This window comes from Micropterus salmoides, unplaced genomic scaffold (assembly GCF_014851395.1).
Source record: "Micropterus salmoides isolate LMB-PRFRI ecotype aquatic unplaced genomic scaffold, ASM1485139v1 Ms_hic_scaffold_2, whole genome shotgun sequence".
NCBI classification, from domain to species: Eukaryota; Metazoa; Chordata; class Actinopteri; order Centrarchiformes; family Centrarchidae; genus Micropterus; species Micropterus salmoides.
The window spans coordinates 39,962,366-40,106,544 of NW_024041150.1; the positions used below are offsets into that span (position 1 = coordinate 39,962,366).

A 144,179-nucleotide genomic window follows, 5' to 3' on the forward strand; every position below is an offset into this window, starting at 1 on the left:
TTGTGGAGGTGAGAATTCACACAAAACAAAACTGTGCAATATATTTAAAAGGGCTGTACACTTAAAAGCTAAACACCTCTCACACACACACACACTCAGATTATAAGATTAACTCCCTTGGATTTAATTATATAATTTATCTGATGCTACCTGCACATTTGCACTGTTGTACATCAAATTCTGTAAAGTGTATTGTGGGAAAAGCTCTGCACTGAAGTGGACAGTAAAGCCAATCTAATCTAATCTATCACGGATGCACGCAGCTCATTCTGCAAATGTCCTGTCATGTCTGAATGAAGATGTGTAGATGACGCCAGCAGTGTTACACATTTCTTTTTCTAAAAAGGGCCTTGTTTGTTCAACCACCATATGTTTAAATGTCTGGACTGTCTTTTGGTATCTGATAAGGACATGTTTGGTTTAGGTATTCGTGCAGTCAAAGTAGTTGTGGAACCTGTATCAGGAACTGACTTCAGTTTTGGTTGTGTTAATGGTTTCTGTTTTGTTTTCTCCACAACAGAGGTTTCCGCAATGTGTGCATTAGCGTAACCAAGACAGCTGTGTGATAAACCAACAAGCTTGGTTTGAAGCATATTGGGGCCTTACGACTTTGTGAATGTTTTTACTTTCAGCCCACTTTGTGTTTAGGTAAGTTTTCCAGGTGGGCCCATATGTCTGTGTTTCCCCTTGTACCAATTCCATCTCAAAATAATTTACAACCTGAATTTTAGCAGATTAACTACAATTCTACTTAATTTGCCAATGAACCTGTGATTGAGGGTCTCCTTACTGAAAAACTGCTTTGATTTTGATATTCTAATCAATTTGCATTTAAAAAAGAAAGACCCGGGAAGGTTGTGGTGGGAAAAAAAAACATCAATCAACCTTTAATTTACAAAAATGTCATGACATCAGACATAGACCGATCACCATACAAAACCTTGAGAGCAATATGGTTAACTTCTAGTGGTCATGATGTCCTCAATCTGACTGTAAAAGCAAATAAGCAGAAGGCAAGGGGTTTTTCATGTTGTGTATATTTTAACTTGACATTCAAATCATTGTTAAATCTCTACAAGTTGCACCTGCAGGCCCAAATATAGATGATTGTAATTTATCTACCCTCAGATTGAGTGTGATACAAGTTATTGGTGTCCTAGTAAAAATGTTGAAATTATTATTAATATGATCATACCATATTGCATTTTTAAAAAACAAATCCAGACCAAACACTACTCATCATGGCACTTAAGGATGGGAGTTACATTCAGCCATCTTAACAAAACCACAAATAAAATGAACTGTGATGTACATGGTCGGACCAAGAGGACCAACTGAGTCTATATGTCAACTTCAAAGTTAAAATGGAAAGGATAAATTATGTTAAAGTCTTGGGTTTTAGGTTTGGTGTATTGTCAGACTATGTGTGTCCCTGCAGTAAGGAACTGTGAGGTGGACAGCAAAGTGAATCCAATCTAATCAAATTTATCACATTTGCATGCGGCTCATTGTGTAAATTCCCTGTTATGTCTACTTGATAAAAGATGGTAGATGAAGCCAGCAATGTTAGTTGGTATCTGATAAGGACATGCCTGGATGCGTGGGTGGTTGTGTTTTTGCAGTCAGAGCCAGAGCTTTTCAAAAATATGTGCCAACTTTGTGTCTTTCTATTTATAACTTAAAGCCTACAAGAATTAAATTATTTTTCCAAAGCTAATTGGGCTCAACTGATTCCTACGAGTAGTATTCATTTCACTGTGAAATTTTGTTTTGAAAGTTTGTAGCTCATCACATCTCTGCAAGTTTATGTTCACCAGGTGTTTGATCAATTAACTTTCAAACCTTACTGGTGGATTTTTTAGCACTTCCGCATAAGGAGCAGAGTTTTTGTCTAGTAAAATATAACCTAAAGATAGTTTTATGTTCTCTCGTGTCTTCTTTGCTGTAAGCTGTTCATGTGTGTGTGTGGAGCTCAACCCTGCCCTCATGCAAACTAACAGTGTCAGTGAAACAGAAAGCTGAACTTCCATATCATACCTGTAATAGTGAAGACATTTTCTTACTTATCGGCCAATAATATATTGGCCATCGACATCATTTATAATCCTATTGTAAACTGACGAAGTCTTGATTGAATATTAATTTGTTTGGGAATACTTGGTCACGGTTAACATAATGAATGTATATACAATGAAACACACGAAGGACCACACCCACCTTAAAGCCTCTGTCTACATATATAAAATCAGCCCACAGAATGCATCTCACAGAACTGGTTGATTGAAGTCAAGGTGAGACACCAGGGTTCTCTCTGTACATAACAGTATGGTCTTACTTAACATCAACATAGACATTAATGGATTAAAACACATCATCTAAGCCACGGACAGAAACCTGAGACCTTCACTTTCCTCATCTTTCAGGTAAATTCAACCTTTTGTTTAGACAATTGTCAGCGATTAACTGTCAGAATCTAACCGATTTTAAATTAGAAAATTAGTAATTAAACATTCTCTTTTCAATTGCTCAAGTTTTCAAAACATTTTGTTGGACGACGTCTGTAGATAGTTTTAACACATAACAATGGATTTTTTTTTGCATAAATAGATTTTATGTTTGACAGAAAGTTTGTCATTTGCTTGTTTATCACACAGATCAACAATCTTGAAAAAATCCCTGTCACAGTTGTCGGCGGGGCAGAGCGGGTGCAACTCGTGGTGTTTAATGATAAAATCATTAGGGAAAAAGGTTTATGGAAAGGTGAGGTATGCAAGGGTCAAAACCCGTAAAACAATCCAATCTGGCAACAAATCCAGAGTCTATAAAACTAGCAAAGTCCAAGAAACACAGTTAAAGTTATTAACACTTGGGAACTGGCCTGACACTGTGGACAGGGACAAAGACGACCTGGCACTGAGACACAGGAACACAGGGACTAAAACTCGAGTAACCAGACACAGGTGAAACGAATCAGGGCAGGGCAGACACAAAATAACTACTTAAAAACATCAATCTCCTGTCTTCACAGGTCTCTCTAAAATGTTGATCAAACTGATTCAGAACGCTGCAGCTGGGGTCCTGACTAAGACCAGGAGAGTGGATCAAATCACCCCAGTCCTCAGATGTTTACACTGGTTCCCTATCTGTCGAAGAATTGATTTTAAAATATTACGGTTGGTTTATGAAGCACTGAAAGGTTTATTTCTGATCTGCTGCTCCGTTATGAACCATCCAGACCTCTCAAAAGGATCAAACTGCTGCAACACTTTCTTTTTGCCACTGCCTTTTTTTAAATGTATGAGGTCTTTGAGACTGTTCATATCTTGCACAGCACAATAGCCGTGATTAAATTTTTTTTACTTTTCTTACTCTATTTTAGATTGTTTTAATATTTTATTATCTTATTTAGGTTTTGTAATCTGTTATTTCTTTAATACATATCTTAATGCCTTTATATCTAATGCAAATCCCTTTGAATGTCCTTGTTGAAAGGAGGTATGCAAATAGATTTGCTTTGCCCAGCTGCATTCAGCCAGTGCCTGTGCGTGTGTGTGGAGGACCAGAGCCGGTTTGGGTACTTAGTGCCAAGGTGAGTCAGTATTCCATTAAACTATGACGGCTCATCCTTAGCCTGGCTTACCACCCTCAGTCAACTACACTCTCAGCTGTGTTAAAGCTGACACATCATGTGTTCCTTTTAAAACACACCAGCATACTGTATCTAAGATAACAACACATTTGTGTTGTCAATATGTTAACACATTGAATACATGCTGCGTGCTAAATGTTTCAGCATAAAGTTAAAAATAAAATGTGTTTATACTTTTGTTCATATCCTAAATGCTCAAAAATAAACAGGACAATTGCATAAAATTCCGTGGACATTAAGACTATTAAATTATAATTATAAGAAAGAAAAGTAAAAATAATTTTCCGTCCAACAAAAAAGTATCTCTGCAGTGCAGCGACATCCAACCTTACAGATACAAAATACAGTAAATTCCTAATAAAACCAACTAATTTACCAACCCTGTAGTGATACTGTAATACCAATAAAAAATCAAACTAAACCAATAATTCAGTGCGAACCACAGAAGTTCTATTGAGATAATTAAAGAACAATGTTCCCTGTCAGAGTCTCTTCATCTTTTCACTTCCAAAGAGAAACTTTATGGCATAAATAATGGAGAGAAAAGTGTTAGGGGTAATTGACTGAAGTACTGACTGCTGCTTTCTTTCTGTGTCACAACTGTACCCTAAAAAAATGTGTGTCGGCTTGACAAGGGAGTGTTTTTAAGAACAAAATATTTGCACCTGTGGAATTTGATGCGGGGTACATTTTGGCATCAAATGAAGCTGCACAATCACGGTGGTCTGAAAAATTAAGACAACTTAAATCGCTTTGCACTGATGTCACAAACATACTCAAACAAACTACAGACTGATTAAAGTTGGCCAGGATATTGTTGCAAACATTTTAAACAGTTTGTCAGTGGCGCTTGGCAACCCTCATCTTGAAGCGGGATTGTCGTTCTTGCAATGATGATGTACTGAGCTATTGTACTGGGATGTCTTTAACACACAAGCTTGGGCTGGTGAACTCACACTGCTGCCTCAGGAGATCACTCTAGAAGAGAGATACTTGTGCCAGTCCGGGAAAACACTGGTATAAGAAATAGGGCTGATGAGCAGGGCTGGACTGCTAATCCAGGGGGGAACAAGTGAGCTGCAATCCACTCTGTGCCACTAAAACCTACACACTGGTAATTTAAAAGGTCCAGTGGGTAGAATTTAGTGGAATCTAGCACTGTAGTTAGAGTGCATTATTTAGTTTGATGAACATAAACTGAATTATCAAAGTAATTTTCCATTCCTACATAGATACATGAATATTGTTACATTTAATTATTTCCATTTCTGCCAGCCCTCATTTCAAAGAAAAAGCTTTATTGACACTGATACTAGATGGTGGCATTTGTCGACAAGCAGCTTTCCCACCGGTTTCAAGTCCAAGATGTAAGACAGACAGATTTTGGGGGATTTTGGTGGCCCAAAGGTCAGAGAAGCGAGCTTGTGACCGTGAGGTTGCCAGTTCAATCAGTATAAATCTAGGTGTGGAAAGTAAAACAACAGTGCTTGCCCTCCTTCATTTACCACCACTGAGGTGCCCTTGAGCAAGGCCCATAACCCAACGGAGCTGCTCAGTGGCCAGCAGACCAGTCTGCGGTTGTACTGGGCAGCTTCCAGGTGTGATTGTGATCACGGTCTTCCTGCAAATGAGAGGTTGCTCTCAGTGAAACTCCCTGAATAAATAAAGGTTAAAACAATTTCACACTGCATCTGGTCCTTCCTTCCTGTCCTAGTTTTATGTTCTGGCCTTAAGACTCCACTGCCTAGTGATCTTTAAGTGAATGATGGGAGCCGGCGACCAACTGAAAGTTGAAAAATACACACATTGGGAAGTTTTAGAGATGGTTTAAAGGGAAGATAATGTTTGAGCGTAGCTAAGTCTCAGTCATGCAGACACACTTTTATGGTATTTTATATGTTAGATATTCTAGCAGCTTATCAGTTTCTTACACAGAATAATTGCCTTCCTTCACTTATTATAGTCCTCTTTCTCAGCAGCTGATTAATGTGAGTCCAATGTTCACTCTCCTTTTAACTTTGGTTTGCTTCAACAACTCTGGAGCAAACTATTTGTAACTGATAGAGACACCTCTATTAGAAATGATATCATTAAGACAATATAAAGACATAGTGCTACTGTTCTCACTGAATCAGCCCCTCCTATGTGTTATAAAAGAGAAGCGGGAGCCTCATTTAGTGATATGTCGCTGTACACACAGTTGTCACTTGGGGAATTCCCATTCTTTTTACAACAGTAAATCTGAATCCTTTTTATATTTTACAGATTCTTAAGTGCAGCGAAGCGATGAAGGAGAATTATGGTGATTCTCTGGTCAGTTTTCTAATACACTGCATGCACAAGAAGTCTTCATTTTTATGACACCAACACGGACATGTAACTTTTATTTTCTGACTCTGGTTTCCTGCAGGATGGACATTTACGTCATTTCACTGTGAAATGTCGTACTGACCGTAAGGATTACACTATTGACTGTGATCAACATCGCACAGTGCTGGAGGCAATAAAGTCTTCTGACCACTATCAGAAGAAGATGAAGAAGAGTTTAGATGAAAACATTGTGATTCAGCTGGGTAAAGAGGATCGTGAATCTATTGTTGCAACACATTTCCCCTGTTCTTGTATCCAGGATGGTGAGTCTCTGATCATAACATGTACATCAGAAAAGGTTGAAGAGGCTCAAGACCAACATGACCAAACAATACATTCAAGGGACGGCTATTCTGTCTTCTACATCGATACAGTAGGAGGACAAAATGCTAAAACAAAGAAGCTTTTCAGAAGTAAAGCTGTCAAACAGTTCAAGTATCTGTGTGTTTATGGGAAGAAGGGGATGACTGTGGAAGAGGCTCTGAGAAGAGACGGCCGCTTCACTGATGACCTCGGCTCCTTCAGTCTGTCTGACAATAGCGATCCAAACTGCATCACTGAACGTACACGAAAGGTTGACAACCTGGATAAAAAAAAATTCAGGTTATGTCTTGAACGGAACAAGAGATCAAAAAATCAAAACACAACACCGGTCTTAGATCAGGTCAAAGGCGCTCTTGCACTTATGCGTCTCCGCCGGCTCGGCCTTCGCACACCATTACCGGGAATATTTCTCTCCAACGTGCGCTCACTGTACAACAAACTTAATGAACTACAGCAGTTGTTAGGGAAAAACAAAGACTTTTATTCGTCTTCTGTTTTATGCTTCACGGAGACGTGGCTGTGTAAATCGATACCGGACTCAGCGCTGCAGCTGGCAGGCTTCCAGCTCTTCAGAGCGGATCGTGACGCAGCTCTCTCGGGCAAAACAAAAGGTGGAGGTATCTGTTTTTACATCAACAGTGGCTGGTGTAACAATCTAAAAGTGATTCAACAGCACTGTTCTCCTCATCTAGAATCCTTATTTATAATGTGTAAACCTTTCTACTCCCCCCGTCAGTTTGCTTCGTTCACTCTTGTTGGTGTTTACATTCCACCGCAGGCCAACGTGCAGGAGTCACAGCGCATGCTCGCCGACCAGATACTGTGTGTAGAACAGACAAACCCGGACTCCCTTGTTATTGTCCTCGGTGACTTTAACAAAGGAAATCTCAGCCATGAACTCCCCAAATACAGACAGTTTATTAAATTTCCGACCAGAGAACAGAACATTCTGGATCACTGTTACACTACATTAAGCGGTGCCTATCACGCTGTCCCCCACGCTGCACTAGGACAATCTGACCACGTCATGGTCCACCTGATTCCTGCATACAAGCAGAAATTAAAGCTCTGTAAACCTTTTGTGTGGACATCAAAGTAGTGGACTAGTGAATCTATGGAAAACCTCTGGGCGGGTTTGGACTGGGATGTTTTCAGGACTGCTCCCAACAGCCTGGATGAGTTTACAGAGGCTGTGATGTTCTTCATCAGCTTCTGTTAGCACTGCTGTGTACCATCATGCACCAGGGTGACTTACATAGTGCACTCAAAGGTTTATTTGTGAAACAAAGAGAAACCCTGGTTTGACAGCCAAGCTCAGACGGCTGAGGTTGGATGAGGACAAGGAATTTAGGAGTGGAGACAGCGCCAGATTGAAGGACTCAAAACACATTTTTAGCAAGTTGGTGAGAGTTGCTAAATAACCGTACTCAGAGAGACTACAACACCTGACCGACTCTGCTTCTAACTGGAGGGTGCTGAGCCCCATGAGCCCCACTGATACTTACACCATTAACCCCCCACCCCATTTCTTTATGTTTGCACATGTAAATATTTTGCCTGTCACTGCACAAACAGCCTTATTGTACATCCATCCATCCATCATCAACCGCTAATCCTGCGTAGGTTTCCAGGGTCGCAGGGGGCTGGAGCTAATCCCAGCTGACATCGGGCGAAAGGCGGGTAACCCCTGGACAGGTCGCTAGTCCATTGCAGGGCCACACATAGACAAACAACCACTCACACCTAAGGACAATTATAGAGACAACAATTAACCTAGCCTGCATGTCTTTGGATGGCGGGAGGAAGCCGGAGCACCTGGAGAGAACCCATGCAGACACGAGGAGAACATGCAAACTTCACACAGAAAGGTCGGGGCAACCAGGGTTTGAACCCATTGTACATATTATTTATTATTGTTTTATATTTTTTTATGTTGTCAATTTAATATTTATATTTTTTTGTTAATTGTTATGCACCAAGACACCAAAGCACGTATGTGTATGTGGACGTTTATTTGGCAATAAAGCTGTTTCAGATTTCTTATGCAGTTCTTCTGAAAGGAATCAGTGTCAGAACATCAGTGGAAGACAGCAGCAGCAGTAACAACTCGGATTCATGAAAAATCTGTTTTCAGGTCCGAAAGAGTTGATGGAGAATAAGATTTCCCGATGATTCTTATCATGAAGCACTGAATATGAGGAAGGAAGACTTTGGAAGGATCTGGCATTCATTCAATGAAGTTCACAGAGTCAGGAACCTACTAAAACTGGGGGAATCAGTCTGTAAAATTTCACGTGGTGCAAGTGCAAGATGATTATTAGCAGGGCTCTAAATCGTGACTATTTCACTCTAAAGTATGAGCATGCTGTGTGAGTAAAGATCGCAACCTACCGTACCAAACATGTAGAGCATTTTATCTTGCACAAGGATTTAATGAATGAAAACAATCCACAAAAGTGAAAATCTGCTGGTACTGGAATTAATATGATACTAGTGGTAAGCTATATAGAATACTAATATATGAAATTATAATCAATATAGTAACAGTATATAATTATTAAAATTATACATTATATATTATACTATAATAGTATACTATTGAATAAACATTGTATGAATACCTCAGGTCAAGACTCTGCAGTCTACTTACATCTGAAGGACAGAGGACACTCGTTTGAGGACCACCAGGTGCACAATTTAGACAGAGAAGATGGATGGTTTGAAAGAGGTGTCAAGGAAGCCATCTACACCAGGGTTGAGAAGCCGTCATTGAACAGGGGAGGGGGTCTACGCCACCACTTATCCCCCACTTACAATGCTGTCCTTTCATCACTTCCCAGGAAACTCAACAAACGTAACCTATTGGCCTCAGGTGAAGATACCAACGATGGTCGTTCAGTCTTGGCCACCGGTAGTCCTAATGACCGTAACGACTGTCGTTACAGCAACCAGGAACCAGCGGTATTGATGACCCGGGATAACGACCCCACTGAGGTTAAATAGCTGAGTTTCCCTGCCAGTCAGTCAGAACTGAAGAAGTCCTTTGGATGAGGGACGAAACGTCTTCCAGTATCTTCAACCAAGTCCAGTTGCCCTTGACTTTAACCTTCGTTGAGTAACTATGACAGTATGAATACATTTATATATAATAGCTACTCCTCCACGTATTGGACAGATGTAGATTAAGCCAGAGCCAGGATGGGGATCAAGTGGTTGCAGTACGATGGCAATGCTCTGCTGTGTTTATATTGTCAACGATGTGGCCCGTCCCTTGCAAGCAACTCTAAACCGGGTCAACACCGTTTAAGCTTGAAACTTTGAAGTTGCACGACAACAGTAAGAAACACAAAACTTGTAGGGACCGATGCATCAACTGTCATTTATTAATACCTGTACCGGGAAAACAGAGGGTGTGACAAATCATGTGGTAGGTAGGTTTATTGTCACAATATAACAATTTATAGAGTGAAATTGAGTTTTGTAACTCCCTTCTGCTACATAGCAGACAATATACATACATACAGATACATGTGCTTCTGCGACCACCTGAGAAAGTTGGTCCCTCCAGTGCTACACATTGAAAAGTTAGTCTGGAGCCTTGGATGTGTTTGTTCACTTTAGCTATGAACATTCCTGAGCCGCAGAACAAATGTATACAACTGCCACTCAACACAAACAAAGAAAATGAAGGTACTACGAGGAAACGAATGAAAAGATTTGGTCCAATGCCGCAGAAACAAATGCATTCCTTTAAATAACTGACCAACTTTAATTCATTGTTTCATTCATTTGTATAAAACATAGACATAATGATTAGGTTATTCAAACAATATTCTCAATGTGCCTTTTTTTCATTACTGATTTATTGTTAAACAGTCACCTACAAAATGTCATCTGAGTTGAACCCTTGAATGTACAAACTGAGGAAACCAAGTGGTCTGATTACTGCAGATTAAATAGATTCTTTCAGCACACAAAATATATTACATATATATATAAGGTAAATGAAAGTCACAATATTTGTCTGTGAAATTAAATCTCCTCGCTTAATGTACATCTTTGTCTGAGTCTTCTTTTACACCTTATCTTCTCATCTTATCTTTTATGTTGGCATTCTCCTAACGTTTTCGATACTTACGTTTTTAAATTTTTGTCTTGCTGCTCATCTCATCTCTTTTCTTTCTTTTGACTCTGTTCTCATCCCTTGTTATCCCTTTTATCCATTTCTTTTCCTCTTTTCCTTCTCTTATCTTCTTTTTTGATTTTTTTTCGCTGCTCACTCTCTTCATCACTTTTTCTTTCCCTCTCAGTCGTCATCCTCTTCTCCGCTCAAAGCGTTGCGGAGACTTCTCCAGAACTCCCCAATCTTCTCCTCTTCCTGAGGCCACTCCAGGTAGGTGGTGGAGCTCATGAGTTTGCGCAGTTTGCAAAAGCGTTTGGGGATGTTGTCCTTGGACAGCGGCTCCAACAGGATCAAGATGGCCGCTTCTCTGCCAGCATTCCCATCGAAAAGCCAGAAGTGGGAGAAGTCGAGCTCGTAGCGGCACCAGTCAGACTGGACAAAATTCTCTGAGAGGATGAAGACGGTCCGTCGGCTGCGCTCCATGGCGTTCATGATGTTGTCCACAATCCAGTGTCCAGGAAGGAAATCCCGCTTGTGGAGGCACAGGGATAGAGGCCGGGGGCTTCTGTTAGTCCCAGAGCCTCCATCATTTTCCCTGTTGGATTATAAACCAGAGAAGAAGTTATGTTTCCCCAACGGTTTAGACTGTGTTTGTGGAAGGTGGGGATCAGTGTGCTCGGAATAAATGGCTGTTGAGAGTCAGCTGCAAAAGTGCATGGCACAGGCAGATTGCATGTTTCTTATATGGTAATTTTTCCATTTTGTAAAACTGAACATGAATGCACCATTCCTGCAGACTACACAAGAAATTGGCAACCAATAACTGTAAAGCAGGTCATCTCAAAATAGAAATGATTAACTTTATTATGGGCTTTTTGACATTTGTGATAAATATTGAAGGCAATTTGTTTGAGGAATGCTAAAACCATATTTTCTTTTTTTACAATATTTTTGAGGCAAAGTGACAAGTGATGTAGCTTTTGAAATGTCTAAATAACAAACAACTACACAAACTGAAAATGGAAAAATTCTAACTTTACCTTGGCTCCTCCAGCTCAGGTACCAAGAAGTTTTCCACCCAGCTAGTGTCTCTCTCACTGTAGGACACAAAGGCGTCAAAGGATAGCAACGCTTCTGAATCCCCTGCATCTCTGTGCCGCCGTCGCTGGGAGCTACGCTTGGCTTTCAGCCATGCCCATGTCATCTTGATGTACCAGAATGCATGGACTCGCCACAACAGGGAAACCACCAGAGTGGCAACAAACACCGCCATGACACACGTCACAGACACAAATAAAACCATGTGGCACTCAGAAATGGGGAGGCTGACTTGACCCACCAGTTCCCCTTGCAGGTAAAGAGGAGAGTCGCAGACGTAGTTCTCCTCTCCATCTGTTAAATGCATGTCTCCACCTCCTTTTATAACCGACTGGAAGAAATTGACAAAGTCACAGGAGCAGACAAATTTGTTCTGACCCATCTGGAGGCTCTGGAGTCGTCTGTACGACTGCAGGTCTGAACGGTCAAACATTTTCAAGGTGTTTGACTGTGGAAGAACAAGGAGAGGGGTCAAACCGGGGAATACAATGAGGAAAGAAATGTAAGATGTGATTGTTTCTTACCTGTATATTCAGTGTTTGCAGATTGGTGAACAGCGATCCAGGGGGTATTCTAAGAAACTTGTTTCCAGAGAGGTGGAGCTCTCTCAGGGCAGGCAGGTCCAAAAGGAAGCCTTTGAGATCATTGTTGCTCAGATCCAACACCTGTATATGATAAAGTAAAAGGTAAAAGTAGCTTATCAATGAGTTTTTATTTTTTTTTTTTGACGGTGTCAGGTTCATGGTCCACTTTCAGTACCTCCAGAGTTGTGGGTAGACAGGGGCTGATGGTTGTGAGTTTAGCCCTGGAGATGTTGAGGTATCGCAGGGTGGCGGGCCAGGTGCAGCCCTGGGGCATGGAGCTGTATCCATTCCTGCTGATGTCTAGGTGGGTCAGTTTGGAGAGCTTCGCTACCAGTCGGCTAACCGTGGACAAAGACTGGACAGCAGAGTCACAGAGGGAGACAAGTCTTCAGCAGCAGGTAATCTCTTCTTGAAACCTTTTTAAAAGTATCCTTGTATTTACAATGATTTGTGCTGTGATGATCAGTTTACTCGTCAGCAGGGGTGCTACTCAGCCTGTGAAGCAATGGTTAGCATGATAGATTATAGCTGAAATAGAACAGATTGAGTAATAGTAACATTAGCTTTCATTTTTGCTTCCAGATAAGTTTGGTAAAACTGAAATTGTGCTAACAAACAGTGATCACTTTTGTTCCTGGTGGCTGTACTTCTTAAAACAAAAATAATAGGACGGTTGTTTGACGGTATTATGAAGGCACCTGAAGAGCATTTCCACTGATGTTTAAAACTCTGAGTTCCTTCAGGGTGCCTTTTCCATCACACAGTGTCTCCACCAGAGTCATGTCAGTCAGCAGGTTGTCGGACATGTCCAGATACTGCAGGTTGACCAGCAGGTGGGATGTCGCACAGGGCATCACAAAGGCCTGAGGGTAAAAGTCATGCATTGCTTATGAAGCTCAGAGGGTTGGAATAAATTTTAGAATACCTCTGTCAGTCACTCAGTGGTTCATTTTGCTAATAAGCTAATAAGTGCCTGGCTACACCAGAAAGAGGCAAAGTGAGAGTCATTTGCATGTCCTGTGTTGCATGCTTGGTGACAGCTGCTGCAGGGATAGTTATTAAGCTACTGTGGCTAACTGGTAACATCGTACGGCAAGCCAGACACAATAGAGAGCCGAAGTCTTGACGCCACATCCATGGTACTCAGTGTCCTGTTAGCTCACATAACTCACTGCAGTCTGTCATTGAGGGTTTCTCTTATTGGCCTTTCTGAAAATACCAAGCACGGTGCTGCAATATTCGTGGCACTTTTTTATTAATTAAGAATGACCATTTACATTTTCATTAACTCAGTTCATTCAAATTGAATTATTCCTCATATTTTTCAGGGTTTAAGGTAGCAGCTTCAGCTAAAACTGAAATTATAAAATGTAAAATTCCTTTTCATTAATGGAAAATGTCATTCTTTAGAACAGGATTTGGGCCACAGGAAAATAAATATTAAGAGCTCTGAGATATAATTTTGACTCATCCTAAAGTCAGTATTATATAAGTCAAGACTTTGAGATTTAAAATAACTTGAGATAGTAGTTGGTATTCATTGGACTGATGTTGGAATTCTTCCTTTAAAATCACACTCCTAATTTTATTCTCACAATTCAGACATTTTCTTTCTTCTTTTGTTTTAAAATGTCAGGACTTTTGTTCTAGGTATTTAGGTGACTGATGCTACTGCATGTTTAATACTTGTGACAGATAATTATCAACTTGTACCTGAGAGTGTATAACAGACACCCTCCTGGGGTAGCGCAGCAGAAACTGCAGCTGCAGAAACGAGGTAAACTTGAAGATATCTAGCACCACGAGGTTTCGTACGAAGAACTCGTCAGTGCTTCTATGATCACTCCAGCTTGCCCGCTCCCACCTAAACACCAACCAAAAAATATCAAAAGGTTACAGTTTTCATGCAGTTATCCATTTAGCTGCTGCTTCAAAGCAACTTACATTTGCTACACATGTCAGAGGAGCACTAGGGGTTAAATGTCTTGCTCAGGGACACATCGGTGGAAGTGTCACAGCGGGGAATTGAACCTGGGTCTCCCACACCAAAGGCAAGTGTCTAAGCCACTCTTCCATACTCCCCCCGCTTCTAAATATTCTGACTTTTTTTATTATAGGTGTTCCTTTACCAGTGGTTCTTTAACTTTTTCACGTCAAGGACGCCATCTGAAAGAAATTTTGCTTTTAGAATCAGAAACAATTTTACTGCCAAGTAGGTTATCAAGGAATTTTCTTTGGTGGCTTATATAAATATAAAGTAACAAATTGACAAGATATAAAACAAATATAAATGAATCATAAAGACTATGTAAGAATTTGACATGCAAAATATTGTATTGTTTGTTTGTACTGAAAAGGGGTGGGGGAGAGGGAATGTCTGAAACTGTTTGTGTCCATGATTGGGAGGGGTCAGAGTCCTGAAGGCCAACAGTCCTTGAGGGGTGGAAGATTCATTGGTATGTTTGATTGGTTTAGATTGGTAGATGTTTTATTTCAGAAAGTGTATGAAACTCATGACCGAATTGTGTTACGTATGGATGGAATTATAGAGAAAAGAACTATTCCCCTTTTTGCTGGGGACCCCCCGGAACAACATCAAGGACCCACTTTGACAGCCACTGTCCAATGCAATACATTACCGGATTGAAAGCTGCTCTTCTGCTTTTTTCTTTTCCTTTTGTGAAGTACTGCACCATGTCAAAGCTTCTCGGGTTCTTGTTCATGTGTTGTGATGTTTTAGTGGTTTAAAAAACAAAAATGAAGCAACAATGCACTGAGCCCAAGCCAAATTTCCCTTCGGAGACAACAAACAGACAACCTCACCTAACAGTGTTCTTGAAATATCACAATATCCTCAAATTTGGAACTTTTCCTCAGATAACCTACATTTTCAAATATGTGTCTGTATTATTTAAGTGTAAGTGAATATCAACAACTTTATTTTCACTTTGACTGGACAAAGCATAACAATTTGCACCCATATTTACTGTTCATTAAGACTTTAGGGCAATTTATGAATGTGACACTTTTTGTCTCAACCCAGAGTTGTGTTAGCTTTAGACATTTTTATAAATTGAATGCTGGTTGTTAATTACTGGCTGGACAGTTTTAGAAGTTCCCCGCCACTGAGATGCAGAACAGATACAGAAACATCACTTCCCAGCAGTGCTTATGGATCCTATATCAACAACTTTCATACATGTGTTCGGTGTTGCCAAATATAATGGCAGACATCTTTCTTGCTAATGATCAGTCAACCAAATGTGCTGCTGTTTTCCCCCACTCACTGAACACAACTTAGGAGAAAGTTGCTAAGTTGGCAACACTGAGTTTGATCACACTGGTGTCCTACCTGCCCTCGCCAGTCAGTGTGGCATTGTCCACGGACAAGACGGTGAGCGGCACTCCATCCAACACCATCAGGAGGTCAACAATGGCCTCATCCGATACAGTAAGGTTACGGAGTGTCAGGTGCCTGAAGAGTGACATCACAGAAGAGCGACAGGTTTGTCAAACTGATGTTTTTTGCCATGTGGCAGCAATATCTCACATTCTCAATTTCACCTTTGACTGGTTTCAAATGGCATGAAGAAGTCTGTAATTTGAACTTAAATCAGTGAAATAGAGAAAGAAGCTTTGTATATACCGTGTACTGCAGAGCATGAAGGTAATGCAGGTAATGGCAAGATAAATATACTGTATATTTCAAAAACTTACATCCTGTTCACGTAAGATTCCCATGATTTGCACCACTGGACAACTCAGTTATTGGCTGTTTGATTGAAGAGTTGGTTGTGTACATCTTAAATATACTATGCATTGAAAAAATGTAATTTAATATTTCTTTATTATTTTTCCTTACGTATTATGATGAGTGTCACAGTCAAAATGAATGTAGTTTTGTTAAATAGTAAAGCAGTGTGGCCACACCTGATTCTCCTCCTTGCTGTCTCTCTGAAAGCCTGAACAGACTGGTTCCCAATCAAATGGAGGTCTTCAAGAATGATTGGCGTCTCAGGGTACGTCAAGTCACCGAGCACAGCCGAGGCTAAGGATATGTTTTTTAAAAATGGACTGTGGAGGCTCAAAGTGACACGACCCAGTGGCCATATGTCCGCTAAGGCACCAGCTTCATACCTGCAGAGAGAGAAAGAGACAGGAGAGAGTCAAAGACTGTCTCTCACCGACTACAGCGACAATACCACATCTACTGACATGCAGTCCACTAACACCATAAAACGACCCTGTGTTGTGCTCCCGGCAGACTCTAACATAAACTCCATTAAGGATAAAAACCAACAACAAAGTTTAATGTGCTAAAGCCTGGCTTTTGGCTCCATTGTGGCTTTCTACATGACTTCACCAGCTAACACGACCCTTATTACTATCCTGTGTCCCACCTGTATTATGTCAAAGTGCTGATTTTAGCCTGCAAGAACTGTATGTATCGGTACAAAGTAACAGTGCTGGGCAAACTACTTGGAAAATGGAGTGAGCTAAGCTACTACTTACTCTACATTAAATGAAGCTTCACTACACAGAAGCTACCTCCCAGGGAAATGTAGCAAGCTACTGTAAGCTACAGCAACATGGCACAAAATCTAAGCTACTTTTAATTTTCTGTGTATATATACTGCCATATCATTGCAGCAAAATGTATTTCCACCTGGGGAAAATTGAGAACCATTGTTGTTTGGATAAAGTTACTGTAAAATGATCACATTATTATCATTATTATTGTTTGTTATTTTAAGAATTTTTCCTTTTAGAGTTATCTCTCTCAATGGAAACAAGTTTCTGCCATTACATATCAAGCTTTCCTCCTCACTAGAGGAAGAGCTGGACCCTGATCCTTCTCACAAGAGGTGTTACAATAACTATCACAATAGAAAATAAACTCCATCACGTGTGTCTTCATTCCGCTGCAGCAAAGTGCGTCTGTGTCCGAAATCACCCACTACTCACTGTATTGTCCACTATATAGATATAGTATAGCTCGCCATTTTGTAGTGCTGTCCGAATGTATAGTGATAATTATTATACCCTATAGAGTCCACTCAATGTATCCCAGAATGCATTTTGAAAAGTAGTGTACAACTGATGGTCACTAACCAAGCCGTATATACCATCATGCACTGCACTGAAAGAAAAAAGTGATTGTCCGACGGCGATGACGTAATGATTGGGGTAGTGTCAGAAAATGTTGTTATAATAATGCGAGTGAGCTCACTATATAGTCCTCTACATACAACTCCCTATAAATGGGGGGGAAGGAGGAGTAGTGAATGAGTGGGGATTTCGGACACAGCCTGACATCAGCCCAAACATCAGTATGTGATGTCACCGTTACACAGAAGTACTTCCGCCGGCTACACATACAGGTCCGTGTGCGGCGGGGGCGTCACTTACTGATCCTTAGTAGTTGTATTTCAGATTTGCACTTCAGAAACGCTTGGGAAGTAGTGTGTGGGGACGCTACTGCGCTACTTGATCAATAAAAGAGCTTCGCTACTGAAAAGCTGTTTGATTCAGAAAACCACCAAGCTACTGAGAAATGTAGTTAAACTAGTAACGGTGCTACTTGTGCCCAACACTGCAAAGTAAATGGGGAGTGATTAGTTCCTACTAGCCTACAGTGATGCAGCCAGGAGCAGCCAGCTAACGTTAGCTAATGTCAGATCCACCGCTTATTGTTGTTTTATCGAGGTTACACAATACTGCAACATAACGCACTGGACAACAACACACTGGAAGATTACTTACTGCGGTCTAACTGTTATAAACTGTGGTACCAGTCTCATTTACAACATTTAGTGTAGCTCACTAACCGTTTCATTATCATCCAATACATTTAGCTGTGTTGATGTTGCTGAGCCTCCGGTGAAAGACACAAAAACAGGAATGAATAAAAAAAAAATTAATTGGACACAAACAGGCTTCATTTACTTTAAAGAAGTGTTTTTCTTTTTCTTGTGAGGACATCTGGCTCTCAGGTAACAACACAATAACAGTGTCAGTCTCCCACCTCTTCAGGTTGTTGGCTCGCACTGTGAGCTCCTCCAGCTGAGTGACTCCAGACAGATCTCCTCTCTTTAGCTCCTCCAGAGCGGGACCTCCAAACCACAGCCTCCTCAGCCTGATCAGCTTCTGAAACACTGGAGAAGAACCCAGGCAGCTGGAGGAGAGGAGGGGAGAGAAGACGCTGCATTAAAAGATTAAAAGTATTTGGACACTTGTACATCATACGCGATGTGGAGGCTTCTGCTTGTTTTTTATACTGTAACTGGAGAGCTTTACCTGTATGGGTTGTTGAGCAGGTTGAGCTGCTGCAGAGCTCCTAGTTTGCTGAACCATTCATGGTGGAGATCAGTCAGCTGATTGTCAGACAGATCGAGCTCCTCCAGGCTCCAGAGAGGGTCAAACGCAGACGTATGGATCACAGCTAGTCTGTTACCTGGAGGACACATTAAAATATGGCACTCTAAATGTATCTGCGGTGCCACAGGGGTCAACCCTTCGACCGATTATTATCATAATTACAATTGTTTTTATAGGGGTTTGTTATCATTGTTATTATCATTGTTGTTACTATGCTTATTATGTTTATTCACTAGCAATCAGCAGATATGATTTAATTATTTATTGATGAACAAAACAGAAATATGATCTAGGTTTGCAGTTGCTGAATAGACATATAACCCCTACAACCCTATGGGGAGGAATGTAGTTGTTATTGTCATTGTTGTTGTGTCAAGGTTTGTTGCTATAATCACTATCTTTGTTATTACAATTGTCATTGTTGTTATCATTGCAACTTTTGTTATTGTTGATATTGTTATCATCGTTTTTTATGTAATCATTAGTGTCATTATTGTTGAATTGTTGTTATGTCGGTGTTATTATATTATTGTTTTAATTATTGTTGCATTGTTTTGTTTTTTTGGGGGCAAAGTACATTTCTGACCAGGCTGCAAGCTATTCAAACCTCTCAGGTCATCAGGTGGTGGTTTCCTAGCCCTAACCTGGAAGAAGATCCAGTTTAGGAACTTTTGATCTAGGAACAAACTTCCTGATGAGGAGATTCAGAAGTTCAGTCTTGACCTTAGGCAAAGCGAAACATGGATGAGAAGTCCTTGAAGTGCTTGTGAAAACACACTAATTTGAGCTTGGAGGTGAGATTGTCTAGTCAGTTTACATTAGTTTTACTTAATTTACAAACAATTAATTATTTATATTTATTACAACCTTACACGCTAATATGTAATATATTATCATTAATTACAGAAGTTGTTAATATCAATGTATTGTTCAGCAGAGTATGTTATGTAAAATAACATATCATTTTATAGTTCAACATCCCGTTAGTCTTATCCATCGGTACACTGTCAAAGCATCATGAGAGCTTTCTTCTCTTTGTCAAAAAGACGAGGGGTAAAATATTTCTGTACAATACAGTAGTAGATCCCTACTAATGCTCACATATGAACAGAAAATCTCAAAGAAATCATAACTCCTTACTTAATCATGCTTAAGAAATGAATCTTACTTTTCATGCACTATGCACATGCATTAGATCTTCTTCTTTTTTGTTTATTTTTACAGATAAGGCTTGTTGAAGTCTTACTCCTATAAACCAAATAAAATCCCATCAGCATTACCGTGAAGATTCAACACCCTCAGTTGCGCGTGGCCTGTCAGGTCATCAGCGGCCACCATGGTGATGTTGTTGAAGGAGAGATCGAGAGTCAAGGCACGCTCTGTTACTGTGGGAACGCTGGTGAATTCACCGTAGGAGCAGTTACAGGAGAGCTGCTGGTCACAGCGATCGCAGGATGGGTGTGAGCTCTGACCCCAGCAGGGAGAGAGGAGGAGGAAGAGCAGCGTGAGGAAAAGGTTGGTTGGCTGTCCCATACTGTGTGGAAAAAAAGACAAGTTTAATGGAAACACGTAAGAAAGAAAAAGAGTGATGGCGTGGATGCATTTATCAGATAGTGAATTGAGTAAGAAAGTAAATGAGAAGGAAAGTGAATACTGTATAATCATTAGGAAGCAAGAAACAAAAGTAACAGAAACCCAGGGAGGAAGTTGGATTTGATTAAAAAAAAGGAAGCTTTCAGCGTTTATTGTGACTTTCAAAAAGCCTTTGTGTACACACTTCTTCCAAAGGGAATGAAAACAACAAGCAGACAGGAATTTCATTTGTCTTAACATCCTGAACAGAAACGTCCCAGATGTATAAACGTCATGTGTGTTTGTTCAGTTGTGCACACACCAAAAATATGTGTATAAAGTATGTTTGTACCTAGTAGATGATTTATTAATGTTTAACAGGGGTGGTGGCCAAATGGGAAACACACACACAATTTCACATGCTTTAAAAAGAGAAAAGTAGCAAGTCCAATTTCCCTAGAGGCAGGTCATTTGATTTTACGTAAAAACAACAGTATTTACAGTCGTGGTCAAACTTATTGGACCACTGAAACACTCCACTGCTGTCTAGCAAATAACTTAGTGACTTTATCACAAAAAAAGTAAATGTGGCGATACGCCATCAGTTGTGTCACCGATATGATATCAAACTCAAACAGGTTGTTGAGATCTGAAGAGCCTCACATCAAGGAGGGACTCTTTCTTCATGTTAACTTCATGTAATGAATCCATGATGACGAGAGATGTTCCAAGGAGAAGCCACTGAAAAGCTGAAAAAAGCTATTATTACTCCTGGCGGTCCAAAATGCTTGTGGTGTAAAACACCAGAACTCCTCTGGTACTCCGAGCTCCTGGTCCACATAGAGTAAGCTAAAAGGACCGCAAACTGAGCTTACTAACTAATGGCAGAGCCTGCAGTTAGTAGCAGTGCCATTAAGATGGATAATAATACATTATACTTTCGTAGAAAAGGTCCGTTGTTGCACCAATCTCATGATACTTTTTGTCCCGTCAACATTATTTTCAGCCATATAATAATGTTTATGCAGTCAACACTTTTGCAGACAATTCATCTGATTTCGGGCTTGGTGGTGACAGACAGAAAATACAACCGATAGAAATGACGCTGCTGGAAATCCCCCTCACGGGCATTAACTAATGTTCCAGTTATTCTACTTTATAGCCCTCATTAGCTCAACGGCTTCCCTTACCCTGACATGTGTCTGTTGTCATAAAAAGGAAAACTAATTGAAACAGCGTTAGAGTTATCAGTCAGACTTCACGCTTGATGGCATATCAATCCAAATGTGATTTACTTTCTGATGAACCTGTACAATCATTTCATTTTTTCATTACCCCTTCCTCCTGGTAGTTATGCCTTTCTCTTTTGTAGTTGTTTAATATGTGTTCAGACCATTACTTCCCCCTTTGGTCTGCACAAAAACATTATCCATGAAGTCAACAAGTATATTTCACGTTCTTAATCCAGTTCTTAATGAGTCCACTGTTTCTCATATAATATGTAAGTCTGTGTTGCCTTACCTGATATTTTGTTGAGCTGATTCCTGATAATGAGATAAAAACTCATTAAAATTGAAAGTCAAGAGAATGCATTGAGAGAGCGTCTTTATGACTCCATACAGAGGAAGTAAAGTCTCTGAGGGGACAGCTGGAGCCCAGTTTAAAAAGAGGTAGTGAGCAAAAAAATGTACTTTCGGGAGGAAACCTGTGGGAGTGTGTGCCTTCTAAAAATGTGCATGTTTAAAGAAAAGTACAGAAAATTCATCTTTTGCACATTTTCAGACTTGTTAGACACATAAGGTCAAATAATTAATAATATTTTTATTTTTATAATTTTATCATATTTTTAAGAAAATCACATGACTTGACTCTCTTTGATCAACTCCTCTCTTAAGTATGACTTTGGAAAACAGCCACATGTTGTATTATCGTATTAACTTGTGTGCGGTTTCTGTTTCATAATATACTGTAACCGCTGTATGTACAGAACCGTGACCACAATCACTTCCGCTTTGTCCCTGGCTTTCAGGCTCTAACCATCTGTTCTCCTTTGCCCCCGCTCGTAAAATCTTGACAGGCAAATAAGCATATAGCAAACATGTTTTACTTTCGTAAGAGAGTAAAGTACAATAATTTCTAACTGAGGAAAAAGAAGAGATGGAAACAAGTCTTTGTTACAAGTTACAAAAAACTATTTAGAGTAGAATTTAATAATTAAATGTGGAATATTTGACTTATTTCATTATGACTCAAAAGTATTGCCATTGGCCCTGTGATGGACTGGCGACCTGTCCAGGGTGTACCCCGCCTTTAGCCTGATGTCAGCTGGGATTGGCTCCAGCCCCCAGCGACCCTGTACGCAGGATAAGCGGTTGACAATGGATGGATGGATGGAAGTATTGCCATTGGTTCTTAAATGTTCAAAACACCCTCTAAAGAAAAACCCTTTTAAGAACATCATTTAAAATGTCCCCACAAGTGTCCTCACATCACCAAAATTGTCATCACTTTACTGGAATGTCCTGGCTTTCCGAAATGTCACTTTCACACACAAACATTTTGTAGACCAAGCAAATAATCAAGAAAATAATTGTCAGAGTAATGAAAAGGTTTGATTAAGGTCAGGGCCGGCCCGTGATGTAGGCGACATAGGCGGTTGCCTTGGGTGCAAAATGTCAGGAGGGCGCCACAAGAGAAAGTTTTTGTTGTGACAGAGTTGTAATGTAGTTGTGGTTTTGCAATATGAAAACGTAAAATCTGCGGTGCAACTTTGCTCTGTTTGGGACTGTGAGCTGCAGTTTATCAGAGGTGCTGAAGTTAAGATATTTAGATTTGTGGTGAGATTTCTACCTGATCAAGTGTTTTCAATTAACTTTGATTTCCACCTGCTTGTCTCATCCAGTCGGTGAAACCCCTTTTTTTCCCGCTGGTACCAGCTCAACTCACCTCGACTCAGTTTTGGCCTCCATTTTTCATTACAGATACTACCCCTTCAATGTAGCTGGTCGCCGTAGCAACGCCACACATAACTGCCGCGACGTAATGTTCATGCGACACAAACCCGCGACCCCCACACACCAGTTCTCTCTTGATTTAAGTTTAAACTTTTCAGCATTACTCAGGATGATGTGGGTCACAGCTTAGGATAGTAGCCTATCGTGGTAGCTCCACCGGCAATGCAGAGAGAGACAGAGAGTACAAAGCCAAAGACACACTGGGTGCAAACGGTGGAAACTTTGCTCTTGTTCCCTTCGCAGAAATTGCAAAACTTCCTCCTGGTGCCTCTGCCTTGGTCCCCACTTGTGTCTACGATTTCCTCTGGTTGCTGCTGTGCCACCATGGCTGCAGAGGCATTGTAGGGAGACACCAGCATCTTTTCCAGTGCCTCCAAAAACAGCATCCTTTGAAAGGTTTTGCGCTGATTCCAAGATGGATACACTGAAATTCACAGGATGTACCTGTTGAACGTGGACAGAGCCATCAGCAACTGAAGCGTTCTTCATTAGATGAAGGTGTCGACAACCTGCAAAAGAAAAAAAAAAGACCAAAATTAATAACTGATACGAATATTCCTTCTCATCATACAAAATTTATGGTGTTAATGTTTGTTAATGTCAAGCCCTAGTTTTAAAGCGCCTTAGCCACTTTTGCATGGTGAAACAGCACAGGTGAAATTCAGGACAAGGAGGCATAACATTACATTACATTCAGAGTCAACCAAGTCACAATTCAACGCTAAAATGTATTTTTGTTTATGAAGTCAATTGTCTGTCATAAGGGGAAAACACACAATGACTGTGTTGCATGTAACAGTCTGTAAATCTGTTGCAGACAATTTATTTTATTAATTTCATCAGTGCAGTGTGTGTTAACGACGCAGGCAGAGACAACAGGGGGTAACAGAGAGGCAGGCCGGTACAGAGACAGACACACACAAGTACACCGACCAGCAAAATAAACATGGCCGACAGACAGAACGTGACATGTTCAAAGACATTCAAAATGCTTTTCATTTATTTGTAAATTAATGTATTCACAGACAGTTTTATTTTTGCAAAACATTTTTATGAGTTTAAAAATCTTTATTCGTGAAAGGTATTTTACATTTATAGATTACAAATTTACACACGGATTGTTGATCTTTTCACACAATTAATATTGAGATAAATCATTCAACATGAAAGGGAAATAAAAGTATCACACTTAAAACCTATATGCAGCCTGCTTTTGATCACCTTATGTCTAGATTTTATTAAATATCTGACCATTTTATAATGTAACGTCCAGTACGACAGGCAGAAAATTTGAGACTTTTTCCCCCCACAGTAATCTGACAAATATTGAGCTATATACGTAGCTGGCTAATTAGATCAGTTCTCTCCACAGCTCTGGGATCAGCTGGTCATCGTAGTAATATGAAAGTCATGGTGACAGGACAGAATGTCTTGACATTTGCGTTTTATTATGTGTTTATAACAATATGATGATATAACAAAAGCTGTCTTGAGTGTTGCCATTCAAAACACGTGGTAACTTAATATTTCTTTCTTCATCTAAAACACAGAGACACAGAGGAGACTGGTTTTCATCAAGGGCTCCACTTTCAGATTTTGGTTCACCGGAAACACAAAACAAGAGAAACACACAAATCTACAGCCGTGGGTCGTCTTGTCTGTTCATTTTAAGAAGTAGACTAATTTATTGTTTATTACCTTATTTTCTTTGAAGAGAGATTTCAGATTTTTTAATAAAGGTGGCATCAGTTACTCACTGGTTATAAATAAATTGATAACCAGTGGGCAGTGTGGGAAACAGGTTACTTATTAGCATTTAAATTAGATATTTGGACTAGTCACAAAAATATAAGGGATACATTTTGTGTTGTATGTGCTGGATCATATGTAATCCAGCCAGCTCGAAGAGGTCTCAGTGTTTATGTGCAAAAATAGTCTATAACCCAGATCTGCACAATACAAGGTTGTAAAGAAAGAGCAAGTTTAGAAGGTACAAACAGACAAGATCGTCTGGGAAGCAAAGATACAATGAGTTACTGCAAACAATGAAATGAAAAGGCCATAATGAAATTATGTAACATAAAACTAATCCTGATTACAATGGTCTGAAAGAGAACAAGTCCATACACAAGGGCTTCTCTGCTTATATACAGTAAATAAATATGGTAAAGAGAAAGCAATATCCACCTCTGCAGCTCTGGTGTGTCGCTCTGCTGAAAAGGGTCATTGTTAGTGTAAAAATAGGGGTGCAGCCATGGGAAATGGAATAATGACACAGGAGAAAGGTCAGCGATGAGGATAAAAGGCAGAGAGGCAGCAGAGGCATCCTCAACACACCTGCTGATCCTGAAACAGGTGAGTCTGCTTTGGGATTGTTTCCTGAAACATCCTGATATTATTACTTTATTTAATTAAACTGTGTTTAAGAGTGATATCTTTTAGAGAAATCCAGTATGTGTCAGACAGTTTCTAACTTTTTTGCTCCTGTGTTTTGGCAAGCTGCACTTCATCTCCACCATCACCATGAAGTCACTCAGTGTGTCTATCGCACTCTGCACCCTTCTGAGCCTGAGCCGAGCCAGCCCTGTCTTTTACACCACCAACAAGACAGAGAGCCTCTGCGAAAGCATGTCTCAGCAAAGCAATATCGATGTCGGAAGGTTCGTCCCGCAGTGCGACGACAATGGGAACTTCCTTCCGCAGCAGTGCTGGGCGTCGACCGGGTACTGCTGGTGCGTCAATGTCATCACCGGAGTAGAGATACCGAACACTAGGACACCACCGGGTAGCACACCTTTTACCTGTGGTGAGTGATGAGGTGTATGTGTGTGTCGCATTTAGATGTTTGTTGTAGTTTTCTGAACAAGATTATGAATGCAGCACTTTCCGTGTACTTTATGGGCAACGGATTTTCGTTTTGAAGTGAAAACAACAACAATCAAAAAACGGCTTGTTTCCCAATTATCATTAGTAAATAGGGAAAGGAAAGACATGATAAAAACCCAATGCATCCATCCATCGTCAACCGCTTATCCCGCCTACAGGGTCCCAGGGGGCTGGAGCCAATCCCAGTTTACATTGGGTGAGAGGTTGCCTGGATTGGTCCATCGCAGGGCCACACATAGACAGACAACCACTCACCAAATAACGTAGCCTGCATGTCTTTGGTGGGAGGAAGCCGGAGCACCCGAAGAGAGCCCATGCGGACACGGGGAGAACATGCAAACTCCACACAGAAACTGAACCCTCGACCTTCTTGCTATGAGGCAACTGTGCTAACCACTGCACCACCACGCTGCCCGAAGCCCAATGCAAAATTGAGGACTATGACTATAGCCTACACTCCTATTTGAATTTCCGATTTCCATCTATAAACACATCAAAGAAACTCGGATACGAGATTGTTGTTTGTTTTCCGTTTTTTAATATCAAAACGAGAAACGGTTTGTTTCCCGTTTTTCGTTTACCTATTTAGCCTACTAATGGTAATTGGGAAACGAGCCATTTTTCGTTCTTTTTTTCGTTTCAAAACGAAAACCCTTTGGCCACAAAGTACACAGACCCAGCACTTTGACTTGTAATGGAATATAATTAATTGTGTGGTACTTTTTCTACTTTTACCTACTTATAAAAGCTCAACACACAAATGATCTTTGTCCAACCAAGCGGGAAGCTTCCTGTCAGCAACTGATGCAACTGAACACGGAAGTCCCTTGAACCTGCTTTCTATCGAACAGCCAGTAGGGGGCGACTCTTCTGGTTGCAAAAAAAAAGTCCGGCTACTTCTCATCTGAATTATTACCTCACTGAAAACTTTCCTGATGAGTTTATGGTCTCAATCGCCAGTTTTAAGACTTCTTCAATACAATATGATGTTCATTTAGTAAATTATGGTCCCATTTAAAGAAAAATAGACAATAAAGCAGAGTATACTTCAGGGAGGGATTATCTGTAATTGACAAGTCGTTACCATGGCAACCTGTCAGTCAGTATAGAGTGACTTGTACCCACGGCACTGTGTAAATATAACCAGCGCCGTTGAAAAAGCGTATTTGTTGAGTTGGCTGTTCGACTGTTGTTTGCTAGACAAAGTTATCAGCCCTGTTAAAATGACAGTTAATGTGAATTACAGATGCACCTAGCTAAGCAAGCTAGCTAGCTCCACACATGGCCATTTGCTCCACCGTCTCATCCAAATATGGTCACGTGCTGCTGGTTGCAAAAAATCAACATGGCGGCAGCCTATCGGCCAAACTCATGGCTTCAAATCAGCAGTCCACAAACCAAGGGATGACGTCACGATGACTACGTCCACTTCTTTAATACAGTCTATGTGTCCAACTGAGGTTACTTATTGTGTTGAAAGCATAGTTCTTGTTTATACAAAGGCCTCTGCAAGCGTGAGAGGGAGCACAGCTACAACACTATCGGAGGGTTTGTCCCGAAGTGTGATGGTAACGGGAATTTCCTCCCGCAGCAGTGCTCAGGGTCGACCGGGTACTGCTGGTGCGTCAATGTCTTTACTGGAGTGGAAATACCGAACACTAGGACACCACCTGGGACCCCACCTGTAAACTGTGGTGAGTTATGACGTGTGGTGTAATTAGTTATGTGAAGGTGACGTAGACGTCCCAGGGGGCTTTTGTAAAACGCATGTTTATAAAGATACACTGACCTGGTAATTTTGCCTATTGCCAGAAACGATATCTTGTTGTGTCACATTTACATGTTTGCTGTAGTTTTCTATGAAGACATGAAGATTTTGTTGAATATGCATTATTACAAATGAAACAATCCAACAGGATATAAAGTATTAAATTGATGGCCACTTCAACCAGCTACAGCAATAAAATGCTTTAACGCATTAGTAACAATGATCCATTTTAAGGTTTTTAGGTGTCTTTCTGTCATCAATCATTTAATACTTAAAAGTAGATTTTTGCTGCTAATACTTTCATATGTAAGTAAAATTATGAATGCAGGACTTTTACTTGTAAACAAGTATTTTGTATAGTGTGGTATCGCTTGATCAGCAGATAGAAAGAAAAATAATCATAGCCCGACATAAATGAACACACAGCTGATGGAGATGGTTGTGGAGAGCATCGTCTTGCTCCTGAATCTTCCATAGTTGTGAAACTGACTTCTGGTTACTGTAAAAGTTGTAGCATTTGATTCACATTCACATTTTTGTATTCATCAAACTCAACTAAGTTTTTCCTTTCTATTGTCACCCATCTGTATATACACTATTTGAAATAATACACTTTATTTATTATTTCAATGTTTTGTACAGGTAGGGCTGCAAAATGTTTGCCAAAATGATAGTAATGTATTGCATAAATAATGACATCACAATGATTTTTTCAGAATTATTACCACAAGAGTTTATCTAAACTTAAGCAAATTTTAAATGGAGTTTGGTGCCATCTGGTGGAAGTGTGAAGAATGGGACTGTAGTAACAATGCACAGCATCATCGCAATTTAACAGGGATTGTTTGTTTTTTCTACAAATAATTATGCTTCAGCCACATAAATAGGGCATTATTTATTATTTATTTACATTATAATTAGAAGTTTAGCTTCAAATGTACAAACCTTTAAATCAACATTAGAAATTAAATTAGGCAAATACAATGTTCACACAGTTTAATAAATACTGCTGGATCAAAATGGTGATTTGAGTCACTTAAAGGTCACTAAAATAGTTTTTGTGTAGACCCTGAAATCCACTGCTCCAAGGCAGGGCTCTATGTGACCATTTCACTCACATATGTCCCTAAAAACAGATAAAATACGGAAAATATGATGGACAAGATCACTTCTATCACCCCCGCCCACCCCTGCTGCTAATCGATCATAGAAAACATAGTTCGACTAGCCACCTGGAGCACAGGGAGAAATCCTGTTGGGCCAGTGTCTCCGTTGGGCCTCTTGAGCTGCCCGTTATGCAAAAACTGTGAAAATAGGGTCAAGACAAGCAGCTTTTGGGTTTGGCTAGCTGGACATTATGGAGGTTTGGGAAGACTGGTGGTAAAAAAGTTTTTATCTAACGTGTTACTTTATGAACCACGACCGGGCAGGCCAAAATAACCCTTTCAATATTGAGGAGTGATACAAGCTCAGTACTTAGCATGATCCTCATTGTTTTGTTGAAATCTGATCGGCTCAATGGCGCCGTTCAAAGGAGTTTACTCTCCAGGTTTGTGTGACACGTGCGACAGAGACGGTGAATTTGGCAAAGAAAAAGAAATGGTACACAAAGTACAAAAAGAGGCAGCGAAATGTGGCAAATTTATTTATTATTTATACAAACAACAGTTGTGTTGTCAAACAAAAACAACATCCTTCTATAGGCGAGGAATCTGTGTTTGTCTGTATGTCTATTAGCTGTTCAGCTCAGTGGAGGTGATGAAGAGAGACACGATGGTGACAGTCATGTTGATGAGGATGGAGAGAAGGACGACGAGGAGGAACACCGAGGAGAAAGAGAAGAAGGTACAGGGGCAGTGTGCAGTAATTATTTATTAATAAACTCTTACTTGATACTTGAACACTTTTCACTGTGTAGAGCCCTGCGCCGAGGGCTGGTCACGCTTTGGAAGACGGTGTTTCGTCTTCATCAACAGCCGGAAGACGTGGCTTGAAGCTGAGGTAAGGAATGATGGAGGTCAGGCAGTTGGTTTTCCCTGGCTGCACCAAGTTGGAACCACACTTTTGCCTAGTCTCAAGGCATTTTTCTTTGCAAATGCCTAGACCAGGCAAAATCAGTTTTAATTCTCCGCCCCTGCAGTCACCTGCAGCTCACGTTAGACTATCAAGTCGACGAAAGTCAGCCGCCGGCATCTCAAACGCACCTAATGTTAAGTCCTCTAGCATCCCCTAGAATCTGCAATGTGCATTTCACAAAATGAAAGTGTTGTGACAGAGCAAGTGACATGAATTAGCTGCTCATACTCTTTGTCTTGTCACCAACAGAGTTACTGCCTGTTTGAAGACGCCAACCTGGCATCAATCCACAGCTATGAGGAGAATCACTTCATCCAATCTTTGACCAGAGCAGATTCTTTCGTCTTCCCTGAAACCTGGATTGGTGGCTTTGATGCCATACACGTATGGAAATCTTTTGGTTTAGTCGATATCATTAGCTTACCCTGTACACTTCTAGATTCTCTTACTGCATTTTTTAATATACCCAAATCCCAAAATTTTCTCCCAACTCAACTGTCAGCTAGAGACCAACTAATATTGGTTGATCTGATAACAACATTGATATTTGAGAATTATTATTTTCTGAAAATTAAAAAAACAAGTTATTGTAAACCTAAAAACTACAAAATAAAAATCAAGTAATTTGCAAGTGTTGGAACAAAATAAAGTAGTGCACCTTCAAAGTATTAATGGGTGATCATAATCATAAGCTAAATCATTCTACTAATTACTGATGTATGTATATCATTGCGTCTTTCTATCCATAGGACTCTCATTGGTTGTGGAGTGACGGTTCCAAGTTTAACTACCAAGACTGGAACAAGGAGGATAAAGAGGAGGAAAATGAACACTGTCTCAAGATGAATGACGGATGTAATAAATTACACACATACACACACAAACTTTTAATTTTCAACCTATTTCACTATTTCAACCCTGGAAAATATCAACCTAACTCCAAGTGTTGTAAAATAAGTTTGGATTGGCTTTCACGTGGTAATAATAATCTATGAGAATATACTTTGTTTTCCAAACTTAAGAAACAACTGAGCCAGTCACATTCTTTGTGGGAGGTAATCAACAAGCTGCTCTGATTTCTAAATCACGGATCATAACTTCTACCACAGCACAAATTAAACATCTCAATTAGCTCATTCTTTTCTAATAGAGGTGAAAATATCATACAGTATTAGTAGTCACAACCTGCGAGAAACTTGCTTTACCGGTTAGCGGATGGCGTTTAGCTATGATCATAAGCTCTGTCCAAAGCCACCTATTTTGTTTCATGTTGTCGTCTGTTAAATACCTGTTAAAGAAAACACTAGAAACATAAAAAAAAAAACATCTCAAACTGGGAGCACGATTGCTAATGGTTCTAGTGGACAGAATCACCCAGTCTTATTTGGAAAAAGGCAAGTAATGAACAATTAGACTGGAACCAGAATTAATCAAAGGCAAAATAAAGCATCTCAAAAAGTGGTTTTGTGTTGCTTTATGCTAACTGCTACCTGGCAACAAAAAGGCAACAGCAAGTCAAATAGTCATTCAGTCAGAAGATTAATAAACCTGTGTAGAGTGTGATCTAAGGACCAGCTACACGTAACGGTAACAGCTAGGTGGTGCAGTGAGGAAATCTCACCTTCTGATGCCTTAAGAGATGCGCTAGCAACAGAAACTAGTGCCCATGGGTTTTAGCCTCCATGTTAGCCCGTCTGCCTCCCATGCCCTAGGTCGCAAGTTGTGCATTACTATCTTCGGGGCTGATTATGTACATTTTCTTTGTAGTTGCAGCTTGAAATTCTTGAAATCAAGTGTTTGTGTCTTTTTTCCATATTGCAGATGAGTTGAAGTGGGAACCTGAGTCTTGCAATGATACTCTCCCTTTTGTTTGTACCAAGAAGATCTGAACCCAGACTTGACAGTCAAAAACATCTGACAAAGTCCTCAGTCCTACACGCGCTGGATCCAACAGTTCTCTCCCTGCTTTCTTTCCTTGACTTTGTTATATATTATACAAGCATTGCTTTTAGTTTTGAGTTTTGTTTTGTTTGCAAAGATATGTCAATCCTAGATATGCTTCAAGTCTAGTCAATCCACCTGCAACGAATTGTTCCAGATCTTTCCATCTTTCACTCTGATTCTGGGCCAACCAGTCTTGTGCCACTTGTGTCATATCTGGGTCAGCATATTATCTCTTCTTCCACTATGCTGCAAGAATTTGAATTCTAATATCAATAAAACAATCCACATCTGATTTCTTTTCATTAAATAATTGAAAATGCTGTGAACTGTAAAGGTTTGTGTCACAAAATAAGGAATTTATAAATTTCACTGTGTATAGAGATTGTAATTGCATAAAATGCTATAAATGAAAACAAAAACATAAACGTACAGAGCCTGTCAGGGGGGAAAGTGTTTGATATGTGTGCCTATTCAATACTATGTGTGCAGAAATTATTTTTTACCAATACAAAATATCTGAGAAAATACCTCACATAAAAATTGCATCTATGCCTACTGATTATGCACTATAGCAGCTAAAAAAAAAAGAAAAGGAGTCCAAAAAATCAGAAAGGTGTTTGAGTCAGCATCTGCTTTCTTTTAGGAAACAACAAACCTTTTCATTCTGTTGAACATGTAAGATAACATTACTGCAAATCATGTTAAACATATTGTGATTTTGAGTTTTAGTTGGCTCAAGTTGGGAGGCGCACTTTACCATCAAAGGCCTAGTAATACACCCACAGTACAGCACAAGCAACTAGGAGATAAAAATAAATTGCATTAGTCAGTGATTATCATGTATCAATAATAATAAAGTATCTCTGAAGATGCTTTATTATTATTGATGCATGCACTTTATGCATGCACCTGCTATCCCTAAGCTTGACCCTTAGCTTCCTTTGTGTTGCAGCAATGTAGCAAATGGTGGTGTTTCATACGGACGCTGAAGGGTACCTTTAGTGTCAAATAATTACGCTTTATCGCGCTGTCTGAAAGCGTATGTCATGATGCACTGAGATGAGAACGAGTTGCACCTGCATGTGTGTGTGTGTTTGCCTGATTGCACCATGGTTTCACCTGTTCTGCTCCCGCCCTGCTTGTTTAACTGTTTCACTGTAAATCCATAAATCATAATAATTTCATAAAAACATATACAAGTATACATTACCAGACTTTTGCTAGAATTATAGCTAGCTGTCCCTCTGAAACTTGAACTTCCCCATTCCCCTTCAATTCACACATAATGTTTCACAATAGGTGGTGCTTGGATCAACATATCTCTTTGTTATAACCTATAATTAACTCCACTAAGCTCACAAAATTTAGAATGGCTGTGCAAGGCTAATTTCTTTCTCACATTCATGGAAGTCTGTGTTGTGGGCACTGGTTGGTGTGGCTGTGGTCCTTGTATTATTCACTGCAAACAACAGATCAAGACAGCATCAGCATTTAAATACCAAAATGTATATATAAGTGATTTGCACTTTGAAACTGGGGGGCACCAAATCGCAAAAAAACAACATGTCTTACATAATGTTGCTTTAATCATTTTAAGCTTACTGCATCTAAATACTCGATCCAAAGATTTGCCCACAATATAGATGCTGCCAAACCCAGCGCACAACCCTACCATTAACCCAGCACAGATATTTAATGTTAACTAGCTAGTTAGCTACTTGGGGGACACTGAAGGCAGAGTCAAGCAAGAACACTTGTTCAAAACATTACTGAAGTCCAAATTAAGAATTGTGGTTGTGCATTTAAACTAATAATAATATAGGTAATAAGAGCGAAAGACGATAGGAAACATGGTCTCTTTGTAATTTACCCTTGGCAAATTTAGTGAATTTTTTACTGATGCATATATGCAGACATGCACGTGGTACAAATTGTTCAATTTCAGTGATTCACACAGTGGCATTCACACAGTGGCAGTCCAACTTCAGCTAGGCTTGCCTATTTCTTGTTAAATTGAGGGTATCATTAACAGTATTATATTTTAACAGTTAAGATTCTCTTCAAAGCACAGTTTTTACATGTGCACGTCTACATGTCATAAAAAGTCACTCAGTAGAGGCATTAAAAAGAAACAGCAGTAAGCAGGTTTGCAGATTATGGTGGTCAGTTTAAGTTGCATTTCTGTTGGTTTTCTCTGCTCCCATCTGAGTAACAAAGTGACACACATGGAGAATGGTAAACAAAATTTACTCTACTTGAAAATTCAACTTTCAGGTACCGTGTAAAGTTGTAGCAGGCTATTTAAATACTTTTTAGTTTTCAACATAGTTTTGTTTGATGAAAATAGCTTTTGGATGTTCATATTTTCAACTGCAATTGAATGCAAAATTTACTCACATTTGCTGGAATGATTGATTCTGGCCTGAGATGGTGTGGTGTTTCCTCCACTGGGAAATATAGTGAAAGAAAGATGAATCAGTTGCCACAGGTAAAGAACGTAAGAGGAAGATAGAATTAATTCTGTATGTCTACTCACATTCGTCATCCTCTCTCATTAATTAGGTAGGTGTTATGATGCACCTTCTTTCAGAGCACACTGCAGATAAAAGTAACAGGAATTGTGGTGTGACATTAAGGAAGCCCATTGGAAATGCTTCTAATTTTTAAGAGCAGTATGTCTGTGAAGATTCTCAGACATCCAGGCCATATCTATCCAAAGAAGGTTAACGTCTAGGGAAGGAAGGAAGAAGTCCTTTGGATGATGGACGAAATTTCTTCTAGTATCTTCAGCCAAGTCCAGTTTCACTTGACATTAACCTTCTTTGGATAAGAGCAGTATCTGTGATTGGTTATGAATTAATGGCACTATGCCATTACACTTTTACCCACTAGTACTGACCTTGCTATACACGGGTCATGTACCATTGCATAGCGAGACACCCCTCTGCTAGACCTTTATCCTTGACTCCCAGAGGATCCGGACAGGCAGAGCTCTGGGAAGTGTGATTAAAAAGTTCTTATCAGCAAACTTCCCAGGCTCTATACAAAAAAATTACCTTCATTCCATCAATGTCTATGTGTTGGTTTCTGATCGTCCCAAGTTATACATCCATCCATCGTCAACTGCTTATCCTGCGTACAGGGTTGTGGGGGGCTGGAGCCAATCCCTGCTAACATTGGGCGAGAGGCGGCGTACACCCTGGACAGGTCGCCAGTCCATCACAGGGCCACTAGGTTATACATTGATAAACACAAACACAATTTCCTTTATCAAGTGCAGTATTGATTCATTTTACACCTACATGAAATTGCAAAAAATAAACTAAAGATAATCACCATTTGTACTAGGACACTTTTCCTTTAATTGGCCACCAATCTGTACATTCACTTTACAGCAGGAAACAAACCATCAAAGGAACAGCATGGAGCAAAAATTAAAACCCAGGAAGTGCAAGCCTTTACTGCACACATAAACCCTGGTGGACAGTAACATTAAGTTCACATGCGAGGATGTCAGCAGGAACATTGGAGTATACAGGAAACTTCCACACACAGACCGATACATCCTCTTTGACTATCACCATCCTCTGTAACATATGATAGGGGTCATCAGAACCCTGCACCACTGAGCTAACAACATACCAACCAGCCTCACAGCAACAAGGTCATGGGTTCAAACCCCTTTTTGTGTGCATGTTCTCCCCGTGTCTGCATGTGTGTCTTCTGGATGTTCCGGTTTCCCCCGCCATCAAAACCATGTTAGGTTCTTTAGTCAGTGCCATTGACCAGTGACATTGTGGCTGCCCATTGCTCCCACGGGTGATTGGTTAAATGTAGAGAATGACTTTCACTACATGTATGTGTAGGTGACAATAAAGTACCTTTACCTTAGAAACCCAAACTGGACCATTGAGAAAAACACCAACACTACAGGGGATAAGGAAAATTATTTGGCCATTTGGTCTCATGTGACAATGTCAACAACGGTCATTCAGGCTTAGCTTAATTTGTCTCCAACGACGTCGTCACAACAGCCAGGAAGGCTAACGAACAGAGGTGGTTACGCAAGTAACGTTACTTAACCTTACATGACCTTTTTCCTAAACCTAACCATGCGTTTTGGTGCCATAGCCTAACTAAACTGCGACATTTCATGTTAACCACATGCCATTTCTCAACGTTAACCACTAGTTTTATTTTGAGCATAATGAAGTTAAGAAATTATTGTGCAGCAATGTATCTGAACATTTAATTAAATTAGTGAAAAACTGTAAAAACCTGAACAAAACCTGCTACCAACACAACAAAAACACTGCAAAGTAACCTCGGTTGAGATGAGGTGACAACTATGTTGCAAAAATGTAGTGTCGTCCAAGAATAGTGGTGGAAGAAGTATTGAGATCTTTTACTCATTTTTATATTTCCTACTTGTTATAAGTGCTAACACTGAATCATTATTGCAGAGACATTCCAAGACATTATTTTCTGTTTGTACCTTCTGGTTTGAGGTTACCCGTAACTGTAGGTTCAAAAAGAAAATCTAATGTCTAATAAAACATAGACCATGACACATCAAAATATTATTTGTTTGAACAGATTTACAATCCGTGTTTAAATGTGTAATTTAGAATAAAACAATGGATGGAATTTGCACATTTTCTATTTTGTTTAAATTTGTTGTTTTATTTGTGGAAGGTTTTTTTTATTTTACACAGATTACACATTTATGCACTGATTGTCTGTTTACACACATGATTTTTAGATAAATCTCCATATATTATCATCCATCACATACATCAAATGTGTCTAAAAGTATCACATTTTAAACATTTTATGCAGCCTGCTTGTGATCACCTTGCACCTGCATTTTTAGCAAACATCTGACTGTATAATATAATCAAGCTGGCAGAAACACTTAATTTTAGTAATAAAAAACATTGACCTAATTAGATCAGTTCTCCCCACAGCTCTGGGATCAGCTGGTTATCTGATTGCTATGAGAGTGACATAAAACATAAATGTCAAGACATTCTGTCCTGACATTTATGTTTTATGTATTTATAACAATGAGATGATATAACTGTCTTGAGCAAGGACATTCAAAACACACGGTAATATAATATTTCTTTCTTCATACAAAAAAGTCACAGAGGATACTGGACTACAGCCCTGGGTTAGCAAGAGGGCTGTTGACTTTTGTTGTGACCTAAATATGTTTTTTCCTTAAAGACATAATTCAGATTTTTTGTACAAGGTTTAATCAGTTATTCACTGGTTGTCATACTTAATTAATTGATAACCAGTGGGCAGTGTGGGAAACAGGCTACTTATTAGGTTAAGAGTGATATCTGGACGAGACAGAAAAAAGTAAGAGATTCATTTTGTGTTGTATGTGCTGGATGATATATAATCCAGCCAGTTCAAAGTGGTCTCAGTGTTTTATGTGCAAAAATTGTCTGTAACCCAGATTTGCACAATACAAGGTCGGAAAGTTAGAGCAGCTTTAGAAAGTATAAGCAGACATGATCGTCTGGGAAGCAAAGATACATGAGACACTGAACAATTAAATGAAAAGGCAGATAAAGAAATTATGTAACATAAAACTCATCATGATTACAATAGCCAGAAAGAGAACAAGTCTATACACAAGGGCTTCTCTGCTGATATACAGTAAATAAATAAGGTAAAGAGAAAGCAATATCCACCTCTGCAGCTCTGCTGGGTCACTCTTATGAAAAGGGCCATTGTTAGTGTAAAATTAGAGGTGCAGCCGTGGGAAATGGAATAATGACGCAGGAGAAAAGGTCAGTGATGAGGATTTAAGGCGGACAGGCAGCAGAGACATCCTCAACACACCTGCTGATCCTGAAACAAGTGAGTCTACTTGGGATTGTTCCCTGAAAATTATTGTAGTCATTACTTTATTTAATTAAAGTGTGATTAATCTTTGCTCATTTGTTTTGATAAGCCACACTCCCACTTCATCTCCATCATCATCACCATGAAGTCGCTCAGTGTATTTCTCACATTCTGCACCCTTCTGAGCCTGAGCCGAGCCAACCACCTGTTCAACGGCAGCAAGGACGATGGCCTCTGCGAGCATGTGAGGGAGCATAGCCAAGACAGCCACATTGGAGAGTTTGTCCCACAGTGCAACGACGACGGGAATTTTCTCCCGCAGCAGTGCTCAGGGTCGACTGGGTACTGCTGGTGCGTCAATGTCTTCACCGGAGAGGAGATACCAGACACGAAGACACCACCAGGGAGCACACCTGTTGACTGTGGTGAGTGATGATAATGTGTGTGTCACATTTAGATGCTGTAGTTTTGACATGAAGATTAAATTTGTGGTGCAGTTAATGTAACTGAGTACATTTACAATTTTGAGGTACTTTAATTGAGTGTTTCCGTTTTGTCTTTTTAATTATGCATATTTTAGAGACAAATACTATACTTTATAAACATCGCTAGGCCCATGTTACTGTGACACGTGCATCTGTATTTATGTGTGCTGTGCCCCAGTAAAATGGTCAAGACCCCTTTGCGTCACTTTTTTACGCCCTGGTACCCTTTTTGCAATGTTTTTGGATTTATACGGCTCCGCAGGCAAGTTAGCAACAATACATCTGCAATATCCAGTCAAGTTATCAATATGCAACCCCCCCCGTTACCCTTTCAAAATAAAACTACTGGTTAACATTGTGAAAGGACACGTGGTTAATGTTGTGAAAGATAGCAAAAACGTGTCAAAGGTTATAGCGAGTGTCAATGTTTCCAACATTGATGAGAGGATGAAGAGGGACTATCCTTCTGGGCAGGAGAAGAGAAACAAACCCTCAATGACCAGCAGTCAGATAAACATGTGTTCTCTCAAAGTCTGATGAGAGCAAATAACAGTAATATTGGGTTAATGTGTGAATCTCTCTCTAGTCTGTCTTGCCAACCCAGCTGAGCAGTGCATCTCTTTTCTGTCTGCGTCTTGGTTGCTTGCCAGACTTGCGTACCTGAACAATGTTAGAGTGAAATACAACTATTTATACGTTTGAAAACATGGGATACGGGAATTATAAACTGCAGCACAGAAAAGACAACCGCATCATGAGTGAATATACGTTCATGTGTGTTTGCACGAAATGAAACTCGCAAATTCGAGCAGCAACCTCTGTGAGGACCACTCCAGTCTTTACACAGATGTGATAGGCACACATCATTTTAAAACAAGACAGTGATTATCTGTCTCTCAGTCAAGGTTTAGTTACAACTCTGCACAAATGCAAGATAGAAAGCATTGGATTCACATTGACTATTGATTATTAAGCTGTTGATTAGTGGGACAATGTGGATGCACATCTCTCAGTAAAAAAGCATCACATATTTAGTCAAGTCATAGTATAAATAGTATTAATTTTGAAAATGTATTAATATATTAAGTAAACCTAGTGGAGCCAGATTAAATGGCAATTGTTTACATGGCTCATGAGTCAGGTAAGAGGGGCCCATAGCAGCCCTATAGCAGAATTTTGCTTAGGGCCCCAGGAAGTCGGGACTGGCTCTGCTTGTGACGTATATGTGTGTGCACGCTCCGGTCATAGCCCTTTCTGACATGGCAGTGCTAATAATAATAAGCTAAGCAAGGGAAGCTGGTAAAGCACATAACACTTTTCATACACCGCAAGCTGTCAAAATAATAATGGGGCTTCTACTCTATGTATCTATTTATTAACAGATTTAGTTAGTAGTTACTTAAATATCAAGCTATTACATGAGCAGGCTATAAAAAATTCATTATTATAGATTCAACTGTCCAACAGGATATAAAGTATTAAGCTCCACTTTAACCAGCTACAACATTATGTTGCTTACAGCTTGACGCATCAGTATTAATAATAAATGATGCCAGACTTTTACTTGTAATAAAACGAAACCATTTAGTTTGTTTCATTAGGTTTTTCTTTTCTTTCATCCCCCATCTGTATACAGGTGCTGGTCATATAATTAGAATATCATGAAAAAGTTGATTTATTTCAGTAATTCCATTCAAAAAGTGAAACTTGGATATTATATTCATTCATTACACACAGACTTATGTATTTCAAATGTTTATTCCAGTTTATTATAAATGATTTCCAAAGGAAATGCAAAATTTACTTTCATCAGAGAACATAACTTTGGACCACTCAGCAGCAGTCCAGTCCTTTTTGTATTTAGCCCAGGTGAGACGCTTCTGACACTGTGTCTTGTTCAAGAGTGGCTTGACACAAGGAATGCGACAGCTGAAACCCATGTCTTGCATACATCTGTGCGTGGTGGTTCTTGAAGCACTGACTCCAGCTGCAGTCCACTCTTTGTGAATCTCCCCCACATTTTTGAATGGGTTTTGTTTCACAATCCTCTCCAGGGTGCGGTTATCCCAATTGCTTGTAAATTTTTATCTACCACATCTTTTCCTTCCCTTATCCTCTCTATTAATGTGCTTGGACACAGAGCTCTGTGAACAGCCAGCCTCTTTAGCAATGACCTTTTGTGTCTTGCCCTCCTTGTGCAAGGTGTCAATGGTCGTCTTTTGGACAGCTGTCAAGTCAGCAGTCTTCCACATGATTGTGTAGCCTACAGAACTAGACTGAGAGACCATTTAAAGGCCTTTGCAGGTGTTTTGAGTTAATTAGCTGATTAGAGTGTGGCACCAGGTGTTTTCAATATTGAACCTTTTCACAATATTCTAATTTTCTGAGATACTGATTTGGGGGTTTTCATTAGTTGTCAGTTATAATCATCAAAATTAAAAGGAATGAACACTTGAAATATATCAGTCCGTGTGGAATGAATGTATACATTATACAAGTTTCACTTTTTGAATGGAATTACTGAAATAAATCAATTTTTTGATGATATTCTAATTATATGACCAGCACCTGTATATAAGATAAATGAGTTATTGCACCAATGTTTTGTACCAGTAGGGAACAGGAATTGTTAAATTTTTACAAATAATTTATTAAATGCTGTAATCAAACATTAACAAGGCTACATTATAAATAGAAGTTGCTTCAAATGTACAACCCTTTTAATCAACATAAGGAAATACAATTAGGCAAACAAAATGTTCACACATAGTCCAAATAGTGAATTAAGTCATTAAATGATTAATTGCGCAGCCCGACTTGCAGGTCACTAAAATTTTTACAATATTTTTTGTCTAGACGATGAATTCTACTGTCCCAAGGGCTGGACCCGGTTTGGCAAACAGTGTTTCATCTTCATCGACAGCGAGAAGACATGGCCTGAAGCCGAGGTAAGAGGAGACTGATGGAGGGAAATGTACAACTGTTAAGCACCCTAGCGTCCACTAGAGGCTGCAATGTGCATTTCACATAATGATAGTGTGACAGAGCTAATGACATGAACTAGCTGCTCATATTCTTTCTTTTCTTTCTATCAACAGAGTTACTGTCTGTTTGAAGACGCCAACCTGGCATCAATCCACAGCGCTGAGGAGAATCACTTCGTCCAGGCTTTGACCAGAGGAGACTCCCACGAGTTCCCTGAAACCTGGATCGGTGGCTTTGATGCCATACCTGTATGGAAATGTTTTGGTTTAGTCGATTTTATTTCCTAACCCTGTACATTTCTAGATTCTGTTACTGTATTTTCTAATATACCCAAATACCAACATTTTCTCCCAACTGAACTTTCTGCTAGAACCCGATTAAAATGGGTTGGCCTGATATCAACATTGATATTTTAGAATTATTATTTTATTTGTTTTTTTTTAAATTGTCTTTTACACAAACATATTTTGAACAGTGAGTTTCCCTGTAAATAAAGTTGTTGTTTTTGTCACTACAAAACTACAAAATAAAAATGTAATTTGTGGGTGCAGTTAGCTACTCAAACAAAATGAAGCAATGCACCTTATATACCCAAGTATAAATCTGAGTTATCAAAATGAATAAGCTAAATAAATCTACTAATTAGTAATGTATGCATGAATGTTTGTGTATTTCTATTCATAGGATGCTTTTTGGATGTGGAGTGATGGCTCCAAATTTAACTATGAGAACTGGGCCGAGGAGGATGAAAAGGAGGAAAATGAGCACTGTCTGAAGATGAATTATGAAGGTAACAAAAACTAACTCCAAGTGTTCATACTAAAGTACCATTGAAAAAAATGCAAATGAAACTTCTCAATTAGCTCATTCTGTTCTAATAGAGGTGAATATATAATGATAATAATCTTTATTTGTAGACCACTTTTCAAAAACAACTTACAAAGTGCTTTAACAAGTGTAAAGACAATAATACACAAAAGACAATAATATAAAAAACAATACATTATAAAAGCAAGAAAACATTGAAAAGACTAAAATACCCGTTTAAGACAAATATAAAATAAGTCAAATAGAGTCAAATAAAATCCGGAAAGGCTCTCCTATAAAAGTATGTTTTAAGAAAGGACAAGAGTTCACTGACTCAGCAGACCTGATATCACACAGCATTAGTAGTCACAACCTGCAAGATACTTGCTTTACCTGTTAGCGACTAAAGATTAGCTATAATCCAAGCCTGCTCTGTCCTATATACAACTAACTAATCTATACAACTAACACCCAGAAATTCTTGGTTAACCTGTTTAATTTATGCTAACTGTATGGTGGCTAATACTCAGGCTTCAGTGTCATCAGAGCAGTGAACTACTGCATGTCAGTCACTAAAAATCAAGTCCTCACCTCACAAAAAAACTGCCAACGAAAAAGCAGTGCCATGTCAAAATAGTTATTCAGTCAGAATATTGGAATACCTACCTGTATTGAATCTGATATAAGGACCAGCTACAGTCCACATTTTTTTGTATCTCAAAACCCTTATTGTCAAGTGTTTGTCTCAATTTTTTGCATTGCAGAAGATTTGAAGTGGGAACCTGAGTCATGCAATGATACACTTCCATTTGTTTGTGCCAAGAGGATCTGAACTCAGACCCACCAATCAAAAACCATCTGACATGGACGCAACTGACAGGGTCCACATGTTGGATCCAACAGTTGGAGTAATGTTTTCTCTCCAAAATCTGTTCTTGTCCTTGTTTTCTGTCCTTGTCTTTCATTAATGGATGTGATACACATGTCGCTTTTTGAAATAAGTTTTGTTTGCAAACTGTGTCAACCCAAGATATGGTTCTGGTCTGGCTAATCCAACTGCACTGATTCAGTCCAGATCCATCCATCTGAATTCACTGTTGGCCTTGTGCCACTTGTGTCATATCTGGGTAAGCATATATCAATAAAACTATGCATTAGAAAATGTGATTTTTTTTTTATTTATTGCTTCAATGAAATATTGCACAACACTTAACAGTGAAAGAGTGAAGGTTTGTGTCACAAAATAAGGGAATTTTAAATTTCTACATATGTGTAAAAATATTCTTCCTCCAGATTTATGTGTGTCAATTCAACAATGGACCTTTTTTTTGTTGTACCAATGCAAAGTTACTATGTAAATAAGTATACTAAACACACAAGTTTAACATAATTATTTCCTTCCCTCCATTAATTTAGTTAAAACTAAAATTTCACCCTGACACCTGGCTATCTGTAAGAGAGTATATACATATAAACGAGATAATAACAAGGGGAAAACAGATTTAAAAGTAAGATGATTTCTGTCCACACACTGTCATTGTGGGGGACACAATTCTCTATCAATCAGATAAGGGGAACACTTTGATGTTCACACACCCACTTTGTGGGGACACGGTACTGTTGACAACCTAGATGGGATTAAAGTTTAATTTCTTGCCTACAGCCTTTAACTTAGTTATATATATATATATTATATATATATCATATATATGATATGTATATTGGGGTAAGAGTTCAGAAAGTAAATATAAATATATAATAATAAATATTGTCTAATAGAGTCACTAATAGAGTAGTAAAAGTTTGTGTTTGTGCGTTAAGGCTGATGATTTCCTAATGCAGCACCATGCACCCTTTTGGCCTCAAACAAACAATCACTTGCTCAATCGTCCTAATTTCCCGACACCAATGGCCTCAATGCTAAATATTTCTCTAGTGTGTGAATGTACCTGCTTTAAACAATATCTTTAAGGGAAAATAATAAATTAAGCAAAACAAAGTGTTCAAAATCTCCAAATGATGCCATCATACTTACAATCACTTTGTCAATAATAAACTATAGATAATTGTAGTGACTTGGTATTTTAAGAACCTCTTCACCTGTGAGATTCAGTATATATGGTCTGACTATTAAGGTTAGTGTTAGCTAACTACTTCATAAACCCATTGAAGACATGTCGTCAGTATGCTGAATCCCTGTTAAGAAATAACCGATTAAAATGTTTCAATAATCAACTGTTATAAACCAGAAAAAAGGTTTGAAGCTATTCTGCAACCACTGGGTTTGTTAAACCATCTCAAAATGAAAAAAAAATGTTAAAACTGGAAACTGCTTACACATATGCTCAACCAATTCTCATTTATCAGTAAACTCTTCAGTCCTTTTGCCCTTTTGTTCCTTCACAAACTCCAGATTGACTGTGTACAGCAGTGATTCAGGTTGGGTAAACTGTCCCAGCAGCTATTGAACAATTTTAGCAGATCAATAAAAGTGGGGGAGGACGCCCACTCACACAGAGACAGATAAATACCTGGTCAGGAAGAGATTTCAGGAACAGAAAGAGTAGTGAAGGCACACTGTGGACGGTGGCTGCCGAGAATTTGAGAAGAGTAACTTTATTAGTGGACAATGAGGACGCTGCTTGTGCTGTATCTGTGTGTGTACGTCGTATGGGCCCAGGGTAATCTGGAATTTGACGACGACGACGACGATGACGACGACTCGGTGAGTGTGTTTAAGTGTGTTCACTTGAATAAAATTATGGTGAAGATCCCAAAGTTTCTAAAGATATCATTTATGTCATTCTGAATATCAATGAAACGTAAATACAGTAGAGTAACATTATATAGTGTCAGAGAACAGACATACCGTCAGATACCATTTATTTCCTAAAAATTTAAAGACTCCTAAAGGAAAATCACGGGTTCAATAAATTAACGACACAGGTCAAAATACATTTAACCAGCTTTAACTTCAAATATCAGACTCTTGTGTGCTAGCAGATTTAAAGTGTATCTTCATTGTAATGTTAGAGACAGCCTTCTTTAGTTGTAATACTGATCACTATTAGGGTAAATTATTATATAATATTACAGATTATATATTTATGTAAATGATCTCTAACATTGTGATCACAATGTTGTATTGTTTTACAAAATGATGTCTGATAAAATGAATTAAGCGTATTGTAATAAAAAAAAGGCTTTTTTACATTTTTGAAAAGTCACAGACAGGTCACATGATAATTCACAGATATACACAATAGTATGGGATTCATGATTCAAATTACATGTGCAGTAATAATACATTTGGAATGAGATACAGCTGTGTCATCTACAGCACAAAAAACTACATGGACTCAGAGCGTCCTCGATACATGCTTTTAAACAACAGTTACAATTGCAAGTTTGACAGGAAAAAATAATTTAATATTCAAATTTATTCACTATTCACTAACAGTTTGCTAATGTCTTCCACAGGACAACAAGAGCCCGTCAGCTAATGGGACAGTATGTAAATGCTTGTAAAAATTGAGTTATATCATGAATTTTATTTTTAACAATTTTGATATTTTGTTATTATTTCCTTCATTTCATCACTTTTTTCCCACGGCAGGCCCTACCAGAGACTATAGATGCTCGTGGTCACCGTCCACTAGAAAAGGCCAGGGACACCTACAACCCTAACCGCTATGCCCCGCCTCCTATCAGTGGTGGCAGCAGGTACATTTCCACGCAGATTCATTAAAAAGATAATAAAGAAATAAAGTTTAAGACAAATTGTATTCTAATGAAACCACCATTGTGGTATTTAGAGATCTTGCCGCAATGGAGTAAGAATACTCCATTACAATGAAATGTAGTGGAGTAGAAGTATAATGTAAAATTACTTAAAATTGTACTTAAGTACAGTACTTGAGTAAATGGTTACTTTCCACCACTGAAAACAAACAAGTCAACAGTACCTTCAACTCTCATTGGAACAAGACTATAGCCACACTAACAGCTCTATGACCCTGTACTCTGAGTAAAATGCCATGTAAGCATGACAAAATACTCACAATGACAAAGCAAAACTGCTCATTTATAGCAGGTGTAGTGTTTACCATATTCACCATCTTAATTTAGCCTGTTAGCAACATTTTCTAATTAGCTAATTAATAAAAAAGTACAGCTGAGGCAGATGGGAATTACAGTTTTGTAGGTATTTGGTCAAAAATGTAAGTGTTGGTCAAAGTACAAATGTTGTCTTGTAGATGACTCTAGATGAAAAGTTAGCTAGGTGAAAAAAATTGCACCTCCACCCTTCGGGCCTCCCTCCAATACCACTTCTCCAAAACACATTCCCATGCGGAATGAGTGCACGGGCAGAGAGTACACAGGTAGGCAGATAGGCAGATAGGCAGCCAGTGATTGGCCATGCTAATTGCAGTTCAACAACAGCCACATATAGTGGATTTATTTAATTTTTGTGCCATAGCATTTGATTTATTGATATTACAAAAAAAACAATTGCCTACCCCAGCTTTAAGAGTTGACCAAAGTTATTACAATTCATCCTGAGGGGTTCATGAATGTGTGGACAGAGTTTTATGGCAATCTGTCCAATACTTGTTGATACATTTCCTTCAAAATCCCAAAACCCAACCTCATGGTGGTGCTAGCTGAAATGTCAGGCCATTATCAAAGCCAGTATGCTTCATCCTTGATGAATGTCTGTACAAAATTTTTGTGCAATCCCTCCAGTAGTTATTGACGTATTTCAGTTCGGACAGTAGTGGAACAACCATACCGCTAGAATGGGGAAAAATGATGGGGAAAACGAAGAGTGTTTCTCAGTGTGTCTGACATGTTAGTGAAGTGTCCCTTGCTTTTCGTCCAGGTATCGTGGCCGTCCCACCCCAGCTCCAGTCGGAAGAGCACAGTTGCAGGAGAAGGAAGAGCAGCCTGAAGCTGGAGGATGCACACATGCCTCAGAGGAGATGGTAGGAAGACAGCAGCATACAGTCACCAAAGGACCCAACCTGATGTTTTAGCTCAGGAGACCAATTGTTTCAGTTAATTTCTGCATGCTCAACAGCCTTGAATTTTGCTATAATAAAAATTGTAGTTTTAGTCTCTGAACCACAGACAGCTAAACAGAGATATTCTCATTCACCAGGGTGTTTTGTGTCCCACTGGCTGCGAGCTGAAGACCGCACTGCTGAAGCAAGAGAGGAACGTCAAGATCGTAAATGAAACCTATTTACTGAATTACTTTGAGCTCATTTGTGTTTTCAGTGTTCTTTTCTTTTGTTGTTTATTACCAGAAACATTTTTTGAGAAAAACAAGAGAAGAAATTAGTTTAAACCAATATTTATTTGTTAAAATTGCTATTATAGCAAACATTTAAATTCATAGAGTTCATTACTTACCTTGTTGCTATACTGTCATTGAGAAGATATTGGGAATGATTGAGCTTTTATTTATATATTTTTGCATTTATTTCTCACAGAGCATTAATGAACTCAAGCCTCAGGTGGATGATTTGTCCCGAGCCTCCAACAACGTCTACAACTATGTCAACAACATTCATAACTCTCTGAGGGAGAGGCAGAGAATTGTCACTGGTGAGAAAAACTTGATGACTTTTGGCATGAAAAATACATCTTGATGGTCTGATCAACAAGATGATGTTGGTAACTCGTTTCTTTTTTAACGTGCAAAATGGATCTGGTAGCCCAAATAAGTGCCATTTCAATTTAAACAGTGAAATCAGGACACCTGAACTAATATTTATATATATATATAGTTTTGGGAAGGTGAAACTCACAAACACAAAATCCATGTTAAGTGAAAGCTCCTTTTCCGACTAGATTCTTCCCTTTCCTTTTGTCTTTCCCCTTAAAATAAGGGAAAACATTACATTTATTTAGCTGACGCTTTTATCCAAAGCGACTTACAATTGCTATACATGTCAGAGGTTGCACGCCTCTGGAGCAACAAGGGGTTAAGTGTCTTGCTCAGGGACACAATGGTGGATATGTGACAGTGGGGGATTGAACCTGGGTGTCTTACACCAAAGGCAGGCGTCTTATCCATTGCACCATCGCCACCCCATAAATAATACTAATTTAAACATGGCACAAGCCAGATAGAAGAAAACAAACAGGGTATCTATAATGATAATAAAGTACTGTATATTACAATTGTCATCACAATATGATGTCTAATCCTAAAGATGGGGCCTGTTGTTTTAAGTGCTACAAAAAGTGGTTCTATTGCCAAAGACAAGAGGTCTTAATGGGAAACCCTGTTAAGTGAAGCTTCTGATGCACACACGTCTATAATTAAAATAAAATAACATTGAATTATTTTGCACTTTAACTGTTTCTTTCCCTCTCGTCCTCCTCTCAGACAACAGCAGGGTGGTGACGGATTACACTGATCGAGTGGAGGAACAACATGCCTACATCAAGGAGACGGTGGACACTGTCTTCCCTTCCAACATCAGAGTGCTACAGGTAAATAAGAGCTGACACAAGTCAAGCAGAGGGAACATTTTGTCAGTCTATTTCATGGTGTCAGAACCTGCTAATAATTATTATACAAAAATTTTCAAAATTTTCATTTTGTAAATAAAGCATCAAGCATGGAAAAGTGTAACTCTATCACAGAAAAAGCAAAACAAAATAAATGTATACAATTTACAGACAAAACAAAAGGCATCACTTGATAAGGATCAACAGGTCCCATAATCTGGCGTATCCAAACTTAAGAATTACAAACCCCTAATGTGTATTGTGCCATGTGGCTGCAGGGGGTCCTGGACAAGATCAGGTTGAAGATCCAGAAGCTGGAGAAGGCCATCCAGGCCCAGAAGGAGGAGTGCAAGGAACCATGCAAGACAAAATGCCCCATACCAGTGGTGTCTGGTAAGTTACCTTACAGTAGGGCTAACGTTTGTCTCAAAGGTGCAGCTAGAGGAAAGGTGATAGAGTCATTAAAATTCAAACGATGTGTGAAATGTTAGATGTGTGTGATAGATTAGACATTAGACATTTTGATCTGATGGTGGTGCCAAAGCGAAGTTCAGGGGGTCACTAAAATGTTAAGATTTGTGGATCATGAATATCAATACCAAATACATGGAGGTCTAGAGGATAGTTACCTTTTTCTGGACTTAAGTATTGTGCCGACAAATAAACAGCCAAACCAACTTGTTGAGAATATTTCTTAAGGGGCTTTGTTGATGTAACAGGGAAAGATAAGACAGGTCTAGCTTAGAGTAATTCAGCTGACCCCATAAGTCTTTTCTGACATTCTAGCTTTAGGTATTTCTCACATGTACTTATCCTTGTCAGGAAGACAACAATAGACTGATTAGTTAGAGACAGTGGGTCAGGCATCAGGCTAGCAAATATCAGTGTTCTCTGGGAATCTTACAAGGTTGTGTCTACAGGAATGTTTCCAAGAACTCACTGGCTCCACAGATTAGAGTGCAGCTCATGGATAGTGAGAGATTCCAATCTGACGAAGCACTGGAGTCTAAACATCAGATAGATTGTTGTTCTAGGTGAAAGGTGATGTAACAGAGAAACCTACAGGCACTAGGGTGAAGACGGAAACATAAAAGGGACCACAAGATGTTCAAATCCTTCAAATTTGGTGTTGGCATTCGACGTGTTCACATGTTGTATGCTGGCACTGTATCTCCTCGGCCGGGCTCAATAAACAATGCTATGTTAAGTCTTCATCAGTCTCTGAAACTTCTTCACACCTGAACCTGGTGGCTCACAATATTTCTCAACACATCTGACATAGATCTTTAGGAGCCAAAGTACAAATCAATGAAGCATATGATATATTTTTGACCCCAATGAATAGAACACAAAAGGAACTTTAATCACAGATTATTTGTGTTGTCTTTGGCAGAAGACAATAAACAAGAACTGAAGAACATCTCAGATATATCAGCAATTTAAATTATTAATTCTCTGTATCCAGTACATATTGGTCTATCCATGATGCAACCATACATATGTATGTAAGTGTACATAAGTTTGAAAATATGTTGAACCGTTTTTCTGTGTGATTCAGGTAAGGAATGTGAGGAGATCTACCGTCGTGGTGGAAGTGTCTCCCAGATGTACCTAATCAAGCCCGACGCATTCTCCCTTCCATACAAGGTCTTCTGTGATCAGTCCACCCAAAATGGAGGTGAGAAATAATTAAGTTAGGCCACCTACAAAATAAAACTTAAATTTTATAAGTTACCTTTACCTTACCTCATACCTAGGTCATACCTTGGATGTTTAGACCTTTGGTAGAGTTACTGTTTTTTCATTTTCCCAGGATGGCTTCTCATCCAGAACAGGCTTGATGGCAGTGTTGACTTTGGTCGACGCTGGGACGAATATAGACGTGGTTTTGGCAACATTGCATTCAAGGCTAGCAAGGGTCACTGTGAGATTCCCGGTAAGACTTTTAAAATATGAAACAAGAGACTGTGTTGGAGGGAGCTTAACCTTGGTGTGGTTGGTGGAAACCAACTTGTTATAAGACACCTCACTTTCGCATTTAGTAATTTGGGCAGTTAACTGTATATTAATATCCACCATTATTCCTACAATTTGTGGTTGACCAGTGTACCTTTCTCCTTTGTCATGTGACAGGTGAATATTGGCTGGGTAATGACCGCATTAGTCAGGTAACAAAGATGGGCCCCACAGAGGTTCTCATTGAGATGCAGGACTGGACAGGAGCCAAGGTGAGTCCTCGTGGCTTAAATTTATAGGAGAAAGGATTTTCTGAAACATTCTCTGATTTATGGTTCTCAAATGTAGGGATTTACAACTAGTCTTATTCATTAGTAAAGTGTCTTTGGGGCATTTAAGACATCATCTTGGCCTTCAGGAAATGATGATGGGAAACATTTGACTATTTTCTAACCATGTCTTCAAATCCCACTGTTTCTTCTGACAAGCTGGTTAACTACATTTGAACTTTAACCTGGGTTTTCTTATTGATTTAAAGAAGAAAACACTGGTCTTGCTATATATTAACAAATTAAGCAGTGTGGAGAGTTAAACATTCAGTGTTATGGCTTGCTGATTAGTAATCAGTAAAAACCATGAGTAATCAGCAATTTTCGGCATTACATTTTTACCAAAAATAGTTTTTCTTAAACTCAAATGGTTTCCGCTGTCATTTAGGTCCATGCCCAGTATCGCCAGTTCACCGTCCAATCAGAGACGTCCAACTACGTGCTGGCGGTCAATGGTTACTCCGGGAACGCTGGCAACTCTTTTCTGGAAGGATCCTTAGAACTCTTTGGTGAAAACCGCACCATGACCATTCACAACGGCATGATGTTCAGCACCTACGACAGAGACAATGACAACTGGTAGGTGTCCTGTTGGTTAGTATGCAGGATTACAGTTAAACCATGTGGCAAAATCCTAAAACATCTTGTAACATCCTTTACTCAGCAAGTCCGCCAAACAAACTGACAAAACGTGTTATATTAAGTCATCAGAAACTCCTGCGTAATTGAACTTGAAGAAAGTTACTATCCTAGCAACATTGAGGCTACAAACTCTTAATGAAACATTCACTACACGAGCTGGTGTTGCTTTCTCCATTTAAGAACAGTATCTGATGTTGGTAATATGTAAATTTCTAGTAAGCTAGAGGCCGAAGATTATTTGTGCGCAGCTGGTCACTAGTCAGTGACAACAAGCACGGTCACAATAGCTCTCTGAGCAATCTAGCTTGGTATTTAATGGGACAATAGGTTGACACATATTCAAGATTGATTTTGCTGTCAAATGTCAAATTTTAAATGCTGGTGTGACCAGGCCATTGAACTATATCTAAAAATAGCTCATACAAATTTTTTCTCTGTCGGGTTTTCATATATCATTTCTCTGTCCCTGTTTCCCTAAACCAGGACTCCTGGTGATCCCTCCAAACAGTGTGCCAGGGAGGACGGGGGCGGCTGGTGGTACAACCGCTGCCACTCAGCCAATCTCAATGGGCGATACTACATAGGTGGAGCCTACACAAAGAAAATGACCAGGCATGGCACAGACGATGGTGTGGTGTGGATGAACTGGAAGGGGAGCTGGTATTCACTCAAGGCTATCAGCATGAAGATTAGGCCTTTTTTCCCCTCCAAATAACTGGATAAATGTCGGAGAGTGTCAACGCACATATAACACATAGAGGAAACCGCCAAAATAAAAGACACCAATGTCTCCCAACAGGGTTTGGGGCCAATGTGAGCCACCAGAAAAGCTTCAAAGCTCTTTGTGATGGTTAATTACTATTGAAGTGTTTACTTTATTTTAGCTGTAACCTTTATGTAGATTGCTGATGGACAAACACATTTACACACTGCTAACACTGAGTTAGTGTGAGCTGGGAAAGTGAAAAAGAACTGAAGAACCTAAATCTGTTTCAAAAATCTCATTAAACTTAAATATTGAAGAATAAGAAATTGTTTAATGTCAGAAAAACTTGTCATTTCTACAGATAGGAAAAAAGTTTAATGGTTATGAGTGGATGTGCTGTGATCTGTCCTTTCTTGTTATATGAGACGTCTTCAGTGTGTGTACTACAAGGACGAGTTGTTGCCAACTGTCCTCCACTACTCAATAAAGACATTGAGGAACATACATTCTGCCTGGTCTGATTGTTGTTCACTGCACTACAGAAATAAAAATGTACACAGTAATTTTTCATCCCCGCTTAAACAAGAATCATTTCTGCTCCAGTTTGTTAAAATAAAAGAGAAAACGTGTATTATAGAGAAAAATGCAAATTTAATGACTTACCACTGTAGTGCTAGTCAATACAAATGAAACTATACTGTGAAAGAAACTATTTGATAAGAAACATAGGCAAAATAAGATCAGGGTTAACATAAGTAAAAGAATTGTGCAAAACTGTGTGCAACAATGCATTTTTATAAGTAATCTATACAAATATAAATAACACAATTACTAAACAAACAAAACGACTACAGTGTGCTGAAAGTAATTATTTCTGTATATTGTTTCTTATGAAGACATAAGAGTGAAATAAATAAAAAATCAGAACTGTGTTTTCACTGCAGTCGGGGCTGATATTCAAATGTGTCTAGTTATTGTTCAGAGGTAATACAAACTTTTGCCAACATGCGGAACCAGAAAAATACATTGTTAGTATGTAAAAGATCTAATATTATTAAATTAACATCTAAAAATGGACTGTTTGAAGTACTGTTTTAAATAATTTGGTCTGAAGTTAATGTTTGGTTGACAAGTAAGAGAGGTAAAAAAAAAAAGATCACCATTTCAAATGATACCTTTAAAACATTACAGTACATTACAGACAGAACACATGGGAATTTGTAACATAGTGATAGAAGGTGAGACATTCACTTTGTGTAATGGCCCCATAAATTGTTGTAATTCATGCAGTATGTTGCTGTTTAATTTTTATTTAAAATGTGGTTTCTAATTTTTAAAGATGTTTCTTTTTGCTCTGTGTTGAAAAAATCCTGCAACTACCTGCAACATTGTAACTGCTGCATTTAGCCATAGATTCCTCAGCCAAAGACCCGTTCATTAGGACAAACTGACTTTTAGCATGAAACTGTGTGTCAATTTGAGAGCCTGTCTATAGAGATGTTCTGTAAACAAAAATAAAACAACATATATCATATTTATTTGAATATTGTTACAGTGTGCTGGTGAAATGAAAAAGAAACACCTATTCTTCTCTTCCTTCATTACTTACTCCCATTGCAAACTGTCAGCCCTTCTTCAGTCAAACCGTTTCATTCCAGCTCTGTAGGAGCGAGAGCCTCAATATCTGCAGACGCCTCCAGGAGCTTCTCCAGAACTACCTGGTTCTGTCCAATGTCCTCAAACTGGGTCAACAGTTCTCTCTTGACCATGGGGATGGTCTTGTACTCTGCAGACGGTGCCGGGCCTACATCTATATGCTGCAGATTGATAGTAGGGATATTTTTAGGAGGAGTAGCGGTCTTCTTTCTTTGGTTGAGAGTCTTGTCTATCTGGTCCATGTCATTTTGAAGCATCTGATAGCTGGAATGATCTATGCTGAAAGGTAACGCCAACCGGCAGGACCCATGGCAGGCTCGCAGTTTGATATCAATGTCCACCTGTTGACGTAAGCAAGACATCAGCAACAAGCACTACAATATTATCATATTATTACCTTATAAAGCTATTATGATATGTTATCTGGTATCATATTATAAGATGTGAACAGTATCTCCAGGCAGAGGAAATTCCCGAGTTTGTCATTCAGGGAATCTGATCTCACGTTTTCTGACGGCTTTTTCAGAGCTGTGTCAAGCAAACCAGAGACTCCTTTGAATTTCCTTCAGAACATGGCATAAAGTACTGCTGCAAAGACATTCACACTTTTATTTTATAGGCACAATCACTTAAGAGGAAGTGATTATGTGACTAACTTTTGCTGTCATGACTGAGATCTGTTTCAGCACCAGCCACTATAATGTTTTGGGGTTTGATTTTCCACTATTAAAGTAATCTGGCCACAGTGTGTTTGTAGAAAGAGATCAGAGCTGTAGGTGTGGACGTGTGTGTGGGGAAAAAGAGAGCTGAAGGAAAAGCAAAGTGAGTAGTAGTGAGTAAACACTAAAACACTAAAAAAAGGTGGATCATGAAGTTGACTATTTCTAGAATGTGTCCCTGCCGTCCTTATGTGTAAATTCTAAATAAAGTATTGTATTGATGTAAACAACGTCACACCTCACCTCTGTTTGATACAAGTCCTCCATTTGTTTCTGGACATTGTGGCGCAGCTGACCGAGTTGCTGCGACAGCCAAGACGATCGTTTCTGTAGCGACGTGAGGTTCCTGGCTAGTCCTTCGGCATGGTCCACAAACTTAAGCTCGGACGCTGGACACGAATACAGTATTAATAAAATATAATACAGCATTACTCAAATCATTCTGTCTTTATTTTGTCCAGGAAACCAAACCAAACGTAATCACACTTACTGTATCTGTTGACTATTACTCTCCGGTTGTCGTTGTAGATTTGTGTCATCTCCGTCATGGACTTCTCAGCTGCGTCTTCGTACATCTTTGCCGTCTTACACACCTTCCTCAGTTTCCTCTCCACCTCTCTCCCCATCTTTGAGATCAAACCCTCGAGTCTGCAGCCAGAGGGGCATTTAGAAGCCTTCGGAGAACAATGCAAGGGTTTACAAGTGTATTTGAGAGTGTGCACCAGGTAAAGAGTACCTTTTTTTTTTCTTTTTACATTCTTGTCTTGAACTAAAATTCAGTCCAGATTCCAGAAGCAAGGCAAAGTGCTTGACACAAGTCAATGGTGATTGTCTGTAACTCCACATGATCTAACCCCAAAGTAGCTTGATGAACCATAGTAATTTGTTTTATTTTTTATTTGTTTTTTCCAGCTGTATTGCCAAAACATAATTTATCTCTGGCATAAATACAGTCATTGGAAGATGAAGACAGAGTTTTTTGGATTAAGGAGCAGCGGACCACAAACCACCCAGCCCAAACAACTGGACCAGGCGCCACGGAGGGTGCAGTGCTCGCTCAGAGGAAAGGAAAGAGAGCCAAGAGAGGAGCCATGCTGGCCCAGCTTGGACCTAATTATGCTCCTAAACAGCCGGTCTGGACAAAATGGGACTCATGTTGACCAAACAACAGAATTCAGAGACTGTTGCCAGATCCAGCACTTGGCAGGTGGTCCGTGTTCCGAGCTGTCAGCGCAAGACTCCGACAAGATGAGACGAGATGGACTCTGTGTTTTGCATCGCTGATGCTTGGTGTTCAAACGTATTCAAGATGGACTCTGTTTCCCAAATGTAAGACTGTTTATTGTGAAGATGAAACTTTCATATTATCATCTGGTTGCTGCTGTTTACATTCACCCCAAATTCAAAAAATGTACTGTGAAATGTTTGGGATGTATATGTAGGCCTATATGTATATATGTATATAAATAACTGTATATATTGTTTTATTTTATTTTATATGTTACCACCACTTAATTATATGTTGTGTGTAGCATGAAGGAACTAAAAATTTCGTTTCATTAAGCAGCCTTGTGCTGTATGAACTAATAAACAAATTTGCACCTTGTACCTTTATACCTTGTAACTTGAAAAAAAAAAGTGAAATTACTTCCACATGTCGAGGAAACAGGTTATGTGTGTGTGTTTGCATGTTTCTTACCCAGTCATCATCTGAGCACAGAGCCAAGCCTGATTTCACTCTGCAGTGTTGCTGACTGGTGGGCTTTCGGCCATCTTGATTCTGCTGCTTCAGCCTCGTACACACTGCAGACAAGCAGAAAAAGAAAAACTACAGGACAGGGCACAGTTCACCTTGATGTTGACATGGTATTGCAAAGATAAAATATGTTTACCTGTTGTGTTGTAAGTGTGTTTATATTGTGTAACCGACCTGAAGTTTAGACAGGACAAAGACCTTGCGTAAATGTTTCATTGTATTCAGTTTTAGTAGACGTACATTAAAAACATTGCAGTTTGTTGGATTTCTAACATTATTCTCTGGTGCTTCACAGACACCATAAACAACTGAATTTAGGATACTGGAATTAAATCCAATGTGAATGCACGTCATGTTCTGCGCTGAAAATTCACTGACCTCTTACTCTACAACTAATTTCACCTCATTGTCTAAAAACAAGGCTGGACTACCAACTAGACAAAGTGAGCTTCTGCCTCTGACCCGTGGCCCCGTAGGGGTCTTGAAGACCTCTGATTTAATGCGTGGCAATTAGGTTGTGGTGATTATTGCAAATTTGATGCACCAAATCACAATATAAACAGGAATGCTGCTGTTTGTTTTGTAAAGGCAACAGGATCCACACATACCCACATCTCACTTTCGTCCTTGAATCCCCTAGCGTGTTATTGTGGCCTACAGAAAGTACATAGAAATTGTAGGTAATAGTTTGTTATAGTTTGTATGATCATATGTTAGATTTGATTCATTTCTATGAAATTCTATCACGTTCATAAAATATTCAATCTGACAGCAAACCATTATTACAACCCATTTGCACTACAATCATGTATTACAAACATCAGTTCAATTGTTTGCTTGAAAATGTAGCACCAAACCCACACAGGTACAGACAACATAAAACAATCTAGCTAGGTGCATTACATCAAATCCCAGAATATGTTAAAATGGTTAAACGTGGACATTTACTGGTAAGAAAATGTGAAGTTCCTGCAAGACTTTACCCAGATTGTGTTTGTAATACAATAGCAGACTTACAACTTACTTCAATTATTTTTAGAACAACAATACTTTAGAACAACATGGATCAACATTTCTGGTTTTTTAAATAACACCAAAAACCACAGTAGCTGAAGTGAACATTGAATCTTTATTGATTGAGCAGAGTTCAGTCATTGCTCTGTTCAGAGTTGAGCAACAGGGAGAACAATGTGGAAACATCAGATCGTTCCAAGAACACAGGTTGGATAATCAATCAGGTCAATGACATTTACACAAAGTGCTGACAAGAACAGAAGAATCAACAAAAATACCCATGGTCACACACTGACACTGTTTGACATGATTTTGAAATCTCTTGACTTACGAACAGAACATCGGACTAAAGGTCTCAAACCAACTTTGATTTTTGGCCTCAGATATTCATCTGCAGCTTCAGTGAGCGCTTCTGTTTTATGTTATTTTTACGTTTTATTTCATGCTCCTCTTTCTTTCTTCCTGTTGCCTATTATTCTAGCAGATTTTACGGTTTGAATACACAAATGTGTGTATTTTATTTTGTTCAATCATTTCCCCCGTTTGTCCAATTAAAACTCAGCTGGTCGAATCAACATCCTAACAGTTTTCAGGCTGTAATTGGCCGGTTTATACGTCACCCACACAATTCCATTTTCAATCTCATAAGGTGTGTTTTTCTCCGGGTCGTATGTGCCTTTATAATAAATCCCATTCAAGTTAGCTGACTGGCAGTTGTTATACCACCACCCGCCCCCGTACATTATTGCACAATTCTCCTCCCACTTGTCATCGTCTTTGTCAAAGGTGCTGAATTTCATGCCTATGTGGGACAGGTAAGACGCCATCTCAGATTTAGGCATCACCAGAGCATCACCGGCATCTCCAACGTACCCAGACACATGCAGCGGGTACCCTTCCTCCTCTGAGCCAACCCTGATTGTGTACTCAGCACTGGCTACGCCCCCTTCCCAATCTTCTAGCTCCACTTTTAACATGGTCTCACTCTGATTAGTCAACAGGTGGAGGTTCTGGTTGCCTAGCCAAAACTCCCCCTTGCCCTTTGCGTCAACAGAACCGAACCCGTTACGATATTCGGCCCAAGTGCGGTTGAAGCTGAGCGCGCCACTCTCTCTTTGCTGGACTAACAACCACCCACCCATTAGCCCCTCCTGCTGGCAGTACACCTCCACTACCTCTGTGGAGTCCGTGCCATCAGGTTTGATCTTAAACAGGCCGTTCGTTTCCCCTTTCAGGTGGTTCTGGTAGGCTTCGACACAATCTGAAAACAGAAAGGGGCACACCATTGGACCGGCTTTGGCTCGGGTAGCTGAAATTAACTGCAGTGACTGAAGCACGGTTACTTTCCCTGCAAAACACTCTTCTCTAACTCATTTTGTCAATCTGTATTTTGAACACCAGCTGGATATTCCACATTTTTTAATACTCGGTTTGATTAGTGGCTCCTGAATTAAAACTTAATTTTTTAAAGGTGAGTGGGGTTCTGTTGTGGACTTGTTTAAATGTTAAGTTTATGAATGTGTTTTTAAAGGAACGTGTAAAAAAGACAAAGAAAAAAGTTGCTCTGTCCGCAGTCCTTAATTGACTCTGCTCTAGCTCTGATGGCGCACTTATGACTGGAGTACATTTAAACTCATTTTCAATGCAACATTTGTCCCAAATAACTCAACCCATTTTTGTCAATCTGTAAATCAGTGCCACATTCCAGTTTTTTTTTAGTTTCATATTTGTTACAAAGTAAAAACAGCACAAAGGTTCCATGCAAAATCTCTAGCTCTAGGAATAAACAATTACAGAGTTCACTTCACATTATTGGTACATAAGGCTAGCTAGCAAGCTAGCTGATGCTAAAGCATGCTGTCTAGCTGAATGTGTCACTCTGGCCCTTGCAGATTTTATTCCAGGTCTGAGGTTTGTGTACCTTTTCCTACATAATCGGCTTGCCGCTCGATACGCGTGCTCTTCACACTCCGGGCATGGAAATCAGGAATGTCATCCTCTCCATCTTCCGTCAGAAATAAGCCGAGGTCGTGCCCGACTTCAGCCCCGAATGGATCCCCAAACCCAGTTTTGGTATCTCCTAAGAGACTTCCCTTGGCACCACTGGCTTGGACATTCTTGGTGGTCACAGAAGAGGAGGAGGAGGACGAGGAGGAGGAAAATGATGATGTGGTGCCAAGGCTTGGGAACAAGGAGCTCAAACCTCCCTTGGTGAGGTCTGTCATGCCCTGGCACTCTGGGCCTCCCCCTATTACCTCCTCCGTCCTTTCCACCGGCCCATCCTTTGTGTGGATGACGGTCCTCCTGATGCTCTTGGTGCAGGAGACGCTTTTGGTGGACACATGGCTTGTACTCGGCTGACCGAGAGTTTCAAAACCTCCGCCCGCTCCAAATACATCACCATGGCCTCCAAGCTCAGTAATGGATTTAGATGATGTGGAGGAGGAGGAGGAGGAGGTGGAAGCAGAGGAGGACGATGATGAGGATGTAGACGGAGAGTAGGAAGTACCTGGGACCTTGGAGATGGTTGCTGGGGATGAGCTGGAGCCTTCCTCCTCTAGGATCAACGCGACTGTGTTAACCTGAGAAAGAAGAATGACAAATAACATGAGTGTGCATGGTTCTAGAAATATGTGTTTTTGTGCGAAAGATGGCAATAAAAAGATGTAATGACATCTATTTTATTTCTAGGCCTATGATACCTTGCATGAATTATGTCCAGGACTTACAATTCCTTTCACCGAACCAGGGTCTGTGAGAGTTAGCAAGTTTTTTGGTAATAAATTGTGTGGGAACACAAACTGTGTGATCATACCTCTGCCTACTACTACTGAAGGTTGGGAGGACAACCTGGAAAAGTGGCTTCCCAAACTGGTTGCCATCGCTGTGTGAAATGTAATTCTTGTTTCTGATGAGCACTTGGCACCTAAGCATGTGAATGCGCTTTGAGTAGTTGGAAGACTAGAAAGGCACTATAGAAGTACAGACCATTTACCATTTACAACAAGCTAAGTGATGTGTGAAGCTCTGACTCTGTTTCTGCTTTGACAAGTTCCTCCTCTTTTACTAAAAGGTTCCGGTAACTTTCATGAGATAAAAAGTTTGTAGGATTATTTTGGAGCCTGCACAACATAATGTTACGCTTACTTCAGGGAACATGTCTTCCTTCAGCTGTGCTGCCACTGTGCTACCATCCTTGGACTTGTACTTGCTGTCCACTATTACGTCCTGCAGCGGTCTGCTCTTCATCACGTACAGCGTCCCCACAGTCTCAATGCTCTGAGCCGATTGGCTGTCCAGCTGATTGATCTGGGAAAAAGGCAGAAGGAGAGAGTGGCTTTTTACCAAATGAAATAATGCAAACCCTGATTTTGGGACAACTTGGATCAGAACTCTATTTGTGAGAAAACCTTGTTAAGCGTCCATACAATCCAGAGTGATTTTTATAAATGACCCATCAATCATTGTATGTGAAAATAACATAAAACCTGTCAAAAGTAGATATTCTGACTTTTTAAAGTTACACAACAAGCTTTTGACACATTGTCAGGTTTGTGCATAAAACTTTGTTACCCAAAGAAAAAATTATCAATTCAAATCTACAGTGAAATGGTATTATTACTTCCTTTATGTAATTTATTTTCTATTAATATGGGACATTGAGGGGCGTGGGTTAGCTCAATTGGTAGACCACGCACCCCATGTGCTAAGGCTGAGTCCTTGTTGCAGAGGCCAGGTATATATATATATATATATATATGTGTGTGTATATAAGCTGTGTTTCTTGTTGTAACTGATATTTGAATAGATCTAAATGAGACAATATTTTTTAAAAGTTCAATCAGTTTGGAATCAGCACTATTGTGTGAATCCGCTTTACACAAGTTGTAGCAGCTGCACATTTTGTGTTTGACCAATCAACAAAGTTTAACTCAGCAGATTTTGTCGCTATGATAGAGTAACTAAATCTGGACCCAGTTGAAATGTAGGTAATTCTGTTAGTGATCTTGAGTGTGAGGTGTGGTGGAACAAAACAGTTAGGTCCTTACCTGTTTGTCCAGTGCCACGTAGCTCTCCCTGTCCACCTGGTACTCGGAGTAACGAATGCAGGATCCTTTGCAGGAACGGAGCTTGATATCGATGTCCACCTGACAGAGGAGACAAAGAGTTGGAAGTATGCTCCCTGTTAGCAAAGCTGATTCAAAGCTGTTTACATGGAGAAACTTTGCAAGCATTTTGATGATTAAATCAACTTATAGGTCAGGCTGCAGCAGTGTTACATCTAGGAAGATGTAGTGAACAACTTACTGTGTTCTGTGCTACAAATTCAAGTATCTATATATTTGGCCAAAACTAACATGAATCTGTTTAACAGTACAAAAAATATTATCATACAGAGAGGTATAATGTCTTCACTCTGGCTCTGTAGTAAATAAGAACTACATCAAGTGAAAGCTAGCTGGTAAGATAGCCTCAATTAATGTTAGTCAAAGCTAAAATTCTATTAACGTATAGATTTTTATGCTGCTGTTAACTGTTATTTAAGTGGCATCTTGGTAATTTAGTGAGAGAAAGTCGCCAAATCCAGTAATGGTGGAGAAAAAAAACCTCAACTACACTCCTGCTAAAGCTAACTAGCTTAACAGATTGTAGCGTCCATCTCAGCTTTTGACTCCAGTGTAAATTACGAATTTGCTGTTTGTTGGATAAGCAACCGTGAAATTACACATTTAAACTTATTAAATCGTAAATTACAGATTACATTTAAATTATGTAAACTATGGTCTCTATCTAATTAAGGGAGTAAAAATGATCAATATTAAGTTTTCCTGAACAAACATGAATTAACACATTTTGTTTGTTTGTCTCCTTGTCTAAATGTTTTATGTAGGTGCTGTGGCAATGATGTTTGGGGCAAAATAATGAAAACATAAAATTAGGGTATTACAAACATCTTTTACAGCAAGCCCCTTTATTCTTGAGTATTGTAGTTACTGCCCTCTGCCGTTGTAATTCAACTGAAGTACAGTTGGAGGGTTGAATATAAATCAATGTAAGCATGTATTTCTGTCCCTGTTGTGTCTCCGTACCTCCAGCCTCTGCATCTCGACGACCTGGTCTTTGACTCGATCCTTCAGGGCTGCCAGGATCCTCAGCTGTCTGTCGATCTTGATCTTTAGGTCAGTGATTTTCTGACGCAGACTCTGGGCCAGGTCATAGTAGTTGTTATCATTACCTAGTGGAAGAAGGGAGGATGCATTTGAATGAATTCTAGGACAGATTGACTGATACTTAGCAAACATTTAGACTTGAGTATTTGATCTACATTAACACAGTGTTGTTTTGTTAATCCTGGATGAATAGGCCTATTATGTTCACACTTAAACAGGCTAAAAGGTTAATATGTTTGGATAAAGTCTTCTTCTAAAAGTTTGTCTCTAAACAGCAAACAAAACAATCTTGTTGTTAGATTAAAGTTAAACCTGGTTACCTACTCTTAGTGCATGAAATGGTTGGTAGAGAAAGGAAAGCACACAAACACACTCACCAGACTCGAGGATGAGTTTCTCCTTCAGGTAGTCGTAAGTCTGTTTGGACACCTGGTCGGCGGAGCGCTGCTTGACCTTGTTCTCGTCCAGGAGGCTGCGGATTTTCTCGATCTTCCTAAGCAGGCTATGGTCGTATTTATCCATCAGACCCTGGATCCTGCAGCCCGACGGGCATTTAGAGCCCTGAAAGAGAGAGAGAGAGGGAGAGAGAGAGAGGGAGGGATAAACAGAGAGATGGTTGAAGAAAGAAAGAAAGAGATGCTTTAACCTCAGAAGCTTTTGCTATAATCATTATAAGTTTCACACAGAAAAAACACAAACAATATCTTACACTGGATTAAAAATGTATCACTGATAATCTTTAATAATTTATTATATCTACTCATCTGCATCTTAAAGTACATCCTAAAATAATTCTAGTAACTTGGATTTTGGCTTGTTGGTAGGACCAAGAAAAACATCATGAGGATACTGTCAACTGATAAAGTAGGGAACATGCTGTACCCATTCATCGTCTGTGCAGAAAGGCCACTCCCGCTGAGCAGCACACTTCTCAGTTCTGGTGCCTTGCTCCACCGGACGAGCTCCTCTGGGGTCCACCACTGGGCCCTGGAGGCAGAGAGAGAGAAAGAGAGGGGCAGACAGAAAGTTTACTCCCGCATAATAAGTAAAAGTGCAGATGTCCTGGGCCCTTTTCCTAATACACGGATGACTGAAAAGTTTAGGTCTTTTAATTAGCACCAATAGAAAAAATATTGCCGTTTTTAATGATAAATTTAATTACATTTTTTTTCTTATTTAGTTTAGTTTAGGGTACCATGAGAAAAATAAATATATTAAACTAAACGTTTTTTGATGGGGATTTGTCATTCTAACATGTATCATAATTAGAAATTGTTTATATGATTTTATGCGTTGAGGGGTGCTATTACCTGCATTTAAGTACATTTATATAAATTTAGCAACTGATGAAATTGATGTTCAATCCCTGCATGTCTTTGGGAGAGTGATAACAGTAATCATTAAATTTTTATTTTGTTTACCAGCAAAACATGCAGATGAGTCAGAGGAAGTACTTTTTTAAGCCCCAAGATATGCCTGCAGGCTTCCTCTCCAACAACCTCCACTCAGAAAATAGAATATGTTGCCTGAGAGGCATATGAACCTTTTTATCAACTCCTCTCTTTCCTCATCTAGATTTTAGCAGTTGGGGATGTTACAGAAATCAACCTGAGACTGTAAAAGTCAGGGCGTGCTAGAGTGATATATTGTAAATACAGCATTACATTTACCTGACGCTTTTATCCAAAGCGACTTACAATTGCTATACATGTCAGAGGTCGCACGCCTCTGGAGCAACTAGGAGTTAAGTGTCTTGCTCAGGGACACAATGGTGGATGTCTCACAGTGGGAATTGAACACAGGTCTCCCACACCAAAGGCATTATCTATGCGCCACTACCACCATTACGGCTGCATAAAAATAAAGTTCATGGTTCTTTTTTGAGGGTGCCTAACTCTATCTGTATTTACTTCTGCTGACATAATATCACACTATATATGAGTTAGCTGCAGTTACTAAACCAGGGGACAAATGTCCATGTTTCCTGAATCACTACAAAAGAGTTGTGCAAATTCAACATTAAAATGAGTAGTCACAATGACCAAAATTATGTAGCAAAAAACACCCATTTTAAAAAGCCCTGTATGTATGCATTAAATGAACTTGTTTCTAGAACTGATTAAAAAGTGTGTCACAGAGAAAAATAAAGTTGCGTATAGAATTTATTTAATTGATTTTATATATATATATCTGTATGCTTTTCTGTGTGTGTGCGTGTGTTGTGTTATTTTAGTGGGAGGCAAGCATGTTTTTTTTTGAAAAGAACTTTATTTATTTAGATATTGTTTTTGTTAACAAAGACTGCTTAAAAAGGTCTGAAATGTATCAAATTAACTAACACAAAATAGGTAATACTTGAAATTCTATATCAAAGAATTGCAAAACACGCTTGTATGTATGTATTATGTGAATGTGTTGTGAAAAAAACTTTTGCAAAACTAATTTCGTGAATAAATATCCCATCATTTTCAACAATATACAGCTGTGTTTCAGTTTGTAAAATGTTTTAATGTATTAAAAGTTTCATTGTGATCTGACTCACCTGAGATAAAGCTGCACAAATCAAACCGAAACAGACGAGTAAACTTAGCAGTGCCATCTTTGTTCCTGTCGTCCTTCCTCTGTGTGACGGCTGGTTGCTGAATGCTACTCTAACGCTCCTGTTGGATCATTTGAAGCCTCCTGGTTCAGTTTGACAAACCTGTGACTCATCAGGAAACGTCCGTCAGGTCAGATTAGGGTTGAGTAACTCTAACCTGATCGATGTGGAGGCTGTTTGTCGTACTGTGTGTGTCTTTGCCGTCAGTGAGTACTCCCACACTGAACACAAACACATTGTCAACTCAGTTCAGGCACCACAGGGCTTACTGGCATTTGATTCAGTTTGTTTTCTCAAAGCAAATAGTCACAATCAGCCCTGTAAACAACTATGAACCAGTAATTACTCAATCGAGGATTAATCAGAGAGGGATATGTAAAAGAAAAACTCACTGACATAATTTGTGTTTGAATATGCTTTGTAAGTGTTTTTGGTACTCGTTACCTTATTATCAGTGTTTTACCTCTGTTTCATTTTTATACGTCTTGTATATTAAATGCAGTGTGTTGTGTATTGCTGTTCTTTTATTGAATTGAAAAAAGTTAAAAGTGAAAAAACACATGAGAGTGGTATTGCTCTTCTGTCAAGGGAGGCTGGTGGCTTTGAACCGAGCGAGATAGTAACCGTTTCTGGTTAAACACAAAGGATCTTACTCTTTAACAGAAGGCCTATCTCTGTAGGGATCCTTTCCATTATGTTGTCACACACTTTCCATTATGTTGTCACACACTGATAATAACAATCTGAAGTAGTCAGTGGCAAAAACAAACACTTTAGTGGACGTACTCTGACGGGGCACAATTGCCCAGAAGGATTGTGTCGCCACCGCATTTCACTGCTGCCACAGTGTGCTAGCTCAATACTGGACCAATTTCAAGAAATGTTTGTCCCAATTACTCACATAAGCCACAAGAACCTGAGAAAATAAGGTTGAAAAATACCAAAGTTACCCTTAATAGACAGATTAATAGTGATATTGAACTTCTCATGTAATTCTCTTAATGATAGTGTATTTACCAAAATGTCAAACTATTCCTTTAAATAATGACTTGGTTTGGTTTAATCTAGATTATTTCCAATCCAGAATTTGGTTGCTAACTCATGTATTATTGACTTCTGTGCATTTAAATACTGTATATTTAAAAATGTGCTAGAAATTCTATAATCCTGTTGCAGAGACTGGAACATTTCATTGGCATTAAAGGAACCGCTCTAAGCTGGTTTAAATCCAATTTATCAGATCGATTTCAGTTTGTACATGTTAACGATGAGTCCTCCATGCACGCCAAAGTTAGTCATGGAGTTCCTCAAGGATCTGTCCTCAGACCAATCCTCTTCACTTTATATATGCTTCCTTTAGGCAATATTATCAGGAAATATTCCATAAACTCTCATTGTTATGCAGATGATACTCAGTTATATCTATCAATCAAGCCAGATGATGAAACTCATCAGTTAGCTAAACTTCAAATGTGCCTTCAGGATGTTAAAACCTGGATGACCTGTAATTTTCTAATGTTAAACTCAGATAAAACTGAAGTTATTGTTCTGGGGCCCAAGCACCTCCATGACGCATTATCTAAAGATATAGTTTCTCTTGATGGCATCGCCGTGGCCTCCAGCACCACTGTGAGGAATCTTGGAGTTATCTTTGATCAGGACATGTCGTTTAAGTCTCACATTAAGCAAATTTCAAGGACCGCCTTTTTTCACCTACGTAATATTTGCGAAAATCAGGAACATCCTGTCTAAAAATGATGCAGAAAAACTAGTCCATGCATTTGTTACTTCTAGCCTGGATTACTGCAATTCCTTATTATCAGGCTGCTCGAAAAAGTCCATTAAGACTCTTCAGCTGATCCTGAATGCTGCTGAGATTATGGTCTCATGCAGCAACATCATAAGTACGGTCTAGACCTGCTCTTTTATGAAATGCGCTGTGAGATAACTGTTGTTGCTATATAAATAAAATTGAATTGAATAATATGATGCATACAAAAACAATACAAAAGAAAACATAAGCATAGTAAAATGTCTCATTTTCATTAATAATAATACATTAGGTTTCTGAAGTTGTGGCACCCACCCACCAAACTATATACATCCACACTAACATTTTATTTCTTTTTCAACATAATCACATTAATCTAACATTAACTCGAATGTTCGAACATGTGTTTGAATGTGGTCAAAACATCCCTGCAAGTGATATCTGGGAAATCAAACCAGCCTGTTGTGAGGATTTCTGGACTTTGGACACAGTTGGTCAGCACAGAGGGGCGTCCACAGATGTGATGAGCTGGAGGCTGTTGAATGCAGCAGCAGCGCCACCTACTGGTAAAAGAACCTATCAAGTATGGCTCCTCATCAGTCAGATTTTTCAAAGCTACACAGTGCAGAGTACAAATACTGACACAGAGAGGTCAACTGTGTTTTCTGTTCCTTGTTCCCAATGTTTAATATGAAATCTATTATATACAACATTACCCCAACACTTCATAGCAGCTTTTATGTTACAAACGTACCACATGATTATTATTTGTCAGTTAGTTCATTAGGTATTACAGACCTGGGCCCGTATTTATCAAGCTTCTCAGAATTACTCATAAGAACGTTGCTAAGAACTGACTGAGGAGTAAAAAAATTCTTGACTCAAAGCTGTGCTAAAAAGTTAGTTTTCAGGAATCATAGTCCTAATTTGAGTGAAGTGTTGGACTAAATGTGTCAGTCTAAGTACTGATTCACGACACTTTGCTGTGCTGCAAACAGGATTTTGGATGGCACTGTAGCCAAGGACCAATCACTGAAGAGATTTCCTTATTTAAGAATATTAACAGATAAATTCACATTGAATGGTAAAATTCCTGAGAGGAGTTTATATTCAACACACATTTAACAATAAAGAATTTTCAAGATAATACATTATGATATAGGTCTACACATTACTAAATGAAAAATAAAAAAAGTTTCTTTATATGAGCGCTTTCAAATGCGCCCACTACTCCTGTGAAGCCAGTTATTTGCATGAAATATGTTTGCTTGTCGGATTACAAGTGGTGTTGTTGGGAAATTGTGCGTCGTCAAATAGTTCAGAAACATTCTTCCTCTCCTAAAATACTTGCGCATGTCTCTGACTCCACTGTGTCATCACAAGCCATGGACCGGTATTTTTCAAACTTCTCAAAGTGCCGTTTTAGTCTTAAGTGCTGAGAATTCAGGAAATTTACTCAAACCTAAGTATAAAAGCAAGTTATGAAATTTCTTAAAGCTGAGAATCACTCTCACTCTCCCAGTTATTTAAGATGGCTCCAGAGGTCTCTCAAGTGGTTAGGAGCTGCCCGTAGGGACTTATGTTGGCATTGTGGAGACAGGAGAGGTTATTTATACAGTATCGTTTGGACAGAGCAGATATCATGTGTGTCAGCGAGTTGTTTGGTTGGACTTAACGCAGCAATGCATTTTCAACTGAATTGAAGGTGGTGATGACACTTTGTTTTGCCACAGGACAAATGTAGCATTGAAAACCGGTGATTTGAGGATTTGATGATGATTTTTTATTTGAGGACGAAAACTTCAATAAGCCGAATTGTCATGGAAACAATTATGGCACTTGCACACACATTTCTTGAAAATAGCTGACTTTCCAGGAGTAGTAGGTGCAATTATTGGCAGTCCTATCAACTTCGTTATCTCTCATTTACGATGTGTATATCATAATGTATTTTGGCAAAAATTAATTACAGTCAAACGTGTGTTGAATGTAAACTCCTCTTAGGAATTTCACCATTTAATGTGAATTTATGAGAATATTCTTAAATAAGGAAATCTCTCTCAGTGATTGGTCATTGCCTACATCCACATCCATAATCTCGTTTGCGGCACAATAAAGTGTCGTGAATCAGCTGACACTTAAGATTTAGTCCTACAATTCACTCAAATTAGGACTGAGAAGCTTGATAACTACCTTTTAAGCACAGCTTTAGCCAAGAATAGTAAATTCTTAGCAGTGTTCTTATGAGTAATTCTGAGAAGCTTGATAAATACGCGCTGGGATTCTGTCAAAGCTGGACACTGCAAACACTGCGCTTTGTGTTTTGTGTTAACCAGCATACTAGCACACTGACTAAGATGGTAAATATGGCATTTAGCTCAAGTAGCGCGTTGCCTAACCTGCAGACTAGAAATAATAATTCACAGTGAGCTTTGGTTCACATAAGACCTGTGGTGAATGGACATTACTGCATATCACAACTAAGGCATAAATCACTAAATCTAAAAAAAAAAAAACAAAAAAAAACAATTAATTCAAGACTCATTTAAGCAAAAAGAATCAGTTTAATAGTTATTCACGTTACACTTAAGACTAGTGACAGGAAAATAAAAATGTGTCATTTGTCTTGATACAGTTATAGTGTTGCACTGATGACATTAAACTCACCAAGTCCCTGTACATCTGCATTTCTTAAGCACAGAAAGGAATACGAGCAGAACAAGAGTGTTGAATGTGCAGTTTGCAGAGACCAACGCAGCACTGTGGGATTTTGTTTTGACTTCCTAAATAAGGTCATCCACACACAAACCTACAATCTACTTAAAATATGTAAATTAAAGGCACTTCTTGTTTACATTATTAAGACAGGGACCAAGAGGCTGAGTGGACTGCTGTTGAGTCAGTGTCAGGATATGCAGTGTCCACAGACCTTTTATTTATCGTCTGTCATTTTCATTTAATGAGTTTTGTCCTCTTATTGTCATTGTAGTGAGGCTACACTGAGGAACGTGTATATGTATTATTGATAATCAGGGGCTCTGTGGTTTGTTGTTGAGCCACTCGTGTATATGCTGACATCGGCTGGATTTATTTATTATTTATCCATCGGAAGATCCGAGGGGGTTGGGTGTGCTGCCACAGGGGTTGCAGTGAAGGTCAGGGGCCTCGACAGACACGACAGCAGCAGAGGCTGGCTCTGGGGACGTGGAACGTCACCTCTCTGTGGGGGAAGGACTCGGAACTTGAGCGGGTGACGGAGCGCTACCAGTTAGATCTGGTGGAGATGACCTCCACGCACAGTCTCAGTTCTGGAACCGTACTCCTTGATAGGGAATGGACCCTATTCTTCTCTGGAGCTGCTCAAGGTGTGAGGCGCCAGGCTGGTGGGGGATACTCACTAGTCCCCGGCTGAGCGCCGCTACGTTGGAGTTTACTCCGGTGAACGAGAGGGTCACCTCCCTACGCCTTCGGGTAGTGGGGAAAACTCTGACTGTTGTTTGTGCATATGCACCAAACAGTCTGAACCCAAGTGGGTGTTTGTTGTTAGACTTCTGTGCTAGTCATGGATTATCTATGACCAACACCATGTTCGAACATAAGGATGCTCATAAGTGTACGTGGTACCAGAGCACCCTAGGCTGAAGGTCGATGATCGATTTTGTAATCATTTCATCTAATTTGAGGCCGCATGTTTCGGACACTGGGGTGAAGAGAGGGGCGGAGCTGTCAACTGATCACCATCTGGTGGTGAGTTGGGTCAGGGGGTGGGGGAAGACTCTGGACAGACCAGGTAAGCCCAAACGGGTAGTGCGGGTGAACTGGGAATGTCTGGAGGACGCCCCTGTCGGTGAGATCTTCAACTCAAGCTTTTCTGGCAACCCCGTGGATGTTGGGGCTGCAGCGGAAAGCTGTGGTCTCAAGGTCTTAGGTGCCTCAAGGGGCGGTAACCCTCGAACACCGTGGTGGACACCGGTGGGCAGGGAAGCCGTCCGACTGAAGGAAGAGGCCTTCCGGGATTTGTTGTCTCGGTGGACTCCGGAGGCGGTTGCAAGGTACCGACGGGCCTGAAGGGCTGCAGCCTCTGCTGTGGCAGATGCAAAGCAGCGGATGTGGGAGAAGTTCGGAGAAGACATGGAAAAGGACTTTCGGTCTGCACCAGAGTGCTTCTGGAGAACTGTCCGCCATCTCAGGAGGGGGAAGCGGGGAACCGTCCAAGCTGTGTACAGTAAGAATGGGACCCTGTTGACCTGAACTGGGGAGGTAATTGGGCGGTGGAAGGAACCCTCTGAGGAACTCCTAAATCCGACTGACTCTCTAGTAAAGGCAGAGCTGGAGGCTGATGGGGGTTTCTCGTCAATTTCCCTGGAGGAAGTCACTGAGGTAGTGAAACAACTCCACAGTGGCAAAGCCCAAGGGATTGATGAGATCTGCCCAGAAATGCTAAAAGCTTTGGGTGTGGAAGGGCTGTCTTGGATGACACATCTCTTTAACATTGCGTGGAAGTCAGACTGGGGTGGTAGTTCCACTGTTCAAAAAGGAGGACCAGACAGTGTGTGCTAATTACAGGAGTAACACTTCTCAGCCTCCCCAGTAAAGTCTACTCCAGGGTGCTGGAACGGCGGGTTCAGCTGATAGTCGAACCTCAGATCGAAGAGGAACAATGCAGTTTTCGTCCCGGACGCGGAACAACTGACCAGCTCTTTACTCTCACAAGGATCCTGGAGTGGGCTTGGGAGTATGCCCTTCCAGTCTACATGTGCTTTGTAGATCTGGAGAAGGCGTATGACCGTGTCCCCCGGAAGATACTGTGGGAGGTGCTGCGGGAGTATGGGGTGAGGGGGGCCCTTATCAGGGCTATCCAATCCCTGTACATCCAAAGTGAGAGCTGTGTCCGAGTACTCAACAGTAAGTCGGACTCTTTCCAGGTGAGGGCTGGCCTTCGCCAGGGCTGCGCTTTGTCACCAATCCTGTTTGTGATATTCATGGACAGGATATCAAGGCGTAGTCGTGGCGAGGAGGGGCTGCGGTTCAGTGGGCTTGGGATCTCGTCACTGCTTTTTGCGGATGATGTGGTCCTGATGGCATCATCGGTCCATGTCCTTCAGCTCTCACTGGATTGGTTCGCAGCAGAGTGCGAAGCGGCTGGGATGAGGATTAGTACCTCTAAATCTGTGGCCATGGTTCTCAGCAGGAAACCGGTGGAGTGCCAACCCAAGTGAAGGAGTTAAAGTACCTCGGGGTCTTGTTCACGAGTGAGGGGAGATTGGAGCAGGAGATTGGCCGGAGAATCGGAGCAGTGGGAGCGGTATTGCACTTGCTTTACCACACCGTTGTGACGAAAAGAGAGCTGAGCCGTGAGGCAAAGCTCTCAATCTACCGGCCAATTTTCGTTCCTACCCTCACCTATGGTCATGAAGGCTGGGTCATGATCGAAAGAACTAGATTGCAGGTACACGCGGCCGAAATGAGGTTCTTCAGGCGGGTGGCTGGTGTCTCCCTTAGAGACAGGGTGAGAAGCTCGGCCATCCACAAGAAGCTCAGAGTAGAGCCGCTGCTCCTTTATGTTGAAAGGAGCCAGTTGAGGTGGTTTGGGCATCTGGTAAGGATGCCTCCCGGACGCCTCCCTAGGGAGGTGTTCCAGGCACGTCCAGCTGGGAGGAGGCCTCGGGGAAGACCCAGGACTAGGTGGGGAGATATCTCCACACTGGTCTGGGAACGCCTCAAGATCCCCCAGTCAGACCTGGTTAATGTGGCTCGGGATAGAGAAGTTTGGGGTCCCCTGCCGGAGCTGCTGCCCCCGCAACCCGACCCCAGATAAGCGGATGAAGATGGATGGATGGATGGACTTTTTCTTCAAGCATCTCTGCTTAACATGACGTGGACTACCAATCCTTGAAATGTTCGACCCTGTTTCACCGCTAACCACTTCTGGTTGGCTCAAGTCTGGAGTGTGTTTTGTTGCACCTGTAACAAATTCCCTACACAGCCCTAGAATTTTTTTCAGCAGTGCTGCTGCAAAATGTACATAAGGGAAACCCTGCAACAATTATTGTGAGGGTGTACTGGAGTACACCTGCATGTCAGTGGAGCGAGGTGGGAAGCTAAACCACTGGGGTTCAGAAAAGATTTGAGATATTCTCACTGTAGAATTGTTTTGTTTTTCCTGTCATTTCCCAGTTTCAACTTCACATCTCAGACCATAAATGGATTCAGTAATCGGTGTAGTTCTGCCGCTTGCTGTCTCTCATTCGCACATATCTACTCACTCGCTACGCACATACAAAGCCCTTAACAGACCTAACTTTGCTGCTGTTAGAACAGCACCAGTCAGTGTGTGAGTAAAAATCATTAGCTGCACATTTATATCAACGATCGTGTCAAATTTTAATAGCGCCGACCATTCATTCAGCAGCGGTGCTGCGCCAAATATAAGGGGAACACGTGTCTGTTATGTGCTCGTCAACATTAACTTATCAATTCAAATTTAGACAATCGATTTTTCACATCTGTGAATCGAAAGAAATTCCCACCTGTAATAGTTTGCAGTCCAAACCTTGACAGTGAACTATGAGGGCAAAAAATATATATATATTTTTAAAATCATTCATTGTACTCAAGGTAAAGTCTTCAATTAGTCGTGATTTTGATTTCAGATCAAATGGCAAGGCCCTTGGTTCACAGTCTTGACAACCATGTCCACCTCCTGAGAAACAGCTGCTTCCACAAAAAGATCTCCAATCTAAAGTCTTCAGTCTGTCTTGTTGTTGTGTGTTAATCTGTGTTTTGTGAGGTGCTGAAGGAGCCTGAAGCCTCTCTTACAGTGTTCGCACTCAAACGGCTTCTCTCCTGTGTGAATGCGCATGTGTTTGGTGAGGTTGCTCTTGTGGTTGAATTTTTTCCCGCACTCTTTACATTCGTAAGGTTTCTCCCCAGAGTGGACCAGCTGGTGTTTCTTCAAGTTCACAGTCTGGGAAAAGCCCTTGCCGCACAGGGAGCAGCGATGCGGCTTCTCTGCCATGTCGCTGCACTCGTGACTGCTCAGCTCTGCGAGCGCGCTGAAGCTCTGTCCACACAGGGAGCATCGTGGTGGTTTCTCCTCGTGCGAGGACTTGTGTGTTTTCAGAGTTGACGGATTGGCGAAAGCTTTCCCACACTGGTCACACTTGAATGGTTTCTCCCCTGTGTGGCTGCGCTCATGGATGACCAGGTGCTGCAGCAGGCGGCAGCGCTTGTCGCAGTGTGAGCAGCGGTAGGGTTTCTCCCCGGTGTGCACCATTATGTGCTTCTTCAAATTATTCCTTACACTGAAGGCTTTGGGGCAAAGGGAGCACTTGAAGGGTTTCTCTCCTGAGTGGGTGTACTGGTGTGCTGCCAGATCGGTCAGCACCCTAAACCGCTTTGGACATAACTTGCACTGATATGGTTTCTCCCCCGTGTGGACGCGTTCATGCTGTTTCAGTTTCGTCAGCTGTTTGAAGCTTTTCGGACAGCAGCTGCAGCTGTATGGTCTCTCCTCAGAGTGACTGAGCATGTGGATTTTCAGGTCTCCTTTCCTGGCGCAGGTCTTTCCACACTGCTCACATTTAAATGGCTTCTCCCCCGTATGGATCAGCAGGTGCTCCTTCAGAGTTCCCTCTCTCCCGAACTGCCTCCCACATACCTCACAGCTGTAAGATTTCTCTCCCGTGTGGGTGAGGAGGTGCTGCCGGAGGGTGTGCAACATGTAGAAGCTTTTATCACATTGCTTGCAGGGGTGACATCTCTCTCGTGGAGCCTCTTCAGACGTGTCCTTACCCTCCTGGTTTTCACTGTTCTCTGTGTGAACACGCACATGCCGCCTTAAGTGGCGTTTCGTCTCGAAGGTCAGGCTGCATTTGTCGCATGAATATGTATCTTGTTCCAGCTGTCCTGACTCTGGCTGGCTCGGTGTACCTCCTGTCACGCTGCAGTGATGCCGCTGGTGTCTGGTGACGTTGCTCCTCCTAGCGAAAGATTTCCCACAAAGCTCACAGTGGTGATGTCGGGGTTCGGACGCATCTTCCTGCGGGTTCTTCTCTGCTTTTTTTTTTCATCGTAGAGGAAACATCCGAATTAGTGGGGGGAAAAGAAAGAGAGAGGTAATTATTTATAATAATAATCAAAATACAGCTTCAACAATCAGTCAATTAATCCAGTGACAGAATCAACTTAATTGAATTTGTTCAGCTTGTCAAAAGTAAATATTTTCTCATTAGAAACAAAAACCCTTCTATGATAGACAACTGAAAACAAAATTCATGTTGGGCATTTGCTGATATTTTAGAAACAAAATGATTATAATTCAAAAAAATTAATCAGTTGATTCACTCACTCACGACATGAGGATTAGTTAGGCGCGCTTTAATACTTGCTGTTTGCAGTCATGTGACCGGAATGAAGTAAAGAGCTGCATTGGGATTGGGATCCCGCAGGTCCCATCACAAATTGCGCGCGAGCAGGCGGTTTTAACTCTGCTGCAGACGGGAGCGGGCAGTTAAAAAATATCCTGCGGGTCCCGCAGTCGCGCGCGGGTCCCGCAGTCGCGCTGATAAGATGGAGTCAACAAACCAAGGTGAAAAGAAGATTAGTGTATAAGGCAGCTCCTGACAATGCACTGCACTCGAACTGGCGACCTTAGGTACGGGAGGGGGACACGCTGAGGAGGAGGCTAAACCCCCTGGGCACTGGCAACGTTCACCAGTGCGTTTGTTGGTGTCAGGGAGTGAAGTTTACTCACTATACAGCCTCGCTGGCTTCCGTCACACGGGCTTATAAAATACAAGACCAAAGCAAGGCGAGTCTGAAATTTGGAAAACTTCTCAGTTGTTACTGACTAAAATGAATGCAATGATTTATGTTGGTTATTCTGAACGTTTAGCATAGCCCAAACATGTGTCCTTTTTTTACTCTGCATGTCACAAATGTTGCGGGATCAAGAAAACAGTTCCGCAGGTCTCTACAATGAAGCTCATTTTTCAGAATTAAGATGGAGGAAAGTCTGTGCTGTGCTACTTATTGTTTTCTCATTGTGTTGTTCCAGTCCTCTTCTGTTCACAAGCGCTGGATAAAGGCCAGACAAGGATTCGTTTCTCCAGGACATTATTTTGTCACAGTGACCGTCACAGCCAAAAGCTAAACAGTTCATCCTTCGGTCCAAGTGGACGTTTGTGCCGAATTTGAAGAAATTACCTCAAAACGTTGCTTAGATGTGTTCACGAGAATGGGACAGATGGACAACTCCAAAACTACAGTAAATGATTCCACAGCAATCTTTCATCTAAACTATTTTCCATTTAGAAAAATTCTCCGTATTAGGACTAGCATACATTTTCAATTTCATATAAAGATTTACCTCCACCTGCGGGCTCAGAGGCTTCTACATCTTCAGCTTCATGTTGCTCCGCAGTGGCGACGTTATCTGAAGGGCCGTTTTTTGATTTTGCCTCCTCCTGCCATTGCCCTGCATCACCGGGCTTGCCTGTTTTGAGGGATAGTTTATAGTCCTGAATGAGCCACGTCACTGAGCCTTCCTCCTGAACCACTAGCTGTGTCCCATCAGCCCCTGCGTTTATCGGGTGCAGTACATCTGATTCTTCTGGTTTAGTTTGCTCTTGGTTGGGGTCTTTGTCGTCACACTCTGACGCTCCTACTTCTTTATACAAATGGATCTCTGCTCCGATGTCACACCAGTCCAGCGGCTGATCCAGCTCCAGCTTTATCGTGTTTTGCTGCTGCGGATTCTCAAAGTAGTTGTCTGCCTCCGACTGCTCGTCCTGCTCTTCTAACTTGACCTTGATGTTGGCCTGACTCTGCTCTGCTGCCACATGGACCGTCTGCCCGTTCAGTCCTGAAGCTTTCACGCAGACAGACCGCTCCATCACAGCGAAGACCGAGGGGTCGTCTGATGAGTCTGAAGGCAAGACGTACATGACAGAACGTAAACTCTATGATAGTGTTTGTGGGGACCGTAATACACGTGTGACATGTGCGCCTGGTGGTGAACTATGAATCGAAATGTAAGCTGTGCGTATTTACGGCTGGACTCCCGTTAACCCCTTGTGTCAATTTTACAGGTAAAACAATTACAGTTAATTAGTTAATCTACAGAGAAATAAATCAGCAACTATTTTGGTGATTGATTAATTCTTCTTGTCATATTTTAAGCATGAATTCTGAATTCTTCACTGGTTCCAGCTTCTCAAATGTGAGGGTAAAATAAGATGCTTACATAAGAGTTAAATTATTTAAGAATTTACTTCGCATACAGAAGATTTAAAGTACAAACATACTCCAGTAATTCACACCACCGTCATTTGCTTTAATTCACATTTATTTTTTGACGTTGCAAGTACTGTCTGGTGTCAAAATATTTATTATAAAAGTAGGGCTGCAGCTAACGATGACTGTAGTAATGGAGTAGAGATTATTTCATCCATTCATTGTTTAAGAAGTACTTTTGATTGGCAGTTTTAACTCATGACTGTGACGTCACAACCAAAACTCAAGGCCCAACCAGGCAGAGAACAATTTACAGCTGAGGATTGCGGCTTACTTTTGCCATCTTTCAACTCAACAATCAATCATCATTTAAGTTAAATGCTAAAGTTGCTGTTACCTTGTCTGTGGTCTGCTCTGTGGACTTGATGCTAGAAAGGGTGCTTTCTGATCAGATGCCGTGCTGTTGCGGCTATGTTTGTTTCGTTTTACAGTAGACAGAATGTAAAATTACAGAGTTGTTGTTTTCTATTAGCTTGAAATAATCCCATACTTTAGACACTTTTTTCTTCATCCCTCGCTACTTTCTCTCTCTTCCTCCACTTTGCAAACTGCTCCATCATAATCACACCGTGTTCACTTGATCACAGCATAAGCCCAATGTGCGACAGTAATAAATGTCCGTGTGCTGTATAGTTATATGGATTAAACCAAGTGTCGATGCTTTTTAGCAATCGAATTAATCGATTTAATCAATAAATGGTTTCAGTCATAGATAAATGTGGGGATGAGAGAAAATTCAAAATCAATGTAAATATATCTGCTTTCAGATGAATCATGCAGTTGCAAAGACCTGATGCTGAGTATTTTCTAAGCAAAAAACCATGTACACAACAAAAAAACACTTAAAGACTGACATCTGCAAGCCAAGCGAGCAGCTATGACTTTCAAACATGAAAACGGCAGCAAGAAAATATATGGCAGAAAAGAAGAAGCAGCTCACTAAATTAGATTCCTTTTGCTTTTTTAATCGAGCATTCAGCTGCAGTTCTGCCTCCAGTGTGCCAAGGACAGCAAGCTAGACATAACGTTAGTCCTAAATAATCGTAACATTAGACTATTGTGTATGAGATGAATTGGGTAATCTATTGTTGCTACCTGGTAGATAACCAGCCTATATATTCTCACAGTAAACTAGTAGTGCATCTCAATTCGGATACTTTTGTACAGTAAACTTAGTGCAGTACACTGCGTACACTATGTCCTTACTTGCTTAGTTCTTTAATTTCGACTGCTGTTAGGCCCTAACAGGAAATGATGATTGCAAGATTGCATAATTACCCCAGCAGAGAGGCCGCTTGCAGAGCTCTAAAATTTCAGCCAGGCTTTATCACCCAAAACAAAAAGCTCAGAATCAGGTTTATTGCCCAGTAGGCTTTACCTTACAAAGGGTTTGCTTTGGTACATTGGTGCATAAATAAGAATTATATAAAAGCAATAAAAAGCAAGTAACCATAACTTTACTGTACAATAACAATGTAATGTCTAATATAATAATAACAATAAAGCAACGACAATCCCCTTTCTTAGTACTTCTGTTGTTTATTTCAACAAACCAAGATTGGTCTGTAAATCACGAGCCAGATGTCTCTTGATTTGATTTAAATTACTCAGAATGTAAAGACAGATTAACAGCTATACGAACATTAAAACTATCTCACAGCTGTCTTTTCCTCTGTCGTTGTTGCTGTACCTGTCTGCTGCGTTGACTGCAGTGGTCTGTGTGATTGGGATCAGAGGGCTCTGTGAGCTGACTGGCCCGCCGGCTCGTTAACTAACCCCGCCGGCTCCTCAACTCCGAAAACTTTTGAGCACATTTTCGATTTGCCATCATTTTTCATAAAACAGCCAATATTTCAAATCTGCACTGCTGCTTTCTGCTTCTCCCGTGTTCTCGGTCCGTCCCCTTCTGGTACGTAGATAAGATAGAGGCCGTTGAGTATGAGATGTGTCTAACGTTCCACACTCAAGTTTTTGACCGTTGAATTTTCCATATAGTTGGTTACAGGCCTAACAGACGCAGAACCAGGTAGGTCAATTCAGGATCTGAACATGTGATGTTGTGTTTCTCATGTCAGCTGCTCACCTTCAGGCTCCAGCCTCACAGATGGTCCCAGGTCTGCTGGTGTCTTCAAACAGTCCACCAGGTGGACCGACAGCCGCTTAAGGCCCAGTTGAGAAAGACTGCAAGGGGACGCCATGATTCTCACCGCAGGCCGAGGTTCAACAGACCTAAAAGACACAAGATGAACACTAGATTGAAAAACATTAATCACAGAGAGCAAAATTGTGGTGATTTCTCAAAATATTACTTCTTTTACTTGTTTCATTTTCCATCATTATATATAGTTTTAAGCCAAAGTGAACTCTGTTTCTATCCAGGGGGACAGTGTGGACACTGTGGAGGACTAAAAGTACTTAGGAGTGCACATGGACAATAAACTGGACATTTAGGTCATTCCTGCCTGTGGCTATCAAACGCTTTAATTCCTCCCTCAGAGACTCAAACACTCGCACACTTAGTCAGTAACAAGTGCAATACCCGACATATTGTGCAATATTACCTGTACCTAGAAATGAAGTAACCAAAATCTATAATGTATACAGTAACTAAGGTTACACTACTATTTATCAAGTCACTTCTGTTAATACTGTAAAATACTGTACATACAGTACCTGCACTAATTTTTACTATTTAGTTCATCACTAATATTTATTATTACATTTCTGTTTGCTGTAAAATACTGTAACGTTACATATCCGAAGTACTTTATATTTAGATTTTGTGTTTACATTTTTTATTTTGTTTATTTGTTATGTTGCTGAGCGACCGATTGTCCGTTTTTTGCACCTCGTACTGCTGTGAAAGCTGTTAGGCATTTTAGGCAAAGCCTTAACGCTGTCTGAAACACTTGTTTAGATTTGAAAAAACTTTATTTTATTTGTCAAAATGAAAAAAGGGCGATTTAACGGCTTTAAACATTTCTGGTTGTTTTCTTCCAACTGCAATGCACTACAGGAAGTGCTGGGGGCAGTATCGCTTCCACTGTCTGCCATGACTGTAAGACTACTCGCGAAGAAGAAGAATTCATGCGAGAAGCGAAATTAACGGAGAAAGAGGCGAACACCAGAGCGGCTTTCGTTTTTACAAGTTTTGTACGCTGTTTAATCACTAAATACACTTTTTTGCGGTTTTGAAGCGCGGAACCAACTGTGTAGAACTTGAATATTGGCAGTTTTACCAAAGTTGATGGCGAATCGAAAATGTGGTCAAACATTTTCGGGGATGAGAAGCTCCACAAGTGCCCTCGACAATAGCCTACAGAACATTCTCCACTGAGTTACTGCCTAAAACCTATAAGCACTTTTGAAAAATAAACTACAGAAGTAGTATGAAAGGGGACTGTTGCTTTATTGTTTCTAAATAGACATTACATTGTTTGTGTACAGTTGTGGTTTGAGTACTTGCTTTTATTTTATATAGTTCCAAAGCAAAAATCTTTGTTAAACAGTTAAAAGTTTTGAAGCTTGTATAAATCAGTGAATTGTAGGAGGAGCCTACGCCTTCCCTGGTTTCCCCCTGGCGTTAATACTGGTGTTCATTATGAATGGTGGGGGAGTGGGGAGAAGCGAATTCTGAGGCAGGTGCAAAGCATACTTAAAAACAATAACCAGAATATTTGTGGTCATTAAAACCTTTTTTCACAGGGTGGTATAATGTGAAAATTTTAGATTATTTTTTGCTGGGGGGGCGGGGGTTTTACAGTCACGATGGCATCGTCTATCGGCCCAACCCTAGTTGGTGTTATGATGGGATTAGGGTTAGCCAATTAGAGTAGGGGGCAGGACACGAGGTAAAACATGTGTTCTTCAAATGATATTTGTTGGATATATGGTGGGGAAAACACACAGTATATGTTATGATTTTTTATTTAAGTACTCCAGTTTTTAGCTTTTTCTTGCCCGCCATAACCCTGTATCTGTTTAAACTGTTGTCGTCTTGTGTTATCCCTGTTGACTCTGTAATTCTCTTGCTTTTTGAGTCTGAGTCCAGAGCCTTCACTATTTACATAAATAAGAACATATTACACACATAGCAGTAGTTTTATAGCTATAAATGCATTGAATACAGTAACTGAGTACATTAACTCTTGTTGTAAAGTATATTCACAGAGTAGTACTACTTTTAGTAAGTAAAGGATCTGAATAATTATTTCACCTATGATTATATGTACTGTATATGATGTGTTTATATATTGAATATATTTACTATGTACTAACTGTATGCATCAACTACAGACATCAACAGAGCGATTGCAGAACCTCCACTCTCAGTTACACCCAAATGAAACCCAATATTAACACATTAATACAATCAAATCTGCTTATTGTTTTAGCTCTAGGTACACAGTTTGGTTTGTTTTGGATTCACTCTGTAAGAAACCAAACAACAAAAAATGCGTAGCAATTCAAATGCAGCTAATTTAGGATGTTTATCTACTGTGACTACAAAGTTAGTATTATTGCTAACAACCTTATGACAACAAAGCCAGGAGTGTTTTTGCGGTCGTGTCTCTGTTTTCTTCTGCCGACGTAGCCTGAATGCATCACAAGTAGCAGGACATGGGATTGGCCGTTTTGCGCGGGCAACCAGGTTTACTTCATGGTTTTGCAGTAGCCCAACTTAGTGAAATCAGCGTCGTGGGATCAATAAAGTATTTCTGATTCCCTTTTAAACTCACGCGCTATTTTATTATCATTTACCTGTGCTTCATTTGACCTTGTTTTTTTTTTTAGGTGTGCTTTGTGACATGTGCTTTTAAAAGTGCTCTATACTATATAAAATAAAGCGTATTGTTAATAGAAGTATTATTATAACAAAACCAGATTAAACGAAGCGTCTGACTTTATAATACTTGTTGATTTAACTGTTTGAACTGAATGACCAAAGTGTGATCATATGTATCTTGTCCGAGGATCACTTGTAGTTTGTGCCTCTCGTGTATAATCATTACATCCAAGCGACGAACTGGGGTTAACTTTTTGCTCTAACAAGCTCCTGTTCACTTCCGCCTGACAAATGCGGTCCCAGTTTCAGTTTCTGATTACTGGGTGAAAGACAAACTGTAACGTTAGCTAAACAAAAAGAACTTACCAGACGCAGCTTTTATCCGGGGCTAACCTTTGTGCTAAACTGCTGCTCCTGCAGACGAATCTCCGGTTATAAAACGATCTTCCTGGTGTAGTTTGGCTGTTAAGTTGTTAAACGTGTCTCCCACGCGTTTACCTGACAATGAACTTCTGAAACTCTGGACGTAAACTAGACAAAACGTACGAAAGAGAAACTGCGGATGTATTTTTTGAAGCCAAGCTTGCTTGTTTCTTTTCCGGGTTTAGTTGATGGACGGGGTTGTAAACCAATAGGCTGCGAGTACGTGAAGAGAAGGCGGGTTGTTTAAGACATTATCTGCCAATCGCAGTGTCGCTTGGTGAGAAAGACACGGCGCCTCGTTTAGGACAAACAGAATAAAAAAAAGCCTTTTAGCCCTAAATTCTCTAACTGTATTATTTTGTTCAGTAAATACGTTCAAATACGATCAGACATTTTACGGATTATATTTACATGATATTCAGTTTTATACACTGTTCATCTTTATTTTACCTCTATTTAATTTTATTCTTTTTGTTTGCTTTATTGCAAGTATCTCAGTGGTAGACTGTGACACACAAGCACGCTTACTGTTTTTTATTTATTTATTTAAACACACACAGAAACACTCACTTTTACTTTTTTAGTTTATTTATGCATAAACTACATGAAATTAATTGTTCTTTGTATTAGCATATAAGCTTTGGCAATATTGTTCTTTGACATTCATGCCAATAAAGTAAAACTGAATTGACTGTAACTGCATTTACTCAAGTGAAAGTAAGAGTTTATGCTGCCTGTACTTTATTTGAGTGTTTAAATTTTAATCTGCTTTATTATTCTACTCCACTACATTTAAGATCTCAAGCCTCCATCACCACTCTCCCCCTTTACAGTACATATGTACATGTGTACATGTACATGGGGTGGTGATGGGTGCACAATGGATAAGACGCCTACCTTTGGTGTGAGAGACCTAGGTTCAATCCCCCACTGTGACTCACCCATTAATGTGTCCCTGAGCATGACACTTATCCCCTTGTTGCTCCAGACATGTATAGCAATTGTAAGTCCCTTTTAGATAAAAGCGTCAGCTAAATGAATAAATGTAATGTAACATGTTTGTCACATGTAAACCTGATCTTTACAAATCTGATGTAAATATTTTGCAAACTGCCATATTGTTCATATTCTTGCACATATTCTTTATTATTCTTTTATATTTTTTAAACCATGTCAATTTTAAGACAAATACATTAATTTCACAGCTAAAGTTATTTTTCATATTAAGATTTTTTTTTTATATTTTTAACATAAATGCATTGTTAGTGAAATACCCAACATATATAGTGGAATGTTGTGTGTATATATATAACACTAAATGGGGCCATTTTGTATAACAAGAACTTTTATTTGTGATAATTTAAGTACGCTATAAGTTGTTGTGATTACTTGTATTTCTACTTTTACTTCAGTAAACTTCTTTCTCCACTTTCTGTTTTATATAAAACACACTGGAACAATGTTTTTTTTAAATATAACCCACAAAAGTCCTGCTCTTTTTGATAAATCCAAATAAAGTTAGATGAATTGAATTGAGATGATTTTTACACTCGGAGCAATTAGTATTGTCACAGCAGCAAAAGCAAGACATTAATAAATGCATTCTATATATACACATTATCTGCAGTTTCTACACGTTTTGGCATGTTAATCAGATGTTTTATCACTTTACATGACTACACAGAGTTGTACAAAGAGTTTTTGAGAAGTTATACTTAATAGTGGGCTTGCTGTCTTAAGCTATTGAGAGATAATTTACTAAATGTCTTAAATTGTTTTCAGTATTAGCACTTTTTGGTTTGTTTTTATTCAGTCCCAAGACTATATACACATAAGAATCTTGTTCACATTTATGGACATGGACAAACAAAATAAAACAATGAAATAAAATTATCTGCACAAGCAAGAAGTGAGAATAGAGCTCCTCCTTGTAACGCTTCTCTGAACACCACTAGATGGAGTCACAGGATCAGTTTACAGCTGTCATCGCTGTACATCCTCTTCACGGGTTAGGAAAGTCTGTTTGGATTTGTAAATGTGCTGGAATCTGGTCTGTTGAAGCATTAACATGCAGCGTGTCACTTTTGATGTTTAAATAAAGCATCAGTTCACTGTGGCGCAATCTGCATTGTAGCAGCTTACTGTGACACAAACATTTCAGTATTGAGATGAAGAAAAGGCCTAAAATAGATTCTGAGCTTCAGAAAGAAAAGACATCCTGAGGGTCCTCAGGCTGATAGCGGATAAAGACTTGAACAATTGATATAACAGTGCACGAGTGATGACACGCGCTCGAACACACACACAGACACACATACACACATACCCACAAACACACATAAATCCACAGGCTGAGTCTTTTGATAATTGGATCTTCTGAAGACGGGCATTTTTGAAGTCCCTTTGAAGTGACTTTTACTAATGTTGTTGGTTTGCAAGCTTCATTTAATTGACTCAGTCACTTCAAATTCAAATCTTTTCTCATTTATAATTAATTAATATAAGATGTAGAATAGCTGGAAAGTGCTGAGCAGGAGGAGAGAAGACCCACACCAAAGTCTTTAATCCTCCGAGCTGCTGAAGCAGGGCTGGCCTGAAAGACAGACAGCCAGACATGTGTGCTTGTTTGATATTTTCTGGATGGTTTATGGATAAAACAAAAATCCTAAAATGACCCCTTTAAAATGAGCACGTAGCTGCACTTCATTGTCTTTTGCATTTTCCTACACACCTGTCCTCCATGTGAGGGGGTGTCTACCAAATAGGAGAGATGTCCTCAGACACCCCACGATGAGTTGCACTGCAGAGTTGGTTATATGAGGTTTAAAATAAACCGTGCACAGACAATGAAGCACAATTTGCATTAAATGTGGGTTTAATTATTATTATTATGTTGAATGTAAGGCATCTACATTTACTTTCATTATCGGACACTTCAATATTATCATCAAATTAAATACACAAGAAATTACAGGAAAAAAAGTGTTCGCCAGTCCTAAAGACTTGGATGTTGATGAAAAGTTGTAAATCTGGTAAAGACAGTAACTCCTAGATGACATTCAAGAACAAAATACAGCACCAGAGTTGAAAAAGAAAACTGATTGCTTAAATGATTCAAACTGACTTCAAGTGATTATGTGTTACTACTACTGAAGTAAGTCAGTTCATCTTGTGTGTTTTCTCCTACAGATGTGAAGAACGAGAAAGGAAATCATTTAATTCTGCACAGACTTCTGCCATGTCATCAGTAAACCACCCACGTCCTACATGTGCAGTACGACAAACAGCTTCCATTCATTCTTAATTGCCACAATCAATCACAGTAAACACGAAGCCTTCATTTGGTTTGGTTGAGTTTCTGGTTTTTCTCATTTACAGACATCAGAGCAAAATGAATGCAGCAATATATAAGACAAAGTGAAATTTTTGACCTGAGGGTGGCGCTAGATGAAAAGTCAGGGAATCTTCAGTTATCACATGTCGTCCTGCGGGGGATATGAACGTCTGAACCAGTTCAATCCAATAGTTGTTGAGATATTTCAGTCTGGACCAAAGCAGCTGACAGAGGGACACTGCCATCCCAAAAGTCATGCTACTATTTGTGTTTAATATTAGCTGGTTGTTTTGTAGCAAGAGGATGAATCTGGTCCTGTTTAAATTCTGCTTAAAAGAACACGAACACGAAGAGGATGGACGAACTAGAGCAAACACCACTGGACATTTGTAGGAACATCTGTAAAGGACAGTGATACAATCTACTTTAACTCACTCTCTGGGGTGCTGCTGCGCTTCTGTCTGTCCCTCTGATCACTTCCTGTGCGGAGAACATTCCCCAGCTGTCTGAACACCAGACTCAAATCTCCTGCGTCTCAATTAGAGGGGACAATGTTTCAGTCACAGCTTTGGTTTGTGAGTTCATTTTTACAGAAAACTCTGAAAAAAAACATGCTGATTTCAGACACAAGAGAGCTCCAGTTTGCTTCCTTTTTACATTGTAAACAAACTGATCAACACATTCACTCACTCAGTCAGCTGAGCCACACAGAGTTTATAAAATCTGTGTATTGCCCACGCATGGTGGCTATCGTGGAACATGGCACTAAAAGTGGGTATGTTAAAGTATTTCACATTAAACATTTGCTCTGATGTCTTACTACTAACTTACTGAAGTTAGTATTGATACTGCTTTCTTGAATAAAGGGGCTATATGTAGTTTTTCTACTAAAATGAATAATTTTTTTATTGCATGTGTGTGAAGGGGTTGTAATCTGACATTAAAATGATCCAATTGCTGGGTTTGGCTATTAACTCTGAAGGCAAGTATTCCTATTCCTATTTGAAGGCTCCGGGTCGGATTTTCCGCAAAATTCCAGTGACTGACACCTGCATGCGCGCTCCCGAGGATCTCGCTTTGTCTACTGACTTTGCACTCAGTAGCGACGAAACTGCAACTTACGACATGGAGTCTGCTAACACTAAGAAACGACCTGCTCCCGGCACAACACAGACTTCAACACAAACTCCACATAAGGATAAAAAACAAAAAAAGTTTTATCTGCTGAAGCTCATCAGGCCTAATGTGAATCGGATTGACTTCGGACGAAAACATGGATAAACATCAGCAGGGCTTTTGAATCAAGGGAAAACCTCCGCTTTGTTTTGGGTATATAAACAGACCCAGACCCAGAGTTGGCTTTCATCCTATTGGACAGGTAAGCTAACATTATTCGCTGGCTAACGCCGAGCAGTTGCTAATGTTGTCTGGTGCAAAGTTATATCGCTTTCACATTACTTCACCAACTAATGCAACCCATGTTACTTTCCTCTATACCACTGTTATGTCAAAGTGTCAAAGCCTGCAAGAAATTATGTAATGGTAAAAAGCTAATGTGGAGCGATTTGTTTACTATCCCATAGTGATGCAGCCACGAGCAGCCAGCTAACGCTACAGTAGCTCGGACCTGCTGCTGTTTGCTTCGTAACGTTCAATTTAGATTTATTGTATTTACTGATACTCAGGTAAACAGCTTCTCCACCTCGCAGTCGCTGTAACTAACATGACCCACATAATATACAACCCAGTGGAAGAGCCATCCACTAATACTACAGTAAATTTACTTACTGTGGTCTAACTGCTATAAATTGTGACACAATCTCGTTATAATATTCAGTCCAGCTCACTAATGTTAACAGTTTCATTATCATCCAAAACATGTATCTGTGCTGAAATTGCTGAGCCTCCGGTGAAAGATTCACAGATTGTAAAGACAGTTACTGAAAGCAGCAGGCGAGCTAACGATGTAGTACGTTGGCTAAATACAGTGTAACTTTATCATGTAACGAGCATGGATTAGTTCAACATCAAGCTGATAAAAATATTACTGTAACGTTGTAGTGGGAGTTTACCTGAGTTTCCAGCATGTTGTGTGAATCTGCAATCTTAAAACCGCACCGCTGGTGGCCGCTGAAAACTACATAATGCCCCTTTAACCTATGCTTTATTATTGCAAAGAACAAGTTCATCAGAGCCAACAGCATCGGTTTCTTTTGGTGGAGACGCAAGGACGCCGGTGTGGTAGGAATCGTATATTTCTTGTGAAGAAATAAACAAATGAATAAGTTACAGTTGTCTTTGTGCTATTCATTAAGAGAGTAACAGAATAAGGGATTTCAGCTGAAAGAGAAAAGATAACATTTATTGCTACCACGTAGATGTGGAGTCCAGGGGAGAAGTCAGTCAATCTGTGAGAAGTCTGTCTCAGCCTTGAGCCACAGTGGAATAAGAAAGAGAAAAAAATATTTATTACATGTTTAACATGAACATCCAACATTGTAGATAAGTCATAAAATATGGAAAAGCATAATAGGTCTCCTTTAAAGACAGAGTTCAGAAGTTTTGGGGAACTACATTTCCCACTTTCCCAGAGTGGGAAACAAAAGAGAAACAACAAATGCCTTAGGATCTTTTTGTAATGTATGTGCTGTAGTTAGGGTTAGGTCAAACAGCAATAAGAGGCTATCTTGACTGAATTGTTGAGTGTGTTTGGGATCAACAAACATAATTATGATCCCATCGACATCCAGAAATTGAGAAAAGTAAGCAGGTAAACTTGGGGAGTTAGGGGGCGCTTTTTTACAAGCTTTGTCTGAGAGGAGGCCCACAGTCTCAGATTTTATTAGTCATCAGATTCATAAAAACTAAAAAAGTTCTGGAGTGTGTGGTATCCAATATTTGTGCATTTGACTCATAACAGTTCAAAATAGCACTGTAGCAGCAGGACAGAGGGTCAGTGACCTTCTACAGGGAGAGCAGTGATTGGTGGTTATGCAGGGACTGAACCCTTCTATAGAATTTGTTGAGGACAGTGTGCAGACAGCGGAAATGGCACATGTGAAATCGCCATAACCACAGCAAAAGACCCAGACAGAAAATGAAAATACTACAGCTGCCCTCCGACAGGGGAGGCTTGGGCCTGCCGAACATAATTCTTTACAACTGGGCGTGCCACGCTCTCTTTCTGTGGGAATTATTACATGCTCATCTTGAGTTCAAGCCCTGTCTAGATTCATGGTCCTCTTTGCCATCCTCGCTATGGAGCCTGGTCCTGAGTGGTAAGAGCAAACTGCACAGGGATATCAAGAATAACCCGATTATATACAACACAATTAGAGTGTGGCAGGAAATCTGTAAATACCTAGGAAGAGGAAGCGATGCCTCGTTCTTAACCCCTATAATGAGGAACCTGGATTTCCCCCCGAGTCTCCATCCCAACATTTTAGACATGTGGCATGGCAATGGGGCGCGTGTGATTGGAGATTTGTACCACGACAGGATATTAATGACTTTCAAACAACTGCAGTCCAAATTTAGTATCCCAACGAACACCATTATGGTTTTCTCCATGTCTCCATGTCATTGGATCTAAGACCTTACCCCCTATTGATCCAGTCATGTACAGTGATGTAGAGAGGTTCTTTATTTCCCGGGGAAGCATCACCCGCTTTATCTCTTCCTTCTATGCACTGCTATACTCTCTAAGTCCAGGTGGTATTATAAGCGTTGCACAGAAGTGGGAGAAATATCTCAACACAGAGTATATTGAGGATGACTGGCAGGAGGCTATTGAAGTATTTAAATCCACCTTTACACGTAACAGACTGAAAGAGACACAGTACAAAATACTACACCGTCTTCACATAACTCCTTACATACTAAATAAGATGGACTGTCAGGTTTCACCTTTGTGTAACAAGTGCCATAGAGAGACTGGAACATATTATCATTACTTTTGGCAATGTAAACTGATAAAAAGATTTTGGAGTATGATCTCACAGGAACTAAGTAGCATATTCTATGCAGAAATTAAGATGGACCCAGGCCTTTTCATTTTTGGCCTCCCCTCAAGGGATGTGACTCTAACCCATTTACAGTTCAAATTATGCGATAAATTACTGGTTAGAAAATGTATTTTAATTAATTGGATCAACAATAAACCACCCCCATGAAAGAGTTGCGAAAGGTAATGAGGGGTCCTTCAGAGACATGTGGGCTCCTCTGCTTAACTACCTATCTGAGGATTTGACTTGGCTAGTGATGAGGAGCCAGCTCTCCCTAAAATGGCTACGCCCACCTGGCATAAACCAATAAGTACCCAAATACTGTCATTTTAAAGTTTTATTTATTTTATTTTCTAAATGCTTTAACTCCGCTCGATGTATCGCTGCTTATTCTCGCAGAACATTGGCACTGTCATGATTACGGCTACACTACTGGACAATATGTGTGTATACAGAGCAACATAGAGAGAGGCTCCTGTATGTACTAGGAAGGCAAATGGGGGGGGATGAACGGGAACATTTTCCTAGATGGATGGCAATTCTGTGTATGTGTATTTACATATATGTGTGTATGTATTGTATACATTTGTGTATATATATTTTTTCTCTTTGTTTATTGTCTTTTTTTATCTATCTCTGTTGCTGACATGATGGCAAATGTATAACTTGTGTTTCTGTTGGAAACCAAAACAAATTTGTTATAAATACTAATTATCCTTTAAAGTAACTGTCTGATCATTCTGACTTGGGAATTCACAGTTTTCAGTACTCAGTTTTTCTGACGCATTTCACTTAAAAAGAAAGATCAGTACCCAGCCTGAATAATGAGCAAACACACCATTAATAAAGAAATTACATTCTTCCTTCATTGAGTTGTTTAAATTCAGTAATTAGTATGACTCTGATATTGTGAATTCGGTGGCTCAACATTTTCACCTCAATTTCACAAATTCCCCAGTTTACATTCAGGACACACAAACACAAGCCTGTGTTCACCCCTGGTGCCCTTGAAGATTACATCCTGCTCCTCTATCATCCAATCCCTTTTACAGGTTAATACCTCAGGTGCCCTCCCACACACACACACACACACACACACACACACACACACACACACACACACACACACACACACACACACACACACACACACACACACACACACACACACACACACACACACATACACACACACACACATACACACATACACAGCTGGCAGCATTTAACAGCTGGCAGCACAGTTGCCTGGCTGTGGTTTGTGTGTTTTGGTGAAACCCGGGAGCACTCCAGTCAGCCATGTCTTTGTTTGAAGATAAGATAGAGCAGCACAATTTGGAGAAAAATTCATATTGCGATTATTGTGGACGATATTGCAATTTGCTACCTCATACACCACTACCGCATATAATAATATACTGTTTTACCACTGTCGAATATTAAATCCACTTACAGCTGTTTCATTTCAGTGGGCAGTTTTTAATTATTTAATCCTTGTGCAAGATCAATCATAATCATATTGTTCAACATTATAAAGTTTGCTGTAGCACGTCAAACTTTTTTTAATGTCCCGACCCACCTGGCTGTGATTGGTCAGTTGACAAAAAGTGACCGACAAGCACGTCGGCTCTGTGGAGAGTTGAACAAGTTGAATAACAAAAAGGCACCGATACAGCGTTAAATGGCCAGCAAGCACAGAGCCCTGTATTCACCTCAGCTCTGTATTCCCTGTCGTCAGACTGATCTCCACCAGTCACGCGGCTGTGTTCGGACCACGTCCGTCTTTACTGGAAAGCTGCTGAGCCAGGTTCTGGTGCAGCACTCCTCACTGGGTTCCTCGCCCCAGCCCTGAACAACACAACAAAGCCTACAGGTAGCAGCAGTGTTGTATATAATAATATCATAGACACAAGCGGATATCGGATGTTTGCCGAGTTCCTTCTCTGTTACAAGACAAAATGTCTGTGCTGCAACAATCCCCTGATACTTTCATCTCAGACCTAATGACAAAGAACAGACCAATGAATACTTGGTCGACTAAGACGCTTCTCATTAACTAACGCTGATCGACCATTATGTGGCAGCCCTATATATGTTATCATGTTTATTTATCTCAAAACACAGCTAGGTATTTTTTTTTTATTTCAACTCTTCTCTTTCCCTGGTCCATTACATTTCTCTGCATGCTCATTTCCTTTTGTGTTGCCTCCTAATTCCTTCCCTTTTCCTACATTAGTGGTCATTTACTTCCCTCTTTGGTGCTCTTTCTTTTCTTTCATGTCCACATCTCTTCTGTTCCCTCCCTCCTCACTTGTTCCTGCCTCTCCCTCTCACTCTATCTGCCTGTGTCTTTCCTCTCGTCTTGTTTTCCTCTCCTCTCTCGCAGATCTCCACACGGATGCTAATTGGCTTCTGATGCATATTTAATGTGCAGTCACCCAAACCCACACAGTCTGCCTGCCACTGTGTGTGTGTGTGTGTGTGTGTGTTTGTGTGACAGTTAGATTGAGTTTGTGTAGTGCGTGTTGTTGTGTGCTTGTATTTGTGTGGCTGTTAAGTAAGTAAATGTGTTGTGTGAATGTGTGCCTGTGCATCTGCCTGCATGTTTTTGCGAGTAATCTTGTGACAGGAAGTCAATCTGTACTCATCTTTTCTTGCTTCAATCTGCACTCCCAGCGGACGCCTTAATGGCAAACGGAGAGAGTTGAGTAACAGGAAGTCAGACAGGAGAGTGTCTTTCATTGCTGTTGAAAGTTTTCCTACAAACCATTTGACAGTGGCACAATTCCATTAAATTGACTTGTAGAGTCCAGCAAACTGGGTCACTTTTGTATTTGTGTGAGTATTCAACATGAAGGTGATCCTCTAAAGTGAGGACATTTTTCTGATCCTCACTTTTTGGGAAATACACTCATTTGCATTATCTCAGAGTGATTTGAGAAGATGAGTATCAGTCTTATAGTTGTGCCTTAAAAGAGTTTTCCACCAATTTAGCTTTGCAGTCCTATAGCCCATCATTGTCAGACTCACAATGGACAATTTAATACCAGGAGTGCGGCAAAACCAGAGATATCGTTGTTTTTATTCCACACATTCTTATTCCTTTTAAAAACAAGACGCCTACATTACCCATGATGCACCTCAACCACTGACAGTTGTGTATGAGACTAGGGTGTTATGCTAAAAGTGTTTAATGTATACAAATAGTTTGTATGTCCAGTTCCTCAGAGGAAACTAATTACAGTTGTGCTCATAAGTTTGCATACCATAACAGAAATTATGAAATTTTGGCATTGATTTTGAAAATATGACTGATCATACAAAAACTCGACTTTTATTTAAGGATAGTGATCTTATGAAGCCATTTATTATCATATAGTTGTCATAGTCCTTTTAAATCATAACAAGAGAACAGAAATCACCCAAATGGCCCTGATCAAAAGTTGAATGAACCTTCAGAAGAAGAAGCCGAGGACATACTTTATTAATCCTGCATGGGGAAATGCAATGTTTTTCACTCACTATTATACACACACAAATCTGAAATAAACACACATGCACAAACAACTGTAGAGATGTCAGAGTGTGGGGGCTGCCACTCAGTGCGGCGCCCCGAGCAGTTCAAGGGCTTGCTCAAGGCACCTTTGGCAGTGCCCAGGAGGCGAACTTGCACCTCTCCAGCTACAGTCCACACTCCAAATCTCTGGTCCTACGCTGGACTCAAACCGAGATCGTGCCGCCCAATGTCCAAACACACAAGGTGTCACAGGTGAAAAGGTGAATTCCCAACACCTGTAGGTTTTTAAATTGCAATCAGTGTCTGTGTAGAAATAGTGAATGAGTTTGTTAGCTGTCACGTGGATGCACTAAGCAGGCTAGATACTGAGCATGGGGGAGCAGAAAAGGACTCTCAAAATACCTGCGTAACAAAGCAATGGAACTTTATAAAGATGGAAAAGGATATAAAAAGATATTCAAAACCAGTACTGTTAAATCACTTAATTAAAAGTGGACAATCCGGGGATCTCTTGATACCAAGCCAAGGTCAGGTAGACCAAGAAAGATATCAGCCAAATCTGCCAGAAGAATTGTTCAGGATACAAAGAAAAACCCACAGGTTTCTATGAATTATTCTTCAATATATCTCACACAAAACTGATATCTGTGTGGGTGAGGAAGAAAGAAGATAGACTGATCTCTGAGTTATCTTTGATCAGATATGTCCTTAACTACATGAAACGAACTTCAGGCACTGCCTTTTATGCGCAAATCAGGCACATCCTGTCTGCAGAAAAAGTAGTTCATGCGTTTGTTACTTCTAGGCAGGATTGCAAGTCCTTATTGTCTGGCTGCCTGAATAAGTCCCATAAGACTCTCCAGTGGATCCAGAATGCTGCGGCATGTGTACTGGCAAGAAAAAGAGATCATATTCTTATTAGCCTCTCTGTGCTGGCTCCCTGTAAAATCCAGAGTAAAATTTAAAATCTTCTTTGGAATAACATTACAAAGAGTATTGTCTAAACCTGCTCAATATGAAATATGCTCTGAGATAACCTTGTGATTTAGCTCTAAATAAATTAAATCCAGTTTGGTTGAAATTGAGTTGATTTTGTTTTTTTTACACAATACTAAATTGTGTGTGTGTTTTTCTGGTGTGGTTTTGCATTTGTTATTCTTGCATTTGTTTCTGTCTCTCTGTGAGAGGAGTTACACATTGATTCTTTTTTAATGCATTCATATTGTTCTTGCTAGAAGTTTCCAGTCTTTGTGCTAAGCTATGCTAATGTGCCGCTGGCTTTGGCATTGTATTTAGATAGACATGAGAGAGGTATCAATCTTCTCATCGAACTCTTGGCAAGAAAGGGAATAAGCATATTTCGTATGTATTGGAAACCACATGAACTTAAAATAAATCCATACTGGCAACATTGGACACATTGGATCACATAGTGCACACATCTTAAATAATACAATCATCCAGTCAGCAAGCATAGTGGTCTATTTTTGATAAGCAAAGGGTCCCTACATTAAGTCAAAAAAACTGCTCAAAGGAGGAAAACGTGGGATTTGTCGTTGTTTGCTGTTGCTTCTCTGAGGACAACATTGGATTGCGCTGCTCGTAGGTCTTTTCATCCTCACTTGTCTCCACGGGAGCCAGCGTCAGCAGCAGCGAGCTGGCCAACAAGGTATGTGTAGCGCTGCATACAGAGAATGGCCATTATTGTAAATGTGTGCACACATAACTTTGCGAATAAAATCTACTGCATTGGTATTGACTGTTTACGCGATCCGAGCATGTTCAGGTGCTATGAACTCCACTGTAAAAGGTGTAGACCCTTCTGTTAAAAAGCGGAGCATTAAACTGACAGAAAAAAATCACAAAAATTGGTAACCTGCAACAAGAAAGAAAAGTGAAATTAAAAGAGCATGGAATCTGAAAGACACGATTATTGGTTTGATTGATTGATTTAATTTAATGATTTAATTTAATGACCACACAGCCAGGCTGATGGGTGAAAAGAGGTGAAAGGTACTTTTGCAAACTTTGACGCTCTTTGTGATGAAGCAAAAGAAAAACATGAAGTTTTGATGGGTTTATTACCTAAAGAAGAGGTGGAAAAACATGACATGTAGTTTAACGTAAAAATGCTCAGTGTCCCTGATTTTATTGCTGAGGTAAACAAATGGTTGGTTTACAATGAAAGTTGCCATGAAGCTGTCGCAATTGGTAATGATGGGGTTAATTAATGTGGATCCTCAGGACAGCATTTCAAATGTCCAATCCAAAACTTAGAGCAAAAGCTCTGGTCGGGAAAGTAACGTCTCAAACAGCAGCACAATTTAGGCACAAAGGGCTGCACTCTTGGCACGTGCCACTGCACAACTAGAAAAACATGCTTTGGAGGAGGAACTTGAAACTGGAACTTGTTAAAACTGAAATAGCAGCATCTTCAGCAAAACTAGCAATGTTAAACACCTCATGTCACGCCAGTACACATTTGGATGGAATGGATTCCTATATTAAAAAAGGAACAACACTGAATCCTCACGCTGGGCAATACAACCCACAGCTAAAGGACAGTTCTCATCAAAAATATGTATTATCTGCCAACACTCTTTGCAACAGTGGAAAAAACAGATAAATATGAAAATAAAAATGCAGCTAAACAGGCAAGCTTCGAATGGCAAAGGTGTGAACAGACAAACCAGCGGCAAGAAGAGTTAAATCCTTCTGGTCATCTAGCAACACATTTTCAAGGCAATCCTCAATCATCTGGAGATCTCTACAGTCGGTTACAAAGGCAGAACGAAATGACAGCCACCCTTGTACAGACGCAGAGCTCACAATTGCCACCTCACAGAGAAATTCCTGTGATCGATGGAAGCCCTCTGGAATTTAGGTCATTCATCAGAGCATTTGCATAATGTTTGGAGGCCAAGACAAACAACAAAGGAAACTGTTTGTATTACTTGGAGCAGTTCACTAGGGGGCAGACCACAGATCTAGTACGCAGTTGCCAGCACATGCTGCCAGAGACAGGCCTTCTCCAAAAGCCTTTTGTACAGGAAGTAAAGATCACAGTTGCTTATGTATTCAAAATCATTGGATGGCAATTAATTAAATCAATTAAAGGCAGAAGCAAACATTCCAGCAAACATGAAAACAATAATTCAAAAGAAGCTCAGAGAGAAATGGAGAGTGATTGCATGCGAAATATCTGAAAACCAAAAGCGTAGATCTGGCTTCAAGGATATTGTCAAGTTCATTGAGTACCAAGTCAACATCCAAGATACTCAAGTTGTAAATAAAGAAGACAAAGAGGCAAAGATACAACAAAGGCACGAACGAAACGAAACAGTTTTGCATCTACTTCGTCTTTATGGCCAAGGAACCAATTATAAATGCAACCAATAAAAGTGTTCATACTCACACTCAAAGTGTGCCATCTTCAACATCAAGCTTTGTTTTCTGCTTGTATTGTGCACAAGGACACGTAAAAAAGAGAATGCATCCGGAAAACTTGGACTTTCTAAAATAAAAGGGCGTTTGCTTTGGCTGCCTGCACAGAGGGCACATGAGCAAGGATTGTATTAACCGCATATTTTGCAGAGTTTGTAACCAAAGTCATCCCAGCATTCTTCACATCGAGAAAAAGGAAGAGAGCAAAGATGAAGGTCAGTCAAAGGAACTGTCGGTAAGTGGAAAAGCTGTCTCTACTTGTGGTCATATAGGGGCCAGGGGCAGTAACGGCATCCTGTCGATCTTACCTGTCAATGTTAAGTGTACAAAGGGAACAAAGGTTGTTCAAACGTATGCATTTCTAGATCCAGAAAGTACAGATACTTTGTCTTCTGTAAGTTCAAATGGAAAAAAAGGAAAAAGGACAACAATTCATCTACATACAATGGGTCACAACACCACTGCCCCAAGCAACATTATCAAAGGTTTGTAAATCTCTGAATTTACTGGCAAGCAGTTTTTTGAACTTCCTAGTATGTTCACACAAAAGTAAATGCCAGTGACAACAAATAATATCATCACCGAAGAAGAGTTGTCTAAGTGGTCTTACCTGAAGGACATTCAAATTCACCGGATCAACACTGGTGTTGATTTGCTGATTGGAAAAAACTCCTCAAAGTTAATGAAACCATGGGAGGTGATCGACAGTAAAGGAGAGGGAGGATATGCTGTGAGAACCCTATTGGGCTGGGTTATTAATGGACCTATTAATGGAAACAGTGGAGAGCAGTGTCAGAATGGCTACCCTGCCGTTACTGTTAATCGGATCAATATTGACAAGTTGGAAGAGCTGCTGATAAGGCAGTACAATCATGACTTAAATAAGGATTTCTTTAATGACAAAGAAGAGATGTCAGTAGAGGAAAATAAATTGATGGGAATGATGGAAAAATCATTGGATGGCCTTCAATAAAGGCAGAAGATGCTAAGGGACTACAGGCTTATGCATTTTTTCTGGAAGAGTGGTGTAATGCTATGGAGGATTTGCAATACCGTAGTGGCCTTTTGATAGGCAAAGGGTCCCTACAGTGTGGTTTCCAGTAAAAATGAACAGAATTAAGGATTTTGCTCGTCATTTGGCCATAGTCCAGTAGTCAAAGTCTGGTAACTGGTAAGTGGTACATGGACCTAACCTTACTGTATACCTGTGTCTGCTTGAGTGCGTGTATTTAAATTTGTGTGTGTGTGTGTGTGTTTCTGTGATGAGATAAAGGATATCTGAAATAACCCTGCTAATCAAGCAGGCCTGTATTTTACGCACATGGCTCATCTTCACATAAGACAACTCTCTCACGCACATGTACATTTGCCTAACACTACCTCTAAACCTGGTTCTACCGTAAACCCTAAACTAAGTGTTTACTCTCAGCAGGACAAATAGTCACAACCTGAAAAAATGTCTAAAAAGTACCCTACTTTTCAAGAAGTCATCCCAAGCTTCCCACAAATGTCATCATTTTCCAAAATAATAATTCCAAAATAACTTTTCCAGAAATGTCCACTCTTTCTAAAAATTTCCTCACTTAAAAATTTAATTGGCCCGTAAAGAAAACAATTGCACACACAAATGGGGTACAACTTTCTGAAATATCCCTTAACATTTAAATTACAGGGACCAAATTAGTGGTTTCACATGTTTGAGTCTATATGCAAATGCAAGGAACTTACAAGGTTTTTTTATTACCCATCGGTCTTTTGATATCAATACTATTTTAAAGGATCTGTTCACACAAATCACCTTAGCATCTAGCTGTTATTTGTTCATGTTTTGGTTATACTTTATATACTTCATTGAGATTTGTGAATTATCCAAAGTAACACAGTAATAAGGAAAAGAAAAATGTGGCTTGGCATCTTCCAATGAGAAAAAATAAATAACGTATTTTCAAATTTTGACAGGTTACATAAAGTCTGCATGGTCAAAGTTCAGACAACTCTTGAATAATCTATGAACATTTTAATGCAATGAGCTGGATTTGAGCCGGAATATTATTCCAGTGAAAAGAGCAGTGATGTAGTTGAAAGTTCTTTACAAAACAAAAACATCCTCTCCTACATTGCTATGACACCGGGGGCGATTACAGTCTGGGGAATATTGACTGATTTTAGAAGGCTTTGTGGGATATGATACAGACTGCTCAGAGTATCAATTATGCATGGTCTGAAGGCTAGGGCTTGCAGATGGAACAATCTTTTGGCACCTTATCTTTTTTTCTGAGGATTATTATGCTTCATAATTTATTGACTCAAAAAATGACACTACATTTAAAAGTGTTACATTCATGTATGCTGTGTTGACAGAAATTAGAATCTGAAGGTTAATAAAATATGAATATCTTACAGGTCATTGTTATATTCTATTACTTTCCATCCTCCTTTTTATTAAGAACACCTTTAGCCAGAAAATTATACTTGTTGCCATTACAAAAGTCTTTATAGTCATTTTCTTTGCTCTGCGAACTCAATATGAAGTACTTTCTCTGGGTATCCTTGTACGCTGTGTGTTATTGTTGATGGCAAACAGCAGCGTTTCAGCTGCCACAAAGGCGCTGAAGCCGCCTTCATGTCCACTTCAACTTCTCCAGTGTAATAAGTTACCTGATGAGGTGAGGCCAATGAGCTAGCTTGTAGCAAACTAGCTTAATTACAGTTACTACAGAACAGCAAATGAGCATTTATTTCCCTTTCCTATTTTACCCCTTTCCAATATGTGACGGAGTGGCTGTAATGTATTTTGAGGTGTTGTTGACACTCTTTTTGTGTTATAGTTAGATGGAACAGGTAAGTGCTCTCAGTTGTTGTTTGTTTACATCCTACTGTCGCAAGCTGACTGTGTCATGCTTTCCCTTTTTTTCCCCTTGTGTGGCAGAGCCTCCTAGCGTATGATTACTACTGCCCCCTACCGACTAGCTGTGACCTGTGACTCCTGACCCTGACCCTGTGACATCACCGACATCAATCATTATGCTGGGTCCATCAGGCTTGATGTCTGAAGATTAGAGAGATCATATTTGTCTGGACATGTAAAAAGACAACAGAAGAGAGGAGGCCAGAAGATAAAGGTACATAAGGCCACAGGCTCTGTTTGTCTATGCCTGTGTTTTTAGATAATTTGCACTAAAGCTCTTACATTAGTCTTTGTTAGCTGCACTGGTATTGCTAACGCTATAGCTTGCTAACATGCTAACCGCCATTGGCATCAAAATTTTTACAAACATAAACGTTGCATAGTATTAATATTATACCATAGCATTGGACTAACTCGTATTATTAAAGTCAGTTGATGAGATCAATAGTGTCATTAGGACTTCTTCAGTTTAAGCCATTAGCCTTCTTTTCTTTCTTTCTTCTTTTCTTTCTTTCCTATCTTTTTTCTATCTAACTATCTCTGGAGCTGAGGTGTTCAAATCTAAAGCTATAAAACATTTAACAGAACAAGTCAGACAGTCAAAACAGACAGGTCAAGTTTCAACAGGTCATATCACCCAAGAAGCTGACTCTGCTGTTAGGTTATGTGTTTTAGTTAAACCTATAGAGATGCCCTGTTCTTTCATTATATATTAAATCTGTCAGATAGGGAGTGTTGAGCAACATCATGGAGCCTCCTCCAAAGCTGCCAGTGTTGAAAAGACATCTTATCTAAAGTCACTTTTTAAAAGGACACAGCATCAATCTCTGGCAGATTGTCTTGAATTATAGGATCCTCCACATCTAATAACAGAAGTCAGTCATTTCAGTTCAGTCAATTTATTTATATTGTTTTATTATTTCATAGCAGGTCCATCAGCCTCCACCTCTACCTCCATCATTAGTTTCATCCAAGAAGCTGACAGTGCTGGTAAGTTTAGGCCTACATCAACAATAATTCACCTCTGGGTACACCCAATGTATGAACATGTCAACTTACTAAAATTACTTATTTTCCGTGTTAATCCCCCTCATAGGTCTACCTGTGCCTACTGAAGTGGAGAGCAGTACCATTGTGGTACCACCATACCTGGCTCTCCAGTTTCTACTCCTCCAGTGGATCCAGCTTCCTGGCCATCAGTCCTTACACTTTGATGTGGTGAGCAGTAAAACCAGCACAGGTTGACAGAGACATTTTGACTTTTCCGAAAGACACTCAGACAGTAAAAGTATTTTCTATCATTACATGTTTAGATCACTCATAAAGAAGCTGGTTGAGAAAAGTGATGCTATCAACTGTTTTGTAGTTTTTGTATCTTAATCCCTTGTCTGGCTGCTGGTCATAATCACATCATAGCACTGGTGGTATCGTATGTTTCCTGTTTGACATCAAACATAGTAGATACAATAATATAGAGTATAGTCTAGTTATTGTTTTTCATCACAATCAGCTTTATTGTCAAACAGGTTTAAGAAATGTGCTTTTGTGTTTTTGTGCTAAACAAATGTGTTAGGTTTAAGAATATAAGAAAAAGATGTTGTTTCTGTGTCATATATAGTGTAAACGCCCAACAGTCAGAGGGGCCTCCAACTAAATTTTGATTAGGGCCCCCGAAAATCTAGGGCCGGCTCTGCCATATCTATTATATGTAATTATTATTCCATTGCCAAAGTGTTTGAAAAATGTATTTATAATCAACTCTCACATTATCTTAGTACCAACAATATCTTCTCACCATTTCAATCTGGCTTTAGGTCTAACCACTCTACATCTACTGCCCCTCTTAAATTCACCAATGATATGTTCTCTGTTGCAAATAATGGTGAACTTACAGGTGCAATACTTCTTGACTTGACTAAAGGTTTTGACTTTGTTGATCACTATTTACTTGCAGATAAACGCCATGCTATTGGCCTTTCTGAAAATGCAGTCCTGTGGTTTAGTTCATATCTCCACAATAGAAAACAATGTGTCATCCTACGTGGGAATAAATCTAATTTGTTGACTCAACAAAGAGGTGTGCTCAACTTTGGGACCAATTCTTTTTTCTATCTATGTTAATAACTTACCATCAATTTTCAATAACTGTTGTGCTCAACTTTATGCTGATGACACTATCTTGTATACATCTAAACCCGATCTTCCACAAATCCAAGCTTGTCTTCAGTATGATTTCAAAATCTTCCAAGATTGGCTTTTTCATAATAAACTATTGCTCAACAAAACAAAATCATATGTTATGATTTTTGGTACCAGACAGGAACTCAAATCCAACCCCGGTTCTTGTATAATAACTTATTCTAACCGTACTCCTCTGCATAAAGTTGAAAATTTCAAATATCTTGGCGTATGGCTTGATTCTAAACTCTTTCAAACCACATACTGATCATGTCTTACGTAAAGTCAACTATGGAATTAATGTTCTATATCGATCTTGTAACTGATTTACGCATAAGAAACTTGCCTCTCAACGACTATTGTGATGTTGTTTATCAAAACTCTGTAAAATCAGACCTTTGCCCCACTTAAAACAGCATATAACAGACTTTTGTCCTTGGATGTCACGCATCATTGCACAATGTATGATGCTCTTCAATGGCCATCTCTAAACATAAGAAGACATATTCACTGGCTTCAACTTATATTCAAGTGTATTCATTTCAATTACCCTTCTTATTTACAACAGTATCTTGTTCCTGTTACTTCAAATTATCAATTGAGGAACTCTGCTCAGCTTTATTTTTCTGTCCCTCAAGCTAAGAAATCAGTTGGCAAAAGAGCTTTTATGTTTAAAGCCCCATTGGATTGGAATAACTAACCTTCTGATATTAGATCCATTGTTTCATTTGGGATGTTTAAGCATACCCTGTCTTCTTACCTTGCGATGGACTGCTCATGTAATGAATGATGCTGACACATTTTACAGTGGCCTTTTATTGTGGCCAGCCCTAGGCACACCTGTGCAATACCCATGCTGTCTGATCAGCATCTTCATATGCCACACCTGTGAGGTGGATGGATTATCTTGGCAAAGGAGAAGCACTCACTAAAAGATTTTGACAATAACAACAATATTTGAGACAAATAGGCATTTTGTGTACTTGGAGAAAGTCTGAGATCTTTGAGTTGACCAACATGGCCAGCCATGAAATGACACTGTGAAGGTAGAGAAATGGACATACATTTCTGAGATGAACATGTCGGAATATGTCATTTTAAACATTGTGATAGATAATTTAACTGTTGTACAGTGTAACCCAGGACACAAGTTTACAACATGAAAAATGCATTTTTCATGTCATAGGCCTCTGGATTTCTCAGCATCATTGCTCTGTTGTTCTGATGTTGTGTGTTTAATAAGTAGAACAGCTTCCCCAAGGAGAGCAGAGGTCCTGAGTTCAGCAGGAACATCACAGCCTGTCTCTTTACATTATTCCTGCATCATGCGGTTTTACCAGGCCATGGCATCAGCTCGGTCTGGAGTTTCTCTCTGCATTCCTCAGCTTAAATTCTGCCTTGTCAAGTCACATTCTTAGGACTGTGTGTCTTGTGGAAATTTTCTACTGTTTAAGTCTATGGACAAGTATCTGATAAACCATAAACCAACTAAGATGTAAATGCAAACCGCTGTTTGCATTTAAATCTTAGCAATGCTGCATTGTATGATAATTGGCCACTAGGGGGGCTAACGTGTCAGCAAACAGTTGCCTTTTTACATATCTCTTCAGGTATAGTTTGATCTCCACCAACTCCTGAGAAAATGCTTCACTTTCTCCACCATCTAATCTATACCTGTATCTGTCGCCTGTATGGTGCTGGGCAGGTAGTGTACAGGCAGTTTACAAGAGCTTTTTTTATTGAAACTTTTTTTTTGCTGGCTATTAAGTTATTAACATTATTTGTTTTCTTCACAGTCACTAAACCAGCTGTTTGCTTTATTGTGTGGAAGCTGATTTATAAACAAAAATGATTCCTGTTTATAATGTAATTATTAAAATTGCGGAAAAAGATGGGAGATGAATACATAAGTCATTTATAATTGGTTAGAGCAAAACAAGCTACTGTGCTAGCTTTTAATTTCCAGTACTTAACGTTTTTGTTACAGTATCTAATGTGGATTTAAAGAAACAACTAAATAACACACAATCCCAAACAGCACTTTTTTGTGTTTTGAGCACTTACGTTTACCATTATTATCTCATTTAAAAACATAAACAATGTACCACGAGTCTAAATTCAAGAAAAGTTCATGTTCAAATGTGCACTCTGTAGGTGCGCTAAGTGTGAAAAAATTGTCCCCTGTCCTGATAAAAATGCCAATGGTCAGTACATGTGTTGTTCACTTAAGAATCACAGTTTTCCATTGACCAAAGGCAATTACTGTTTTCCTCCATTACTGATATCCCAGTGGTTTACACTTAAGATTGGTTCCTCACTGCATTAAGTCCCTCTCCAACATCCTGTTACAGCATGAAATATATCACTTTAAGGAAGTAATGATTCAATTTCATGGGAGCTTTAAAGCATACCCTGAGTCAATAGGAATGTGTGTGGTTTTAAAAGGCACCCAACCCCTGCGCCTAACCACCATGATTGCCAGCACCCTTTGTCCTCTGATAATAATCATGTACGAACGTGCTTTATCATAATCTTTTCTTCAAGTTTGGATCATGACTTTTTTTGTCTGTCTGTTGACAGTTAGTATGACCAAATAATATTGGGACTGGAAATCTGTCTCACCTACCTGAAGCAGTTCTTAGTACTCACTAATCTGGGATTAAAACAACCCAACACACACATATATACACACACACACACACACACACACACACACACACACACACACACACACTGTTGCCTCTCCCAACATCTCAAAGTAATTTAGGGAAACAAACAGTGGTAGCTGCAGGGAAATAAAGGGAGGATGAAAGGAGAATGTTAATGATCTCACTGTGGGACGTCGGCACATTGTCTGCACCCCTGAACCAAACCTCTGATGGGTAAAAAGAAATTAAACTCTACAGTAAAATGTAACCAGACACAACCTTCTTCTCCAAGAGAATAGACGATAAAGTCTAATATACGTGTGTTCAAATTGAACAAAGCAATTTCATTGGCAGCGTAATTGTATTAGCCTGGTTCCAGAGCTCCGAATTGCCCACATATCCAATTTGTGCCATGATTCAAACAGGTCTGGCACTGTACCTGTCTACCAATCACAGCTTTGTAGCCAGAATTAAGAATGGTGATGTAATCTTCCTACATAGCTAGCTGGCTACATTCATTAAAAATAGCAATAGGAGAAATTGCCCCAAAATCGCAACAAGCATAGATTAGAGGGATGCATCTATACATGTTGATGTAGGTCCACTTGCAGAAATAGCAACTTTTAAATGGAGTTATACTGCTTATACCAACCACTTCAGCCTCTGTGTTGTGGAAAAAGATGGGAGATGAATATGTAAGTCACTACTGATTGGTTAAAGAAAACAAAACACACTACAATTACTACATTTTAGTTTCCAGTAGTTACTTTAGTTGTTCCAGTATCTAATGTAGAAGAAAATGCATGTCATTGCTTCCTGCTGCTTAAAGTTGCAGCCAGACATTGCATTGTTTCAAAAATCAACCACAGAGCCTCCTGGTGTCCATTCACTCCCAAATTATACTCCTATAGTTAACATTTACATAGAAACCTGAATACAGTGATTTCTTTTAGAGAATTAACAAAACTTGTTTGCGAATAGTACAGTGTTTTTTCAAATAAACCTGGCATGATAAGTCTTGAGTGAGAACATGTTGTGGACCCAAACGCAGTAAACAGGAACAGAGCTGGTTCAGTTCAGTGATTTGTTTAAACCAAAGCGAGCACACTTACTGAGAGTGGCTGAAACTAATCCACAAAGAAACAAAATCCAGAGAACCAAAATCAGGCAGGGTCACGGGCAGAGAAATTCCAGACAGAGCCCAACAATAGACAATAATGCAAAACAGACTCAACAGAACACAAGCATTAAATACTAAGGCAAACGAACAGGGCAGGAACATAAAACAAGTGGATCACATCAAGGTAAAAAACAGAACAGGAAGCAAAACAGACAGCAAACGCAGACAACTTCAAAATAAAACAGGAAACAAGGCAAGACACAGACACATAGACAAACTGTAACTTGACACAGACAGGCACCGAACATACTACAACCAAAATACAGAAACAGATGAGGACATGGACAAGACTAACAAGCGGACCAGGATGAAAGAAACAAAACACAGAATACATGTAAAACCTAAACGGAAACAACAAACTAGTAACCGGATCTAAGAGCTAAGACACATAACTAAAACAAAGAACCAGGACTACCAACTAATGAACTAAGACATGAGGAAAGGGGACAAGCGAGGGTGGTGAAAACAGAACTAGACCAAACATAAAATCACCACAAGAATCAACAAAACATCCCCCAAAATAAGACCTCAAATCCAAAAATGATGACAAAACCAGTGCAATTACCATGAATTATAGTCTTTTAAAACTGCATTTCTAATTGGTTTTAAAGAATTGTTGGGTGTTCATATGTGTCACCCAGGTTGGGTTGCAGTTGCATCTTACATTTACATTTACTCATTTGGCAGACACTTTTATCCAAAGCGACTTACATTTCAGGAACAACATACAAGCATCAACTGAGCATCAAATACAGATCAACTGGCAATACATAAGAACAGCAATAAATACTAGTAAGAGCTCATAGTACATATCACATCAATGGGGTAAATACCTAAGGAAGGAAGTAAGAGTTAACAAAAAGTGCAATAAATACAAGGTAATTGTAGGGGATAGAAGAAGAAGAGCACAGGAAGTGCATGTCAGAGGTTAGGAGTTAGAAGTGTTATAAGAGGAAGTGTTCTCAGAAGAGATGGGTTTTCAAGAGCTTCTTGAAGTTAGAGAGGGATGCCCCTGCTCTGATGGCGCGTGGTAGCTCGTTCCACCATCGTGGTGTCACAGATTAGAATAGACTGGGATTGCTTTGTGTGAAGGGATGGCAGGCGGCGTTCGTTGGAGGAGCGTAGCGGCCGAGAAGGAACGTAAGTTTGTATTATGGAGTTTAGGTTGATGGGTGCAGACCCAGTAGTCACTCTGTATGCAAGCATTAGTGACTTGAATTTGATTCTGGAGGCCACGGGGAGCCAGTGGAGGTCACTGAGTAATGGAGTGACATGAGTCCTTTTGGGCTGATCAAAAACCAGACGCGCTGCTGCTTTCTGAACCATTTGTAAGGGTTTCACCGCACAAGCTGGAAGACCTGCTAGGAGGGCATTGCAATAGTCGAGGCGAGAGATAACCATGGCCTGTACCAGAAGCTGGGTGGCGTACTAAGTGAGGTAGGGCCTGATTTTCCTTATGTTGTATAGAGCAAAGCGGCATGACTGAGAGACAGCAGTAACGTGGTCTGAAAAGGACAGCTGGTCATCAATCATGACACCCAAGTTTGTGACCACCTTGGTTGGAGTGATGGTTGAGGAGTCAATTTGTAGTTTGATGTAAGTAGATTGCTTGGCTAGAATGACCAAGAGTTCAGTCTTAGAGAGGTTTAGTTGAAGGTGGCAAGCCTTCATCCATGCAGATATGTCCGAGAGACAGTCCGTGATCCGCGCCGAGACGTGGGATCGCCTGGCGGGAAGGATAGGTAGAGTTGCGTATCGTCTGCGTAGCAGTGGTAAGAGAAGCCGTGCGAGCGAATGATTGGCCCCAGTGATGTGGTGTAAATTGAGAAGAGAAGGGGCCCTAGCACTGAGCCTCAGGGCACCCCTGTGGAGAGGCAGGGGTGCCCCAAGTTCACGTGCATCAACCCATGATTTCAAGAGGCTATAGAGGTGTAGCCTCCCATAAAAAACAAAAGGTGTTGATATTTTGAGAGTTGAAAGGTTTCATACTGTTCAGTGGAACAAAAATGCAAATGCAAAAATGCATTATTAAAAAGTAAATGAATTATGAAAGACCTAAAAAGGCAGGAACAGCTTGACCTGTCCTACTAACCTTTTAATCTCCCTAGTATGTGTTTGAATAACTGATACTCTTTGCATTAAGCTTCTGGAAACTGTTTCAACAGAACTGTGGGTGTCTTTGCATTTTCAGTTGTGCCTTCATGGTTCAGAGAACTCAGCATGTGGCCCAGCAGGGAGCCGAGCCTGGTAAAAAGACTCTGAAGTTTGATATTAATAACATCATCAGGGACTGTTTCAGATGCTTTGCCTTTTCATATTTGATTATTTTGTCAGTTTAGCAAAACATCCTAATCACATATTTTCTCACTTACCTCCAGTGGTGTCTATCCATGCTGATGGTTTGGTTTAATTCATCCAAGTTATGAAATATCTGTTTAATGGGGGTGTATGGAATTTAGTTTGCTGTGCTCAGCGTGCCAGTAACAGTAAGCACAAACAAGGGAATACATTAAAACATTAAATCAGCATTACAACATATAAAACCACCATAACTAAAAAAGTAAATAAAAATGCAAGTATAATCAGTTCAGTATTAAACAAAAATATTGTGACGGGAAAGGAATAGTTCAGAATTTTGGCTTGCTTTCTTGCCAATAGTTAAATGAGAAGATTGAGACCACTGTCCTATGTGTATGTTAAATATGAATCTAGAGCCAGCAGGTGATTAGCTTCGCTTAGCATAAAGTTAGTTGTTTCCCCCTGCTTTCAATCTTTGTGCTAAGCTAAGATATTCATCTATTGGCTCTAGTTTAGTTGTACAAACATCAAAGTAGTAGTCGCTTTATGAGAAGGCAAATGAGTGTATTTTAGAAAATGTTGAACTATTCCTTTGACAGACTCAGCTTTTTCAGTGAGGAGGTCTGGAAACAAAAAGAAACAACAATTGACACATCATACCTCTACCATAAATAAGTACAAGTAAAAAGTTTAATTACAAATCCTTAATAACTTGAACTCTGAAATATTGTTCACGTGTTTGTTACTGTTTACTTGTTGTTGCCTTCAAAGGAGGTTTGCTTCAGAGAAAAGTCCAGAGAGTTAAAAAATTAAGCACAACCATTCATTTTCATTAAATCTTTAAAACTGTATTGAATCAGACTCAACAGGACATGACGGGGATATGATGATGATGATGATGATGATGTAACTGTAAGCAGTCTGTTTATTTGAGCCGATAAGAATGTTTTGGTTTTGGATTTTCTTATCTTACTTTGCCCTACAGAACACCATTCATGCCTTTATCTAGTTTGATTTAGATTCCTGCAGCTCCCAGAATAAATCTCCTCTCAGGCCTCCAGTTCACGGAGGAATGGCCACCAGAGGAAAGTCAGAGTTAGTCTTCTTTCACCTCCAACAAATGAAAACTCCAATTTCCCTATTTTGCTTTAGCACAGTACAGTCGACTTACTGTGAAATATTGTAGTTGCTGTTTGTTCTACATACTTAAAGCACAAGTCTGGTGATATTGCATATATTTCTTCTTGTCAACAAATTCTATAAAAAGACCAAAACCAACAATTAATACCCAAAAACTATTAAAAACAAATGAATTAGCCTCACTGTTGCACTGTGTTAAGTGTATCTTCATCACCATGAACACACAATTCTTTAAAAACATTTTTGAAGATTTTTAGTTGGAAGCAATGGGCTTGGAGCTGAGGGCCCCAGGCAGGGCAGGGAAGTCAGAAAGTATTAAGAGATGGGCTAACATTGTCGATTGTGGTCTTTTCATGGGATTTGTTGACAGCAAGTCAAATATAGAATAACACCAGGCTCATCCTTTAATGGAAGCCACACGTGAAAATCAACTGAGAGCCCAGGTGTGAACCCACATTGTAAACACACAGCCTCCAGTCAGGATTAATGAACCTCAAAGCTGCAGGACAGCAGCATAAAAAATTTTGTACACGAACAACTGGAGTGAAAAGGATGCAGCTACCTACCTGGTTTGAACTATAGCGTGTGTGAGTGTGTGATTGTGCTGCTAATGTGCCAAATGAGAACGAAAATGTGCTGTTAATTATTCATACAGAGATGGGAGTGTATGTATCGGCTGCCTCCTGACTGAGGATGTTTGGCAAATACTGAATTTTTCATCACATTTAGTAGATAATTGTGTTTTGTCTGTGTGAGCTCTCTAAATAACATTTAAGTGCAGTGCTGCCCTATGCTGTATCTGGACCTCCGACTCAAAGTTCACATTTTTACTGATCTGATTTTTAGTGATCAGTGTGAAAAGCCAAAAATTTGCACGCATTTACATGATTTGGACTACATGAAATTGTGGCATGAAATTGCATTGTCTGGAATGCCACATACTTAATCTAAATTTCTAATAAGTAAATCTTAGCCCCCTTTGTCATTTTTTTGGCGTCTCTGATGTGTTATTTGCTGAGACACCTTGTTTCAGTCAGAACAAAGTCACAAACCAGAGCTGCATGTTTTGGAAAAAAGTAGGAGACGTGTAGCTGCTAAAACAGATGTGATGTCTTTTGTTATTCTGCTTGCATATGCATGTGTTGTCTTCATAGCTGTCAGTTCAGACTGGTGTGAATGAAAATAAAAAACTGTACATGTCATTACAAAGAGGTTATGTGTGTTTGATTAGAGTGCAGTGCTTTGCATTTTGTCTGAAATGAGGTGGAATTAACTCAAAAACTGTTAACATTAAGAAAGGTCGTGGCAATTCAAAATTCTGTACTTTTCAACATGTAAATTACCTCAGTAACATGAAAACTGGAAGATGAAATATGAACAAAAAGATTGTCCAAAAAAACCTTTTTAAAGGAATATGTCATTAAGTACGCAATCGCAACTATTAACACAAATTCAACAACTCCCCTGTGAATTCAGTGCAACTTGCAATTTTGACCAATCAAAATTTTCCCTCAATTTTGATCAATCGTTACTGTTTCCTGCAAAACTTTGTTATACGTCAGCTTGACATTTCCTTGTTTACAAGTCGCAGCAGACATGTGCGATCCCAACATCTCACATTTGTCAACGTTGAAAAAAAGACCGTGAAAAACAGTATCTGGATATTCTTTACCAAAGCAGGGGTAAACAGTTTTGCAAAGCGTGCAATATTGTACTGTTTAATGATTTAACTTTAATTCTAAAGTAAAAAAAAACAACTACCTTTGCAGTTTTCATTTAATCCTACAGTTTCATTGCAGGAAACGCCCCAAATTTTAGAGAAGCTGCCGCGAAATCAGCCATTTTAGACCACAACAATCACCAAAAAGGGCCTCGAAATCCTGGAGAGACTGAAGCATCAGTGCTTTTCAAATTAGAGGTGAGCAAAATAATAATAATACAAAGTGCAACAGAAGATGTGTGTTTTTGTTAATGCTGTAATCTTCAGTATCTCAATTAGCAGAAACAAGAGTGATGCTCCTCTACGATGCAGCCCCTCTGTGAGATTTACAGAAAACATTTGGACGATGCAGCTTTAAAGCGACACACAGAGATTTCAGATCCTCAGGGCAACACACCTCTTCATCTTCTTAAATGTCTTTTTCCTGCTTGTTAGGATCCCTGTGATCTGCGGAGGCCGACGGGCCGACTGTGAGGTTTCTAATTGGCACAGAAAATGTGTATGTCCGGCCGTCTTCTTTTAGTCTTTGAAGGTCTAACGATTGTTTCTGCCTCTGGGAGGTAATTAGTTCCACCAGAAGACTGGAAGGTCAGCATATAAATTATATGTGAAATTAACCAGCAACACTGATAAAGATTTGTGTGCTTGTGTGTGAGACACAAGGTAACTTATTATGGTTTAACAGCCACTGCTGCTGATGTGTTTTATACATCACAATAAAATTAGTGATGTTATCCTTGAGATTTAGTTTTATTAGTAGTACTGGAAAGTTGCAAAGTGGGTTTTGGAAGTAGAAGTCCAATTAGTTTTCCCCAAAGACAATGTTAGTGAATCGCAGGTGAAGCACTGTGGCTGGATCGACATGAAACTCTCCTGGCTGAATCATCAGTACAAAAGATTAACAACTGCGTTGGAAATTACCTGATTTTTTGATAAAAAGTTGAAAGTACAAGCTGGTGTACAGAAACACTTCACTACAATTTCCAAGGTGCATTTCAAAACATCCAATCAAGTGAACTGCTTATATCATAAGCTAAAGTTTACTGTGTTGAGATGAGTTAATGGATACATTTTCAAAGGATTAAAGAACTATTATGACGTCTTTATTTTACATAAATTCAACACAGAGGCATTTTGAATTCGCTACTGCTCTGATTCGCACCTGTTACGGCCGCCGCTGGCTGCCTTAGAGTAGTTGTGTTTTGGAGTTCTCTGAGCTGTATGCAAATCCCCGCTGCAAGCACCTGCTGAGGATTGGTTCCCCTGGACCTGGAACCACCCACTTCCTGGTTGCTGTTTGCTGGCGTCTGATTGGTATGGCTGAAGATCCTACCGAACCTGCCAACCAGGACTCACCAATCAACACCAGCTGGCCTACAAATAGTTTGTGTTCCTGCAGTTCAAGGCGACTGTGAGCCAGTGATCAGTTTGCCTTGTTGTTAGTTGTGTACCCCTGTGAATGTCTTGAGTGTTAAATTTACCTGTTTCTGTCGGTTGCCTGCTTAAGTGACTCTTGTCAGTAAAAACCTTTGTGAACTACAGAATGTGAGTGGCACCCTTTAAGGGGGACAATTGTTCGTTTGGTTACCCTACATTCCTGTACAGCATGTAGGTACTGACCTCCTTTTGTTAAGTGTTTTTTTTGTCAGTACCTACATAGCCTCCTTTTGTTGTGTTTTTTTTTTCGGAGACAACTCATTTAATTAAACTTTGACTCAACCTGAATTCAGTTGTCCTTACCACCTTAATTTATCCCAAATACCTTGTTACTGCCCTACCCTAACGAGCTGGGTTGTAACACACCTCTGACTGGCTTCTTCAACAGAGGCCATGGCTCATAGGTACTCTAGTAGTTAGAGTGGTCCTCATGTCAAAATGGACGGACAAAACATTTTTCTTTGAAACAAAGTTGAAATAATTGAAACTGGTGGCCATAACATCAATCTCATGGCATAATGCAGGAGTCCCAAGTTTCTTTATTAAGCAACAGTAAAAAAAAAAAAAAAAAAAAAAAAAAATTAATGGGATACAGACTGATTTGTGTTTTTGCTCATCCAAGATACCACATTGCCAGTCAAACTGTGTGGGACTGTGCTGGGATGTCTTCTTCCTCTTTGGATTTTCTGCAGACACAGTTTGAGTTCCTGTAGGTGGCACTCTTTTCTTCACCCGTTTATCCATGGCAGCTATCAGTGCTAATCCTGTCTAAAAGACTTTTGCCCTTTTGCCCTGAGTTGAGCATTCAAGGAAGATGCTCCTCTCAAATCCTTAATCCTTCATTAGAGCTGGTTGACCCTAAATCCAAATATTTGCTTAATGCAAGAGTCTGAACTCTCTGTGTGATCACCACAGGGAGGCTGATGTGAAGGATTTTTTTCATATTTGGCAAATTGTATCATGCCTTTGTGAATACATCTCTTCCAAGTTCTTCTTCTGTTCGTTCAAACAAATTGCTGCCAGAAATAAACCACTCACTACACGAAAGAGGATTTTTAACAGAGCAAATGTGAAACCTTCTAAAATAAATAACCTCAAGTAGAGGTAGGTAGACTGTACTTCCAACCACAGTGCAAACCCTAACTGGAGACATCTATGAACTCAAGCATTTGATTGGTAGACCCTTTTCGAGCTGGTAAACACCCTTGGAGCTAGTGCTGCATACAGTACAGTACAGGACAAGGGAGAAGTAGTTTCTAAGAAAAGTTACATCCACATCAAGAGTGTTCTGGTTCTCAAGTCTCCTCTCAGTTAGATGTGTCTGGAATATGTCCAGTGCGAGCTGTCCAGAAATCAGATGTAATCACCACAACAATGTCCGAACTCTTCACCCCGTCCCTAAGGCTAAGCCCAACAATTCTGCAACTCATTTCGGTTGCATGTATCTGTGCTGCCCTTCATTTGGACACGTCCTAAAGCCCATGACCACAGTTAAAGGGTTTCTGAAAGTGCTCCTTCCACCGTCTGACTGTGTCTCCAGCTGAAGTCAGCCCTTAAAGTTTACGAAACTAGCATTGCTTGTCAATCAGACAGCAGGGCAGGGTGTTTTAGAGAAGGTTGATGAACGCTATCATTCAAAGAACAAAAGTCAAAATGGAAAGATATGAAAAATGTGAGAGTGTGTCAGAGATTCTGGCTGAGATAAATGTCTAAAAACAGAATTGACGACATAGAAAAGAAAAGATGATTAATGTGTACAGATGGGTGATATAAAGATGTCTTTTAGAAAAATAGAAACAAGAGAGAGAGAAAGGTGGAGAAGGAAAAGAGTGAGAGATGAAGACAAAAAATAGAAACATACAGAGAGCTGAAGTGAGTCTATTTTAAACTGCACTCTCTATGTTTCTGTTATTTGTGTGTGTTGTTGCCTTTGATATTTGGGAGTTAGCATTTCCTCATGTGTTTGTGATTGGTGATTTATATTCTTTGAGTGAAAACTGTTGTGTGTCTTAGGTGTGTACATCACCACAGGCTAATTTTGTAACTTGCTCATCAAAATTCATGATTCCCACACATGTTTGTATCTATATAAGTTTCCTCACTTTCCAAATAGTCTTCATTTTCCACAATCGTCCTAATATTCCAAAATGTCCACACGCTTAGCTGTAAAACTCAAATCGGTTCCCATAGAGATAGATGATCTAACCCTCTTTCCAATGGAGGTTGAGATGCTTTGGACATGTAATGAAATCTAATTCAAAGACCTACATCTGCATACTGGACTCTACTACAGAGTTCATAAATGCTCTTAAAACCCATGCACTGCATCTTGGTCTACGTAGCAGTATCGATTTGTCCTCAATTGTTGATGTTTTATTATTGTTGATTTATTATTGATGCTATGTTTTCTTATTGCTGCTTGTTTATTATATGCTTATTGTATTTTTTCTGATCTTATATGATGTAAGGCACAATTAAATAAAATGTAATATTATTATTATGTGCTGTTGAGAGGCTCTGAAATCTAAAATGTGTGAGTGGATGCATTCAAAGTCATAAATCCATACACAGAAGACACACAATAAGACAGCAAGTCCATGGTGATGAAAAGGACATACAACTGATAGCTGCATGCATTAAAACCCTTTTAAACATTATACAATTAAACATATTATATATTATGCAGCAGTGAGTTCGGTGCATCCATACAAAGTTTGCACTTTTATATAAAAATAGCCTCAAACAAACAATACAAAAAAATGTTTTGATAATAATGACAACATATGTGAACAGCTCATGAACAGAGTCGTGCGCAACAGAGACACAGATGATAAGTGAAAAATAAAGATTAATTAATTTCAACGTTGATTATCATAAAGTGCTGCTGGCATCGCCTCTGTGGGTCTCTTATTTTAACTAAGAATCCAGATTGCTCGCTGTGAAAGAAATATGTCTGAACTTTTCAACTCGTACGCAGAGGGAGGAAACAACAAAGACAGAGAGACAGCAAAGGATGAGAAAGAGAGGAACGAGTTATAGAGAAAAGATTTAGGGATGGAAGAGTTTGGGGTCATTGTGGGAGGAACTGAGGGGAAAGTTAAGAGAGAAAGATTGATGTCAAGCATTATCTTCCTTTTTGATATCCTTTTGTTCTCCTTCTCCATCCATCCATCCATCCATCAGCTATCTGTCTATGATAACTAGAGCTTCATCTTCACTGAACAAAATTATAAACGCAACACTTTGTTTTTGCCCCTGTTCATCATGAGCTGAACTCAAAGATCTAAGACTTTCTATGTACACAAAAGGCCTATTTCTCTCAAATGTTGTTCACTAATCTTTCAAAATCTGTGTTAGTGAGCACTTCTCCTTTGCCAAGATAATCCATCCACCTCACAGGTGTGGCATATCAAGATGCTGATCAGACAGCATGGGTATTGCGCAGGTGTGCCTTAGGCTGGCCACAATAAAAGGCCACTGTGTGGCAAAAACAAAAGTGTTGCATTGATAATTTTGTTGTAGTAGTAGTAATTCAAACTGTTTGTTTCTATAAATAATATATCCTTTTATTTTATCTGTCCATACATTCTAATAATTTAATCATTGTATTCTCTCATTTTCCATCCAGACACCATCCATATTTTTCCCCTCTGTCCATCCATCCTTTTATTACCCTTATCATCCATCCATCCATCCATCCATCCATACTACCATGATGCCTCCATCTATCCTTCATCCCCATTCATTCATGTCCAATCTGTCTTTTCCTTTATCCAGTCTGCAATCTTTATAGTTTTGACCCATGCAATCTGACATGTCTTGAAATGAGAAATTAATGATGTAGGATTGGATGTGTTATTGGAAGCCATGAATCTGAGCTGCATTACATGCTGGCTGATAAAACGTCTCACTACCAAAACATTTCCTGGAAACTGTTCCGAGTTAGCACAACTCTGTTTTTGCACTTAACAGAAAGTCAATAATCCCATTTGTTTTTAAACGGTTGTTTCTGCTTTTGGACTCCCTCCATATGTCCTCTGCTCTCACCCAACACCATCACTGACACAAGCTCAATAATCAACATGTTCAGCAGTCAAGTGAGAACACAGGCATTCAGAAATCCTCTGGAATGTTCATTGATATTGACAAGCCAATAAGTTCAGGAAATTGATTTGCAGAAAGCAGAGGTCATCACAGCTTTTTATTTAGTGCAAGATCAATGAAACCATACACACATACACAGCTCTGGACATACACTGACACTGAAGCTCATGCCGCAGCCATCAGGGCTGCATCAAACTATGATTTTAGTATTTGAAGCTTCGATAGATTATTTAAACAATTCATCGATGCAACGTTTACTTTTGGTTGGCGGCTACGGGAAATGAGCGATCCTGCACACGAAACAGCTGTTGTTTGTTATTATAAACATAGCAATTATAAAGACAAAGAGTGAGAGGAGTGTGAAAGGATGGATTAGGACACGCAGGTAGCAGGCATTGTCTGAGCTACAGAGAGAGCTGGAGGTGAGTTAAAAGGTGCAGCTCCCCGACACCCAGTTAACTCTTGACTGTGAGGTTACAACTCAAGGCCCTAAAGAACAACAAATGCACGTGTACATTTTCAGCTTATTTTGGCTAGCGTTCAATTCAACAATCAATCATGATTTCAGTTAAAAGCTAAAGCTGCAGAACACCGGCTGCTTTTTGTTCAGGTGCTGTCGTGCAGTTGCGGAGGCGCCATAAGTTTTGTTTTACAGTGGATAGACAGTAACATTACAGAGTTGTTTTTTTCTTTAGCTTGAAATAATCCCATACTTTGGACACTTTCTTCTTTGTCCCTCGCTATTTTCTCTCTCTTCCTCCACTTTGTAAACAGCTCCAAAGATTATCTGAAATTTGACTCCAAAATAAATCACTATACCTTTGATGTTGTGTGATGAGATGGTTGACAGGTCAAAATCTTTAATTTTTATTGTTAAACACACAGTTAAATTAGTTTTTTACATGTGATTTCTCAACATGTTCTCACTCCCAAGACATCACGCATGGCTGCTTGGTCAAGACTCCTTGCTGTCAGTTTTTTTTAAAACACTGGGTAACCCTTTAGTAAGTTAACAACAATAAATATGCAACGTCTGGTAAGACTTTAAAAATAAAGCATGTGGTTAACATTGTAGGGCAATGTTATTAGGCAACACAACCACTTAGTTTTCGGTTAAGGGAAGAAATCATGGTTTGGGTTACAGTATGTATCTTAGTTATGTAACTTAAGTTACATTATGTAGATTAACTGAAGTTAAAAATAAATTATCACTGACTATGGGTTTCAGACCAAACCAACACTGGTCTCCTGGGTGAAAGTCCTGTGTTTGTTTGACCCAACCATAATACACCAACCCATCCTCCATCCTCCACGAACCCCCCTGTGTAGACTTTGTCGCTTTTTATACCACATTGCCTGACATATAATGCCTGTAGTGTTTATAGTTGACTCAAGATTTTATGAAAATCTGTCATTAACAACACTTATTGTAAGTCTCTTTGGACAAAGCTAAATAACTGTCCACACTCTTTCGTTAACCTTAACCAAGTAGCTTTAGTTGATGGTTGCATCTTAACCTGTAGCTAACAATAGAAATGGTATATGAGAAAGTGCTATTATGGGTCATGTTGAAAGGAAATGACAAACTTCTGTATCTATTTTGCAATAGTGGTATGAGAAGTTGGAGTTTGGCTCTTCAATAAAAAAGGTGAATATTTTACAAAACCAAACTATCATTCAGTAAAGGTTACCCAAAAGACTTTGAACATTGCAGTCCGTCATTTGCACTATTCATTGATTCCGTATATTTCAAGAATTGTGCTGCTAACTTTAACCTGTTTAAGTATCTTGTTGTGTTTCTTGTCATTTTTCACTGTCAGCTGTCTAATAAAGGCAAAATGCCATTTAAGTACACATCCAGAATGACATGTTTTGATTTTTTGATGTTTCTGATTTTGTGTTTAAACACACCACAAGGCTTTCATTTCCTGACTGTCAGATTCTATGCAGGAACGCAGTACGAGTGCTTCTCTGCAGTAAATGGCTGCAGGCTAATTTGAGGAGTCAAGTGATTTGTCAAAACATTTGGAGTTTAAACTTCATTTTGGACTTTTGACTTGAAAAAACAGCACCTGTGAAACCAATTATAAAAATACTGTGGAGGAGCTTGTGTTGATGTTTATTTTAGTGAATCTTTAAATGTTAAACAGGCAGTGTAATTCATTTTCTTTACTTCATTCATATTCAATTTGATGAATGCAGGCTGTTCACCTATGAATTATATAATTTTTCTCATCTGACACATTTCTTCAATAAGTTTCATGACTGAAACATAATCAACACACAGGCTCTCATTTTGCAAATCAGCCCAATTTTATTTTAAATTGATTAAAACCATCCAATTCCTCCTATATGGCTTGGGGAAAATATTCAAACACATTCACAAATGCATGTTTGTCACAGACTCCATCCCCCCTCCATCTTTCAACTGCTGTTTATGAAACATTGGAAGCATGACAAAATGTAGAATTTCTCTTTTGAATGAGACATTTCTGACACATCTGTGAGAGATGCAGTACAGCAATAGAGGTTTGATCAACACAATAAATGACACTTCAAAACAAACCACAAATAGGTTTGGTGTTATAAATAATAAGCATTGACTGAGAAGAAAATCTTTGATTCCTCTCTAGCTATATTTTTTGTGGAAGCATACAAGTCTACAATCACACTTCTGGTCCCATGACAATACTCGTTAAAAACCAGAAAAGAAAACTGTTGGATTGATTGAAAAATAGAGAAAACTTTGCTAGTCTGACGTACATTTAGGCTGAAAATTCAACCGTGGTGTTGTGTTGGGAAATGCAGGGACTTAACTAGCGGTGAGTAAGACATAATATAAATAATACATGTAAATTGTTAAGCTATGAGGAGAGAAAAGGTCTGCTAGCCACTAGGCTAATTTATGCTGTGTAAAATGCCATAGGCTAAGTTAGTAATTGTGAATATGAAAAAAAAAAATAGATAGTTGTTTAAGCCTAATTTTGTGCTTATGCATGTTAAATGTGATTGTTATTAAGGCATGTTTTATGTGTGATAGTGGAGTCAATTTAAAGTTAACTGCACTTAACCAGTAACAATTTTTTTATGTTTTTTTTTCTTTTATTGCCAGAAACCAAAGAAGAAAGGAGGCAGCATGAATTGAACATCACTGGCATCTGTCAGTGTCAAAGGAGGATAAAAAAGAAGGAGAGCAATACAGAAAATAACCCAAAACAATAGAGTATGAATGGGAAAACAGCACATAGCTCGTTGTAACTGTGTGATTAGATCACGAGAGGACAGTGGATATTTTTAATACAGCCTACCACTAATATTACTGTAAACTACAGGATAACAAGGGGAGAACATTCAAGATTATTTACAACTCTCTGCTTATCTTATTAGTCTTATGTAATGTGTGTAAAGAATGAAATAAATAATAGGTTCATCTGTACCCCATTAAACATTTAAGAATAGCTATGTTTGATCCTCCTTCATGAATGCTCCGCTTTCCATTGCAGATAGTACCCAGAGATAGTACCACTCAATGTAGCTGGTTGTCATAGCGACGCCACACACAATTGCCGCAAAGTAATTTTCTATGCAACACACACACCAGCGACCCACATACAGCTGTCTCTTGATTTAAGTTAAAAAGTTTCAGCATTACTCAGAATGTAAAGACAGATAAGCGGTATGAAAACCTTACAGTGTTTTCATCTGCTGTTGTTGCTGCAGCGGTCTGTGTGCCGCCACTGGGTGTGGAGGACATTTTCTTGGCACACTTTGGTCTCTTTAGTACCAGTTGAGCATTGTTTAAATACGACAGCCGACCTGAGTGTTGTTGCTAACCATGTCCATCCCTTTATGACCACAGCGTATCCATCTTCTCAAGGCTACTTACAGCAGGATAATGCACCATGACACAAATACATTCAGCAAAAAGTTGCGGAAGAACTACTGTGTCCTTTGTGTGTGCGTGTGTGTGTATGTGCGTGAAAAGTAATTTAAAAAACGAGGAGTATTCAGTCTGAGGAATGATTCATCTTTCACCCTGAGTCACCTAAAGACACAAATACTCAGGGATAATTGTGTCTTCACTTGACATGCCAAACGGAGAAAATAGTGTTTCGCTTCAACAGCTTTTCTTTTTGATGAGAACGTGTGGATACAAGTAATGAGCAGATAAAATAGGTTGTATTCAAGACACAGCGGATCAATCTTAAGGGGAGAAAAGATTGAGGATTGTGGGAGATGTGTGAAAATGTGTTACTGAGGTGTGAAGATTCACGAAGTGCAGTTTGGCAGTCAGTTAACATACAAGTTTGATTTTCTTTTATTAAAGTCACTGAAATGAAAAATGAAAGTTTTTTCACTTTGTTGGCTGTGAAAAAGAAGTTGAAGAAAAACAAGGTGTCCTGGTGGGAAATAAATGGATGACACCTGCCAGCCAATCAGAGACTGTTATTCTCAATATAAATCACAATACATGTGTGTGTATATAACTTGTGTTATATATGAATATTGTATTATTCACAAGTTAACTAACATATAAAATACAATTTTTTTTTATCTTATTATAAAACCGTTGGAAATCATTTGTCCATATTATGCTTTTTGGCTTTTCTCCTCTCCTTTATTGAGTTATATACCTTTTTTGTGCATGCAATAGGTTTTCAAAGTGAAAAAGCCCCAAGTCCACCTCAAAGGGAGTTCCCATCTCCCACAGAAAACTCCTGAAAACCTGAAAACAACTCGTTTGTAGTCCAGCCTTTTCTTCCGCTTTCTGGGGACATCACAAGAAAACACATGTCATAATGCTCGCCTAGTGGCAAGTCAGACACACCCTCAAAAACACACTGAGCTGCAGCACACATTCACAAGACGTCCGCCTGCTGCCTCTCCTCTCCCTTCCAAACACTAGCTACCCTCCAGGCAGTCAGTTGACATAAAGTTGTTACTGAGATGTAGAGACAGAGCTCAGTTAAGAAAGATACTTTTGTTACAGATTAATAACTCTTGCTCCAGTCCATGTTGCCATGCTGGTCGACATGTACAGCTGAACTGAAGCCGTGTTTATTGACCTGTTCTGATACAACCTCTAAATAAAATGATGAACCTGAAAATGAGCATAATATGAAATCCTAAAACTGGGATTTGTGTGTTGTACCTCATGACATACCCATAAACAAGACTAAAAGTGTGTTCAGAATAAATGTCACACTCCACATAGTCTATAAACAGTGGTGTAAAGTAATTAAGTACATTTACTCAAGTACTGTACTTAATTACAAGTTGAGGTACTCAACTATATATATATATATATATATATATATAATATATTTTTAGCAAGGGAATCTGTGTTTTACCCAAGTACAGGATTTGTGTATTTTGTCTACCACTCTGTATAGGCTAAGGTGTGTAGGTCGTTAGGTGGCTATAGCTTATGTTAGTACTGTTGGTTCATTGGTTGCAGATTGCAAAAACACTCTAGTGGAAAATGTGCACAAATAGCCGAGGCATGAAGTCTGAGCACACCTTAAGAGTAAGGCTGTAACGCTCACTGTCACAAGTCCACCAAACTCAAGGACAAATAAAAGTGGTTTAAAGTTTGTTCTTGATCATTAGCAAAGGTACTGCTAGTCATGATATTAGCATTATGCATACTCACAATGACAATGTAAACACGATGATGTTAACACAATGATGCTGGTAACTCTCTGATCCTAATGTAGATGTGAAAGTAGGCAAGGTTTGAACTTCTCTCTCAAGAAGTTCCGTTATTATTCCTATTCGAACAATTCATCGTGGCCAGATTACAAAAACTTTCTTTTAGAGGCAGAGGGCAGCCAGGACAGCAGCATGTTCGCCTCACGCACCGTTATTAACACTTTGCTTTAAACATGGTTGGATGACAAATACAAACTTGTTCGTTTAAATGTACTTAATGTCACATCAGCAACAGTACTATCATCCACAATTTTTCCATCTATCGGTCCAAATACTTCCTCACATTACTTCTGAAATAATTTGGGGCCATGATTATCCCTTCAGCACAGCTAGTTTCCTCCAACAATTGGCGAATGAGAGTTACAGTAGTCTAGATGGTTGGAGTACAAGGCGTGGCCTGTTTGCTAATATACTGTGAGTATTGAATTTGTAAATTACAGTATTTTGTCTTTTATAAAAACTAACTGTTATGACCTAGAGTCATATGTGTGAGTCTCAGTGTTGTGTATTTCTGCCTGCTGTTTCCCCTACCTGCCCTAGGGAGGAGCGGTTTTGCTTGATTGTGTTCCAGGTGGTGGACAGCAGAGTGGGCTTGAGGTTATGCTTTATAAAGGGACCTGTGTGGAAGCCACGCGTCTTCTCCTCCCTTTTCCCCTACCACCCCAGCCAGACTGGGAGTTCTGGGGAGACCTCATGGTGTGATGTACCCTCTGTTGTAGTTTACCTATATGCTGGAGGATAACCGTCTAATTTTGGGAAACAGTAGAGCTGCCATTTATTTTGAATATGGTTTTCTCCTGTTTTCTGGCCAGGAAGTCAGGTTAAGTTTGTGGGTCTTTTTTTTTTTGTATTTACTTTGTTATGGTTAATTATTTGGGATGGGAAAAGGTGGTTTTGTTTGTTATTTTGGCCTAGCTCTCCCTGATGTCTGGGTTTTCTATACCAGCTGTAAATAAATCCATGTATTAACAGACTGACTATTCCGTGGTACTTTGATGATTTCTGGGGAGTGGGGAAAAGAGAGGAGACATCATGTTGCGCTCAGGTTTCCCCTAGGCCGGGCGTACCACTAACTTTTTTAAAAGTAAAAATAAAGAGACAAATCCTCCCCTTCATAAAGCATGCTATTTTAAATGTCCAAATGACATCAGTGACATTCTGTGAGTTTACATCCCAGTGTCTGCAGTTTATTTTTAAAACCCAGTTTTTGGCAGCTCCAGCTGGTGAACAAAGCCTTCACAGTGTGTTGCTTCACAATGAACACCGAGCATTTTCTTTTTCTTCTAATCCAAAACACCCACTTCTGAACAGTCGCCCTGTGTCCTGTGCCAACATCCTGTTTCAACTGGAGCCCTGTCAAATCAGCCCTGAACACCAGCAACATGTCCGTCCTCTTTGACAACCTAATTGTTCTGCATTTAACTTACTGATGCCACTCAACTTTAATGTCTTGGAATGAAACTTTAAAGCCTTTTTCAAAGCAAATTGAAATCAAATGAAACCAGTGGCTTCTGCCTGAAAACATAAGAAATATTTCTGGGAAATGGTCAACAGCAACAAACACAATTTTTACTTTCTGCGCTAGCACAATGTTCTGAAAGTCAGATATGATTTGTAGAAAATAATTTCCTTGAGCACACACAAGCAAATCTTCTCAAGCGTGATGAGAATGGTGGAACTCAGCAACATATACAGGAGTGGAAGTGAGTGTGTCTCTGAAAGCTGCAGACAGGAGTGCGTATCATCATGTTGACGGCACACACAGAGAAGAAGGTTAAAATCGAATTCAAGCGGCGATGGTGCCAAACGTTGTCTAGGCCTTGCGGGGACAACATCCCGAATGAAGTGGCGGCCAAAAAATATTTCTAATTAAGCAATCAGCTGAACAGCATGGGACTGAGGCTCGGGACAGAGCAGCACTTGGCAGAGCCTAGAGACAGATGAAGCCTCAAAGCAACAACACTGGGACGCTGTCTCCTTTTGTTAGAGTGAAAGACAAAACACCTCCAGTTCCAGTCGCTTTAACTGAGGGTGACAGATTGCTTTCTGCTTTGTCAAATGTACCTTCTCTGTACTTCAAACACATAAAACAACTAAATACTAGTCAGTCCAGACTGACTCGCAGTGTAATGTTTCACTTTCCAAGGAAGAGGCTCTGCTGAGGACAGATACAGAAAACTTTTCAAGACTCAAAAGCAAAAACATGAAACCTGCTCAGTTCTTTGAATAGTATGAATGAAATTGTCTTCATTTTATGTCTTTGCAAGAAAACCTGAATGCAATGTGAATGTTTGAGGCGGAATGATGGCATGCAAAGTCAACACGAAGCCATTGCAAATGAACAAAAATGCAGGGTTCCTGCCGTTTGTATTACAGTATGTTACTTTGTTTAACCTTTTAACTAGGAAAGATTTACTGTGATTATTTTTTTGAGAGCGTCCTGAACAAAGTAAGTATCGGTAACAAGCAAATATAAAAAGGAGATACACAAAATATTCAGATTAAGAATTAATTCTCGATGTTAGAAACAGTAGATTTACTGGGACACAGAAAACTCCAGCAGCTACTAAACTGACCTCACGATGACACTATTTTGTCGACTGTTTCCATGGTCAAAAATTGACTTTCAATCTCAACTTTAAGATGGGTGAGAGGTACTTAAAGTGCTCCAAAAAACAGGAGTTTCAACATTTCCATGACTACTGGGCAACATTTGCTGATGAAGATCATATGATACAACCAAGGATCAGGAACAGCTACTAAATGGACCTTGGGGTGAGATTGTCTTGTCACCTACACAATATCAGAATGAGAAAAAAAAAAGAATCTATAAACTAAAATATCGCCTTAAAAATAACAATAAGAGCATAGTTTTTGCTTTTTAGATAAAGTGTTAGAATTAAATCAAAAAACATAAATGCTGAACATTTTTAAACCAAAAAATCTCTAATATCTTAAAGCCCCATAAGCAAAGAGATCTTTAATCTGCTAATTCTCCAGACTGTGTGTACTTATGGTAATATCATACATGTACATTTAATATTTTTGTTTCAAAGAAGCCCTAACTGAACACTCAGCTGCAGACTCTTCATGATGTAATCCACAAATTTTTCAAATAAAAACCTACTGTACAGTACAGTTTCAAAGGCAGTCTGATCATTCAAACTTGCAATTGTCCAGCAACAAGTCAAGCGCTGTCAATGCAGCCAATAGAATCTCAAAGTGAAAAGAACGTGAAGACTGTTTGAAGGAGGAAGGTTTGCATTTCATTGGTTTTCCTCTTGGGAAATGATTGCACATAATTACAGGCAGTAACCAGTAATTTCACCGATCAGTGTGATCATTGCCCATGTAATTTCTATAATTTTCTACACTTTTCTAAATTGGTTGAAAATGTTGACAGCTGCAAACAGCCGGCTCAACCTCCCACTGCCTCTCAGGCAGAATCAAACACACACACAACGCTAAAAGGAAGCTAGTGAGATAAAGTCGGTAACCCAAAAATCTATTAAACTTTCCTGCATTTCAGATGCATTTATATATTTCTTGCTGGAAGGGCTATGTTAGTGCATCCTAACATCAGAATCAGAAAAATCAGTAGTGTTTTACATATAGAAGGAATTTGCTTTGGTGATAAGGTGCTACCCGTAGACAAACATACAGTTGACATAAATAAATGTACATATATATATAAATACAGAATAGACAATGCAAGTTATATAAGAATAATTAAAACAATAGAGAAGAAAAAAACAACTATTTGCAGAGAAAGAACAACATCGCAAATGTTTACATGTGCATTATGCCGGGTTTTTGTTGTGCAGATGTATTGCAACGGAAGAGAATATTGTGTACGTAAATATATAAATTGACGATATAAAAATACACAACAAGAAAGTTTAACAATTAACAACAAAAATGTGTCAGGTTTGTGCATGATATGAAATGAAATAATAATAATAATACTAATAATATTCCATTTTATTTGTGGGGGCCTTTCATAGAACTCAAGGACACCTTACAGATAAAGAGTTAAAACATTTCAAGGAGGCAAATACAATAAAGAAAATAAAAACAAGACACAATTTGATATTTACATGTGCAGACACATTTGTATTATTTGCAAGGGGGGAGTGTCAGTGAGGGACCCGGGTCTTTTTAATGAGGCTAGCTGCAGACGGGGGTCCTGAAGTGATGGAAGATTGCAGCCAATCACCTTCTCTGCAGAGCGAATGATACGCTGCAGCCTGCCCTTGTCCCTGGCAGTGGCAGCAGCTTACCAGGTGGTGATGGAGGAGGTGAGGATGGACTCAATGATGGCGATGTAGAAGTGCACCATCATTGTCTTTGGCAGGCTGAACTTCTTCAGCTGCCGCAGGAAGTACATCCTCTGCTGGGCCTTTTTGGTGAGAGAGGCGATGTTCAGCTCCCACTTGAGGTCCTGGGAGATGATGGTGCCCAGGAAGGAAGGAGTCCACAGTGGCGACTGGAGTCACACAGGATGATGGGGGAGGGTGGGGATGTGCTCTTTCTAAAATCCACGACCATCTCCACTGTCTTCATAGCGTTGAGCTCCAGACTGTTCTGGCTGCACCAGGTCACCAGATGGTTGATATCCCACCTGTAGGCGGACTCATCCCCACCAGAGATGAGCCCAATGAGGGTGGTGTCATCTGCAAACTTCGGAAGTTTAGCTGTAAACCAGGGTTTGTCATTGTTATAACTCACCCTGGTCCGTGTTGGTATACAGCTGTCCTCACAGAAGCTGATTTAGGACGTCACAGCCTCTGTAAACTCATCCAAATTGTTGGTAGCAGTCCTAAAAACATCCCAGTCAGTGCACTCGAACCAACTACAGGTTTACAGAGCTTTAATTTCTGTCTGTATGCAGGAATCAGGTGGACCATGACGTGATCAGAGTGTCCCAGTGGAGCGAGTATGACACGTGCGTGATAGGCACTGCTACTCCGGGTTTGTCTGATCCACACATAGTATCCGGGCGGCCAGCATGCGCTGTGGTTCTTGCACGTTGGCCTGCGGTGGAATGTAAACACCAACCAGTGTGAATGAAGTAAAATCACGGGGGGAGTAAAAAGGTTTATAGTTAATGATAAAATATTCCAGATCAGGAGAACAGTGCCGCTGAATCACTTTCACGTCGGTATACCAGAATTGTTCATTTAAAACAGACACCTCCACCTTTTGTTTTGCCGGAGAGTTCTACCAGCTGCAGACTCCGGTATGTGTATTTTTCCTCTCCTGTGGCGCTTCACCACCCAAACATCAAATCCGCTGGAGTTGTTCCCCTGATTCATGGTTCATGAGCTCTTCTCTGGTGAAAGAGCTCCGGAAATCACAGCCGAAAAATTAATTCACACACAATAACAAAACAAAACAGAGCGCACCTAACACCAAGGCAGTTATACACAGCGCCATCTTGGTTAATGTTAATGTTTAAATATATGTAATTTACCAAAGCTTAGCATTCTGTTGTTGTTGATGTTGTTATCCTAAGTTGTCCTGTGTACAGTGACACAGTGATAAAAAATGCAGTGATTCAACTCAAAATGCGATTCGACTGAGGTGATTTTTGATGATTTAAATTTTAATTTAAGGGAGCAGTCCACAAAAAAGTAAATCAAAAGAGGCAGGCTAAACTGTGCATTTCATAACAAAAAGTTGGTTTTATTTAGAGGGCATGAATACCAGTGTAACAAGAACATTTTATCTCCGATTGCTTTCATTCTCACTCCTCTCTTTCTTTTAGTGTCCCAACTTGCTTCGGCAGTTCTCTTTGAGTCCCCAACATCAGCAACAGCATCAGCACAGTTAACAAATATGGGCAAAAATTATGCTATCACTAGAGTGCACTAAACTATGTGCAGCCTTCAGAGTCGGGAGGGCACCCAAAAAGCTTTACTGGTAATTTAAAATCAAAACCTTCTCATTCAAGTGATTTATTGTGCAGAAAATTGAGTAGAAACCCGCTGTTGCTTCAGAAAATGTCTTCAGACTGAGCCAAGCAGAGCCATAGAAACACTTTGAAAACACTGGTAAATGAGGAAAGTTGGCTTCAGACTGTCCCATGGGATGAAACATTTCTGATGTCTCCAATGTCTGTGAATCACATTGGCTCTTTGAAGGGGGTACTTATGTATTGTACTTATTTTTCAGCCAATCAGAGGTGAGCACAGCTGCTGTATTACTGAAATGAATGTCACAGTGATGTGGAAAAAATCAAAGACGAGCAGTCCACATTTATATGAAAAGGAAGAAGTTCTGCCTTCAGGAGTACTCCTCATGAATATTAATAATAACAAGAAACAATGAAGATATTACAGTTTTTCTCAATTGCTTAAAAACTAAAAATTTCAAAACCTTCAAAAAATTTTTGTTCAAAAGCCTGCTCATAGTGTTTAAGCAAGGCAGAAAAACTGTAATAACCAGTTTTTGTGGTATTGTTTTAAATTTATCTCACCAGTGTGTAAGTGTGTAAGACTGTGTTGTAGTGTTTGTTTTTTGAGGGCTTGTGTGTTATCTCTGAGGGCAAAGTTTGGTTTTTCAGCGAGAATGGTTTAATGTAGAGCTTCAGTTTGACCAGAGAATTGGGTGAGAAGCTGTGGATTTGTGTTTAGAGTTTGAAGAAAGAGGCATAATTTCAAGAATTGAATTTAAGCAATTGAGAAAAAACTAATTGTGTGTTGGGCTTCATTTGGGAGTGTGCACCTTAATCTTAAAAGACACCGAACAGGCAGCCGTTAATCTAAATATAATATTAATTTAATTTGTGAGTCAATGCTATTAAAAATGCCAGGAAAGTAGGGTTCTTTCCAGCCTGGGGATGTATGGAGAAATGAAACAGGAGTAAAAATAATGACATATTACCCCCCATTGCTCCCATATTAAGCATAACAAGCAATTATATTTCTAATAACGTGCCAGAAGAAGAGGTTTATGGCTATTATCTTTACAGCTATGGAGTGCCCTTGACCGATTCAGAATGTTTGACACTACCTGCTGGTATTTAATTAAAGAGGCTGGAGGCAACCTTAGAGAGATGAACAAATAGATCAGAGGGCGAAAACTACTGGCCTGGGAGCCATATTCGGGACCAGTTTTCTGGAATCCATTGAAGCTGGTGAAAAAGGATAGCAATAGGTTTTGATTTTATTGTTAAATTTGGCTAGCAAATAAGTGTGTGTAATAAGTGTTCTTTTTTTTCCTATTCAATCAGATGTTTTTCTCTTTTTCACTCCTTTGTTTATGTGATTTTACAACACACGTTTACAATCATAAAATGGATATAACTATAACAAAATAAAAAATAAAACTTTAATTACTTATGATAAGTTTTTAAAAAGCAAACTGTCAGATTGTACAGTTGGTCAAATCACGTTGTAGAAGAAAAGGAGCAGCCCACACCTGTGGAACGCTTGTGAGACAAAAAAAGGGAACCAAGCCCTTTAATGTGAAGGAGGGGATTTGGACTTCAGTCAGTAATAGTCATCTTTCTAAATTATCATCACCTTTTAAGTTTATGTGTTAGCAGTAACTGCCTACTTACACATCCAGCAGTTATGGAAAAACATTAATTTTGAGTCATGTTTGTGTCACCTTTTAATGTGAGTCCAATATTCACTCGCTTTATGTGATGTTGGTCTCCACTAACTCCTGAGCAAAATCGCTGGCTCTAGATGTTCCACGTTCTTCACCAGCTTTTTCCCTCTCCTTTATTGTTATAAACCTATTTTGTGCATAGGTTTGCAAAGTGAAATAGGCCAAACTCCACCCCAAAGGGAGTTCCCATCTTCCAAAGAAAACTCTGCTCTAAACTGCTTGAAGACAGTTCGTTTGTAGTTGAGCCGTGACAACACAGGGATGAAAGCAAAATGCGTGACATACAGCGCTTGTCAAGCGTCAACACTGAGCTGCAGCACACACCTCTCCTCTCCCTTCCAAACATTAGCTACCCTCCAGGCAGTCAATGGACATAAAGTTGTTACTGATGTAGAGACAGAGCTCAGTTCAAACTTTATGGATGAAAAATACTTTTGTTACTGATTAATAACTCACCACTCTGAAACTCTTGCTCCAGTCTGGTTGGCAACACATACAGCTGAACCAAAGCCGTGTTTACCGGCTTCTCAGGGCCCGACCTACTCTGCTTCTGATTGGCTAGTAGTCCTTAACTAGGAACTGCGCATGTGCAACTCCCAACAAAGATCATTTAGAGACTAGACGTATCACTCCATAGCTAAAACGAAGCCTTCAACACAGGGTGAAAAAAGGAGCTGCAGCAATGTGCAGTATGTTTTTGTTTTTTTTATTAAACCATGTAAACCTGTTCTGGTACAACAAATGAGCATAATACCACCTCTTTAATAGAGGTTCAACTTGAAATGAAGTATATGCGTTCTTGATATTTGGGCATATATTACCATCTTCAGGCCTTTTTTCCCTGTGTTTACTTTCTTGCTCCTATCCCAGACACATGTAACAAATGAGCAGATTGAATGTTTTGACAAGGCTTTTAGTGAAGCATTTTGGTTAGCCTTAAATTTGTGTCAAGACAAACTTAACCATGGGGGAAACACAACATTTCACCAACTCATCCACTGATTCAGATCAGAGCAAATTAACTTTAGGTTTAAAAATGTCAGTGGTGAGAGCAGTGAAAGTGAACCAAACAGCAGATTTGTTGGCCATAAAAACCAAAACAATGAGCTCAATGAGTAGTTATGTGATCCATTAATAATAAAAAAATTATTAGAGCACAAGATCAATTAAAAACAATATGATTGGAACAACAGGTTTTGCTAGATGTACTTGAGCACATCTAATAGGTCTGTGGGGGGTATAATATTCAATTTCATCCCCTTATTGTGATTTAGACAGATGCAACTGGTGTATTTTTCTCCATAAATGAACTCCTCTTGAGCAGCTTTAACTGTGTGAAAACACCTGTGACAAGATATGTCACGTCAGAGTGTTATTATCAAAGTGTGTTTGTCAAGAGCTGCAGGCGCACAGCCCATACTCTTTCTCTTCTCCATCTGTCAGTAGAAAACAGAACCTCCAGTAGAAAGAAGTGAAACGATTTTTCTGTATACCTGCTTGATATTAAATACATATACCGCAAGCTGAAAAATACATCACTGTCAATACAAACTGTTTTTCATCAAGCTGATATTGGTTATTTGAGACATGCACACACACAAGAAGAAAAGTTGAACTTCACTACGAGATGACTTGATCTGTTAACTTGCAGATACAATAGAGCATAATTGTAAATGATAGACGTTTTTCTATCGTCAAATGATAGATATCGTCATATCTCACAGCCTTACTTGTCCATGCTGTCTTGGTACAACATGGACAGATTCATACCATGAAGCCTAACTTTGTCTTTGTTTATATCCTTTCAACTGTATTTCAAAACACCTGGCAATAGGATGTCATATCAGGAATGTCACATCAGTGTAACAAGTGCTACACTGATGACACACTTCACAGTGTATCAAATGGTGTTTGAAGAGGGCAGATGAATTGTGTTGAAATGAGTTGCATTTTGAAGTGTGCATATGTGTGTTCACTGGTTTGTGTGACTGCAGAAATGTTTTCTGCCCTCCTATGTAGACGTATGTGTTGTGTGTGTGTGTGTGTGTGCGTGTGTGCGTGCGCGCACTGTGACACATTATTGATGTTTCTTGGCGTGGGGATTGACTGGCAAGTCTCACACTGAGCTGAGCCAGAGGGGACAGTTGTTGGGCCTCAAATCTGATAGACTTGTACCAGCAGAAAACCACTCGCCTGAGGAAACTCACAGAACCCTGGAAAAAACAGCAGCGGCATGGAAGGTAGTAGTAGAAGTTGTAGTATTAGTAGGCTAGTAATAATAGTAGTAGTAGTAGTAGTAGGAAGAGTAGCAGATCTGTTTTAGTCCCTTATGTATCTTTTGGATATATTTCATTTATTAAATGTGTTTTACTGTATACAGTGCAACAATGCTCATCAGTATTTGTAACACTCACTGCACTTTATCTAGTTAGCACAACTTTATGTTGTACCATACGTTTACATTTAATTTTATAATGATTGTTATAAAGATAATTTGTTTCTTTTTTAACAATGACTCGCTTAACTTTTAGTCCACTTTTTTGAGCTAGTGAATTACAAGTACAGTTACTTTACAGTTTTACTCGATTGCTTAGACACATTTCATGAAATTATGTCTCTTATTCTCTAAACTCTAAACACAAATCTACAACTTCTCACCCAATTCCCCAAACATCCTATTTTAAGTTCAAAATGAAGTTTTCCATTCAAAACCATTCAATCTTGCTGAAAAACCAAACTTTGCCCTCAGACATAACACACAAGCCCTCAAAAACACACACAGTACAACACAGTCTTACACACTGGTGAGATAAATTCAAAACAATACTACAAAAACTGGTTATTAATATTGTTGCTTGTGGTTCTCCCCCTCAGAAACCTTTTCACATGATGATCACAACAAAATGAATAACAAATGTAAACATTTGCACATTTTGTATTACTTAGTGTGCTGTAAAGTTCAACACACCAAACAGCAAATTATTCTGCCCCAGTGTCCTGTCATTGGTCTGGGACAGGCCAGAGATTCTTGTTCTCCACCTCCTCCTGCTCTCCCTCCTTCTGCTCTGCCTCCTCCTACTCCTCATCTTCCTCCTATCCCATCTCCTCCTCCAGTTCCTCCTGTTCCTCTTTCTTCACCTCTTACTCCTCTCCATACTGCTCTTCCCTCTCCTCCTCATCTTCCTCCTCCTCCTCCTCTCTGGTGTCCTCTGTGTCTGAATGAACTCACTCTGGCCCTTTTTTCTATCTGTTGAAGCTTCGGATTGGTGTGATATCAATTTTGACTCTTTGTGTTCCCACCTGAGTAGCTGTGTGCTAACTGAGCTCAACCTATGCTGACTTAAGTGAACAATATTGAATGTTAGTGTTTTCTTAATGACCACACGGTGTAGGCGATGAGAAATGAAGGGATTTGTGTGTAGAGTTTAGAGTAATGGGTGTGCTTTTTGAAAAATGGAGTTATGGTTTTGAAATTTTAGTTCAATAGCCTGGTTATAGTGTTCAAGCAATTGAGAAAAACTGTAATACGCTATTGATTGTGGTCCCATTTTATAGTGTTCATTACAACAGGGACATCAGCAGACTGCACAAAGGTCGAGGTCATGGAGAACAATCATACATGAATACCTGCAACGGCATCAGATGACGTGGCATCCAATTGCAGCTGTGGCAGACAGTCATTGTATGATGGATAGCAGAAAACAGATGGATTCAGCTGGATGGTTGTCAGTGTGGTCAAGTTTCCATTATGTATTTATCATTGATTTATACTGCATCTAGGAAACAATTATACTGCTTCTGTCCTACATTTATTTTACTTTAAAAGACTGACAACTGATTTACTGTTTCATCTAAAGTTTCATTAATAACCTATTTTTATATGATGGCTGTCAGATGAGCAGTAATCAAAAACAGAGATATAGCAGTGACTGTGGGACCTAAATTTCATAGCACCATGAAATAAATCAATTTTACTGCAATCCTTATAGATCAGGTTGGATTGCAAAGTCATTCCAGCATCAGAAAGACAAAATCAGTTCAGTATATTTGCCTCAGCCTGCTGTTCAACGCTGCAGTAAAAATCTAACTCTGATTTGTTTGTTTTCTCAACAGTTACTTGCAATGAAATCTTTCCTCAATCCAATTTTACATTTATTCATTAAGCAGACGCTGTTATCCAAAGTGACTTACAATTGATATACATGTCAGAGGTCGCACGCCTCTGGAGCAACTAGGGGTCTAAGTGTCTTGCTCAGGGACACAATGGTGGATGGGTCACAGTGGGTAATTGAACCCGGGTCTCTCACACCAAAGGCATGTGTCTTATCCAATGCGTCATCACCACCCCCAAACTTTGCAAAAAAAAAAAAAAAGTAATATTATGGTATCATTTTCTACACAACAATTGTTTAGCAGATTTGCAGGTTGCAAAAGGATTATTTTGACCTATTAAAGGAAAAATAATTTATGATTTTGTGGCCACCTGGGGGCAGAAAAACAAGCTATGAAGACAACACTGACGTACTGTATTATCAGCTTACTATAGCAAACAGTAGATATTTACACATTAAAGAGACACAGAGTAACATCATTATTCCATTGGAGCCGTGTTTGAGTCCACCTGATGTATGTAACTCATTTATTTTAGCTCTTATTTGGTTTCCAGTAAAGTGTCTGTAATTATAAGTTATGCTTATATTGTCTGGTAATGTAGCAGTGAGCAGGGACTGAACATTCTTCTTCAAAAGCTCACATGAAACACATAGACACTCATATAAAATCAAAGGAAACTAGAGATCTGCACAATTACCTGGAAGCACTAATAAAGAAAGAAAACATGCAACGATAACAGAAGTTAGACAAAAAAAATTAAGGAGACCATATGTTCACTGTAATCCATTTGCTATCTTGGCAAATAAATGCTGTCAATTGTACAAACTAAAATATTGGCTGTCTGCAAAGTATGAAATCTTTCTAAAACATTCTGGACAGTAGTCAACCAAGTTGTAGTGAGCAGGCTAATACACAATAAATCACCATTATGATCCCTGAACTCAGAGATCTGCTTCAGCACCATGGACAGAGCATCACAATTCCTCAAAGTGGTCTCGCTTTGGCCGTTTTGTAGAGGATACTTTGGGAACTGGCTTTTGCAAATGAACTTGGGGTTATTACGCATCCGAGCACACATTTCACATCACAATAGTGAGAGACATAAACAAAATTTATATTTTGTTGGACAAGAAATTAACCTTTTCAATTTCAAATATGTGTTATTTGTCAAAATATTTGACTTTTTTGGAAGTGTGAACACAAGAATGACAAAGTGTTTTTGTCCAGGCTCTCTGACGTCGTCACTCCCCAAGCTAACACCAAGCTCCTCACAGAATAGATTGGGGAGTGACGGTTAAAACTTAAACCTGGGAGAATGTAGACTCAGGACCTACAGGTGTATGCTGGGATGAAGCTGGATCTTTTGAAATGTTATATGAACATATGGAACATATATAGAAGAGTACACCATGTCGGGGACACTTGGTTTGTATTTCTAAAAACTAAAATAGTTGGTAAGTAATTAAATGTATAAGATGATCTTGTGTACGTTAGCAGTTACCTGTCTCCTCTTTTTGTCTGTAATGTTGAATGTCAGTAGTGAGTAGTAGTAAGTGTTGAAGCCAACATCTCAGTCTCCCCGGCCAGCCATAACGTTACCGAAAAACATCTTTTAATTTACAAATCATATCTGTTAAAAGATGTTTTTTGACAATTTGACAAAAAACATCTTTCTGTAAACACTAATTGAGATGTTTATACAAACGTATGGACTCAAACAATGATTCTATTTCAGGCAGTTCCCATCCAAGATATTTTGTGGCCCCATTTGACGTTTGATGTCACTGCCCTAAATAGTATGAGCTTTTGTGGAAAGTGGAAATGCCTTAAATTTACATTAATTAACATTTAAGTAACAAATAAGTTACGTTTTAATGATTGATTTACACCTAAAAGGCATCCATGACCTTGATATACGGGGATTAGATTTAGCCAATAAAACTAAATTGAGCTCAGGCTCTTATATGAATGAATAAACTGCTAGAAAAAAGGCACACCACTTTAACAGAGCAATAAAAGGTTTTCCCCTGACAGTGGAGATATAAAGACCCAGCAGTAATCAGATGTCACGCTGTGTGAGTTAGTGCAGATAAACCAAAGTAGTGGCATGTTTCCTGTTTGGCAGAAAGCAAAGCATCATAACTAGGCCTCACAATATTAGACAATGAATTTCATCATGTTATTCTACTCATTGTGTTCTGATGATTTGACTCTCGTTTTACTTTTTGTTTTGGTCTCATTGACTGTTTACTCTGTTTTGTTCTCTCTTTGCCAGGTTGTCTGTATTTGTTCAATTCATTTGATGGATTTGGACCTGGCTGTGGGTCTGTCAAACAGCCATTGTGATTATTGTTGTTTCCTCTCAGCCACCATGTTGTCACTGTTCAGTGATTATGAGAGCCATTTGTTTTGAACCACTGCCAAAATGTGGCAAATTATTTGGTTTTGTTTGTGTATGAGTGCTCCAGTGCTTGTACCAATTTGAGACTTGGACAGTGAGGGCATATTTTGAAAGCAAGGACATTTTTTCAAAAGTGAGGACATTTCTTAGAAAGTGAATACATTTTGGAAAGAAAGGACAAGTGAGTATGTCCAACTGATCTTTGTACAATGTGATATAAAAATAATGCGACTGTGTATTTTAGCAGCTTTTACACTGACAGACACATTGAAAGACACATTTATTCATTTGTGTCTGTAATTGTGTGTGTGTGTGTGTGACACTGTGAGTGAGTGCCAGCATCTTCCCAGATCATAACAGAAGGATTACAGATGGGCAGACACATTGTTTCTTTGGCAGACTCCCACTGCTCAATTCTCTCTGGAAAACAAACTCATGTCGATGACTGGCAGTTAAGTACAGGGACACCCAGCTGTCCCAGTTTGACCCGTCAGAGTGTCCTCGTTGGGTGTTGGGTAGGAGTGTGAGTTGCTAGAAATGTTCATATTAATGCATCCTTGAAACTGTGTAAATCTTGAGACATGGACATCAGCAAAACAAAAAGCAGAAACCTATAACAGCAACAGTCATCAGTCGAGCTAAGTGAAGAAAGGGATTTTTCTATCAAAATGTAGAACATCCAGAAAGCTCCAAAAAGTTTCCAGTACGTGGATCTTATGCTAAGAATTTTTGTCAAACCACTACATCCAAGGACAATAATATCTTCAAACTCATGATTGTTACGTCCCGAGGTGTCTAGGGATATAGGGACATAAACATAAACCAGATGTTGTTGGTTTGAAAGGGTATTTATTTGAAATAATGCAAGTGGAGCACAAACAGAGGATGGGCCAATGGGTGCTGTGGAAATCAACAAACAATTATAACAAAAGGAGATCCTCAAAAGGAGGATTACTGCTTACAGAGATACTAACAAAACAAGAATAAACCAAAAGCTCACTAACCTACGGCATTTGAAAAACACAACACAAAACGCACAGCACCCCTGAGCCTGATGAAAACTAACATAAAACAACTATGGTGTGTGCAAGAAAGGTGTCAGTGATAGCTAAGCTTAGCCCTGGCCCACTCTCTTACCTTCACCCAGTGAATCACACAAAATCAAGACACAAAGTCTAGCACAGGTTACAAAACACTACTATAAGCTCTAAGACAGGCGTTCCCAAGGCAAGCAACTCAGGTCAGATTGCTGCTGCGAATGGCAGACCCAGCAGGCTTTTAAGCAGGTGGTGGTCGTCACGGTCTCCATCTGATTGGCCCGTAGAGCATCAATCGAGGGCATGGTAACTGGAAACCCAGGAAGTAGGCGGGGCCTTCTCTCCTTGTGCAGCCAATCCTCCGCGTGGCCTTGCACAGCCTGCTCAGCATAACAGATAGTCCACTTGAAAGCACAGGCAAATACAGGTGGGGGCGATGGCAGCCGTAACATGATAAACCTATTTTGATAACTGATAAATTGATAAAACATGATAAAACAAATCCTTTTTTTAAATTGTACTTATTTTTTATTTTATTCCAACCACCTCGTGAGGTGAGAGACAGGCTCTTGTAACTGGGTGTCAAAACCAAAATCATTTAAAGGAGGACAAGTCAGAAAAATTTAAATTTAAACATTTTAAATCCAGTCCATCAGATTTATCTTTTTTTATTTAAAAGAAAATAACCTGCCTAACCTGCCACTTTCAGTCACAAGTCCCTTTTTGATTTCTCTTCTCTCATTCAGTTATCTGACTCATTTCATCATAATTCTTTCAAGAGGCTTCCTGTTGTCTGAGCTTAGCTTTTTAAATAATTAGTAGTCATTCAACTGTGCTTAATCATTTCAATAAATAAAAACGTTTAAATGTCAACATTGGTAGACATGAAGTGTGGTGCATGGCAAAGCTCTTAAGCAGCAAACTTAGGCGATACCTGGAGAGTTTAATAAACCACTGAGAAAACTGTAGTATGTCCTTATGGCAGGAAAATAAATATTTGCTCGGGAGATGATTCTTCCTTCCTTCCTTAGTTCTTCCACAGCTAATTTCAATTTAGGACAACTTGCAAATAAAAGTATTGACTCTGCATCCTCACATTTGAAAATCACCTCTTGTCTGCTGTATTTGCTAACATGCCTCCTTTATGCTTCAAATATCGATACCTACATCCAACCAGTCCAGCCTTACAGCCTATAATCCACTACTGCTGGGATCCAGAGTCATTACAGTTCAGAATGAAATTGGAATTCAGTGTTCTTTATCCTATCAACCTTAAAACAACAGGGAATATATGGACTGAAATAAGCTATTACTATTTGTCTACCCTGTGTGGGCCCCTTGTCTCTTTTCATATAGTCCCCCTCTTTACTTCTCATCGACAGTCATCATTCTCCACTTACCCCCCTTTATTCCCCATGGTTTTTGATCAATAGCTTGCTCCCTGTCTTCTTCTCTTTCGTATTTATCTTGGCGGTGTTGGAGTATCTCTCCACATTGTTCATTGTTTGTGCTTTGACTGTAGCTCTTTTAATGGGTGGTGATGGTACAGTGGATAAGTCCCATGCCTTTGGTGTGAGAGACCCGGGTCCAATTCCCCACTGTGACACATCCACCAATGTGTCCCTGAGCAAGACACTTAACCCCTAGTTGCTTCAGTTGCTTGTGTTGCCGTTGTCTCCACATGTTTATGTCATGTGACGTAGGTCATGAAACGGAAGTCCAATTGGGAACCAGAGGTCAAAATTTTTGGAGGCATGGAAAAAAGCTACGGGTAAGGATGCTTTTGTAAGATATGCTCATATGAGTCGTTTTTGGATGTTGGGGAAAATGACCTACCGGTATGTTCTCGTTTAGTGCTGGAGGACTTGTTGGAGGAAATTTGCTTTCACAGTCTGTACAAAGAGCATCTTCAACTTGAATTCTACACACAAACTACCCATAGTACACATTTACAAACAATGTACACATATCTACACATATAACAGGAGTGACATCATTAACTTGTCTTGTCTTAACTTTAGTTGTCATCACATGGCACCTGTCAGTGGGTGGGACACATTAGGCACAAAGGAAGATCTGTATTTAGCTCTGTTGTGGAGAAACAGTAAGTGTTTAGAACATATTATGGAAGTGGATTGTAATGAAGAGGTGGTTTGAAAAGTTTCTATGGACATTTTGACATATTTTGTTGCTGCCATCGTCCGGGAGGGAACCTGCTGCAAAGTTGAACACTTAATTCTCAAAATGTATTTTAGGTATTCATTTAACCTGGATGTAAACGTAACATCAAGAGTTGTTCAGTGTTGTGCCTGAATACTATCCAAATTAATTAGTTTCTATGTACTGTGGAGATTTCAGTTCCTCTGTAGATACCGTGGAGACACTGAAGTTGGTTCAGGTTTGATGTCTATCACAGTAGGAGTCGTGTGGTTGAAGGTGTCTGAAGCAAAGTGCTGGTGCATGAGTCATACAGTCTGTGTTAGAGTTTGAGCACATAGACATGCAAATGAGTCTCTAAGTCATTCATTCTTCATTAAAGTGAGCAATGAGTCCGTACACAGAGGAATTGTTCTGCAAAGACGTCAGATGTTCGTCCTGACTTCACAAATTAAGCTGCTTCGTCAGAAATCTGCAGGCATGACGGCTGAACTCCTACTGTTTAATTAGTTCTAATAGCTTCGGAGAGTTTTATAATGACCTTTGTGTATCTTGAGAACATCTTACCGAACACACACACAACTCCACTTCTTATACATTCTCATCAATTATACTCTACCTAGGACATGTTTGCCAGAGTAAGCCCAGTTTTGCACAATCAGCCATTGTCAGGTCCATTGGAGCAGGAAAAACAACTTGATAAAGGCAAAGTAGTTTAAAGTAGCTAAATTGCTGTGTAGATCCTTTTCCCTTAATATCAATTAATAACCAATTGGTGTATGGAAGTCCAGAAGTAACGATATTCAGCTTTGGACTAATTTTCTTTTTTTGAAATTTAAATAAATTTCCTGTCACCTCTGTACTGCCCCCTATCAAAATACAAGGTTAATACTTTACAGTAAGATTATGTAATTTTTGAAAGAAGAAAAAACACACAACTTTCCTTTGTGTACAAAAGACTTTAAACCTACACTGACATAATTTACTGTCCATTCTGTGTTCTTTAGTTGAGGCAGCGCTATCAGTGTGTAGGTTGCTTTGTATTCAGTCAACCAAAGAGCCCTCTCTCTTTAGCTAACAGACATACTTCCTGTTGTATATGTTTAGTGGAATGTGTGTGTGTCAAAGAGTAATGTTAGTAGCTACTATTAATTTTGATCATTTGACAGCAATGAATCACTAAATGCTTGCTACGCTGTTAAGAGGGCATTAATTACAAGTGTGGGGTTTATATTGCTCTCACTTCAGTTGTTCCTTATACAGTATATTCTTATATTCCTGTCCAGATAATGATAGGAGTGCTGTATGATGTACAGTATGTGGAACAATATTTGATCAGTATTGTACTCATTGTTTGAATATCTACATATTAACATATTTATCTCCTGAATACAATTATGTTGAACCATCCTTCCATCTTGATTCTTATTCTCATTTCCTATATGAAGTCTATGCCTGTGCTGGTACTTCATAGGAGCATCCGGGCCTTAAGTAGTGTTCTGGATGACACTCCAGGTGGAGAGGGGTGAAAAAGACAACTGGTGCCTTACAGCCCTGCAACCCAGCAGTTATAAACAAAGCTGAATTCATGAAGGATAAATTATACAGTTGCTCAATTAAACATGCACAAGTTTTACTGCTTTTGGTATGTCAAGTGACTTATGGTAGCTAATGTCAGCCAACTGTACTTAAATGCTGCGTAACTGACATAAGTAAGTCAATTTGCTGACTTTATCGTAGGGTTGTTATTACTAGTTGTGGCCACAGTGGCCACTGTTCAGTGAAAATCACATAGTCTAACTTTAAGAAGTAAAAACAAAAATTGTGTTTTTCGTTCATTTATCAGTGGGGTTTATTTTTTGTTTTTTTTACCTGACTTGCAGTTGGTGAGGCACTAACAGTATAGCTGCCTTGTTGTTGAAAGATGCTTTAGCCTATAGATTAACTCATCTTACCTTCAAATGCAAAAGCTGACTTTGCACATTGATTTTCAAATTTAGTCCATTGCGTATACACAAATTAGAAAAGTCACATTTAGATTTTAAAATAGCATGATATGAAGTAAAGTCAGACCAATTATGGATTTTTTAGGCCAACACGGATTTGTGAATTAGAACATTTAAAGAGGTGGTATTGTGCTCATTTTCAGGTTCATCATTTTAGACCAGAACAGGTTTACATGGTTTCATTTTCAAAAAACACCATATGTTTTGTTATACTGCACATTGCTGCAGCTCCTCTTTTCACCCTGTGTGTTGAAGGCTTCGTTTTAGCTATGGAGTGATACATCTTGTCTCCACATGATCTTTGTTGGGAGTTGCACATGTGCAGTTCCTGGTTAAGGACTACTAGCCAATCAGAAGCAGACTAGGGCGAGCCCTGAGAAGCCGGTAAACACGGCTTTGGTTCAGCTGTATGTGTTCCCCTTACCAGCTTGGCAATATGGACTGGAGCAACAATTTCAGAGTGGTGAGTTATTAATTTGTAACGAATGTATCTTTCATCCATAAAGTTTTAACTAAGCTCTGTCTCTACATCACAGAAACAAATTTATGTCCACTGACTGCCTGGAGGGTAGCTAATGTTTGGAAGGGAGAGGAGAGGCAGCAGGCGGATGTCTTATGTGCTGCAGCAGCTGAGTGTTTTTCCACCGGTATTTTTGAGGGCGTGTCGGACTAGCCGCTTGGCGAGCATTATGACGCACATTTTGCTGTTCCGTGACAGGGAAGAAAAGGAAAAGATTGGACAACAAACAAACTGTTTTCAAGCAGTTCAGGGCAGAGTTTTCTGTGGGAGATGGGAACTCCCTTTGGGCTGGACTTTGGGCTTTTTAAAAAAAAAAAGATCTATAACTCATTAAAGTAGAAAGAAAAAGGTAAAAAGCATAATATGACCTCTTCAAAATCAATTAATGAAATATCAGCTGATATTATTTTTTGTTACATAAACACATCACATCAGGGCTATTAAATTACAAATTCAATTAGACCAGATTTGAAACTTGGGATGGGTATTATTAGGATTTTATTGAAACACTTGTATTGATACTCCTGTTTGGTTCAGTTCTTAATCGACACTCTTATCAGTTCTTATTCTTTACTAAATTATTGCCTTTAAAAATATATATTTTTATGGCTGGGTTATTATTATTGCCAACAATTATTTTATTGCACGTTAATGCAATTAAAAAAATATATTATTATCAATTAATTATTATTATTATTATCGCATCAGACTTGGTTGTCTTAAAAACTGAACCTTTAATCTTAAAATACACAAATGTACTGAGTGGGACATTTTACAGTCGAACAAATTAGCTTAACTGTCATTAGAGGAGCTGTTTGTTTCCCCAGTGTCCCCACTCAGCTCAATAGTCTCATCACGGTAATGATTACTCTAAGAGATCCTCAATGGACAATGTGGGAGTGAATAACAATATTGGAACTCCCTTCTCCTACATCTATAAACTGTGGGATTTCATTGTATAAATGCCCTGTGCTGCACACTGAGGCACAGTAATTCTGAGCATAAGTCACATCTATTGAAAAAACAATATTGCAGATAATATCTGCTGAACGGGATTGCACCTGGAGCTGTTAAGAGTTTGCTGTCTTCATGATTTAAAAATGATATATGCTTTTCAAAAACATATGTAAAAATTAAACTTGGAATAAACTAAAAATTCTTTAGCCAAACAAGGTCTCTGTAATGTATAATGATTGTACACGACCACTAGGTGCTGAACCAAACTGTATAATCCATATAACAACAAAAAAAATAAAAAACATCAATTATAAACAGTAGCACTCACAATTCTGTCTTAGTCATGCTGTTTGTTTAGTTAAACATTGTAACAACAACAGAAAATTGGTTATTTTGTACTTGAGATAATTAAGTAATAAAATTATACTGGAACAAAATACAAATGCAATCCAAAACTGCTGAATTTTTATTCATGTTGCACTACAGTTGGAAAACAAATTAACCTTGAGCTCTCAGTCTGTTTGCATGATGCATACCAATATGGGAACTTTTTCAAAACTGTGGGCACTGTGGAGACCTGCGTACTTTCACTTGGATCTAATTAGGATCTGTTGAAAGTAAGCTAATTAGATTTGAAATGGAACAGGTACCATGCACATAAACCCCTAAACCCTCTCTCACACACACTGTGAATATGTATATACAATATATACTCTCAGACACACATATTCTTACAACAAAAAAAGCAAGCTCAGACATACATTACAACAACCAAACATTCACACAAGATCTGAATCACTGCCTATGAAGACCTACACTAAATATGTTTATTGTTTAACCTCAAAGGGCCAATTTGTACTTTAATTTAATTAATTTTAATGTCCATTAATATCTAACAGCTATTCTCTCAAAATTGTGTAGACCTTGTCAATTTAATATTTTGATATTTACATATTTTATGTTTATTGCAATGCACCAAGTCACTAAAACATATTGCTTGTAGGTGTAAGCCTACTTGGCAATAAAGCTGATTCTGATTATTAGTGTATCTGTTAGAAAATTGATGATACATTTAAACCAAAAGTAGGGCATTGGAATTGTTAACCAATGTTTACAGTGTAAAAATAAAACTTGTCAGTGCCCTCTGGTGTATGCTTCTAATGTTGCACAGACACTGTTTCTAAAATGCTGCAAATTGCAAAAAAAAACATTTGGATTTTATTTTGAGTGTCCATCACCACATCATGGGGAGCAGTAGAATAAATACACCCCATAACCTGTTGAAAGTTATAGGTGTAGCAAATATGGTTCATGGACTGCACTTACAAGGACGCAACCTATGCAATGCCCAATTCTATTACTAATTCAAGAAGAAAAAAATGAATACAATCCTCTGGATTAACAATCACTTGGTTAAAAAGTAAACCGTCAAAGGCTCGAGGTAAAAAAGTCAAAGACAATTCACAATCAAAAACTATA

At 39.4% G+C, this 144,179-nt stretch overlaps 8 protein-coding genes across 9 annotated transcripts; 4 read left to right on the forward strand and 4 right to left on the reverse strand.

Moving 5' to 3' along the window:
* Positions 1-2,286: 2,286 nt before the first annotated feature.
* On the forward strand, positions 2,287-8,050 carry LOC119911541. The gene is made up of 5 exons (XM_038730445.1): positions 2,287-2,423; positions 3,029-3,173; positions 3,493-3,589; positions 5,915-5,962; positions 6,060-8,050. Exons 2-5 carry the CDS (start codon positions 3,040-3,042, stop codon positions 7,440-7,442), a joined length of 1,662 nt encoding a protein of 553 aa, XP_038586373.1. The 5' UTR covers positions 2,287-2,423; positions 3,029-3,039; the 3' UTR covers positions 7,443-8,050.
* Positions 8,051-10,594: 2,544 nt separating this feature from the next.
* On the reverse strand, positions 10,595-21,745 carry LOC119913078 (toll-like receptor 2 type-2). Its single transcript, XM_038732393.1, has 12 exons — positions 21,620-21,745; positions 19,807-20,060; positions 18,446-18,602; positions 18,174-18,323; positions 16,079-16,285; positions 15,501-15,623; positions 13,862-14,012; positions 12,847-13,011; positions 12,324-12,503; positions 12,089-12,229; positions 11,507-12,012; positions 10,595-11,061 (listed from the first exon to the last, which is right to left on the reverse strand). The coding sequence occupies exons 2-12, from the start codon at positions 20,057-20,059 to the stop codon at positions 10,650-10,652; spliced, it is 2,445 nt and encodes an 814-aa protein (XP_038588321.1). The 5' UTR covers position 20,060; positions 21,620-21,745; the 3' UTR covers positions 10,595-10,649.
* Positions 21,746-25,404: 3,659 nt separating this feature from the next.
* LOC119911960 (aggrecan core protein-like) lies at positions 25,405-32,106 on the forward strand. The gene is made up of 9 exons (XM_038730933.1): positions 25,405-25,467; positions 25,612-25,918; positions 26,157-26,194; positions 27,479-27,692; positions 29,504-29,611; positions 29,685-29,767; positions 30,092-30,226; positions 30,592-30,697; positions 31,664-32,106. Exons 1-9 carry the CDS (start codon positions 25,405-25,407, stop codon positions 31,729-31,731), a joined length of 1,122 nt encoding a protein of 373 aa, XP_038586861.1. The 3' UTR covers positions 31,732-32,106.
* A 5,681-nt stretch (positions 32,107-37,787) lies between these two features.
* On the forward strand, positions 37,788-44,648 carry LOC119911962 (galactose-specific lectin nattectin-like). Its single transcript, XM_038730934.1, has 5 exons — positions 37,788-38,070; positions 40,972-41,078; positions 41,229-41,363; positions 41,800-41,905; positions 42,687-44,648. Exons 1-5 carry the CDS (start codon positions 37,788-37,790, stop codon positions 42,752-42,754), a joined length of 699 nt encoding a protein of 232 aa, XP_038586862.1. The 3' UTR covers positions 42,755-44,648.
* On the forward strand, positions 44,466-52,581 carry fgb (fibrinogen beta chain). Its single transcript, XM_038730767.1, has 13 exons — positions 44,466-44,647; positions 45,403-45,432; positions 45,539-45,645; positions 46,805-46,907; positions 47,084-47,152; positions 47,418-47,532; positions 48,320-48,426; positions 48,723-48,837; positions 50,003-50,122; positions 50,258-50,380; positions 50,578-50,672; positions 51,118-51,308; positions 51,855-52,581. The coding sequence occupies exons 1-13, from the start codon at positions 44,552-44,554 to the stop codon at positions 52,084-52,086; spliced, it is 1,503 nt and encodes a 500-aa protein (XP_038586695.1). The 5' UTR covers positions 44,466-44,551; the 3' UTR covers positions 52,087-52,581.
* LOC119911820 (fibrinogen alpha chain) lies at positions 52,474-56,899 on the reverse strand. The gene is made up of 6 exons (XM_038730768.1): positions 56,817-56,899; positions 56,345-56,382; positions 56,152-56,255; positions 54,943-55,126; positions 54,696-54,841; positions 52,474-54,074 (listed from the first exon to the last, which is right to left on the reverse strand). The coding sequence occupies exons 4-6, from the start codon at positions 55,076-55,078 to the stop codon at positions 53,727-53,729; spliced, it is 630 nt and encodes a 209-aa protein (XP_038586696.1). The 5' UTR covers positions 55,079-55,126; positions 56,152-56,255; positions 56,345-56,382; positions 56,817-56,899; the 3' UTR covers positions 52,474-53,726.
* A 419-nt stretch (positions 56,900-57,318) lies between these two features.
* fga (fibrinogen alpha chain) lies at positions 57,319-65,095 on the reverse strand. The gene is made up of 8 exons (XM_038730766.1): positions 64,936-65,095; positions 63,276-63,380; positions 62,771-62,954; positions 62,313-62,458; positions 61,272-61,370; positions 60,370-60,531; positions 59,144-59,804; positions 57,319-58,483 (listed from the first exon to the last, which is right to left on the reverse strand). Exons 1-8 carry the CDS (start codon positions 64,990-64,992, stop codon positions 57,774-57,776), a joined length of 2,124 nt encoding a protein of 707 aa, XP_038586694.1. The 5' UTR covers positions 64,993-65,095; the 3' UTR covers positions 57,319-57,773.
* An 8,035-nt stretch (positions 65,096-73,130) lies between these two features.
* LOC119913080 (zinc finger protein 708-like) lies at positions 73,131-82,457 on the reverse strand. 2 transcript variants are annotated; one of them, XM_038732396.1, is made up of 4 exons: positions 82,212-82,457; positions 79,143-79,288; positions 76,134-76,691; positions 73,131-74,818 (listed from the first exon to the last, which is right to left on the reverse strand). In XM_038732396.1, exons 2-4 carry the CDS (start codon positions 79,255-79,257, stop codon positions 73,512-73,514), a joined length of 1,980 nt encoding a protein of 659 aa, XP_038588324.1. In that variant the 5' UTR covers positions 79,258-79,288; positions 82,212-82,457; the 3' UTR covers positions 73,131-73,511. The 2 variants fall into 2 exon arrangements, with proteins under 2 accessions (XP_038588324.1, XP_038588323.1); XM_038732395.1 differs by having other exon boundaries at positions 73,131-74,821.
* Between the last annotated feature and the right edge of the window lie 61,722 nt (positions 82,458-144,179).

What these genes read in the sequence shown, in the direction of transcription:
- LOC119911962 (XM_038730934.1), top strand. Translation starts at nt 37,788, where the DNA reads ATGAAGTCGCTCAGTGTATTTCTCACATTCTGCACCCTTCTGAGCCTG. An exon ending in AGACATGGCCTGAAGCCGAG is followed by an intron (nt 41,079 to 41,228) that starts GTAAGAGGAGAC and finishes TTCTATCAACAG; the next exon opens with AGTTACTGTCTGTTTGAAGA. An exon ending in GTGGCTTTGATGCCATACCT is followed by an intron (nt 41,364 to 41,799) that starts GTATGGAAATGT and finishes TTCTATTCATAG; the next exon opens with GATGCTTTTTGGATGTGGAG.
- fga (XM_038730766.1), bottom strand. Translation starts at nt 64,992, where the DNA reads ATGGCACTGCTAAGTTTACTCGTCTGTTTCGGTTTGATTTGTGCAGCT. An exon ending in TCTGCACAGACGATGAATGG is followed by an intron (nt 62,955 to 63,275) that starts GTACAGCATGTT and finishes TCTCTCTTTCAG; the next exon opens with GGCTCTAAATGCCCGTCGGG. An exon ending in AGGAAGACATGTTCCCTGAA is followed by an intron (nt 59,805 to 60,369) that starts GTAAGCGTAACA and finishes CTTCTTTCTCAG; the next exon opens with GTTAACACAGTCGCGTTGAT.
- LOC119911820 (XM_038730768.1), bottom strand. Translation starts at nt 55,078, where the DNA reads ATGGGGAGAGAGGTGGAGAGGAAACTGAGGAAGGTGTGTAAGACGGCA. An exon ending in AGTAATAGTCAACAGATACA is followed by an intron (nt 54,842 to 54,942) that starts GTAAGTGTGATT and finishes ATTCGTGTCCAG; the next exon opens with CGTCCGAGCTTAAGTTTGTG. An exon ending in AGGACTTGTATCAAACAGAG is followed by an intron (nt 54,075 to 54,695) that starts GTGAGGTGTGAC and finishes TTACGTCAACAG; the next exon opens with GTGGACATTGATATCAAACT.
- fgb (XM_038730767.1), top strand. Translation starts at nt 44,552, where the DNA reads ATGAGGACGCTGCTTGTGCTGTATCTGTGTGTGTACGTCGTATGGGCC. An exon ending in GCCCGTCAGCTAATGGGACA is followed by an intron (nt 45,433 to 45,538) that starts GTATGTAAATGC and finishes TTCCCACGGCAG; the next exon opens with GCCCTACCAGAGACTATAGA. An exon ending in CCAACATCAGAGTGCTACAG is followed by an intron (nt 48,427 to 48,722) that starts GTAAATAAGAGC and finishes ATGTGGCTGCAG; the next exon opens with GGGGTCCTGGACAAGATCAG.
- LOC119911541 (XM_038730445.1), top strand. Translation starts at nt 3,040, where the DNA reads ATGTTGATCAAACTGATTCAGAACGCTGCAGCTGGGGTCCTGACTAAG. An exon ending in ATTGATTTTAAAATATTACG is followed by an intron (nt 3,174 to 3,492) that starts GTTGGTTTATGA and finishes CCTTGTTGAAAG; the next exon opens with GAGGTATGCAAATAGATTTG. An exon ending in AGAATTATGGTGATTCTCTG is followed by an intron (nt 5,963 to 6,059) that starts GTCAGTTTTCTA and finishes GGTTTCCTGCAG; the next exon opens with GATGGACATTTACGTCATTT.
- LOC119913078 (XM_038732393.1), bottom strand. Translation starts at nt 20,059, where the DNA reads ATGGGACAGCCAACCAACCTTTTCCTCACGCTGCTCTTCCTCCTCCTC. An exon ending in GAGGGTGTTGAATCTTCACG is followed by an intron (nt 18,603 to 19,806) that starts GTAATGCTGATG and finishes TGTGTCCTCCAG; the next exon opens with GTAACAGACTAGCTGTGATC. An exon ending in CGAGCCAACAACCTGAAGAG is followed by an intron (nt 16,286 to 18,173) that starts GTGGGAGACTGA and finishes CTCTCTCTGCAG; the next exon opens with GTATGAAGCTGGTGCCTTAG.
- LOC119911960 (XM_038730933.1), top strand. Translation starts at nt 25,405, where the DNA reads ATGAGGATAAAAGGCAGAGAGGCAGCAGAGGCATCCTCAACACACCTG. An exon ending in ACCTGCTGATCCTGAAACAG is followed by an intron (nt 25,468 to 25,611) that starts GTGAGTCTGCTT and finishes TGTTTTGGCAAG; the next exon opens with CTGCACTTCATCTCCACCAT. An exon ending in GACCCCACCTGTAAACTGTG is followed by an intron (nt 27,693 to 29,503) that starts GTGAGTTATGAC and finishes TATGTCTATTAG; the next exon opens with CTGTTCAGCTCAGTGGAGGT.
- LOC119913080 (XM_038732395.1), bottom strand. Translation starts at nt 79,257, where the DNA reads ATGGCGTCCCCTTGCAGTCTTTCTCAACTGGGCCTTAAGCGGCTGTCG. An exon ending in TGTGAGGCTGGAGCCTGAAG is followed by an intron (nt 76,692 to 79,142) that starts GTGAGCAGCTGA and finishes TCTTGCCTTCAG; the next exon opens with ACTCATCAGACGACCCCTCG. An exon ending in CTCTGAGCCCGCAGGTGGAG is followed by an intron (nt 74,822 to 76,133) that starts GTAAATCTTTAT and finishes GAAAAAAAAAAG; the next exon opens with CAGAGAAGAACCCGCAGGAA.